At 42.6% G+C, this 144179-nt stretch overlaps 1 protein-coding gene and 1 non-coding gene across 4 annotated transcripts; both read right to left on the reverse strand.

The window, feature by feature from the left end:
- Nucleotides 1–1134: 1134 nt before the first annotated feature.
- Nucleotides 1135–1241, reverse strand: LOC126060063 (U6 spliceosomal RNA). Its single transcript, XR_007513528.1, has one exon. It is a non-coding gene; the product is annotated as a U6 spliceosomal RNA (small nuclear RNA).
- An 8685-nt stretch (nt 1242–9926) lies between these two features.
- On the reverse strand, nt 9927–113094 carry ERCC6 (ERCC excision repair 6, chromatin remodeling factor). 3 transcript variants are annotated; one of them, XM_049854754.1, is made up of 21 exons: nt 113003–113094; nt 106807–107288; nt 105095–105215; nt 102740–102848; nt 95846–96554; nt 77290–77418; nt 70995–71153; nt 59513–59648; nt 48052–48222; nt 47193–47369; nt 39604–39720; nt 39143–39238; nt 31714–31929; nt 31192–31302; nt 30435–30554; nt 29901–29995; nt 28468–28613; nt 27665–28381; nt 14943–15147; nt 14337–14415; nt 9928–12624 (listed from the first exon to the last, which is right to left on the reverse strand). In XM_049854754.1, exons 2-21 carry the CDS (start codon nt 107274–107276, stop codon nt 12202–12204), a joined length of 4506 nt encoding a protein of 1501 aa, XP_049710711.1. In that variant the 5' UTR covers nt 107277–107288; nt 113003–113094; the 3' UTR covers nt 9928–12201. The 3 variants fall into 3 exon arrangements, with proteins under 3 accessions (XP_049710713.1, XP_049710711.1, XP_049710712.1); XM_049854756.1 differs by lacking the exons at nt 106807–107288; nt 113003–113094 and having other exon boundaries at nt 9927–12624; nt 105025–105101; XM_049854755.1 differs by lacking the exons at nt 9928–12624; nt 14337–14415; nt 14943–15147 and adding an exon at nt 20766–27258.
- Nucleotides 113095–144179: the final 31085 nt, after the last annotated feature.

Here is a 144179-nt window from a genome sequence, read left to right on the forward strand (position 1 = left end):
TATCTTAGATGGCAGCTCACAGGCTTTTAAGACCCCAGTCACTACTCACCACAGTGTGTAAAACATTTTCTTTATACACTATGTTATGCCAATTGAGCTAGATGTCCCCCAAGACCATGGTCCCCAGTACTCAGCTCAGTAGCTCAGTCTCTCAGGGTGTTTTGATAAGTCTATGAAGCTTCTGTGACTTTGCCCTGGTCAAGTTGTACTGATTTCCCCAGTATTGTGTACTGTCTCACACTTCACCAAAGTTATCACTTATCTACAATCTAGTTCGTGTTTTTCCCTCTGTACAATTCCCCTTCCTTGTAACTACCAAAGATTGTTTCTTTCTGTGTGGAAACATTTTCATAATAGTGGTCTCATACAATCTTTGTCCTTTTGTGATTGACTTATTTCACACAGCATAATGTCCTCCAGATTCATCCATGTTGTGAGATGTTTTGCAGGTTCATCATTGTTCTTTATCTTTGAGTAGTATTTCATTGTATGTATGTACCATAGTTTGTTTATCCAATCATCCATTAATAGGCATTTCAGTTGTTTCCATCATTTTGCTATTGTGAATTGTGCTGCAATGAACATGGGCGTGCATATGTCTATTTGTGTGAAGGCTCCCATTTCTCTTGGATATATTCCTAGGAGTGGAATTGTTGGATCCTATGGTATAAGAAAAAAAAAAAATTCATGGTACTTCTATTTCTAGCTTTTTAAGGAAGCGCCATATCATTTTCCAAAATGGTTGTTCCATTTTGCATTCCCACCAGCAGTGCAAAAGTGTTCCAATCTCCCAGCAATCTGTCCAACATTTGTTATTTACTGTTTCTTTGATTCGTGCCAGTAATGTCAGGGTGAGATGGTATCTCATCGTAGTTTTGATTTGCATTTCTCTAATGGCTAGTGATTGTGAGGATTTCCTCATGTATCTTCTTTGATGAAGTATCTGTTAATATTCTTTGCCCATTTTTTAAGTGGATTATTTGTCTTTTTATTGTAGAGGCTTTGGATTTTCCTATAGATTTTGGAGAGTAGACATTTGTCAGATACATCATAGCCAAATTTTTTTTCCCTGTCTGTAGGTTCTTTTTTACTCTGTTGGTGAAGAGTTTTGATGAGCTTGTGTTTAATTTTTAAAAAAGTATGGAACGCTTCATGAATTTGCACATCATCCTTGCACAAGGGCCATGCTAACCTTCTCCATATCCTTCCAATTTTAGTATATGCGCTGTTGAAGTGAGCACCAAAAGTTTTTATTTCTTACAAGGTCCCATTTATTGATTTTGTCTTTTGCTGTCCGTGCTTTTGTTATTAGATAATCCATTGTTGAAAGCTAGGCCAAATTGCTCCTGCTGGTTCTAAGAATTTTATGGTTTTAACTTGCACATTTAGGTCCTTAATCCATTTTGTATTTTTTGTGTGTATGGTGTGAGGCACAGATCCTGTTTCATTTCTCTGCATGTGGAAATCCAATTTTCCCAGCACCATTTGTTGAAGAAGTTCTTCTTTCCCCCATCAAATGGACCTTTGTCAAAAATCAGTTAACCATAAATCTGTGGAATTTATTATCCAGACTCTCAATTCTATTCCATTGGTCTATGTGTCTATTGTTATACCAGTACCAGGCTGTTTTTCTTTCTTCGTTTGTTTTGTTTTGTTTTTTGTTGTGTTTTAAGTGAAAGTTTACAGTTCAAGTTAGTTTCTCTTACCAAAAATTTATACACGCATTGTTATGAGACCCTAGTTGCTTTGAACACCAGATTTCCCATGTCCATTCAACCAGCTCCTGTCCCTTTCTGTCTTCTCATCTTGCTTCCAGACAGAAGCTGCCCATTTACTCTCATGTGTCTACTTAAGCTAAGAAGCACCCTCTTCATGAGTATCATTTTATGTCTTAGAGTCCAGTCTAATCTTTGTTGGAAGAGTTAGTGTTAGGAATGGTTGTAGTTTTGGGTTAACAGAGAGTTCAGGGTCCATGTCTTCCAGGGTTCCTCCAGTCTTGGTCAGACCATTAAGTCTGGTCTTTTTACTAGAGTTTGAGTTCTGCACCCCAATTTTCTCCTGCTCCATCAGGGACTCTGTTGTGTTCCCTGCCAGAACAGTCATTGGTGATAGCCAGGCACTATCTAGTTCTTCCAGTCTCAAGCTAATGGAGTCTCTGATTTATGTGGCCCTTTCTGTCTCTTGGGCTCATATTTTCCTTCTGTCTTTGATGTTCTTCATTCTTTGCTCTGGATGGGTTGAGACTAATTGATGCATCTTAGATGGATGCTTGCTAGCTTTTCAGACCCCAGATGCCACTCACCAAAGTGGGATGCAGAACATTTTCTTAATAAACTTTGTTATGCCAATTGACCTAGAAGTCCCCTGAAACCATGGTCCCCAAAACCCTGCCCCTGCTACTCTGTCCCTCAAAGTGTTTGGTTGTATTCAGGAGACTTCTTAGCTTTTGGTTTAGTCCAGCGGTGCTGACTTCCCCTGTATTGTGTGTTGTCCTTCCATTCACCTAAGATAATTCCTTTTCTACCTAGTTAGTGAATACACCTCTCCCTCCCTCCTTACCCTCTTTACCATCAAAGAATGGTTTCTAGTGTGTTTAAACATTTTCTTCAGTTCTTATAATAGTGGTCTCATACAATATTTGTCCTTTTGTAACTAATTTCACTCAGCATAGTGCCTTCCAGATTCATCCATGTTATGAGATGTTTCACAGATCCATCGTCATTCTTTATTGTTGCATAGTATTCCATTGTGTGAATATACCATAATTTGTTTATCCATTCATCCACTGATGGACACCTAGGTTGTTTCCATCTTTTTGCTATTGTGGACAGTGCTGCAATGAACATGGGTTTGCCTGTGTCTATTCTTGTGAGGGCTCTTATTTCTCTAGGATATATTTCAAGGAGTGGGATTGCTGGAGCGTATGGAATGTCTATTTCTAGCTTTTTAAAGAAGTGCCAAATCGATTTCCAAAGTGGGTGTACCATTTTACATTCCCACCAACAGTGTATAAGTAGTCCAGTCTCTCCAAAACCTCTCCAGCATTTATTATTTTGTCTTTTTGATTAATGCTAGCCTTCTTGGAGTGAGCTGGTATCTCTTCGCAGTTTTTATTTGCATTTCTCTAATGGTTATTGATCATGAGCATTTCCTCATGTATCTGTTAGCTGCCTGAATGTCTTCTTTGATGAAGTGCCAAATCATATCCTTTGTGCATTTCTTGATTGGGTTATTTGTGTTTTTGTTGTTGAAGTTTTGGTGATTTCCTTTTCAAAGTTCTCTTTGTTGGTGTAGAGAAATCCATCTTGTGTCCTGAACTTTGCTGAAATCTTCTACTAGTCCCAGTAGTTTTCTTGTGAATTCTTTGGGGTTTTCTGTGTATAAGGTCATATCATCTGCAAATAGAGATGCTTTTACTTCTGCCTTACTGATTTGGATGCCTTTTATTTCTTTTTGTAGCCTAATTGCTCTGGCTAGGACCTCCAGCACAATGTTGAATAAGAATAGTGATAAAGGGCATCCTTGGCTGGTTCCCAATCTCAAGGGGAATGCTTTCAGACTCTCTCCATTTAGGATGATGTTGGCTGTTGGCTTTGTATAAATGCCCTTAATTATGTTGAGGAATTTTCCTTCTATTCCTATTTTGCTAAGAATTTTTATCATGAATGGGTGCTGGACTTTTTCAAATGCCTTTTCTGCTTCAACTGATAAGACCAGGTGGTTCTTGTCTTTTGTTTTATTTTTGTGGTGGATTACATTGATTGTTTTTCTAATGTTGAACCATTCCTGCATACCTGGTATGAATCCCAATTGGTTATGGTGAATTATTTTTTTTTGATATGTTGTTGAATTCTATTGGCTAGCATTTTGTTGAGAGTTTTTGTGTCTATGTTCAAGAGGGATATTAGTCTCTGATTTCTTTTTTTTGTGGTGTCTTTACCTGGTTTTGGTATAGGGTTATGCTGGCTTCATAGAATGAGTTTGGGAGTATTCCATCCTTTTGTATGCTGTGAAATACCTTTAGTAGTAGTGGTGTTAACTCGTCTCTGAAAGTTTGGTAGCATTCTCCAGTGAAGCTGTCAGGGCCAGGGATTTTTTTTTGTTGTTGTTGGGTTTTGTGTGGGCTTTATGTGAAAGTTTACAAATCAAGTCAGTCTCTCATACAAAAACTTATACACATCTTGCTATGTACTTCTTGTTGCTCTCCCCCTAATAAGACAGCACACTCCTCCTCTCTACCCTGTATCCCCCATGTCCAGCCTTCTCATCTTGCCTCCAGACAGGAGTTGCCCACAAAGTCTCATGTCTCTACTTGAGCCAAGAAGCTAACTCCTCACCAGTATCATTTTCCGTCTTATAGTCCTGTCCAATCCCTGTCTGAAGAGTTGGCTTTGGGAATAGTTCCAGTCTTGGGCTAACAAAAGGTCTGGGGGTCAGAAGCAACCAAGGTATCCATCAATGGATGAATGGATAAATAAATTATGGTATATTCACACAATGGAATACTATATATCGATAAAGAACACTGATGAAATCTGTGAAACATTTCATAACATGGAGGAATCTGGAAGGCATGATGCTGAGTGAAATTAGTCAGTTGCAAAAGGACAAATATTATATAAGACCACTATTACAAGAACTCGAGAAATAGTTTAAACAGAAAAGAATATATTCTTTGATGGTTACCAGAGGGGGAGGGAGGGAGGGAGGGAGAGGAGTATTCACTAATTACCCAAACCATTCACTAATTAGACAGTAGATAAGAACTACTTTAGGTGAAGGGAAAGACAACATACAATACAGGAGAGGTCAGCACAACAGGACTAAACCAAAAGCAAAGAAGTTTCCTCAATAAACTGAATGCTTCGAAGGCTAGTTTAGCAGGAGCGGGGGTTTGGGGACCATGGTCTCAGGGGACATCTAAGTCAATTGGCATAATAAAATCTATTAAGAAAACATTCTGCATCCCACTTTGGAGAGCAGTGCCTGGTGTCTTAAACACTAGCAAGTGGCCATCTAAGATGCATCAATTGGTCTCAACCCACCTGGACCAAAGGAGAATGAAGAACATCAAGGACGCAAAGGACAGAAAGGGCCACATAAACCAGAGACTACATCAGCCTGAGACCAGAAGAACTAGTTGGTGCCCGGCTACAACCAATGACTGCCCTGACGGGGAACACAACAGAGAATCCCTGAGGCAGCAGGAGAGCAGTGGGATGCAGACCCCAAATTCTCATAAAAAGATCAGACTTAATGGTCTGACTGAGACTAGAAGGACCCCGGAAGTCATGGTCCCCAGACCTTCTGTTAGCCCAAGGCAGGAACCATTCCCAAAGCCAACTCCTCAAACAGGGATTGGACTGGGCAGTGGCATAGAAAATGATGCTGGTGAAGAATGAGCTTCTTGGATCAAGTAGACACATGAGACTATGTTGGCATCTCCTATTTAGAGGGGAGATGAGAGGGCAGATGGGGTCAGAAGCTGGCGGAATGGACAGGAAAAGGCAGAGTGGAGGGACGGAGTGTGCTGTCTCATTAAGGAGACAGCAATTTGGAGTGTACAGTAAGGTGTATATATATTTTTGTACAAAAGACTCACTTGATTTGTAAACTTTCACTTAAACCACAATAAAAATTTAAAAAGTCCAGGGGCCATGACCTCTGGGGTCCCTCTAGTCTCAATCAGATCATTGTCTGGTCTTTTTACTAGAATTTTGAGATCTGCATCCCACTGTTCTCCTGCCCCATCAGGGATTCTCTGTTGTGTTCTGTCAGGGCAGTCATCAGTGGTAGCTGGGCACCATCTAGTTTTTCCGGTCTCCTTCACCAAAAGTGGTGTATTTAAATCTCATACAATTATTGTGGAGCTATGTATCTCTCTTTTCAATGCTGTTAGAGTTTATGTATTTTGGAGCCCTGTTGTTGGGTGTGTAAATATTTATTATGGTTATGTCCTTCTGGTGTATTGACCCTTGAACCATTATGTAGTGTCCTTATCCTTTCTGGTGGATTTTGCTTTAAAGTCTATTTTGTCAGATTAATATTGCCACTCCTGCTTTTTATTGATTGTTGTTTGCTTGATATATTTTTTCTGTCCTTTGAGTTTGTGTCTTTTAAGTCTAAGGTGCATCTCTTGTAGGCAGCATATAGATGGATCATTTTTTTTTTGTATCCATTTGGACAATATCTCTTTATTGGTGTATTTAGTCCATTTACATTCAGCGTAATTATTGATATGAGTTTAGTGCTGTCATTTTGATGTATTTTGTGTGTGATGTTGACAGTTTTTTTATTCCACTTAATTTTCTGTGCTGAGCTGTTTTTCTTTACGTATTTTCTTTTCATTGTTGTTGATTTTGCATTTACTGAGTATGTTTTTCTTGTTTTTATTTTGATGTGTAGAATTGTTGCTTCCTTTGCGGTTACCTTAATATTTACCCTGGTTTTTCTGTTTAAACCAATCTTTTATTTCTTTATATCATCTTGACTCCCTCTCCATGTGAAAGATCTATGACTACATTAATCTTTTTGTTTGTTTGTTTTAATGTTGTCATCTTTTACATGTTGACATCTCTGTTTCCCTATTTTCAGTATTTTAGCTTTATTTTTGTGACTTCCCTATCTGGGTTGATATCTGGTTGTTCTATCCTGTGTTCTGGTCTTGGGTTGTTCCTTGATATTATTTTCTAACCAGAGGACTCTCTTTAGTATTTCTCATCATTTTGGTTTGGTTTTACAAATTCCCTGAACTTCTGTTTATCTGGATATGCCCTAATTTCACCACCATATTTGAGAGACAGTTTTGCTAGATATGTAGTTCTTGGTTGGCAATATTTTTCCTTTGAGGCTTTATAGATGTCATCCCATTGCCTTCTTGCCTGCATGGTTTCTGCTGAGTAGTCTGAGCTTAGTCTTATTGACTCTCCTTCGTAGATGACTTTTCACTTATCCCTAGCGACTCTTAAAATTCTCTTTGGTTTTGGCAAGTTTGATTAAAATATGTCTTGGTGATTTTCTTTTGGGTCTACCCTTTGTGGGGTTCGATGAGCTTCTTGGACAGATATCTTCTCATCTTTCATGGTATCAGGGAAATTTTCTGTCAACAAATCAACAATTCTCTCTGTATTTTATGTTATCCCCCGTTCTGGTACTCCAGTCACTCGTTGGTGAGTCCCAATCACTCCTGATAGAGGCCCACATATCTTACGGTTTCTTCATTTTTTAAAATTCTCTTACCTAATTTTTCCTTAAGTAAGTTGGTGTCAAGTGGTTTATTTTCAATCTATTTCTGTCTTCCATTGCTTCAATTCTGCTTCTATGACTTTCTATTGAGTTGTCTAATGCTGAAATCTTATTGTTAATCTTTTTGGATTTCTATTTACTGTCTCTCTATGGATTCTTGCAGCCTGTTAATTTTGTCATTATGCTCTTGTATAACCTCCTTAAGTTCCTCTATTGCTTTGTCTGTGTTTTCCTTGGCTTGTTCTGCATTTTGCCTGATCTCTTGAAGAGCTCTGTATATTAATCTTTTGAATTCTACCTTCGGTAATTCCAATAAATTCTCTTCCTCTGGTAGGCTTCTTGAATCTTTGTTTTGGTGGCTTGCTGAAGCCATCATGGTCTGCCTCTTAATGTGATTTTATATTGACTGAGCCATCAATAAGTAATTCTATTCATTATATGTTTGCTTACTGTGTTCTAGCTTCTTGTTTTGTTTTGATATGCCCAAATAGGCCAGTTGTGTGAGCTAGTTTGATTATTGGCACATTTGAAGCTCTAACATCCTGTCACCAGGTGGTTCAAGCTGTTACTAGATATGTCAGCCCAGGAGTCCATTTACTTTTCTTTTACTGATTTAGCTTAGGTGTCCAGGTAGTCAGTCATGAAGTATGTGGTGCAGGTTCTCACCTACAGTCCTAGACAGGCAGGGGTGACTGGAGTAGGCACAGTATCTTGCTGCAGTAGTGGGGTCACGTGCTGAGCAAGGCAGGCAGCTGACGGCTGACTGTCTGGGGGGAAAGTGTGTCCCTCTTCCCTATAGCGTGTAGGAGGGTGGGTTTTGCAGCCAGACTGTGGGCACCCAATGCTGTTGGCTGTAAGGACTGGGAGGCACCACTTATTCTTGGACCCCTGTTGCAGGTGGCTAGGTGTCATGGGTAGAGCCACCAGGCCTCAGACCCCTGATATAGGTAGATGAGAACCCTTCTTAATGGGCACAGTGGTGTCAAATGTCATGAACCTACCACTCCACCTTATAGCTGATACAGTTGAAAATAGGCTTCAGGTATATATCCTGTTGTACCATGCTAATGAGGGCCTATGCTGTTGAAATGGGCCCACACAGGTCTATGCAGAGATGGAATGCATTCAAAGTCTGTGGACCCCTTTTGTCTGTGCCTAAGCAAAGGGGCTGTGCCTGCTGAGTTCCCAGCTTAGGGGAGGTGGCAGATTATTTTTTCCTGTTTATTTGTTCCCTCTCCAAAGCCAGGAGAATGGCTCACGGCATGTGACAAGTCCTACTTCCAGGCCAGGAGATGCGACAATCGCTGAAGGTCCCAGGACCCAGTGCAGAGCAGGGAAGGGTCAAGTAAATGGGACAAAGTTTCTTCCCAAAGGGGGTGTTTTTTGTTCCGTGCAGGTTAGACTTAAAACACTTGTCTTTTGCCAAATGAGCACCACCTTTCACTGGTTGTGGAGGCTTGAGTAGACTCTCCGCCACTCGGTCTCTCCCAATGTGGAAAACGTGTCCTGAGAACCGCTGCTTGCTTCACCACATATGCCAGCCAATCCAGCCTGCAGGGTGCCAACCCCCGCTGGGTCAGGTCTGGCAACTCTTCGCTGCTTCTAAAACCATCTCCCCCCCCCCCGCCCCCCGCCCCACTGCAGCTCAGTCCAATTCCTCAACTTTGCCTTTGCTGTTCAGGGTTCCTAGACTGTCATACATACTCAGTTCACTTTTCAGGTCTTTGTTGTAAAAGGGACCACAGGAATCATCTGACTACCCCGCCATCTTCTGTACCAGGCTGCTTTGATTACTGAAGCTGTATAGTATGTTTTAAAGTCAGCAAGTGTGAGACCTCCTTTTTCAACATTTTTTAGCTATTCAGGGCCTCTTGCCATTCCATACAAACTCAAGGATTGATTTTTCTATTTTTTAAGAAAGTTGGTTGTTGGAATTTTGATTGCATTCAATCTATATTGCTTTGGATAGTATTGACATCTTGACGATATTGTCTTCCAACCCATGAACATGGAACATCTACTTAATACCTTTTAGGAGTGTTTTATAGTTTTCATTGCACAAGTTCTTCATATCCCTGGCTAGATTTATTTCTAAGTATTTTATTCTCTTAGATGCTATTGTAAATGGGATTGTTTCCCTAATTTCCCTTTCAAATTTCTCATTGCTGTTGTACAGAAACCCAACTGATTTTTGTTTGTTGACCGTGTGCCCTGCAACTTCGCTGAACTCCTCTATTAGCTCTAGAAGTTTGAGAAATGGATCCTTCTATGGAGTGTAAATCGAAGGACGCAAAATCATTACATCCACTAAAAATTTAAATCTACCTAATTTTAATTCAGCTATTCCATAAAGGCAAAGCTGTAATACAGGATTGAAAAGATCTCACATATAATATTAAGTGAAAAGTTAGTTGCAAAATAATACCAGAACCAGTTGTCCTCAAGTTGACTACAACTCCTAGTGACTCCATGTGTCAGAGCAGAACTTTTGCTCCATAGGCTTTTCAATGGCTATCTTTCAGCAGATGTGCCAGGCCTTTCTTCCAAGGCACCTCTGTGTGGACTCAAACTGCCCGCCTTTCAGTTAGGCAAAATAATAAGGATGGGATAATCCCATTCATGTAACACACATATAAAATCAGCTGCTGTAATAAAGGCTCCAAAAGACAGTGGTTCAAATGAGTCAGAAATTTATTTCATGCTCAAGTAACCGATCAGCAGAAAGCAGCTGAAGACTGGTCTGGCAATTTGTACATCCAGAGCACCTGATTTCTATCACACTTTCATTGGCATCCCAGTCAGCAAGATGGAAAATGTCGAGTGGAGTATACCCTCAGTTCCTTATTTAAAGGCCCAGTCTGGAAGTTTTTCCCACATTCCATTGCCTAAAACTTAGTCAAGTAGTCACAACTAACTCAAGAAAGGGGGGAATGAGTCTAGCTCAGCAGCCATGTGTCCAGGGAAAACTCACCATTTCACTAGTAAACGGAGAAGGGGAAACAGACATTATGGCAGTAGTCTCTGCCTTATGTACTGATGCTTGTAAATGTCCAGAAAATAGCCTGCAAGAATACACACCAAATAGTACTAGTGCTAGAACAGGAGATTAGTGTGGGGAGATGCAGTATTGTTTGAAATTTTTTACAGTAATGATATATTCATGAATTAACAAATTGAAAAAATGTAGTATATTTAAAAAATTTTTTATTTGTAGCCTAATACTTATAGAGATATTAAATACATTAAATCTATCTACACTGTACACAGCTTTTAAAATTCCAAAAACTAATTTTATCTAAGTGTAAGTTATGCTACATTGCTAAAAACATGAAAGTATTTTTCATTAAGTCCCTCAACCAGGGAGGAGTGATGACAATATTTATAGATATGCACATGGAGACACAGGCAGAGCAGTGATCTACCCAAGGTCATGGCATGTCAGTGGCAGAGCTGAGTCAAGAACTGTGATCAGGACCACCTGCTCTTCCTGCATCATAACTTCTGACAGTATTTATCAGGAGAAGGCTTCAACTTCTCTAGTTCAATATCATTTAGATTTTAGATAATATAGAATAATAATTGGATATGATGTAATAGAATAATAATAATAGAACACTTCACAGCGGTGAGCTGGATCAGTATTTCACCCCAAGAACAGGGGGATACAATTTTCTTATAGGCTAATGATTACAACAAAAATTAAAAAAAAAAAAAAAATACAACTTCCTAGAAACAAACCAGTTATTAGTTTTGAGTGCCCCCTGAGCTGAGTACTCACATTTAGGATTTATTGACTTGTTAAAAAAATCCCTACCGTTAGAAGAGTCTGATCAAAAGGGGGAAAATGAAGAACAGAATGTCAAATTTTCATAGACTCCAGACTTCTTGGAGCCATGAACGTTGATGAACCCCTGAAACTACTGCCCTGAGATGCTCTTTCTAAAACTTAAACCAAAAATATCCCCTGAAATCTTAAAACCAAACGATAGTTTAGCTTAACTAGTGAAAAATGTCTGCCCTGAGCATTATGTGCTTTTAAAAACCACTTATATGGAACCAAATTGGTATCAGTGATTTGAAAGGTCAGACAGGCACCTTAGGGGGCAGTGAATTGTTAACGCAAGAGGAACAACTCAGAAAAGGAGGGTGAGGACAGTTATACAATGAAGAATGTCATCAATGTCACTAAATTACGGTATACAGGTAGAAACTGCTGAATTGGCGTTATGTTTTGCTATGTATATTCTCAACAACAAAATAAATAAAATTATTAAAAAAAAAAATCCCTTCCATGACTTCTAGATAATGATGGAAGGATAGAGAAAAATAACTTCCTTAATATTCAATGAATCAAAGTAAAATAGAAAAAAAGCCAGAATCCAAAAAAAGAAACGGAATATTCTGGTGGGAATCCTGACGCCTCACTAGGCCGTATCTTGTCTAAAGGGAGTGATTCGTGGCACAAACTAATAAAATCTCAGAGCAGAGAAAGCAAATCCCAAACCCTCCAATCACAGCACAGACACCCATGCAGCAACTCCCCCTCCGCCCACCCCACACCCGACTGGTCCTTTAGCGCCAATATAAAAAAAATTCTGAGACTTCTACAAACTTCTAAACGAGCAGTAACGTGCTCCCTGATCACTTGTTTTAGGTAAAGAACAAATGTGTTCTAAGGGGTAATTATTAGATCCTTTTCTGACATAATTCATAGTGGGGGGAAAAAAAAGAAAGAAATCCAAGAATTTTCCACTTTACTCAGCGTTATTAAACATTTTAAGTTCTGGGGGAGAGTTTCTTCTTCCTTGAAGTTGTAATTATGAGGTAGTCGTCATTCAAAGGAAACACCAAGTACAGCCAACTTCTGTCGACAAAACATGATGATTAATCACAAGATTAATAAGCCGAAACTTCCATTATAAAAAGTCAACTAGAAGTTTTACGAGGGAATGTTAATTAGCAGTACTCTGGCTTCAGCTTCCAAATCCCTTCACCACCTGAAGTTCTATGAAAAGTGCAGAGATTTCTCAATAGCTCCCGGAACACACAAGACTGTGATGCCGACAACTTGGCCTCAAACCCCTGCAGGATCTCCTGGGTGCTGGCCTGGCCGTCAACACGCGCCTGAAACGCAATGAAGTTTCTTATTTCTACTAGGAGGTCATCATGTTCTGTGGTGGGAGGCGGAGGAGCAGAAGCCTCGAGAAGAGGCACATTTTCACTTTCCAAACACTCTGGCAAAATCAGGTGGTTTCTAGCTCTCATCTTAGCCAAGAGCGACGACGAAGTGGGAGCCCTGGACAGAGAGTCTGCATCCTCTGCTTTTCCACTAAAATGTTCGGGAGCCTTATCTTTCTTCTCTTTCTTCATAGCACCATCCTGGAGAAAGAAGACAGTGGTATTTATATGTTTAATTTCTAATTTATGCCCCAATTACTTCCCAAAAGGCTCTGAGATGCCATAAAATATACACACGTGGCCAGGGTAGTGAAGCTAACAGAGAAAGGAATGAGAATCCAGCTAATAAAAGGGAAGAAGGAGAGCTAAGAATCAAAATCGACTCGTTATAAAAGAACATTTACCTCAAAAACAAAAAAGAAGGAAAAGCTATAACATTTACTTCCTCATCATTTTGAAGAGTAAAGAGTAGAGGGAGGACAGATAAGCAGGAAGGCCTGGCTAAGCAAGGGTCCTGGGAGGTCCGACTTCCCCAGAAGCACGACTCCCTTCTGCTTCTGAGCTCTTCTCCGTCCTCACCCCAACGTTGCCCTGACCTAGGCACTGTGGATACGGAACAGTAGTCTGGGTGTACCTACTTTACTTCACCTTTAAGTCTTCTCACTTTCTTACAATATGCTTCATATGTTTCCTTAAAACAACACAAATCTGACTTTGAAAAGCTCTCAATCCCTTCTCCTAAAAGAATATAGGAAGTCAAAGAGGTTCTCTCTTCCTAGATGTGCTCATATTGATCTAAAGTTAGGTTCTGGTGGCTTTTTTTAAATCACTAACGTAACTCCTAGGCAGAAGAGACCAGGGAGGCTCTTTAATGATAGGCTTTGGCCTAGTTGGCTAAGTTCAGGAGCACTGCTGCTTGCCTGAGCACTGAATCTCGATGACGCACTGCTGCTCGCCGGAGCAGTGAACCTCGATGGAGCACTCCCGCTTGCCAGAGCACAGACCCACGATGGAGCTCTGACCCTCGATGGAGCACTGCTGCTCTCCAGAGCACAGACTCTCAATGGAGCACTGCCGCTCGCCGGAGCACTGACCCTTGATGGAGCGCTGCTACTTGCAGGAGCACAGACCCACGATGGAGCTCTGTCCCTCGACGGAGCACTGACCCTCGATGGAACTCTGAGCCTTGATGGAGCACTCATTCTTGATGGAGCACTGACCCTCGATGGAGCTCTGACCCTCGATGGAGAACTGACCCTTGATGGAGCACTGCTACTCACCAGAGCACTAACCTTTGCCAGAGCTCTGACCCTTGCCAGAGCTCTGACCCTCAATGGAGCTCTGACCCTCGATGGAGCACTAACCCTCGATGGAGCACTGCCGTTCACTGGAGCACTGACCCTTGCTGGAGCACTGCCGCTCACCTGAGCGCTCACCCTCGATGGAGCACTGCTGCTCGCCCAAGCACTGACCCTCCATGGAGAACTGACGGTGTGCAGGATGCTGCAGAACAGAGGGAGGCGCTGCTCCAGCTATGATGAAATTATGGGTGACAACATTCCAGGCAGTTTTCTGGGTCTTCATTTTAGAGAACATGGTCTCTGATGCTGGCCCTTCACCTCTGGTCATGACATGCTGCATCGGCAGTGACACACACATCCCCGATCCCTGTGTTGAACCTCTGAAATATTACTACATGTCCTGGATTAAAGACTTTGTCTTCTAGGAAGTTAGCAGGCCCTCTTAGGTACCCATGGAAGCGTTTCCTAACTGAGAGCTCACGACACCAATACATCAGGGCGTCATCACGCCAGTGGTAACCATGCTCCTGTTACATCACAATCAGGTCAAATTTCAAGGCATTTCAATCAAGCAGGTCTCACTCGGGAAAACGCACATGGGCATCATCTTACCTGGCATTTCTCTTTTGGAGATATTGAAGAAGGATGCTGCACAGGGAAGTTAGAATTCCTCTTCTGACCAAATCTGCTCCTACATACGGAGAATTACAGTAGATACAACACACGTGTGTACTTCTGTGACTTAAAAGATGAACAACTAAACCACACCCGGAAAAATTCTCATCCACAAGGTTATCCTTTCCCAGTCATGGGCTTTCTGCTCCGGCTGCCTAGATCCCTCCTCTGTACTCTCCTTGCTGCATCCTGGGGAGCAACAACTGCTCAATATCCTCCTTCAACATGCGATGGAAACCACCCTCCAATTCTAGGTAGGAAAATTATTCTCAAAGAGCATACTGAAAACTAGAGTAATTACTGATTGTTGTAAACTGGCTAATTGTCTTATTAAAGTTTAATGATTATTCTCTGTTTTTAACGACACCATCTTCTACTTCCCTGGCTCACCCAAATCTGGCTGATTACAGCTCAGCTCACAACCCTCCCGGAGGGTTTTCCTCGGCTCCAGATACTCAAGGGTAGGCAGCCACACCTGCCTTGACTCTATCTCGGGCATGAACACCGGGCCTCCTCACGAGCAACGGGGCAGCAATCTCTTACTTCATTCCTGCCGGAGCACCAGAAATCCCCTGCTGGCCTGTCCAGGTAGGCACTCCAGACAATGCTCCCAGACACCGCTGACGAGACAGCCTCAGTGCTTTCAAGGCGTCCTGGGCCACTCGTGTGGCCTCTGCTTCCACCAGCACGTAGTCAGCACTGGTTCCATCCACGATGGCATCATGCTTCATGACACTGTGCACGCCGACTAACAAGAAAGGAAACAGCACAAGTGACCTTTGCGTTTTTATAAATACCATCATACTGCTCTGTCATACTCTATCGTGATGGAGACAAAAGAACGAATACTTTTAGCTGCTATTTACTGGGTGACTGTGTGACACAGGGACTTTACAAATGTTGTTTCTGTTAGCTCCACCACACCCTACAAAGTGGAGATTATTACTATCCCTGTATTAAAGACCAGTGTACAGTGAATCTGCCAGGGTCCCTTGGTTCAAAGGTGGCAAAGTTAGGATTCAAACCCACTGCTGGCTCAAAGCCTGTGTACTCTCAGTGTTTTTCCACATAAAAGAATTTTCCAAATACTATAATTGAAACCTAAGGCTTTAATCACAACTTTAACATTTAGCCTCTTTCCTGCCACTACCTGGAAATTCTTAAAATCTTCTATTAGCAATCTCTTGAGTTAAGAGAGAACTGCAAACTGGAATTCCCGAATTTCTAAAACATAGTGATCATAAGAACACACCAGGAGGTGGGGGCAAGACGGCGGAACAGACAGATGCTTCCAGTGAGCCCTCTTAGAACAAAGACCCAAAAAAAAAAAAAAAAAAAAACTGAAACAATTATATTTATGACAAGCTAGGAGCCCTAAACATCAAGGGCAAAGTTAGAAAACGGACTGAGCGGGGAGTTAGAGACAGTTCAGAAGCAGAGAGGAGTTACCAGACCTGAATCACCAGGCACCATTCCTGGAGCAGGTGTGGCAGGCCGGTACTAGCGTTCAGCTGCAGTTTCCTCAGGGAGAATCAGCCAGCCACACAGCCTACTCACACCTCCGGAACCAGAGAATAACAGCGCTCTCGGCAAAAGCTAAACACTTCTGTATATTTTACCGCGCCCTGCTGCCACCAAGCCGACTTCAGCAGCTATTGGTTTCCCTGGGTTTGAGATAGGCCCTGTCGAGCACCTAGAGCCATCCTCCCTGCCTTGGAGAAGGAATAAATTCACAATTGGGGGAAAAGATAATTTGCCAGCTCCACTAACATGTGGAGCTCTGGACAGAAGTGGCTCCTGTCCAGGCATAAACAGTCCGTGGACTTTGAATACCTTTCCCCCCTGCATGGAGCTGTGTGGGCCTATTTCAGGAGAATAAGTCCATGTTGGCAGACTACAACTGTTTCAGCTGTGCAGTGGAGAGGTGGGTGTTTGATGTTTGATACCGCTTTGCCTATTAAAGAGGGTCCTCATCTACCCCCATCAGGGGCCTAAGGACTGGTGGCTCCATCCAGGTCACCCAGGTCACCTGCAACAGGGGTCCAAGGATAACTGGAACCTTCCAGTCCCTACAACCAAAAACGCTGGGTGCCCATGGTCCGTCTGCAGAACCTACCCACCTGTACCCGCTATGGAAGAGGGACGAACCTTCCTCAGAGACACTTGGGAGATGATTCTCAGCCCCCTGCCTTGTTCAGTGTGTGACCCCCCGCTGCAACCAGATACCGGTACCTACACCAATTGTCCCCGCCCCTCTAAGACTGTAGGACAGAGCCTGTACCACACACTTGATGATCAGCTACCTGGACAACTCAGCTGAATTCATACAAGAAAAGTGAATGGACTCCGAGACTGATATACCTGATAACAGCTCTAGCCAGCTGGGGACAGGGTGTCAGAGCTTCAAAGGTGAAAGTAATCAAGCTAGCTGACTCAAGCAACCCATTCGGGCGTATCAAAATGAAACAAAGCAAGAAGCTAGGATACAGTAATAAAACATAAAACAAGCTAATACAATAACTTATAGATGGCTTGGAGACAACAGTCAATACCCAATCACATAAAGAAAAAGACCATGATTGCACTTCAACAAACTCTCAAAACAAAAAATCAAGGGATCTTCTACATGAAAGTGCCTTCCTGGAATTACCAGATGCAGAATACAAAAGATTAATATACAGACCCCTTCAAGACATCAGGAAGGAGATCAGGCGATATGCAGACCAAGCCAAGGAGCACACAGATAAAGCAGTCGAAGAAATTAAAAAAGGTATTCAGGAACATAATGAAAAATTAAATAAGCTTAAAGAATCCATAGACAGACAGCAATCAGGAAGTCAGAAGATTAACAATAAAATTACAGAAGTAGACAACTGAATAGGAAGTCAGAGGAGCAGAACTGAGCAAGTGGAAGGCACAACTGGTGAACCTGAAGATAAAGCACTTGGCACCAATATATTTGAGGAAAAATCAGATAAAAGAATTAAAAAAAAATGAAAAAAGCTTAAGAATCATGTGGGACTCTATCAAGACAAATAACCTACGAGTGACTGGAGTACCAGAACAAGGAGGGTAACAGAAAATACAGAGATAATTGTTGAAGATTTGTTGGCAGCAAACTTCCTTGATATCGTGAAAGATGAGAAGATATCTATCCAAGATGCTCATCAAACTCCACATAAGGTAGATGTGAAAAGAAACTCATCAAGACATATTATAATCAAACTTACCAAAACCAAAGATAAAGAGAATTTTAAGAGCAGCTAGGGATAAATGAAAAGTCACCTACAAAGGAGAGTCAATAAGAACAAGCTTGGGCTACTTGGCAGAAACCATGCTACCATGCAAGAAAGCAATGGGATGATTTATATAAAGCACTGAAGGAAACAAACTGCCAGCCAAAAATCATATATCCAGCAAAACTGTCTCTCAAATATGGTGAAATCAGGACATTTCCATATAAACAGAAGTTTAGAGAATTCATAAAAACCAAACCAAAACTGCAAGAAATACTAAAGGGAGTTCTTTGGTTGGAAAATCAATAATATCAGGTATCAACCCAACACTAGAACACTGGACAGAGCAATCAGATGTCAACCCAAACAGGGAAATCACAAAAATATATCAAGATAAAAAAATGCTTACAAGAGGGAAACAGCAATGTTATTATGTAAAAGAAGACAACATTAAAACAATAAAACAATAAAGAGGGACTAAGAAATGCAGTCATAGATCTTTCACATGGAGAGGAAGACAAGGCAATAGAAAGAAATAAGTTAGATTTCAATTTAGAAAAATAGGGGCAAACATTAAGGTAACCACAAAGGAGACAAACTATCCTACACATCAAAATAAAATAGAAGAAGAAAAAAAAATAGATGCTCAGCAGAAACAAAATCAACAAAAACAAATAAGAGGAAAAGACAATATATAAACTACTTACTTAGCACAAAAAATTAAGTGGGAAAAAGAAACTGTCAACAACACACAAAGACATCAAAATGACAGCACTAAATTCATACCTATCCATAATTACACTCAATGTAAATGGACTAAATACACCAATAAAGAGACAAAGAATGGCACAATGGATAAAAAAAAAACACGATCCATCTGTATGCTGTCTACAAGAGACACACCTTAGACTTAGAGACACAAACTAAAACTCAAAGGATGGGAAAAAATATACCAAGCAAACAACAATCCAAAAAGAGCTTGAGTTAATCCCAAAAACACAAAATAATAAATGTTGGAGAGGTTGTGGAGAGACTGGAACACTTATATACTGCTGGTGGGAATGTAAAATGACACAACCACTTGGGAAATCGATTTGGCGCTTCCTTAAAAAGCTAGAAATACAACTACCATATGATCCAGTAATCACACTCCCTGGAACATATTCTAGAGAAATAAGAACCTTTACACAAACAGCTATATGAACATCTACGTTCACTGCAGCACTGTTTAGCAAAAAGATGGAAGTAACCAAGGTGCCCAACAACGGATGAATGGATAAAATATGGTATAGTCACACAGTGGAATACTACGCATTGATAAAGAACCATGATGAATCTGTGAAACATTATATAACATGGAGGAATCTGGAAGGCATTATGCTGAGTGAAATTAGTCAGTTGCAAAAGGACAAATATTGTATAAGACTACTATTATAAGAACTTGAGAAACAGTTAAAACAGAGGAGAATATATTCGGGGAGGGAGGGAGAGGGGTATTAACTAATTAGATAGTAGATAAGAACTATTTTAGGTGAAGGGAAAGACAACACACAATATAGGAGAGGTCAGTACAACTGGACTAAACCAAAAGCAAGGAAGTTTCCTGAATAAACTGAACGTTTCAAAGGCCAGTGTGGCAGGGGTGGGGGTTTAGGGACCATGGTTTTGGGGGACATCTAAGTCAACTGGCATAATAAAATCTATTAAGAAAACATTCTGCATCCCACTTCGGAAAGTGGCGTCTGGCGTCTTAAATGCTAGCAAATGGCAATCTAAGATGCATCAACTGGTCTCAACCCACCTGGAGCAAAGGAGAATGAAGAACACCAAAGATACAAGGTAATTATGAGCCCAGGAGACAGAAAGGGCCACATAAAGCAGAGACTACATCAGCCTGAGACCAGAAGAACTAGATGGTGCCCAGCTACAACCAATGACTGCCCTGACAGGGAACACAACAGAGAGCCCCTAAGGGAGCAGGAGAGCAGTGGGATGCAGACCCCAAATTCACATAAAAAGACCAGACTTAATGGTCTGACTGAGATTAGAAGGACCCCAGTGGTCATGGTTCCCAGACCTTCTGTTAGCCCAAGACAGGAACCATTCCCAAAGCCAACTCTTCAGACAGGGATTGGACTGGACAATGGGAAGATGATGATACTGGTGAAGAATGAGCTTCTTAGATCAAGTAGACACATGGGACCATGCTGGCATTTCCTGTCTGAGGGGGAGATGAGAGGGCAGAGGCGGTCAGAAGCTGGCCGAATAGATGCGAAAAGAGAGAGTGGCAGGAAGGAGTGTGCTGTCTCATTACGTGGAGAGCAATTAGGAGCATATAAATTTTTGTATGAAAGACTGACTTCATTTGTAAACTTAAAGCACACACACACAAAAAAAAACACCGTATCATAATCCACGGGATACATTTAATGCAGTGATCAGAGGAAAATTCATAGCTGTAAACAATTATGTTGATAAAAATGAGAGAAAAAAAATCAATTAAGTTTTCAACTGAAAACTATAAAAAGAAAAAAAAAAACCCAACGAAGAAAGTGATAAAGATAAATGTAAAAATTAATGAGGCAGAGAAAAAAAGCAACCATGGATCTAATAAATCCAAATCCTGGTTTACTGGAGAAAAAAAAAAAAAAAAAAAAAAGCCCTAAAAGGTATTCAGTTTCACTTATAATAAAATAAATGCAAATCAAAACCATATTTCTCACCTAGCAGATTGGCAAAAATTAAAAAGTATAACACACTCTTCTGGCAAGGCTGTGGGTAACAGGTACTCTCGCATACTGCTAGTGATAAATATGATATAAACCTTACAGAAGAGAGTTTACCATTATCTTAAAAAAAAAAGAAAACCAGGTAAGTGTTCACCTTTTATCTTCTAGGCATTTTTCATGAAGATATTCTTTCACAAGCACAAGACTGTTTATTGTAGCGTGGCTTGTAACTGAAAAAGCCATAAATGAGCTTAACGGCCATATGTTAATAAACCATAGTACACCCACATAAGACTGCTCTAGCTATAAAAAAGAATGAGAAAGCTCTCTGTGAACTAATATGGTGATTTCCAGAATATATATGTATGTTTTTAAAAAGGCATAGAAGAGTATATATTATGCTACCTTTTGTGTAAGAAAGGAAAATACACGTTTATCATTTTCACACACACACGCCAAAACCACAGAAAGAATAAACCTGAAACTACTGAGAATGATTATCCCTGGGGGTTGGGAGGTGGGACTGGGAAGGATGGGGTTGGGCTGCGAGAGTTACACATCTCTGAGAATATGTTATGTATAGTTTTTACTTTTCTGACTATGTTAACGCTTCACGTATGTCCCCCAAATAAAACAAAATCAACAAGGATGGGGTGGGCTCCTAAAGTAACATACACAGAAACAAATGAACCTAACCATAGTTTAATGGATAACACACCACAACAAAGGGGGAACAGAATCCACCCAAACAACCCTTGAACAGAGTATTTTGACTAGACACTCCACCACAAATTTGTCAGTTTGCTGTACTGCGATGGCTTGGGTATTGCTGTGATACTGGAAGCTATGCCACTGATACATCAAATACCATCATGTACAGGTTTTAGGGGAGCTTCCAGACAAAGGCAGACTAGGAAAAAGGTCTCAGCGGTCTACTGAAAAAACTGGCCACTGCACACCTTATGAATAGCAGCAGAACACTGTTTGATATAGTGTCAGAAGGTGAGTTCCTCGTATCGGAAGGCACTCAAACGGTGACTGGGGAAGAGCTGCGTCCTTAAAGTCGGGTGAATCTTAATGACGTGGATGGAGTCAAGCTTTCAGGACCTTCATTTGCTGATATGGCACGACTCAAAATGAGAAGAAACAGCTGCGGACATCCATTTAATAATCAGAATGTGGACTGTACGAAGTAGGAATCTAGGAAAATTGGAAGTCAACAAAACTGATATATACCACATAAACATCAATATCCTAGGCATTTAGTGAGCTGAAATGGACTGGTATTGGTCATTTTGAATTGGACAATCAATATGGTCTACCATGCCAGGAATGACAAATTAAAGAGGAATGGTGTCATATGCATTGTGAAAAATAACATTTCAAGATCTTTCCTGAAGTACGATAATGTCAGTAATAGGATAATAGCCACTCCCTTATAAGAAAGACCAGTTAATATGATTATTCAAATTTACACACCAACCACTAATGCCAAAGATGAGAACACTGAATTTTTTAAGAACTTCTGTAGTCTGAAATTGGTCAAACATGCAATCATGATGCACCAATAACTACTGGCAACTGGAACACAACAGTTGGAAACAAGGAAGAAGGATCAGTAGTTGGATAATATGGCCTTGGTGATAGAAACAACACCAGAGATCACATGATGGAATTTTACAAGACCAATGTCTTACTGCAAATACATTTTCTTGACAACATTAAGTGGTGACTATATACATGGACCTCACTGGCTGGAAAACACAAGAATCAAATTGATCACATCCATGGAAAGAGATGATAGAAAAGCTTAAAATCATTAAGTCAGAACAAGGCCAGGCACTGACTGCAGAACAGATCATCAATTGTTCATATGCAAGTTCAAACTGAAGCTTAAGAAAACTAAAACCAGTCCATGAGAGCCAAAATATGATTTTGAGTACATACCACCTGAATTTGGTGACCATCTCAAGAAAAAGATGTGATACACTAAACACTAATGACTGAAGACCAGTCGAGCTATGGAATGACATAAAAGATATCACACATAAAGCAAAAGGTCATTAAAAACACAGCAAAGAAAGAAAAAAACAAAATGGATGTCAGAGGAGACCCTGAAACTTGCTCTTGAACGTCGAGTAGCTAAAGTGAACGGAAAAAACGATGAAGTAAAAGAGCTGCATAGAAGGTTTCAAAGGGCAGCTCGAGAAGATACAGTATTATGATGACATGCGCAAAGACCTGGAGATAGAAAGCCTATGGGAAAAACACGCTCGGCATTTCTCAAGCTGAAGGAAGTGAAGAAAAAATCCAAGCCTTGAGTTGCAATTTTGAAAGAATCTACGAGCAAAACATTGAATGACGCGGGAAGCATCAAAGAAGGTGGAAGGAATACACAGAGTCACTGTACCAAGAAGAATTGGTTGATGTTCAACCATTTCAGGAGGTTGCATATGATCAAGAACCAGTAGTTATCGACATGACGAAATGCTCATGATCATGAGCCATTAGAGAAATGCAAATCAAAGCTACAATGAGATTTTATCTCACTCCAACAAGGCTGGCATTAATCCAAAAAACACAAATCGATAAATGTTAAAGAGGCTGTGGAGAGACTGGAACACTTATACACTGCTGGTGGGAATTTAAAACTGTACAACCACTTTGTAAATTGATTTGGTGCTTCCTTAAAAAAGCTAGAAATAGAACTACCATATGATCCAGCAATCTCACTCCTTGGAATACATCCTAGAGAAATAAGAGCCTTTACATGAACGGATATATGTACACCTGTGTTCACTGCAGCACTCTTTACAATAGCAAAAAGATGGAAGCAACCAAGGTGCCCATCAACGGATGAATGGATAAATTATGGTATAGTCACACAATGGAATATTATGCATTGATAAAGAACCATGATGAATCTGTGAAATATTTCATAACATGGAAGAACCTGGAAGGCATTATGCTGAGTGAAATTAATCAGCTGCAAAAGGAGAAATAGTGTATAAGACCACTATTATAAGAACTTGAGAAATAGTTAAAACAGAAGAGAATATATTCTTTGATGGTTACCAGAGTGGGGAGGAAGGGAGGGAAGGAGGGAGAGGGGTATTCACTAATTAGATAGTAGATAAGAACTATTTTAGGTGAAGGGAAAGACAACACACAATATAGGTCAGCACAACGGGACTAAGCCAAAAGCAAAGAAGTTTCCAGAATAAACTGAATGTTTCTAAGGCCAGCGTAGCAGGGATGGGGGTTTGGGGACCATGGTTTCAGGGGACATCTAAGTCAACTGGCAAAAAAAAATCTATTAACAAAACATTCTGCATCTCACTTTGGAGAGTGGCGTCTGGGGTCTTAAACGCTAGCGAACAGCCATCTAAGATGCATCAATTGGTCTGAACCCACCTGGATCAAAGGAGAATGAAGAACAGCAAGGACACAAGGTAATTATGAGCCCAAGAGACACAAAGGGCCATATAAACCAGAGACTACATCAGCCTGAGACCAGGAGAACTAGGTGGTACCCGGCTATAACTGATGACTGCCCTGACAGGGAACACAACAGAGAACCCGTGAGGGAGCAGGAGAGCAGTGGGATGCAGACCCCAAATTCTCGCAAAAAGACCAGACTTAATGGTCTGACTGAAACTAGAAGGACCCCAGTGGTCATGGCCCCCAGACCTTCTGTTGGCTCGGGACAGGAACCATTCCCAAAGGCAACTCTTCAGACAGGGATTGGACTGGACAATGGGTTGGAGAGAGATGCTGGTGAGGAGTGAGCTTCTTGGATCAGATGGACACTTAAGACTACATTGGCATCTCCTGCCTGGAGGGGAGATGAGAGGGTAGAGGGGGTTAGAAGCTGGCGAAATGGACACGAAAAGAGAGAATAGAGGGAGGGAGCGGACTGTCTTATTGGGGGGAGAGCAACTGGGAGTATGTAGCAAGGTGTATATAAGTTTTTGTGTGAGAGACTGACTTGATTTGTAAACTTTCACTTAAAGCACAATAAAAACTAAAAAAAAAAAAAAAAGAACGAATAGTATCGAAGGAAGAAGTCCAAGATGCACTGAAGGCCTTGGTGAAAAACAAGGAATTCCAATTTCTATGCCAAGAAACTTGGGAGACAGCTACCTGGCCAGCTGACTGCAAGAGATCCATATTTGTGCCTATTCCAAAGAAAGGTGATCCAAAAGAAAGCAGAAACTATCAAACAACATCATTAACACCACATGGAACTAAAATTTTGCTAAAGATAATTAAAAAACAGTTGCAGTAGTACATCGACAGGAAACTACCAGAAAGTCAAGCCAGATTGAGAAAAGGGCATGGAACGAGGGGTATCATTGCTGACGTCAGGCAGATCCTGGCTGAAAGCACAGAATACCAGAAAGATGTTTACCTGTGTTTTATCGACTATGCAAACGCATTTGACTGTGTGAATGACAACGAATTATGGATAACACTGCAAAGAATGGGAATTCCAAATAACTTAATTGTACTCATGCAGAACCAGTACACAGACCAAGAGGCAGTTGTTTAAACAGAACAAGGGGACAGTGCATGGTTTAAAAACAGGAAATGTGTGCCTCAGGTTGTATCCTTTCACTATACTTACTCAATCTGTATGCTGAGCAAATAATCTGAGAAATTGGACTATATGAAGAATTGGCAGAAGACTCATTAACAACCTGCGATGTGCAGATGACACAACCTTGCTTGCTGAAAGTGAAGAGAACTTGAAGCACTTATTGATGGAGATCAAAGACTTCAGCCTTTAGTACGGATTATATCTGAACATAAAACAGAAATCCTCACAACAGGACCAATACCCAATATGATAAATGGAGAAAAGATGGAAGTTGTCAAGGATTTCATTTTACTTGGATCCACAATCAACACCCATGGAAGTAGCAGTCAAGAAATCAAAGGACGTATTGCTTGGGCAAATCTGAAGCAAAAGACCTCTTTAAAGTGTTAAAAAGCAAATATGTCACTTTGAGGACTAAGGTGTGACTGACCCTAGCCGTGGTATTTTCAATCTGCTTATATGCGTGTGAAAGCTGGACAATGAATAAGGAAGACCAAAGAATAACTGATGCGTCTGAATTACGGTGCTGGCGAAGAATACTGACCATACCATGGACTGCCAGAAAAACGAGCAAGTTTGTCTCGGAAGAAGTACAGCCAGAGTGCTCCTTGTAAGCAAGGATGATTAAGACTTAGTCTCATGCACTTTGGACATGTCATCAGGAGGACCCAGTCCCATGAGAAGAATATCATGCTCGGTAAAGTAAAGGGTCAGTGAAAAAGAGGGGGATCCTCAACAAAATGGACTGACATAGCGGCTGCATCAATGGGCTCAAACATAGCAACAATTGTGAGGATGGCACAGGACAGGGTAGTGTTTCATTCTGTTGTGCACAGGGTTGCTATGAATCTGAAGCGACTCCACGACACCTAACAACACTTTTATGGTAAACATGAAAAGAAATGTAAACAAATATTGAACTCTAGTTAGTATTTTTTTTTTTTTTTGCAGTGGTTGTTGTTAGTTGTCACTGAGTTAATTTCAATTCATAGCTACCCCTTGTGTGCAGAGCTGAACTGCTCCATATGGTTATAAGGCTGTGACCTTTCGGAAGGAGATGGATCACCAGGCCTGTCTTCTGGGGCATCTCTGGGTGGTTCCAACCATCAACCTTTCAGTTAGTAGTCAAGTGCTTAACTATTCGTACCATCTAGGGACTCCTTCTGCAGTGGTATGGGTTAATAATTTTAGAACTACTATCTGTGCACCCTATATAAATCAATAAATTGAGAATAATGGCCAACAAGTTTCTCATTTTTGGAGAAGTGCTATAAATACAGAAAGGGTCTTATGGTGTTGAACTAAAATTAAGAGCTAACAGTATGAACTCATGGTTTTCGTTACTCTTCCCCAGAGTTTTACTGAGGTATCATATACCTATTTAAAGTATATAATTTGGTAAGTTTTAACATATGTACATGTCTGGGAAATCTTACTACAATCAAGATAATGAGCACATCTGTGGCCCCAAGTTTCCTTGTGGCCTTTGAAATCCCATTCTCCCACTCCACGCCAATCCCTCTATTTCCAGGTGACTACTGATCTGCTTTCTGTCACTACAGACTAGTTTGTAAGTTTTTGGAATTTTTATATAAGTGAAATCACAGAGTGTATTTTTTTTTGTCTGGCTTCTTTTACTCAGTATAATTATTGAGATTCACCCATGTTGCAGCGTATGTCAATAGTTCAATTCTTTTTTGTGCTGAGTATTATTCCACTGTAGGGCTATACCAGGGTTAGCTTAACCATTCATGGGCTGATGGACAGTGGGTTGCTTCCAATTGTTGACTACTCCTACAAACATTCACACACAAGTCTTTGGACATGTGTTTCCACTTCTCTTGGGTAAATATATACTTAGAAGTGTAAAGCCTAGACCATATAGCAGGTGTATTTTTAATTTTTAAGAAACTGCTAAGCTGTTTTAAAAAACGGTTGCACCCTCTTACATTCCCACCAGGAGTGTATGTGAATTCCTACTGCTTCACATCCTCATCAAAAAGACTGGCAGGATCAGTGATTTTCACTGATCTGTTACTCCCCATGGTCTGTTACTTGAATCTATTATGACTGGCAAGTCAGGTAACAAAGCTCATCAGGAAAGCTGTTAAACTAGGCTTTCACTGAAAGCCTGACTGCGTCGTCTGCCCGTCAAATGCACAGGCCTAAAAGCGCAGGTATCTACGTCAGCTCCTCAGGGCTCTTTTGTTTTTGGCTTGGATTTTAGTTTCTTCCTCTGCTGCTCAGACAGCTGTGCTGTTGTAAGGGACCTCCAAGTGAGTGGACACTGTAGGCTGACGGGGAAAAAAATTAATAACTAAATTTACATACCATAATCACTTATAAATTTTAAGTTTTATAATAAATAGCAAAAAGCCCAGAATTATTTATATTATTTTTGTTAAAATGGCATGTAGAGAAACTGGCTATTGACATTGAGGTAATACAGATCAGTTTAAAGCCTGTAGCTCCCCTATCAGCAGTTATAAGCACTACTGTTTTAAGTTTCAAATTCTCCTCTAAGTCTTCAGAAAAGAGGGCTTTTGGAATTTTCAAAATGCCAATGCATCTAAAATAGGAATTTTAAAAGGAAAACTGTTTTAGGTTTAGAGCCCACTCTACCATCATTAAAGGCAGCAACTTCTAGAAATACTCGCTCTATTTCTAGCTCACCTATGGAAAATGCATCAAAAGGATTACCTGCTTTTTTGAAAAGCTTTTCCAAAACATAATCATCATTGTTCCGGTCCTTCACCTCACTCTCGTTTGCAATGTCTTGCTTCTGGTACTGCCTTTTCTTCACCAAGTGTGGAATTCGAGTTCCTTCAAACTTGGCGTCTCTGCAATGCTTAGAGCGCTTAGGCTTCTCCTCCCGTCTCAGACTTTTCTCCAGGGTCTCCTCTTCTACCACATCGTGATGTTTTGTTTTTGACTTGTGCTTATAAAAATGATTCCCCACTTGTCCGTTCTCCGCAAGAGGCTCTGTCTGAACCTGGCGGCTTTCTCCGGTACGGGGCAGACCTTGCTGTTCACCAGTGCTTTCCTCAGCACGTGTCCCACATGTTTTACTGACTCTTGGAGAATCTGAACATTCCCTGTTTCCACTAACCATCAATGGCTCCTCGAGTCTGGGAACTGTATCTACCTGCAAATATTTCTCTTCTAAAAGTGAATCGCAGCTAGTTAGAGCATTGCCTGTTTGAGGGTCACCTTTCACAGGATCGCCGTACTTAGAAGTTGCCGCATGTGCTTCCGCTTCTACAGACTTAGGTTTTTCTTCAGGTGACGTGGCATCATTTGCAGATATATTAGAATCTGGAAATCTTTGACATTTCGGAACGTCACGGTCTATCCCAAAGGCCGGTGGCATTTTTCTTTTTAAATGGCGTTTGGGTGTCTGAACATCTGAACCAGTTCCTTTAAAGGGGAAGAACACAGTTAATGGTTTTCTCTTGCAAAGCTGTAAGGTTTATGGCTTTAAATTAAGTGATTTTATGTAATACCTGCAAAAATAGCACTTGTCTCAGTGCTCTGGGATGGGTCAGGGCTGGTCAGGGTGAACAGCTCATAAAGGTCGTTGGATTTGAAAAATCGCCTTTGTTTGGGATCTTTTAGCACTCTATTGGTTAAAAATTGCTTGAAGATTTGACTAAAAAGATAAAAAATAAACTGGTATTAAACAATGTTTAGCTCTACCCCAAAATCTGAGTTATAAAACAATATAGAAGAAATATGTTAACTGCAGGTGCATAAATGTCTAAATAATCCCCCAAACTTTTAGCCTTTAAAAATCACAATTCAGGAATTACACAGTACTTCAGGTGGGTTGGTAATGCAAAGTTAGAGAATTTAAATGGGCAATAACACCTTATTTACATCCAATGAGCGTTTTCAATCTCCAAGAGTCACCACATTTCAAGAAGCACCGTTTTACACAGCACTCACATGACTCTCAGCCTCTGAGCTGGAAGGGCTGAGTCCCCCTGACTTGGGGACCTGGGGCCCCCTGCCCAGCCCTACTTGGGAACACCTTATGATGGGCTCAGGAAACTATTCCCTGTGCTTTCGAAGATTTCCCTATGACCCAGCTCCCCCTGCTGAGCCAGCCTCTGTGCGGAGGCACCACACCATCATCGGTCTTGCACAGATACCTCCACAGAGCAGCCCAGCCCCTCCCAGTTGCTTATTCTTCAGGCTAAAGCATGGATCTCTAAGAGGATGCTCTTCTCTCAACATGACTCAACTTGTCTCCAGCCCTCTCTCAACAAGGGTCCTCGAAGAACATGCATCATTCCAGGAGTGGCTTGGCTGCATGTGTGGATTGCACCCCCAGGTCCCCCAGGTGAGGAGCTGAGGTAGAGCCCCAAAATAAAATCTTTGTGGGGGAGGGTGAGAAGCTAGCAGTATCTTGACTTTACTGCTGAACTTACCGTTGTCTAAAATGCCCTAGTCATTACACAGGGAGCCGGGGCAACAAATAGGGGTGCCACCTGGTCAGCCTCTCTCCAAGGGACAGTGGAACCGCCAGGGCACACACATCAAGTATACCACATGTGAAAATACCAACACATCAGCATTTCAAGTTTGTCACTTTAAGACATTTTCTGAAAAAGGACGCATGCTATACTAGGTAGGAACGTTTCTCTCAAATAACAATATCAAGTTTACACGTAAGTGGTCCTCAAAGTTTAAGGTAAAAATGATCAAGTTTGAAGAAATTAAAAAAAAAAAAACACACAAAAGCCACCTAAGCTTATTTAAAGGAAAAAAAAAAAAGAACTCACATCCCTTACGTTATATCAACTATTGCTCTAAGATACTTCGGTTCAACACTTGAACAAAAACACTTCTAAAAAATCCCTGGCTCAAAGCCCTGGTGGCCTAATTTCCATATCCTCCACGTGCTGCAGCCAGGAGAGCAGAGGTGAGTACTGACCGGTGGTAAATCTTCTCTTCAATGGTGCCTGCAGTTAGAAGCCTGTACACAGTCACCTGCTTCTTCTGGCCTATTCTCCATGCTCGCTCCCGGGCCTACAGCAAAGAGACACAGCTCAGCAAACGCCCTTCCACAGAGCAGGACTGAAAGGACTGAGCGGAACAACGATGAGCCAGGGGATTCCTTTCACTCTCAAAGTTAGAATTTTGGCTAATGAGGCTGAGCACATCGAAGGAGTCTATTAAGTAGGCTATCAGCCAGGCAACAAAGGTAGGACCGAGACATCTTCACTTGAAAAAAAACGGGTGTTTGTAACTTCACATATTCCCTTTTTACCCCAAATCTAGCAATGAATGCTATGGATAAACTGCTGAAGTCTCTCTGTGATTCTGGAGGGTGCTTTTCATCACAATGAAGACTAGGAAAAAAACCAAAGACACAAGCCGTGTGCTGAAGCTAACTAGAACATCAAAAGACAATCAAGCGCTATCAGTTAAATCCTATTTCTACCGGTACACTAACAAACAAACATACCTGTGTGTCTGTGCTTGGATTCCAGTCGGGGTCATAGATGATGACTCTGTTTGCTCCCGTCAGGTTGACTCCTATGCCGCCCACGCGTGTGGTCAGAAGAAACACGAATATGGATGTGTCCTAGAGGTAAGACACGACACGCGGTATGCACACTGAGGACACGCGACAGCTCCTGGCCTCTGGGTTCACCTATTCTAAGCACGGTAGTCCTCCCAGTATAAGGGATCAGTTACACTAGAGAGCTCTGGAGAATCAAGATCCCATCTCACAGCCCTCTCTTCCAGTGTCACTAATCTTATCAATACTTAAAAATTTGGTTTTAAAGAAGGAATACACATTCTCTGCTTAAATATGCATATGCTCACGTGCACACCCACATGCCCAATAGTCCAGAAGATTCAGAAATGGACAGAGTTAAAAGCAAAAAATCCCTTTCATGGCCTGTTGAATCGCAGGTATAAACACCACTCAGTTTGGTGTGAACGCTCTCATTCCTTTTCCTCTGCACTAAAAAAAACACGCCGGTGAGTCAACCCCGACTCATGGCAACCCCACGTGTGTCAGAGTAGAACTGTGCTCCACAGGGTTTTCAACGGCTAGTTTTTTGGAAGTTGACTGCCAGGCCTTCCTTTTGAGGCGTCTGTGTGGACTTGGGCTTCCGCTCTTTCGGTTACAGCAGCAGACGTTAACTGTGTGCCCCTCAGGGATGACCCCTCTGGGCGGAGCAGCATTATTTGGCTTCACATTTACTCGTTACCTCATTGTACCGTGTAATCAGCGGTTGTCTTGAAGCTATTGTAGTGGTACCGTCCATCTTGAGGTAGGAATACTTTCGGGCTCTTAGGAATACTTCAAGTATGTCCAGCATCTGTTTGGGGTGGAATGAGAGAGAAGAGTTTACGAATCCCATAAACAGCCCCAGAGACTGCTTCTACATTTGCGTCAACAGAGTCACACCTTCACCAGAACAACTTCAGTTCTAAGGGGTTTCTTGCTTTAAGGCAGATAAAGATAACTGGTATAAGAGTATAGCTGGTATTTCCCTACTGTTAATTCTTCCAAGTTCTGTGAATAATCTGGCATTGATTTTGTTCTGGTCCAAACTGACCTGCCCACTAACCATCACATGGTTAATCTTTAAGAAACCAACTTCTGGGACCATCTCTAGAGAACAATCTGAGCTCCCAAAGAGATTTGCAGGCTGCCACCCATCTTTAGAATTAAGAGATATAAGTTATAAAGAACCGACTCGTTCCTTGTATGACGTCTGTTCACTCACCTGTCTTGACTGAGAAAACAGCAATACTCGCTGGCCCTGCTTGTGCCATATTTTCAACAAGGACTCAACGACTATCATTTTCCCAGAGCGTTTCCAGTACCCAAACTGATCTTCCTCTGATTCACCATCCGGAAGGCCTGTGAGATGCCTGGGACCCCCAGAAAACAGATCTGGGTGGTTGCATATTTTCCTTAGGGCTACAAGTCCAGAGAAAATCTATGGTGTAAAAGAACACATGAACTCAGATTACCCCGTGTCAGGCAGTATTCACTTAGGAAGGAAGGGAAGGAGGCTGGTCAATGTGTAACACAAGATAAGTCTTCACCAGCTTCTCAGCTGATGCCCCAATCACAGCATACTAAGAGTTGGAAGAGATCAACCTCCACTTTCTTTTCCCATCAGGACAAGTTCTCTGGAAAAAGAATTCTTTTGGACCAAGCATGTCTATAGGGGCCATACTCGAATGCTGAAAATTTATTTTTCCTCACTAGAAAAAAGGTTATGCAGTTCATACCATTATAAATTTGATATAAAAAACTGACTCATCTTTCACACATCATACATCAAAAATACACCAAGTTAGATTTGGAGACATCAGTCATGTAACTTCATCAAACACACTTAATATTACATTCTCAAGTACCTCACTACAAGTTCTGTAGCTTAGTATATAAGTCAGAGACTGAAGTGTCATTTAGCTTTATGCTTTTATTACATCAGAAAACGTATTTGCACGAAAAATGCAATAATGGGAATGCTGTGGAGGATGGCGTCAACAGCAGAAGGGCACAGGAGGCCAGGCGTGGTGCCAGCCCCAGCAGGGCATGAGGGAAACTTTAACCAAAGGCTCTTTCACAGCTTTCAGAGGACGGCTCAAACCAAGCCACCAGTAAAGCTCAAGCAGGAACATAAATCACAGATTAAGCCAATCATCAAAGGGTTTGCTAGTTTTAAGTGGTAAACCACAGTTAACAATAAAGGATCTGAATACGTCAGGAGCACGTCAAACTCCCCATCCAGCCATCTCTAAGTTGCTTTTCCTCCTCTTGGCCTGTGCTGTTCAGTATAGTGCCCACCACTACAGGGCAACGGAGCCCATGAACCGTGGCTAGTCCTATCAGTACAGTGCCTACCACCACAGGGCGACGGAGCCTGTGAACTGTGGCTAGTCCTATTTGTATGGTGCCCATCACCACAGGGTGAAGGAGCCCGTGAACTATGGCTAGTCCTATCAGTACAGTGCCCACCACCACAGGGCAACGGAGCCCATGAACTGTGGCTAGTCCTATCAGTACAGTGCCCACCACCACAGGGCAATGGAGCCCCATGAACTGTGGCTAGCCCAAACTGAGAAGTGCTCACTGTAAATGCAAAATACAGTCCCACTTTGAAGGACTTAGTACAAGCATTTTAAAAAATATTTCATTAATAATTTTTTATTTTGATTACATAATAAATTGATATTTTGATTATATTGGGTTAAATAAAATACTTTATCAAAATTAATTTCACCTGTTGTCATTTTACCTTTTTTAACATGATTACCAAAAAACATAAAGTTACCTGTGTGGCTTCCATTCAGCATCTATTGGACAGTGCTGACCTAGATCCATCTAAGCTTCCCAACTCTGAGGCACATGAAGAAATTAAGGGGTGACAGATTTCGGAGAGATGAACAGATGCCATTGTTTACGAACCTCCCAGAGATACCAATGACAGACAAAATAGTGAGAGATGGTTAAAAGAACGGAAATTACTTAATCTGGGGAAAAAAAGCATCCAGATTCTACAGAAGTGTCACCATTCATCCCTTTGTCCACCTGAAAGCACGTAAGGCAGACAGTGTGCAGAGGACATGGTGCACTGCCCCCAGGGGGGACAAATGATCCTGGGCCACAGGACCAACCTTAAAGAACACGTGAGGATGAGCCCGCTGACAGAAGGACCTATCCACAGCAGACTGCACTTCAAAGGCCAATTCTGAAAGGATCTCTCAGAAACAATTCTACCTCGACGACAGCAAGGAGAGCCTGGCTGCATTACCATACGTGCCTGTCAGTTTGTCGTACTGTGGAGGCCTGTGTGTTGCTTTGATGCTGGAAGCTATGCCACCAATATTCAGATACCAGCAGGGTCACCCATGAAGGACAGGTTTCAGCTGAACTTCCAGACTAAGACAGACTAGGAAGAAGGACCCGGCAGTCTACTTCTGAAAACCACTAGCCAGTGAAAACCTTATGAATAGCAGCGGAACACTGTCTGAAAGACAGCTGGAAGATGAGCCCCCCAGGTTGGAAGGCACTCAAAAGATGACTGGTGAGGAGCTGCCTCCTCAAAGTAGAGCTGACCTTAATGATGTGGATGGAGTAACGCTTTCTGGACCTTCATTTGCTGATGTGGCACGACTCAAAATGAGAAGAAATAGCTGCAAACACCCATTAATAATCAGAACCTGGAATGTACAAAGTATGAATCCAGGAAAATTGGAAAACGTCAAAAATGAAATGGAACACATAAACATTGATATCCTAGGCATTAGTAAGCTGAAATGGACTGGTATTGGCCACTCTGAATTGGACAATCATATAGTCTACTATGCTGGGAATGACAACTCAAAGAGGAATGGTGTTGCATTCATTGTCAAAAAGAACACTTCAAGATCTATCCTGAAGTACAATGCTGTCAGTGATAGGATAATATCCATACACCTAAAAGGAAGACCAGTTAATATAACTGTTATTCAAATTTACCCACCAACCACTAGGGCCAAAGATGAAGAAATAGAAGATTTTTATCAGCGGCTGCAGTCTGAAATTGATCGAATATGCAATCAAGATGCATTGATAATTACTGGCGATTGGAATGCAAAAGTTGGAAACAAAGAAGAAGGATCAGTAGTTGGAAAATATGGCCTTGGTGACAGAAACAATGCCGGAGATCAAATGATAGAATTTTGCAAGACAAACGACTTCTTCATTGCAAATACCTCCTTGCACCAACATAAACGGTGACTATACACATGGACCTCGCCAGATGGAACACACAGAAATCAAATTGACTACATCTGTGGAAAGAGATGATGGAAAAGCTCAATATCGTAAGTCAGAACAAGGCCACAGGCCGACTGTGGAACAGACCATCAATTGCTCATATGCAAGTTCAAGGTAAAACTGAAGAAAATCCGAGCAAGCCCAGGAGAGCCAGAATATGACCTTGAGTATATCCCACCTGAATTTAGGGACCACCTCAAGAATAGATTTGACACATTGAACACTACTGACTGAAGACCAGACGAGTTGTGGAATGACATCAAGGACATCATCCATGAAGAAAGCAAGAGGTCACTGAAAAGACAGGAAAGAAAGAAAAGACCAAGATCGATGTTAGAGGAGACTCTGAAACTTGCTCTTGAGCGCCGAGCAGCTAAAGCAAAAGGAAGAATTGATGAAGTGAAAGAGCTGAACGGAAGATTTCAAAGGGCCTCTCGAGAAGACAAAGTAAAGTATTATAATGACATGTGCAAAGAGCTGGAGATGGAAAACCAAAAGGGAAGAACACGCTTGGCGTTTCTCAAGCTGAAAGAACTGAAGAAAAAATTCAAGCCTCGAGTTGCAATAGTGAAGGACTCCATGGGGAAAATATTAAACAACACAGGAAGCATCAGAAGAAGATGGAAGGAATACACAGAGTCATTATACCAAAAAGAATTAGTCTATGTTCAACCATTTCAAGAGGTGACATATGATCAGGAACCAATGGTACTGAAGGAAGAAGTCCAAGCTGCTCTGAAGGCATTGGCGAAAAACAAGGCTCCAGGAATTGATGGAATATCAATTGAGATGTTTCAACAAACAGATGCAGCACTGGAGTGCTCACTCGTCTTTGCCAAGAAATATGGAAGACAGCTTCCTGGTCAACTCACTGAAAGAGATCCATATTTATGCCTATTCCCAAGAAAAGTGATCCAACCGAATGTGGAAATTATAGAACAATATCATCAATACCACACTCAAGCAAAATTTTGCTGAAGGTCATTCAAAAACGGCTGCAGCAGTATATCGACAGGGAACTGCCAGAAATTCAAGCTGGTTTCCAAAGAGGATGTGGAACCAGGGATCTCACTGCTGATGTCAGATGGATCCCGGCTGAAGGCAGAGAATACCAGAAGGATGTTTACCTGTGTTTTATTGACTATGCAAAGGCATTAGACTGTGTGGATCACAACAAACTATGGATAACGCTGCAAAAAATGGGAATTCCAGAACATTTAATTGTGCTCATGAGGAACTTTCACTGAAATCAAGAGGCAGTTGTTCGGACAGAACAAGGGGATACTGATTGGTTTAAAGTCAGGAAAGGTGTGCGTCAGGGTTGTATTCTTTCACCATACCTATTTAATCTGTATGCTGAACAAATAATACGAGAAGCTGGGACTATATGAAGAAGAACAGGGCATCAGGATTGGAGGAAGACTCGTTAACAACCTGCGTTATGCAGATGACACAATCTTGCTTGCTGATAGTGAAGAGGACTTGAAGCACTTACTAATGAAGATGAAAGACCACAGCCTTCAGTATGGATTACATCTCAACATAAAGAAAACAAAAATCCTCACAACTGGACCAATGAGCAACATCATGATAAATGGAGAGAAGACTGAAATTGTCAAGGATTTCATTTTACTTGGATCCACAATCAACAGCCATGGAAGCAGTAGTCAAGAAATCAAACGATGCATTGCATTGGGTAAATCTGCTGCAAAGGACCTCTTCAAAGTGTTGAAGAGCAAAGATGTCACCCTGAAGACTAAGGTGCGCCTGACCCAAGCTATGGTATTTTCAATCACATCATATGCATGTGAAAGCTGGACGATGAATAAGGAAGACCGATGAAGAGTTGACGCCTTTCAATTGTGGTGCTAGCAAACAATATTGAATATACCATGGACTGCCAAAAGAAGGAACAAATCTGTCTTGGAAGAAGTGCGGCCAGAATGCTCCTCAGGCAAGTATGGCGAGACTGTGTCTTACATACTTTGGACAGGTTGTCAGGAGGGATCAGTCCCTGGAGAAGGACATCATGCTTGGCAGAGTACCAGGTCAGTGGAAAAGAGGAAGACCCTCAACGAGCTGGATTGGACACAGTGGCTGCAACAATGAGCTCACGCGTAAGGATGTAAGGATGGCGCAGGGCCGGGCAGTGTTTTGTTCTGTTGTGCACAGGGTTGCTATGAGTCGGAATCGACTCAACGGCACCTAACAACAACAACATACTTACTGAACAGACTACACCCACAGGTATTACTGAGTACTGCCAACAGCTATAATGCTGTCATTTACCTACAGAAAATTTTATAAAAATAATTCTTCCTCATGTACCTGCTAACCCCAAGAGTGCAGGGCTGTTTTCCCTATATCCTGTACAGGATCACCAATCCCCGCAGGACTCACTAACCCGTTAGTGATGTCCTTCCACTAGACCACACAGCGTGGGGTGTGGAAACTGAACCATGTCTCTTACTTCTGGAAGGGCTCCAGATTAAGTTAAGGTTCTCACTGAAGTATTTCAAGAGGGTAACAGAGTCCCTGACCTAGTGGCCAGCACATGCATCTGTGTAAAACTAATGCCCAGGTTCCAGCAGACAGCCTTGGCCCCGCCCACAAGACTTAGGTCCTCTGTGTACAGTCAGCTCTCTGCATCTGCACCTGTGGATTCAACCACTGTGGATCAAAATTATTCAGGAAAAAAAAAAGTTCAAAAAAGCAAAACGAATTTGCCGTGCAGTGAGCACCATGCTGAATCCAAGTGAATGAAGGGATGTGTCAGCATCCCCTGCTGTAGCCTCCCACCATCTCACAGACCCTCAGTCTCTCTCCAGCACTCCTTGTTTCCGCATTGTTTGCCTTGTGTCTTGCCATTGTTCCTGGAACGGGATGGTGCTCTATAACAAACATCTACACAGCATTTATGGTGTGTCAGGTACTGCTGTAGCCTCCCACCATCTCACAGACCCTCAGTCTCTCTCCAGCACTTCTTGTTTCCGCATTGTTTGCCTTGTGTCTTGCCACTGTTCCTGGAACGGTATGGTGCTGTATAATGAACATCTACACGGCATTTATGGTGTGTCAGGTACTGTAATTCAGAGACGACTTAAAGTACACAGGAGGATGTGCATAGGTTACATGCAAACACTACGCCATTGTATATAAGGGACTTGAGTATCCACGGATTTTGGCATTCGCGGGCGCTCCTGGAACCAATCCCCCACGGACACCAAGGGATGACTGTATTCCAACCAACTCATTCTTATTTACAGTGCTTTGGGATACTGTGGTGTAGGAAAAGTGTTCTAGAAAGCCAAATTCTATTACACTCCCTATTATTTTTACAATGGGGCTTTTCCGAGAGGATACTACCTAGTAACTTCTGAATTCTGGGCAATAGAAAGCAAGCTTTCTCAGTATCAGAAAGAGGGACCATACAGGAATTCCTTTTACACGCTGGGTCAGTGCGATTTGGGGATATTGTTGTTGTTGCTGTTAGGTGCCGTTGAGTCGGTTCCAACTCATAGCAACCCCATGTACAACAAAATGAAACACTGCCCGGTCCAGCACCATCCTCACAATTGCTGCTATGTTTAAGCTCACTGCTGTAGCCACTGTGTCAATCCATCTCACTGAGGGTTTTCCTCTCTTTCACTGACCCTCTGGTTTTGTCAAAGTACATGAGACAAAGTCTTGCCATCCTTGCTTCTAAGAGCATTCGGGCTGTACTTCTTCCAAGACGGATTTGTTCATACTTTTGGCAGTCCACGGTATACTCAATATTTTTGACCAACACTGTACTTCAATGCATCAATCCTTCTTTGGTCTTCCTTATTCATTGCCCAGCTTTTGCATGCATATGAGGCGACTGAAAATACCACATCATCCCTCATTCCACACTGGTGATATTAGAACTAGAGATTATATCTGGTTTCTAATATCATAGTGGTTCAAAAACTTTTACTGGGATATGCAGTTCCTTTAAGAAGCTGATGAAAGTTATAAATCTCCCCGGAATATATAATTTTGGTCATAATTTCTGTGAAAACCCAACGACATACCCAATGCCTACTCATTTATCAAATAAGAAACTTCTGGAGTAAGAAAAAATACATGGGCTTCACAGTCAAACTTAAGTCTGAATTCTAGCTCCACAGCTTATTCACTGTGCAACCTGGGACCAGTTACATAACGTCTCTGAACCTTAATGTTTTCAAGCTGTGGCTTGATATCTATTACACGAACTGCCGGTGAATGAACTGAGATAACATTATATGAAAAGCCTAGAACATTCAAGGTACTTAAAGGTTAGCTTCCTCTCCTAACCACTTCTCTTGGAGCACAATTCACATCTTCAGATGGCCGGAATCTGCTCTTTGGCTGACCTGCATCTCTCCGTTAAGAATCCTGTAAACTTCTTTGGAATCAATGAAATTCTGATAGACTTCATGCTGTTCATCTGTGAGACGGCAAAATAAAACCTACGGGGGGAAAAACAAACAAACTATAATTTCCAAAAAAATTTCTGATTAAAATAGCAAAAAAAAAGTCCTCATCAAAAAAGCACGTTGTTTGCAATTTTAACAATGTGCCTATAATTAAAAAAAACAAAACCAAAACTGGTTATACGTTTTATAGCTGAACAGAGACAAGGCCACTCCCCTCACCAGCCCTCTCCATTTCTCAAAGGCCCTCACCACAGCCACTTCCACACACCTGACCAGGGGCCACAGCCTCGCAGAACTGTGACCACACTCCTTAACCTTGTCACACAGGTGAAAATCAGAATGAACGAGCAGGTACGCCTGTGCTTTAAGAATTTTTGTTAACTCCTGGATTTACTGACCTGTTCATTTTTATCTGGTAAAGAAAGGCTCATTTTGACATCTGACTTCATTCTCCGCAGCAGGTATGGATTTATGGTATCTCGTAAGACACATGCACACTTATATGCAGTTTTAACCTTTAATAAGAGAATAAGGGGAAAAAAAAATCCCTGTTTTAGTAATACATTTGTTCTTACCTTCCAGCTGATTTCCACTGCTTAAAAAAAAAAAAAAAAAAGACCAAAGGTTGTAGAAAATTGGTTGACACAGCTGGAAGAGCCAGCATAAGTTCCATACGCTCCAATGGGTGGTAGCTTTCATGTTATTATCATTAGTAAAGAGATTCCTCACGTTAACCAAAACAAAACAGAACAACAAAATGGAAAACTGGTAATTTTTGTGCCTTATTTCTCTTCTTGTTTGCTTTAGTTATTATTACATAGTTAAGCCCTAAAGTAAAGATTCATTTGGTTCTTGACCACTCTCTAGGGGAAAAATGCTTTAAAATGAATCTCTGTTTATAATCTTGTATTCTCCAAAAGCTACAAAGGAACGGCTAATCTACAAGACTGAAGATCAAAAGCTAACTCCAGGGCAAAGGACAGTACTGGGAGCCACCAGATAATAAGCAGAGATTACTGCCCACTGGAGACTGACGAGAGTAAGTTCAATAAAATCCCTATGATCCCAGAAATGGAAGGTCACACTGGCCTAAAACAAAGCATATGGTTCTGTAATGGAGCACGGCCACATGAGATGGGTTTTAACTGTACAAAGGCCCACAACCCAGGAAAACCACTCCCTTTGCAATTCACTTAAAGGCAAACAAAGAATTCAATAAATTATTGATACTTAAAAAAAAAACCTACATAGGCTTAACAATTTAGTAAATTACTATTTAATGAAACAAGAAAAAGTCTACCCAAAGTTTAAGAAAATTAGCTGCAAAATAATAAAAAACAAAAAAAGCTTGGCCACAATACAGAAAAATTCATGTTAAAAAAATTTTTATAAGATCCCAAGAACACCTCACTTGAGTCCGTATGCATGTATGTGTGTGGGTTGTGTGTACGTAAATAAAAAAAAAAGTTTTGCTTGAATTAACACATAATAACAAAGAAGTTCAACTAAATCAACAACCTTTAGCTATTATGTAACCTCTTAAATGTGTCATTCAGACATGGATAAAAATTACCTTTAAGATGATAAGGCAGATGTTATGATTTATAATGCAGAGATTATTAAATTTCAGAATTTAACATTACAGCCCTACCAAAAAAGAAAATATATTGTTTAAATTCTTATAAATATATGCAGTGTGTTAAAAAAGTTCTTGCCTCTCTCTATAGACTCCCAACTCCAGCCAACATTTCTCTCCTCCAGAAGGAGTGAGCTGGTCAGTGACGCTGGGTAAACTAGGTGTGTGCTCACAAGCAGCCGGCCTCTTGGCTCTTGCTCTGTCCTGCGTGTCCACCCTGTGAAGAGCTGTTCCTCTGCCCTCTCCCTCCTCTGCTCCTGGACCATGGTGGTGAACTCAAAACGGTCACAGCCCAGTGGCTGGAGGCTGGTCTGCTTTCCACACCTAACTCTCCCAAGGAAGATCTTAAGATCCAGACTAGGGTGGGCCGGGGGAGCAGGGAAGAACAGGAATAAGAACAGAATAACCAGCTGCTGTCAGACGACTCTGACTCATTTGGCCTCAGGTGTGGCAGCGGAGAACTATGCTTCATACGGTTTTCAGTGGCTGATTTTCCATAAGTTTCAGAAGTATATCACCAGTCCTCTCTTCTGAGGTGCCTGTGGGTGGACATTAACTGCCAACCTTCCAGTCACTGCCGATCATGTTAAGCGTTTCCACCACCCAAGGACTCCAGGAACAGAATACCCACTGCTGCCGAGTCGACTGCGACTCGTAGCGACCCTACAGGACAGAGCAAAACTGCCCCATATAGTTTCCAAGGCTGTGATCTTTATGGAAGCAGACTGCCACATCTTTGTCCCGAAGAGCAGCTAGTGGGTATAAACTGCTGACCTTTCACTTAGCAGCTGAGCTCTTTAACCACTGCACCACCAGGGCTCCTTGAGGAACAAAATAGGAAGCCCTATTTCACCCTTGTTCTCCCGCAACCCTACTGGACAGAGTAGAACTGCCCCAGAGGGTTTCCAAGGAGCAGCTGGTGGATTTGAACTGCCAACCTTTTGGTTAGCAGCTGAGCTCATAACCACTGTGACACCAGGGCAACGAAGTTGATCCTTTGTTTCATTCCCACCTGGCTCCTGCGTCTGTCTGTTAGTCAAAAACACATGATGGCAGATGCAGCTGAATGTCTGTAACAATCACCCCCAAACACTCCTCCTCCCCGCGCTGTGCACCTGGCACCTAGTTGAGTGTGCCCACGCTGGGGTAGGTACAGCCCCAGCTCTGCCTCCTCAAGAGCTGAATAACCTCAGGCGAGACTCGTAAGAAGTAAGTCTCAATAACTTTCAGCATGAAATGAAGAGGTTCAACTAGGTGGCTCCTCTGGTTCTTTTTAGTTCTTAAGTTCCCTGCACACAGTTAACATACAAATTCCAGAAGCAACCCATATTTTTAGCTGGTAATACTCTTCCCCCTCACCTTCATCTGCTGTCCAGAAAATCTTTCTTGACCCCCACAAGCTCTGATTACTGCAGCTCTCCTGATCAAAGTCCTCACTACACTGCTGTCTTAGTCATCTAGTGCTGCTATTAACAGAAATACCACAAGTGGATGGCTGAAACAAAGAAAAGTTTATTCTCTCCAGTAGGCCAGAAGTCTGAACTCAGGGCACTGGCTCCGGGCGAAGGCTTTCTCTCTCTGTCAGCTCTGGAGGAAGGTCCTTGTCATTAGTCTTCCCTTGGTCTGGGAGCATCTCAGTGCAGGAATTTCGGGTCCAAAGGACGTACTCTGCTCCCAGCACTGCTTTCTTGGTGGTATGAGGTCCCATGTCTCTCTGCTCACTTTTCTCTTTTATGTCTCAGAGAGACTGGCTTAAGACGCCATCTAATCTTGTAGACCTCATCAACATAACTGCTGCCAATCCATCTTATTAACATCATAGTGACAGGATTTATAACATGTATGAAAATCTCATCAAATGACAAAATGGTGGACAATCACACAATACTGGGAATCATGGCTTAACCAGGTTGACACATATTTCTGGGGGACACAATTAAATCCATGACAACTGTACTGTAGTTATCTTTTCTTTGTCACACTCCCCACTGCCCACCCCTCACTAGACTCCTTTTAGCCCCAGCCTGACACAATATCTGCCAAATGACTACCTTCTTGTGATTCAACAATGCAAGGGAACCACGCTCTTAAACAAAAAGGAGCAAATACACGCAACAAGCCATAGTTTTTCGAAATGAGTCTATTGCCTACTTTAAAAAAAGGTTCTGTGTGGGACATGTTACCTCTGCTCCCAAGGACCTTACGACCTAGAACGGAAAAAAGGTAATGACACAGACTCATGGCACAACGACTTCAACAAAGAAACAGACCATATCTGCATGGTCTCTAAGTATCTTCCCATAATTTACTTATTAATTCCAAAGGAAAAACAGTAACTTCACAGTTTAGAAATCTGGCAAACACCACCTTACCCAAGTAATCAGAGTTAACCACCACCAGCCATGGCACACACTGGCAGCATGTGCCTCTGAATTTGATGCCCCAAGACACATCACTTCCGTGAAAGTCCTGCCAGAACTGAGTTAACCTGAATCTAATCACGAAAAACATAAGACAAACCCAAATTAAGGTATATTCTACAAAATAACTGGCCTATCATCTTAAAATATGCCAAGATCATGAAAGGCAAAAAAAACAACTAAAGGAACCATTCCAGATTAAAGGAGACTAAAGAGACGTGGAAGCTACTGGAACAACTGGCAAAATCTGAATGTCTACAGATTAGGTAACAGAATCTTAACAGTGTTAAATGTCCTCATTTTGATATTTAGGCTGTGGTTATGTACGAGAATGTCCTTGTTCTTAGGAAATAGAATAGTTCCCCCTCTTATCTGAGGTTTTGTTACCCATGGTCAACTGTGGCTCGAAAACGTTAAACAAGTCTGTAGCATGACGAAATCTCACACCGTCCTACTCCGTCATTCATGTAACTTTTATTGTGGAATATTGTTTTAACTGTGCCATTTTATTATTAGTTAGTGTTGTTAATCTCTCACTGTGCCTAATTTACACATTAAACTTTATCATAGGTATGTATGGATAGGAAAAACAGTAAATATACGGCTCAGTACTAGCCGAGCCTTCAGGCATCCACAAGGGGTCTTGGAACGTATCCTCCGCCAATAAGGGGGGACCATTGTACACACTGAAGCATGTGTAGGAATCAGGGGTATGATGTCTGTAACTTTCCAATGATTCAGAGAAAAAATTAGCATTAATTTGTGTACAAAAATAGAGAGGCAGAGGAGAATGGTAAAGTAAATGTGGCAAAATGTTAGCAAAATGCCAACAACTGGTAAATCCACGGGAGTTTTTTTGTTTTACAATTCTCTCAACTTTCTGTTAAGTTTGAAATTACTTCAAAATAAAAAGTTTAAAAAAAAGGAATGTTATAAACGAAAGACAACAGGGACTCAGAGAAGGAAGAGAGGGCCCTTACTCACAAAGTTAATTAAAAATCAAAAAGTTAATTAAGAATAGTTGTTGCCACTTCTTTAATTTTAGAGGCCTAAAATTATTATTATTTTTGAACATTTTATTGTGGTTTGGGTGAAAGTTTACAGAGCACATTAGTTTCCCATTCAACAATTTGTACACATTTTGTTCCGTGACATCAGTTGCAATCCCCTCACTGTGACCGCACGCTCTACCCACTTCCTCCCTGGGTTCCCCGTTTCCATCCTCTCATCTTTCCTGCCCCTTCCTGCCTTCTGAGCTTTGTTTGTGGGCAAATGCCGCCCTTTTGGTCTTGTGAGGTTGATTGTTCTGAGGAGCACGTTCCCCATGGGTGTCACTGTTCACTTACGGGCCTGTCTCTCGTTTGGCTGAAAGGCCATCTCCGGGAGTGGGTTTAGTTCCAGGTATGATGAGTGTCATAGTTCTGGGGGTTCCAACAGTCTCTATCAGTCCAGTAAGTCTGCTCTTTTTTATTAATTTGAGTTTTGTTCTGTATTTTTCTCCCACTCTGTCCAGGACCTTCTATTGTGATCCCAGTGAGAATGGTAGTGGTATCTGGGTACCATTTAGTTCTGGTCTAGTGGAGGCTGTGGCTCATGTGGTCCATTAGTCCTCTGGACTAATTATTTCTTTTGAGTCTTTGATTTTCTTCATTCTTCTTTGCTCCAGATGGGAAAAGACCACTAGCTGTATCTTAGATGGCCACTAACAAACTTTTAAAGCCCCAGTCGCTACTTGCCAAAGTAGGATATAGAACCCTATCTTTATGGAGTATGTTATGCCACATGACCTAGATGTCCCCTGAGACTATGGTCCTAAGCCCTCAAGCCCAGTATCCCAGTCTCTCAAGGTGTTTGGTTATGGCTAAGGAGTTTTCATAACTGTGCCCCGTGTGCTCTATTATATACAGGGATATATTTGTAAAACATACAAAAACGTATATAGAAATATCCTCTGCCCAACCTATATATGCTTGCAGGTATACTCCCATACGTCCTCCTATACCTATTTAGCTCACATATCTACCTATGTATCCACTCATAAATCGTTTATTACTACTGTTATTGCAGGACTGTATATGTAACAGTATTTACCATTGTTTCCTTTTACTCTTGTGTTCCTCCCAGTGTCTTCCTTTACCTTGGTCATGTTGTGCTGCCATCCTCCTTACTGTGTATTGCCTATCCCTTCACCCAAGTGAATACATGCCTACTATCTAGTTAGTGGAAACCCTGGTGGTGTAGTGGTTAAGAGCTACAGCTGCTAACCAAAGGGCTGGCAGTTTGAATCCACCAAGTGCTCCTTGGAAACTGTATGAGGCAGTTCTGATCTGTCCTATAGGGTCACCGTGAGTTGGAATTGACTCCATGGTAATGGGTTTGGGATCCAGTTAGTGATTTTCCCTTCCTCCCCATCCCATCCCTGGTTATCATCAAAGAATGTTTCTTTCTGTGTGTAAACCTTTTCTCATATAATATCTGTCCTTCTGTGATTGACTTATTTCACTCAGCATGATGTCCTCCTGGTTTGTCCATGTTGTGAGATGTTTTGCAATTCATTGTTATTCTTTAATGTTGTGTAGTATTCCATTGTGTGTATGTGCTATAATTTGTTTACCCATTCATCCACTGATGGGCACTTAGTTCGTTTCTATCTTTTTGCTACTGCGGACATAGTTGCAATAAACATGAGTGCATGAGTGTGTATACATCCATTCATTTCACCACTCTTATTTCTCTAGGATATATTCCTAGGAGTGGGACTGCTGGATCATACGGTATCTCTGTTTCTAAGATTCTTTTTCTAATTATACTTTCCAAAACATTGGAACTTTTCTCTAGGTGGAACGCTTCCCTTCTAGCTTGACCACAACCTGTCAGGTGCAGGCCCCACCTGAGTAGGGGCTTCGCAGAGGCCCCACCCTCATCATGGCTGGAACCCCCTCAAGCTTAGTAGACATCCTTTCTTAGTACTCTACTACCAATCCGAAGTGCAAATGCCCAAAACTGCCCTCCCATCAGCATCACCTCCTGATGGCGGTTCCGGTGCAAACCCATTCTACCAGTCACCTGGGCCTAAAGCCACGGGTCTGCTGCAGCAGCCTCCCATCTCCCGAATTTCCTTTACTGGTCTCCACATCCTGATTGCTCTGCCTAAAAAATGCCACCTGGGCCTCTTCTCTTCCTCTTCTTTCTCAGGACCATCCTCCAAGTCTAGGTCCCAGTCCCCATCACCCTTATCCCCATCAATTCCTGCAGGTCCCCTCCTGTACGTGCCCTGCACCCTGAGTAACCCTCCTAGGATAGCGCTACCCCCCGCCTCCGGCTCAAACATTCAGTGGCTCCTCACTCAGCGCCTCTGCCTCTGCCTCCCTTCCAAGCTCTGTCAGCAGCATCCACAGCCTTCCCATGGCTCTCCCATAAGCACCTCCACCCCAAAGGAGTGGTCTCGTCACTGCCCACGGCCACAGAGCATGGCTGCGGTCACATCTGTCCCTCATCCAGAATGCCCTTTCTCCTCTTGGCCCATTTTCCAAGAATCAAGTTAAAGTATGCACAGCTCCTAAGTGTTCCCAGAAGAATCCAGTCCTCCCTGGTGTCCTACTTTCTAAGCTTCACACCACCTTATAAGATGCACTACCCGGATTTGCACTGCTATATACTGTCCAGGACTGATTCATTACTGATTTATAATTTCCGACAGCTCCAGGAACAATCAACACCAAATCATTTAATTCTATTTTTTATATTTTATTCTAAGTGAATATTTTACATGATTTTAAAAACCTCATCAGGAAACCCTTGTGATTTTAGCAGACACCAGTTTACAAACCTGACTATTCCCCTTAGATCCTGGATGACTCAGCTACAAGGCTATTTAGTAGAAACATTTTAAATATTCAGATGCCAAAAGTATTACCTGCCTAGTAGTTACCTGCACTGGGGAAGCGTTTGAATACCCCCCCATGGTGATGGGGACAGAGAACTGCTCCATGAATACCGGCAACGTTCCTAACTTTCCCGGGAAGACAAAGTCAAAGAGCGACCACAGCTCTCGGAGGTTATTCTGCATCGGTGAGCCCGACAAGATGATGCGATGAGGGGTGCGGAACTATGTGGGGAAAGAAAATACCGTAACAATTAAATTCACCTTTCAGCAGAGAACCATCGTTCCTATCCCAGACACTCCTGCACGCTACTGTTGTTGAACACATTTGTGTCACTTCAGTTTTTATGTCACTTTGGTCCTCTCCAAAAGACAGACATTTCTGTAATTATAATTCTTCAATTACATACAGATGAAAAAACGGGGAAAAGCGTTTTCTTCATGTTCAAGGCGAGTAATAAGGAATAGGGTTGGATCTGATAACATTCTAACAATCGGCTGCGATAAGAGACATTAAGTAATGTGAGCAGTTAGAGTGAAAAAAATAAGTGCAATAATAAGGAATTTTTTACATTATGACAACAATGTGTATTTTATTTATTATTAATATTTTTTAAAAATGTGTATTTTAAATTTCTTACGCAAAGGCACCAAACCAAAAAAAACCAAACCCACTGCCCTCAAGTCGCTTGCGACTCCTAGCGACCCTATAGGACAGAGTAGAACTGCCCCATCGAGTTTCCAAGGAGCGCCTGGCGGATCTGAACTGCCAACCTCTTGGTTAACAGCCGTAGCACTTAACCACTATGCCACTAGGGTTTCAACGCAAAGGCCCAAGATTCAGTCACTATGTTACTAAAAGCAGACGGTTTAACCAGCGGGAAATCCCCGTTAGAAGAGGCCGTACCTGTTTGCAAGCAAGGGTAATGGCAGCATTTGGGTTTCGAATTTTGTGTCCTTCATCCAAGATCACGTAATGCCAGTCGTGCCTGCTAATGTCATCCTGCATCAGTCGAATGTAGGAGTAGGAAGTGATCAAGATTCCATGATAACGAGCAATATCTCGAATTAGTTTCTCCTAAAACCACAATAAAATGATAAAGTCAATTTTAAATAAGTTAAATAAGCGTGACTCTTAAAGTGATGACTTTTCATCATAATTCAATCCAAAGCATTTTGTAAACACATACAAATATGAACATAAGACGTATAATCATAATTATACACTGTCAGCACTGGAAGTTTACAGTTAATTCGCCAACTGGTTAACACTGACTAACACATACCCACTGATGTAGGAGACCTCAGAATAAGACTAGTAAGAGTTACAACATGTAAATACTTACCTATTTTTATTTTTCTAAAACATTCGTTGTGTCCATCCTTATTAAACTTAAAACAAGGTAAATGGAAAGGGATTTAATATTTTAAAGCAAAAGAAGAAAAACGAAAGAAAAGCCCAGAGGACAAGAAGATTAATCTAGGAGTTCTAACGATGTTTAGCGTTAGAATTCCAGGACAGAGTGGAAAGGATATAGAAGCAGTAATTTTTTTTAAACGATAGAAGAAAAATTCCATAAAATGAGGACAGACTTGAGTCTATAGAGCAAAACACCCCACAGAGTGCCAGGAAGAAACATGGAAAAAAGACATACACCTAGGCATATCCTACTTAAATATCTGAGTCCAAAGATACAGAAAAATAAAGAGAAAATGCCATAGCTTCTAGTCAGAACAAAACAGGAAAAGGAAGGTTCCCTACAGAGGAAAAAGAATCTGCCTGGACTGGGCATCTTTTCTGTAACACTAGAAGTGTCAGAAAGCCAAGGGAATGCTATGGATTGAACTGTGTTCCCCTCAAATAAATTTAGTAAGCCCTAACCTCTATGCCTGTGGTTACAATCCCATTTGGGAATGGGTTGTCTTTGTAATGTTAATGAGACAGGAGTGTCTTGAGTCAATCTCTTACAGAATATCAAAAGAGCAAATCAGGACAAGCAAGCAGAGATAGGAGAAGACTGAGGCCAAGCCACAGAGAGATCTCCAAAAACAGAAGCTAAAGAGACAAGGGCTTCCCCCAGAGCTGACAGGGAAAGAAAGCCTTCCCCTAGATCCGGTGCCGGAATTCAGACTTACAGCCTCCTAAATTGTGAGAGAATGAATTTCTGTTTGTTAAAGCCACCCAATTGTGGTATTTCTGTTATAGAAGCACTGGATAACTAAGACAGAATATCTTTACGTAATTCTAAGGGGGGAAAAGGGTGGCCCCTGGAATTCCGTATCTAACCAACTAGCAGTCATACTTGACAGAAACGTAAATATATAAATTCCACTTCCAGACATGACCAAAAACAAAACCCACTGCTGTCGAGTTGATTCCAACTCATAGTGACCCCAGACACAACAGGACTCAAAAGTAAACTGCCTAGAGATTGGTGGTGCAGAGAGTTAACGTTCTTGGCTAACAGAACACCCAGAGATACCTCAGAGCAAAGGTCTGGCGATCTACTTCCAAAAAAACAGCCACTGAAAACCCTATGGAGCACTGTTCTATTCTGACACACATGGGGCTGCCACCAGTTAGAATTACCTTGACGGCAACTGATTATATCCAGACAATGGGGCAGTGGAGTCATTAAAAGACCAAGATAGCTTTACATGGACTGAAAAGGAGGATGCAGGATGCCGTAAGCGGAAACGGCACCCCGCAGAACAGCACACTGTGGTGGTTCACAGCCCTGAGCGCTCCAGAGGTAGTCCCCGACTCAGGACATATTCGAGCTATTTTAAAACGCACTTACAATTGTTTTTTTTTGCGGGGGGGGGGTATATTTTATCTTTAGTAATGGAGTCCTGGTGGCACAGTGGTTAAATGAAAGGTCAGCGGTTCAGACCCGCCAGTCACTCCATAGAAGAAAGATGTGACAGTCTGCTTCCATAAAGATTTACAGCCTTGGAAGCCCTACAGGGGCGTTCTACCCTGTCCTACAGGGTAGGTGGCTGTGAGTCTTAATCAACTCAATGGCAATGGGTGGGAATCATCAGTAATATGTATGTAAGTATATATTAAAACATATTTGCAAGTTTATACGTAATGTTTCCAGCCCCCAAAGACAAAAAGATGGGATTTATAAAGGTACTGGTAATAAAAGGCAATAATAATGAATAAGTTAAAAAAAAAAAAAAAAAAAAGAGGTGTTTGATTTATATCAGAACTGACTTGCAACAGTGTCGACGGAATTCCGTTCTAAGTTGGGGACTTCCTGTATATCCTACGAGATACATTTCTCATAGAACCTCTTTGAGAAAGGACATAGGCACTGTGTTACGAACCGTCACTGTGAAGATGAGGAAACTGGCTCAGAGATCGTAAATAAGGTACCAGGTCGTGCTGCTGTCAGCGGTGGAGTCAGATTTGAATGCAGAAAGGCAGTCAGCTCCAGAGCTAGCACTGCCAAATATTAGGCTACACTGCCGCTTATTAAACCATAAAAGAAAAAAGTTTAAAAGGGGAAATTGTATTTAATATACAATTATTTCTTAAAATAAATCAAAACATAATAGTTAAGCCTAAATGAATACTAAAACATTGTTTTAAATATTAACGCAACTTGTTACGAAAAGGGAGCCCTGGTGACACAGCAGTTAAGAATTTGGTTACTAACCAAAACGTCAGCAGTTTGAGTCCACCAGCTGCTCCTTGGAAACCCTATGGAGCAGTTCTAGTCTGTCCTAAGGGTGGCTGTGAGTCAGGATTGTCTCAACGGTAATGGGCTTGGTTAAGAAAGGATTCTAAAATACAAAAAGGTATATATATATATATATATATATTTTTTTTTTAATAATTTTTATTGAGCTTTAAGTGAATGTTTACAAATCAAGTCAGTCTGTCACATATAAGCTTATACACACCTTACTCCATACTCCCACTTACTCTCCCCCCAATGAGTCAGCCTGCTCCCTCCTTCAGCCTCTCCTTTCGGGACCGTCTTGTCAGTTTCTAACCCTTTCTACCCTCCCATCTCCCCTCCAGACAGGACATGCCAATACAGTCTCAAGGGTCCACCTGATACAAGGAGCTCACTGTTAGTCAGCATAAAAAGGTATATATTTTTAAGTGATACTATAATTTCAGTTTAGTTTAACAAAGGTTAGAGTGAGATTAGGGGAAAATAAAAGTGTACAAAAAACTCATATTATGCAAGGATGGAAATGGGGTTAATATATACTGTTTAATTCTTAAACTCCATAGAAATATATGTTCAAATACATTTCTAAAAAAAATATTAAGCCTATCTATTGACTAACAGTTGCATTTCAGCATGTATTGTTGTTAGATACTGTCAAGTCCATTTTCAACTCAAAGCAACCCCCTGTGACAGAGCAGAACTGCCTCACATGGTTTTCTAGGCTACAATCTTCACAGGAACAGACTGCCAGGTCTTCCTCCTTAGCCACTGCACGACCCTGCACCACCAGGGCTCACTAAAGGTAGTCCCTGGCTTACGGTGTATTCACGTTATGATGAATTGCACTTACGACCATCTGTTTTTCTTCTTTTTGGTACATCTTATCATCAGTAATATGTACTATGTACAGTGTTGCAGCATGTAATTTGCTGCTGTTATCATTCTCAGATGTTCACTCACAAATGTTCAATATTATGATTTATAAAGATCCTGGTAATAATAATGAAAAAAAAAAAAGAGATTCAGCTTACTTCAGAACTGACTTATGACAGAGTCGTTGGAAGGGAACCCTGCTGTAAGTCAGGGACTACCTATGTTAGAAAAGAAATAGAATGTAGAACTATTAAACCAGTAAGAGGAAAAAGTAGCAGAAAACAGCAAAAATCAGGAAAAGAAAATATAATAGAGAGAGTAGGTTTAATATTAGCCATATTGGGGTGTCGCCTGTGAGAGTGGGTTATAACAAGACTTCCCAATAGCAAGCAAGACGTTCAACAGACTTGCACTGATGGCTGAAAATAAGGGAATTATCAATGACATACTAAGGAAATGCAAACAAAAAGGGCAGGATTGACAATGTAAATAGCAGACAAGAAGAACTCAAGAGGCTGCTTCATATTTTAAAGGAGACAACATGCTGACAGAGGAGAGTCATGACCCTCCACCTATCAAAAAGCACCACAACACAACAGAAAAGCAAACTCTAGAAGTGTATGGACAAAGCCACGTGGCCAAACCCTGCTGGGAGGCCCAAAGACAGCCTCTCTCAGAATCTGACGGATCAGAAGAGACAAATGAAGACTAAAGAAAGTTAAAAGTTTAAAAATTAGGGTATGAAGGATTTGGATATCACCATCGGCGAGCTCCTTTTAATAGCTGTCATAAGAGTTCTAGATCACACAAAAAATACTCATTCTGCTTCAATACTCTATTAAGAAAGACTTAAACTAATGCAGTCAACTCAAGCTGCTAAAAAAGAGAGAACAGGATAAAAACAAAAATTAGCTGTTCTTAAAGAAAAAAACTGGTAACACTGATAAAGCAAAAAACTGAAAGACCGAACAAAACAGACAAACCTGTGAAAAAGCAGGACCAAAGACAAGACTCAGATACACAGCATTAGAAGGATCAGAAGGACGAGTTCAGACACAGAGAACACGAATGTCAGCCAAGTACCAAGTGTGACTTAATGGTGCACAAATCCAAACAGTTTGATGAAAGACAATTTTCAAAAAGCAAAATAACAAAATGAACTCAAGGAAAGTTAGACAAACCGAACAGATGAACAAAGAACTTGAAAAGGATGTTACTCTCAGCCCACCGGAAGTGTACCAGACCCAAATGGTCTCATGAGGGAAAAGGGAGAGACGGTTCCTGTTATCCAACTGTTCCCACCCACAGACAGACGGAATGCACCCCAGATCGCTGCTGTAAGACTCAGAGCCTGGTTTTCCCGGTGGACGGATGCAGCATCCCGCATATGCCTATACATCCCCGTTACTTTACAGATAAAACCTGGCAAAACCATAAGTCTAAGAAGGCTTATCGCATGAACACAGGAAGAGCTGACTATTAAAAAACCTAATAACATTATTTGTGTATCACAATCTTAACAATTTTATAAATTTAACATCTTCAAAAATAATTACACTAGTATTACTTAATAAACTAGGATTTGACTTTTTCTTAAATCAATAGAGTATCAAATGGTACAAGACCCAAGAAAATTTTGAAGGAAAAATATAAAGAGGGGGAAATTATCCTCTCCCTATGTCTTAATATACTAGAAACTTAATACAACTGTGTTGGAAAATAACTACAATACTTGGTACTATTAAAGATTCAACAGATGATAACTATGTTGTTATTATTATTTTACCATCTTCCCACTTACAATTTTCAATGACTGCACAATACTGCACTGAAGGCCACACCTGATTTAAACATTTTATTATTTTTTACCTTATGATGATGGCACAGTAAGTACCTCAGGGCACACCGCCTCACCACATACACATATCTTTTCTCAGGACTGGTAGTCACGCCCACTGCTCCCTCACTCCACGGCAACTCCATCGCCACCAGCCCTGTCTCAACCGGTGAGCCTGGTGAAGAGGGCAGGCTGACCAGAAGCTCACTGGGCCACCTCCCGCGTCACCCAGCCAGGCCTGTGGCGACTTTTAGAGCCAGAGCCAATTTCATGTTCCTCCATATCTAAACTGTCCACCCGGACGCTGGGTAGGCACCTACGCCAACTCGATTCCCACTCTCGCCTCCAGGAGGGCAGTGACTGTCAGCCCACGACAGCAGGTGGGGGTGAGGTGACAGCAACGTGAAACGGGAATACACCACACCGGACTCCAGAGCCACGTGTGTAGGCAGAGATAAAAGAGAGGTGAAAACTACACCTGAAATGCAGCAGAAGCTGAATCACCGCTCCCTTCTGTAAAATGTCCACTGTGTTAGAGCCCGACCCTGCAGACCGGCTGAGTGAACTTGCTCGCAGACCCCACAACTCCTAACTGCTGGCTACACGACTTGCCATTAGCCTCTACAGGATACAACGCTGCCCTGAATTTTGGACACCACTCAGGGCGCAGCTGGGAAGCTGAACTACACGTGAACAAATCAGCTATCAAGACTCTCAAATACATAATGCCAGAAAATGTTTAGCTTTTTTTGCTTGTTTAAGGATTCAAGTTTATTTGGGGAAAATTCTGTAATGTTAGGCTATAGAAACACAGAATTTATACCATGTTCAGAAAGAACTCAAAACAAACACTAACAAAAACTAATAAGACGCTTTAAAAAAAAAAAAGAACAAGAAATTTTTTTTTAAAACGTCCTCATTAAAAATACAACCTCTACTTATCAGCCACCGAGTAGAAACACACCTCAGACTGCTTGTTTGCACCCTATGCGATCTCAGAATTCTCTAACTGCCTGAACTGGAGTTTCAGTAATGGTGAATTGTTGAATATTATGGACATCTCTATCCAAACGCTTAAGACAAATCATCTCAGGCGGTTTCAAATTAAAAGCTTGTAAAATATGTAACCTCTCCTAGTTTTTGCAATTAATAGGGTACATCTGCAATTAGCCTGACTTACTGAATGCAGTGCTGCTGTCATTAAAAACTGTCTGTGCAAGTGCCGCTGTTATTATGGAGGCTCAGGAGACCAATCCCTCCTAGAGGGCAAACAGTGGACTGGTAGAAAACAGCAGCCATAAATCACACTGTCAGGCGGGGAGAGCTGCGGAGCACAGGCACATGAAGGCCATTCACGGTAAACACAGCACCGCAGCTTCCTGGGCAGGAGTTACTGCACCTGTAATTAATTAAAATTTCCTTCAAGCTAAATCTTTAATAAACAAGGATTTGTGCTGACAATGAAGAAAAAAAGGACCCGGCAACATAATTTTACAATATACCGCACAGAACAAGCCTAACATCTATCATTTCTTGCATCAGGTGTACACACCGTCTCTAAAGTTAACAGGAATTATACCATTTTGTGTTATAGTCTGTATACTTGGAAGGTGGTTGGGACATTTAGGATGCTTGGGGGACCATGTGGCCCTTTTCTACCTTTATGTATGTTTTTTACTTGACTCTCCCAGTTTTTTAGAAAGCCAAGTCTGTTTGCACTAGTGTTTCAAAAAACAGGCCTTTTTAAAGAGCATACAATGGTATTTTCATCAAATGGTCACATTTTTGTGTGGTCTGTTTTTTAACCACACACTGCATTCCTAAAAAGAATTTTAATATTCTATTTCATTGTTTCCATCTGGGGCCAAATATATCTAGACGTGAGAAAGAAAGTCTAGATGTTGACTGAAGTGGTCATTCATGAATATTTTTGGCAAAGCAGGTGTGAACCTTCTCTCTTGAATAGATTTACATTGAATCGTTCAGAGCCGCCTCTTCCAGCATCTCTCCTCAATCCCTGAGATGAAGAGCCTATAATATTCTTTGTTTTTAACAACAGTAAGAACTACCTGAGTAAATATTACATGCTGGGGACCACACTAAGCTCCTCATACACGCGTACTAACGCAATAATTTCTCACAAGAAGTCCAGTACTGTTACCCCATTTCACAAGTGACGAAACTGGGTTCAGGGAAGCTAAGTGACTTGCCCAACATCACAAAGCTATGAAATGGCAGAACCAAAATCCAAGCCTTGGTCTGGTAATTGTAAAACCTATGCTTTTAAAATTTCATACTTTAGTTGTTTTTCCTACTTATGATTCTAACTGGCATGACCAGAATGAGATTTAAAAAATGAATTACCAAAGACATTTCACAGTATTTCTAGATTCTACATAGCAGAAATAGGTCTGGGAGAGAGAAAGTGATAATTATATAAGCAAGAGATTTCTAATTACACATCTTTTAATAAACTGGAAAAAAGGACCCTTAAGCACTAAATAAACTTTAAAACATAGTGCTAAAGTGCTGCCATCCACTATGAACTACGTAAGTTATCACAAAACTGTTGTCTCTTAGCATCTTTTCATTGCAATACTGCTAGCTTTTCAAGGCCACTCAACAACATCATATCCATTTTTTTGAACACAAACAGCATCAAACACTGGAATATGGTGTTTATAGTCACTCAACAAAAATATCTGAACAAATATTAATTGGCTCTTACAATAATTTCTCTATGTTAGAGAAAAGAGATCATAAAAACCAGAAAAAGGAAATCTTACATCCTAATAAATGAGATTCAGTTAACCGTTAGGAAGACTCAGAAGCCCGCAAGTTTTCTTATCCGATTTGACTGGTTGAAAATATCAGCTGGATAATTTCTCACGACTGCTGGGTGTTCACCTGGTAATTTTAAATTATGATGCCAATTAAAAAAATACTAACAAAGGTAACATGGGATCAAATGGTGAGAGAGACAGAAGGCTCAAAGGCAATCTGGGGGAAAAGGACGATAAATGTGCTCTAGTTAGAAATTCTTTGATCATTTGGTGTCTACTCTTTAAATAAAAATTTTATAAAATGCTAAGTCACACTAGTCACAATTCATTAGGAAAATAATCTACTTGAATGATGAACAAAACAACTCTGATATTACTCTTCCAAGTATTTCTAGAGTGAAATTTTCTTCTCTTCCCTTCTCCCTCTAGCATCGAATGGCCTGTGTCTGAGCATCGGTTTTAAATTCAGACAGGACAGTGAGTGGGTACAGACAGCTGACCCGTGGGGAGAAGACATCTCAGCTGTAAGGATGGAAAGGAAGCCAGGCATTACATTCCAGGTTAGCAGAACAGAACGGCCTGGGGAGAATATTTGAAACACAAATGACAAATGTAAACTCTACAGCAAACGTAACACACAGACGTAAGCCAGAAGTGTGTGCGGGGTGGTGTGCAAAGGTCCGTACACACAAATCAGAAAGGAAGAAGCAGAGGATGCACTTGGGCAATTTAATCCAGAAGCCAAAGCTGGAACCTTGGAAGTGTCACTGGTAAGTCCTATGCAGAGCAAACACGGCAATTCATCATCTGTGACGCTGACACACCGAGGCCGTGTTAACAGTTCCTTTGTGCAAGAATATGGCTTTTCCTGAAAAGTTAAGAAACTTCGAGTTAAAGTCCTTAGGTAAACTGTAAAAAAACCTGAAGGAACAATCATCCGTGTGCCTGTATCTATAAATGCAAAACAATCTCAGAAGATGGAACAATGGTAACCAAAAGTGAAATACCTGCTGTTTAAGGTTTTGCCCTCCAAACAAGCTAAGGAAGCCAAGTCTCACCAGCGGCTTCACTGCCAACTCTACTTCCACTCATGAGTCGACTGATCTCAGAGCCCACTTACCTGAAGGTAGTTCTTCATGTTTCAGTAACACAGGGAAGGAAGGTAAGCCATGATCTAGGTAAAGGTGTGAAATACACACTTCACTAACACAAAAGAGAATTAAAAAATAAAGAGGAACATATGAAAATTTTGCCTTTTTCAGACAAACTACTGAATCCTGCTAAAGGCTTTTGTAATACAAAATACAGAAATGCCAATAGACAATGGAAACCAAAAAAGGAATTAAATTGTTGTTAATAAGGGTTACAATAATTTAGAGTTTAACTAGAAAAAAAAAAATCAAAATTCTTTTATTATTTTCCTGATGCCCTGGTTTCCTATCACAGCATGTACCCTACTTCACTAATGACCTTAACTCGGTCTGTTTTCCACCTTTCATTTAAAATTCAGGACAAAGTCAGTCTGCTTAACAACAGCCCCTATAAGCAAAATTCCATCTCACCTAACTGGAGCTTCCACATTAGAGACATTTCTCATGCACTTCTATCAAAAAAAGTTCCGCTTAGCCAGGGATCATGGACAAAATAAAAATTTGCAGGAAAAGGAGTATCAGCAAATCTATGGATGGAGTTCAGAGTCTCACGTGTCCACCTCAATGAGGCAAACATTCAACAGTTCTTTGCACCCAGCACTCTTTTCACGAGGGTCCACGAGAGCTCACTCAGGAGTTCAAAAGACTCAGAAAAGAAAGAACTCAAAACAAACACATACTCTTTGTCAATAATGTAACCTGCACATCCACAGTGAAAATGTGTGTCTTAGTTACCTAGTGCTGCTGTAACAGAAATACCAAGTGGACGGTTTTAACAAACAGAAATTTATTCCCTTACAGTCTAGGAGGCTAGAAGTCCAAATTTAGGGAACCAGCTCCAGGGGAAGGCTTTCTGCCTCTGTCAGGTCTGGAGCAAGGTCCTTCTCATCAATCTTCCCCTGGTCTAGGTGTGTCTCAGAACAGGGACCCCAGGTCCAAGGGACATGCCCTGCTCCCGTCTCTGCTTTCTTGGCGGTAGGAGGTCCCACTCCTCTCTCTGCCTACTTCCCCCTTTTATATCTCAAAACAAATTGACTCAAGATACAACCTAATCCCGTGGATGGCATCCTGACTCATCAGTGTAACTGCCTCTAATCCTGCCTCGTTAACATCATAGAGGTTAGGACTTGCAACACATAGGACAATCACATCAGATCACAAAATGGTGGACAACCACACAATACTGGGAATCATGGTCTAGCCAAGTTGATACACATTTTTGGGGGACACAATTCAATCCACAACGATGTGTAATTAGTATTTGCTCAGCAAATGTTTACAGGGCACTAGGGATACTTAAACGAGTAAGATACAGCCCCTACTCAGAGCTCACAGTCTAGATGGTGAGACAGAAAAAACAATGAAAAAAACCACAATGCAACATAGTAAGTTCTGCCCATAGACGCACAGATAAACCTCCTTTTTGATAACAAAACTGTAAATAAGTGAGGAAATACAACTTTCAAATACACTATACAAATATAGTGATTGTAGTTACAGGATAATCAAGGATTCAGAGAAAAAGCAACTTAATTAAAAAGCAACAATACAAATTATTTAACATTCTCAAAATGGCATGTTGCTTCTTTTGTTCAATAAAAGATGTTCTAAAGGAATATTAACAAATGCATTTACAAATTAAACTTATTATTTTACTTTTTATATTCAGATTCTTAAAGCTGTTTAAAGCTGCTAATGCCCCCAGTCCAGCCAGGAGCTGCTACGTAAGCCGCCTGGTTTCTACTCCGATTTACTTTGTTAGGTGGTGGCGCCCTGTCGGTGTCCAGTTTTGTGACTGTGGACAACAAACATGTCACAACACCACAAAGTGCTGTTAGAACAATAAATATACTCATCATTGCTTTGAAAATACAGATTTCTAAATTTAGCCAGTAACAATAGCGTGATTTTAAAAAATGCATAAAAGAAACACAGGAACGTACCTCTGAAAAAGTCATGGATCAAAGAAAAAACAAATTATAAAATGGAGGGCTTTAAACAAAACAAAAAGGTACTGTATCATTATAAACGTTACCTTTTTGTGGGTATAGGAACCGGTATCATGCAGTATTGCCACTCTGAACGGAGGCCACCACGTGTGAAATTCTTTCACCCACTGATGCATCACTGTCGTTGGACAGACAATTACAGTTGGACCTAACCCCTCGAACCTGCACCCAAAATATTCAAGAAGAAAATACAATCATGAAAGACAGTAGTATACTGAGTGATCATGCCCTTCTCCCACCCAACCCTTCCCCCCTAAAAAATCTTAACAGTTCAAAAAAGAAAATGCTAGCTATGGAAATTTACTGGTATTTCCTGGAAAGAGAAAACTTTTGAGGTTAAAACCCAGTAAGTGAACTCTCTACAATCAATAATGGATGCAGGTGTTCAGAGAAAGCTGCAAGGCATTACAAGATAACATCTATGGTAAGGAAAACCAAAACTACATAACAAAAACTGCTTTCTCTTCCCTTCTAGTCCACATCCGGGAAGTTATCAGACAGTGTTATCTCAACCTAAGGGAACAGCAGAGCATCATAAATGTGTCTGAAGCTTTACAGTCTACCCCGAGACTCACCCACAGAACTCAATCTTCACAGCGCTGGGAAGTGGCAGGCTAGGACTACCTCCGGGGACGGGGTGGGGCTCTGAAGGGCAGCATGCCCAAGGCACCGTGGCTACAGGTGGTGAGCAACCACCAGAGCTACACCGTGCTTCTGCCGCTGCTCCTGCTCCACATGTTAAGGCCCACGGGACGGACACCACAATACTGCTGCCTGCTGCAAAGTCCATACTGAGAGTGCTGACTAGCAATGCTCCCATGGAGAGTGGCTTATCCGTACAGTGCAAGAGCCTCAAAAATAGTCACAGGGTGACCCAGAAAGCCCAATGCAAAGACTTAGGTACGGCATACACATTGCAGCATTATCTGTACTGTAGAAAAAGTGGACACTGATGTTGTTGTCGTTGTTAGGTGCTGTCGAGTCGGTTCCGACTCACAGCGGCCCCATGCACAACAGAAAGAAACACTACCTGGTCCTGCGCCATCCTTACAATCGCTGTTAGGCTTGAGCTCATTGTTGCAGCCACTGTGTCAGTCCACCTTGTTGAGGGTCTTCCTCTTCTCCGCTGACTCTGTACTCTGCCAAGCATGATGTCCTTCTCCACAGACTCATCCCTCCTGACAACATGTCCAAAGTATGTAAGATGCAGTCTCACCATACTTGCCTCTAAGGAGCATTCTGGCTGTACTTCTTCCAAGACAGATTTGTTCCTTCTTTTGGCAGTCCATGGTATGTTCAATATTCTTCGCCAACACCACAACTGAAAGGCGTCAACTCTTCTTCGGTCTTCCTTGTTCATCGTCCAGCTTTCACATGCATATGATGTGACTGAAAATACCACGGCTTGGCTCAGGCGCACCTTAGACTTCAGGGTGACATCTTTGCTCTTCAACACTTTGAAGAGGTCCTTTGCAGCAGATTTGCCCAATGCAATGCATCATTTGATTTCTTGACTGCTGCTTCCACGGCTGTTGACTGTGGGTCCAAGTAAAATGAAATCCTTGACAACTTCAATCTTTTCTCTGTTTATCATGATGTTGCTCACTGGTCCAGTTGTGAGGATTTTTGTTTTCTTTACGTTGAGATGTAATCCATACTGCAGGCTATGGTCTTTGATCTTCATTAGTATGTGCTTCAGGTCCTCTTCACTTTCGGCACGCAAGGTTGTGTCATCTGCATAACGCAGGTTGTTAACGAGTCTTCCTCCAATCCTGATGCCCCGTTCTTCTTCATATAGTCCAGCTTCTCAGATTGTTTGTTCAGCATACAGATTAAATAGGTATGGTGAAAGAATACAACCCTGACACACACCTTTCCTGACTTTAAACCAATCAGTATCCCCTTGTTCTGTCTGAACAACTGCCTCTTGATCTCTGTAAAGGTTCCTCATGAGAACAATTAAGTGTTCTGGAATTTCCATTCTTCCCAGTGTTATCCATAGTTTGTTATGATCCACACAGTCGAATACCTTTGCATAGTCAATAAAACACAGGTAAACATCCTTCTGGTATTCTCTGCTTTCAGCCAGGATCCATCTGACATCAGCAATGAGATCCCTGGTTCCACATCCTCTTCTGAAACCGGCCTGAATTTCTGGCAGTTCCCTGTTGATATACTGCTGTAGCCATTTTTGAATGATCTTCAGCAAAATTTTGCTTGCGTGTGAATATTAATGATATTGTTCTATAATTTCCATATTCGGTTGGATCACCTTTCTTGGGAATACGCATAAATATGGATCTCTTCCAGTCAGCTGGCCAGGAAGCTGTCTTCCATATTTCTTGGCATAGATGAGTGAGCACCTCCAGCGCTGCATATGTTTGTTGAAACATCTCAATTGATATTCCATCAATTCCTGAAGCCTTGTCTTTCGCCAATGCCTTGAGAGCAGCTTGGACTTCTTCCTTCAGTATCATCAGTTCCTGATCATATGCCACCTCTTGAAATGGTTGAACATCGACTAATTCTTTTTGGTATAATGACTCTGTGTATTCATCTTCTTTTGATGCTTCCTGCGTCATTTAATATTTTCCCCATAGAATCCTTTGCTATTGCAACTCGAGGCTTGAATTTTTTCTTCAGTTCTATCAGCTTAAGAAACGCCAAGTGTGTTCTTCCCTTTTGGTTTTCCATCTCCAGCTCTTTCCACATGTCATTATTATACTTTACATTGTCTTCTCGAGAAGCCCTTTGAAATCTCCTGTTCAGTTCTTTTACTTCATCAATTCTTCCTTTTGCTTTAGCTGCTCGACGCTCAAGTGCAAGTTTCAGAGTCTCCTCTAACATCCATCTTGGTCTTTTCTTTCTTTCCTGTCTTTTCAGTGACCTCTTGCTTTCTTCATGGATGACGTCCTTGATGTCATTCCACAACTTGTCTGGTCTGTGGTCACTAGTGTTCAATGCATCAAATCTGTTCTTCAGGTGGTCTCCAAATTCAGGTGGGATACACTCAAGGTCATATTTTGGCTCTCATGGACTTGCTCTGATTTTCTTCAGTTTCAACTTGAACTTGCATATAAGGAATTGATGGTCTGTTCCACAGTCGGCCCCTGGCCTTGTTCTGGCCGATATTGAGCTTTTCCATCTTCTCTTTCCACAGATGTAGTCAATTTGATTTCTGTGTGTTCCATCTGGCAAGGTCCATGTGTATAGTCGCTGTTTATGTTGGCGAAAGAAGGTATTTGCAATGAAGAAGTCGTTGGTCTTGCAAAATTCTATCATTTGATCTCCAGCATTGTTTCTATCACCAAGGCCCTATTTTCCAACTACTGATCCTTCTTTGTTTCCAACTTTCACATTCCAATCGCCAGTAATTATCAATGCATCTTGACTGCATGTTCAATCAATTTCAGACTGCAGCAGCTGATAAAAATCTTCTATTTCTTCATCTTTGGCCCTAGTGGTTGGTAAGTAAATTTGAATAACAGTCGTATTAACTGGTCTTCCTTGTAGGCGTATGGATATTATCCTATCACTGACAGCACTGTACTTCAGCACAGATCTTGAAACGTTCTTTTTGACGATGAATGCAACACCATTCCTCTTCGAGTTGTCATTCCCAGCACAGTAGACCATACGAGTGTCCGATTCCAAATGGCCAATACCAGTCCATTTCAGCTCACCAATGCCTAGGATATCGATGTTTGTGTGTTCCGTTTCATCTTTGACGATTTCCAATTTTCCTAGATTCATACTTCGTACATTCCACGTTCTGATTATTAATGGATGCTTGCAGCTGTTTTTTCCCATTTTGAGTCATGCCACACCAGCAAATGAAGGTCCCGAAAGCTTTACTCCATCCGCATCATTAAGGTCAACTCTACTTTGGCACAGTGGCTAAGTGCTATGGCTGCTAACCAAAGAGTCGGCAGTTCGAATCCACCAGGGTCTCCTTGGAAACTCTATGGGGCAGTTCTACTCTGACCTATAGGGTCGCTGTGAGTTGGAATCGACTCAACGGCACTGGGTTTTTTTCTACTTTGAGGAGGCAGCTCTTCCCCAGTCATCTTTTGAGTGCCTTCCAACCTGGGGGGCTCATCTTCCAGCGCTATATCAGACAATGTTCTGCTGCTATTCATAAGGTTTTCACTGGCTAATGCTTTTCAGAAGTAGACCGTCGGGTCCTTCTTCCCAGTCTGTCAGTCTGGAAGCTCCGCTGAAACCCATCCTCCATGGGTGACCCTGCTGGTATCTGAATACCGGTGGCATAGCTTCCGGCATCACAGCAACACACAAGCCCCCACAATACAACAAACTGACAGACACATGGGAGAAAGGGCTGATAATGCTTTCAGATAGCACAGGTGAGTAGTCAGGAGCACTGCCCTGGTCAGATCCCAGCTTCTGTATACGCTCGCCATGTGATGTCAGGCACATCGTTTAACCTCTCTGGACCTCCCTTCTCATCTTAAAAAGAGGATAATAACAGCACCTATTTTTTTTTATTATTATCAGATTATTATGAAGATTACATCCTTTAACATCTATGAAGTGCTTACAACAGTGCCTGGCATATAGTAAATACCAGGTAAGGGTTTGTTAAATAAGATGGAATATCACATAACCATTAAAAACGGTTTCTGAAGAATAATTGATGATACAGAGAAATGCTCATAAGTTGAAAAAAACAAGAACAAAGATTTACGGAATCACCCCAATTCACAGACATGCAGGTAGAGCGGGAGACTTTCACGGCCACTCTCTCAACATTCACGTCACCTCTTTCTTTCCTACCAGAGTCACACATCTGTGCAGCACCCCACTTCCTGCCTGTAGACACATGCTTTATGGGACTCTAACCACTGTCTGGCGACGGGGAGGAGGGGAGAAGCAGGTATAAGGGTCCATCTGAAGCCTTCTAGGGACAGGCACTTTCCCGGCAATAATCACCAATCAGCAAAGCTAAGGGGGAGGACTTATACTCTAAGTTAGGGGAGTCTCACCTCTTGCTTTATCCTGCTGCCTGTGAACGAGGAGGCCTACAGCTCAATGGTCACTGGGCAATGGAGCTATGGTGCCAAGGAGATCTCAAGGAGAACTGGCCTCAGGAGGAGATCAAGTACCTGGGCCCCTGATGACATCACTGAGCTGCTGATCCTGTCGCCTCTACAGCCCACCCTTTCTGAAGGTTTCCAGGTATATCATAAATTTCGTCTAACCCAGTGTGAGGCCAAGTTTTATTTACCTGCAGCCAAGGTATCCTAACACATTATACACCACAGAGAGCTGTCTAAGTCTCCACTCACCCTGCCTCCTTCCCTCCTGTTCTAATGGAGCAAGCTCCTTTTCTTGTCTGAGGCCAATACCATTACCTAGGCTCCTGAAACCACATCTCCACTACATCAGTGTTCCCGTGCCCTGTAGCCACTTTGTCTTCAAGCTTGCTGAGGGTTGGATGCTAGTCGTGCACAGAAGAAAATGAAGCAGAAGTCAAAACCATCGGTGGGAGCTGTGAGCTGACTCACTCAGCTCACGCTACAGAAGGCAACTGGGAGCCAAGGCTGACTGAGGCAGCCATATCTCCCACAGCCTGTCTCTCCCCCATTCAGGAGCAGCCACCCGCACTGTTTAAATTGTCACACTCCCCCTCCCCTGCCTTTTCTGGCCAACAAGTATGCTGAATATGTGAAATGTGTGTATATTACTACAATGTCCACACCTTCCCTGTACTGTCTCATTAACTCCCAAAGTTTCAACTCCTGTCTATACACTGTTATCAGGTGCCATCGAGCCAACTCCAACTCACAGCAACCTTATGTATGACGCGACCAGTCCTGTGCATCTGCTGATGGCTCCATCTACGTCTCCAGCCCAGATTGCCTTCCTGAACTTCCAGCCCACCACCCGTCTCTCTATCCAACAGCCAGCTAAAAGGCAACACGCATCACTCCCCAGACCCTTGCCCTGTGTTCCTAGTCCACCTGAACTTCCCACTAACCACCCGTCTCTCTATCCAACAGCCAGCTAAAGGGCAACACACATCACCCCCCAGACCCTCACCCTGTGTTCCTAGTCCACCTGAACTTGCAGCCAACCACCCATCTCTCTAACCAACAGCCAGCTAAAAGGCAACACACATCACCCCCCAGACCCTCGCCCTGTGTTCCTAGTCCAATGAACAGAATCGTCACTCATTCTCCAGGCACTCCAATCGGAAATTGGGGCCTCATCCTTATCACTCCCTCTTGTTCTCTACCGCATCCAACCCACACCTAGATCATGCCACTTCTAGCTCCTAAATCCCACTCACAGTCATCCATGTCTCTCCTCCTAACTGTCACTACTCCAGTTCAGGCTACTACCATCTCTCACCTGGATTACTGCAACTTCCAGCATGATCACTACCAAAAAAAAAAAGAAAAAATCTGAATGTCTCATCCCTTTGCCTAAAAGCCTTCAATGGTCACCCACTGCTCTCAGGACAGAGTCTAACCCTCTGAACCTGAACTATGAGACCATGAGCATCTGACTTCCGCTCACCCCTCTAGCCTTATCTCTCTCACTTTTGGTTATGGATTAAATTGTGTCCCCACCAAAATATGTGCTGTAAATTCTAACTTCTACGCCTATGGTTATAATTCCATTTGGGAATGGGTTGTCTTTGTTATGTTAATGAGACAGGGTTAGTATAGAGAGTGTCTTACATCAACCTCTTTTGAGATATAAAAGATTAAACAAGCAATTGAAAGAAGGAGAGATAGAGAGATGCCAAGCCACATAAAGATAACCCAGGAAGGAGAAGCTGAAGAGATAAGGGCCCTCCTCCAGAGCCGACAGTGAGAGAAAGGCTTCCCCCAGAGCCGGAGCTCTGAATTTGGACTTCTAGCCTCCTAAACTGTCAGAAAATAAATTTGTTTGTTAAAGCCATCTACTTGTGGTACTTCTGTTACAGCAGCACTGGATAACTAAGACACTTCCCTAACCCCACCACTCGTACCCACGATTCAGCATCCCGCCAACTCCAACTTTCTTCAGTTCCTAGAAGATGTGTACTTCTTTAGCTTCTCCTCTCTGTGTTGCTCCTGCTTAGCCTCTTATCCTAAGTAAGCTCTGTTCACCCTTCAGATCTCCGTGGGGATGTCACCTCCTCCACAAAGCCTTCACTGTCCTTTTCTCTTCAGGTGGGCTAAGGACCCTTCCTGGTGCATCCATGATATCTAGTACCCTACAGCAGCCCCATCACATGACTTAGCACCCCCACTCTAATTGTTTATATTCCTTCTGAGCTCCATGAAGGCAGAGACAGTCTCTTTTGTGATGGCAATGCCTAATCCACCATGCCTGAAATATTAAAAATCACCTTGCACATACCCGAAAGAAAATCTGTAATCCTAACAGAAAAACAGGGAAATTTTAGTCAAGCCGTATCTTAGATAAAGTTTACCCTTGTACTATGTCCAAAAGGATGCTACCCCACGCCCTTGGTGACTCCAGTGTGAGACAATGCCTCCATCCACTTTTATTTCCTCTCTACCTCTCCCCTACAATCACGGCCATTCACCCTGCTTAGCGGGGACTTAGTAGGAAGGGTCCAAAAGACAAAAAGCCAGAGGCTACAGCAGGTTATTACATCTTCTTGTAGAAATTCCAAGCCATCATTCTCACCAAGGGGCGGGGAATACACTAAAGTGGTTCTGTGCAGGTACCACCTCCAAGTTCCCTGGAAGAGCAGTGACTCAGCCCTGCCCCTTACGTGACAATGCTAAAAAGAATTAAATGGACTAGCTCCTCTACGCTCTCCAAGGGGAATAAAAGCGTGTGATCTCAGTATGTACTTAGCAGGGATTAGGAAACAACCAACGAAAGGCTGTCTAAAAATATGAAAACAAACTCACACTCAAATAAGCATAAATACTTTTTTCCCGGTTATACAACCTTTTTTCTTTTTAACACACCTTCTGTAAACTGCCACAGTGAGGATTCACAATTTGTCATTCATGGTCAGTATTTTATTCTGGCTAAACATCTATGGGCATCATTACGCCCTTTAACTTACGCTGTTCTCCCACTGATATAAGAACACGGGGATTTTTATATGGAGCTGAATTCTAGGCGCGGCCCTAGATGGCTCCTGAGCCACAGCAGGGGTAATAAAGTCCATTAACTGCCTCATAAACTGAAGTACTCTTTTCCAACCTTCAATACCAGTGAGATGAGCATAAGCAATGGCTAAATGTACTAGAGTAATTAGCATCAATTACTAAACTGGCTACAATTCCTTTCATCTTTGACTATCACTGATTATCTAATGAATTTAGGACAAGCCAGTATCTCCACGGTCAAAGATTTCAGCTGGCAGGATGGAAATCCACTACTCAGAGTCTAGAATGTAGCAGGAATTACAAATAAAACATTCACCTTTGAAAGTTTATGAACTTTTTCAGGCCACTTACTCATATTTAGGAATTTACTAAATGACATCCAAGATGTTAAAACCCAAACTGAAGTCTGAAAGGCAAATAATTTATTTCCTCTCCATCATAAGATTCAGGGAAACTGTCAATATAATAAGGAAGCCCTGATGGCACAGTGGTTTGAACCCACTAGCTGTTTTGAGAGAAAAATGACCCGATGATCTGCTCCCATAAAGCTTACAGCCTAGGAAGCCCTACGGACATTTCTACTTTGTCATATAAGGTCACTATGAGTTGAAATCCATTGACAGCTCAACAACAGCATCAGAATACGAACCAGGAGCATTAACCTACATAACATACTTCTGGGGGTCCCTGGGTGGTACAAATGGCTAACCACTTTGCTGCTAACTGAAAAGGCCGGTGGTTCGAGTCCACCCACCCATCCACCCTGAAAGACAGTCCCGGTGACCTACTTCCAAAAACTCAGCCACTGAAAACCCTGTGGATCCAGTTCTACTCTGACACACACGGGGTTGTTATCAGTCAAAACTGACTCAACAGCAGCTGGTTTGGTATTTAGTGTGCTTCTGTCTCCTTTAAAACAAAGACACATACAAAACACAGAAAGCACTTCTTTTTCCACCAGACGCACTACCCTAGTGTTCATGATCTTTAAAATTGCTCAAATTGGGCCCCAAATATCTACAGCTGGCAAGACTTCAGGGAAAATGCACAAAGTCAATAAAAGCAATGTTAGCTTACACAGAACTTCATTTGATATCAAGGGCTGACAATTTTTCTTTAGGACACACACAGAGAACTCCAAAATCACTTAGTGTCACAGGACATGTCATAAAATAGTTATGAACATGTTATAAAATTCACTCTGGCACATTTAAGGAGAGGCACTACGGTCCTTAGCACACCCCTATTCATAAATAGCCCAGTTGTTTGGCTGATATATAACCACATTCTGGGAAGCCATTTCTACAAATACTATTTTAATAAAGAGATCTGGGCTATAATCCAACTTGCCATACTATTTCATTATGGAGAAGAGGAGATGGGCATTGATAGTTAATTGATTACAGCTGCTGCTCATTATTAGCCCTGACTTCACTCCTAGTAGGACTGTCACTACTCAAGAGAGTACGTTTTAATTTTTAGATCAAAAAACTACCCTGCTGGGATGACTTTAGGTTTCCTAGGCCCAGAGTATTAGAGCCCACACAAGCTTCATGATAACATGAAGGGAAGGGGAGGGAAGAAAAGAGACAGGAAATAAGAAAATCCCAGAACCATTTAAGGAAAGAAAGACAGTCCTAGAAACCATCTGGGGTGGCTTGGGGCATTTTGGTTGCCAAAAAAAAAAAAAACTTGGTAAAGAGTCACAGACACCGAAGACTTATTAAGAATATAGCAAGTATTTTTAAAATACTAAACTAATGACAGCCACGGCTAAGAAAACACTAAATGCCCATTTTCAACTTTGACTTTTCCTTTGGGTTGGAAAGTTTTCATGTATTTCCAGGCAAAACATGAGAGAATTCTAATATGTGAAGAAAATGCCCCGCTTCTGTACAACTCCCTTATAAACAACAACAAACCATTCAGCATTTAAACTTCTCCAAATACTTTCTCCCCTTACATCTATGTAAATACAACTGGGTTTCTTTAAAACATTGTACAACATCAAAGTCCTCTCACAAAAGTGTTGATCTGCGAAATTAATGAAAGGGTAAGGAACAAAAACAAAGTACTAAACTCTGCAAACTAAAACACTGTTCCTGACTCAATACTTGACAGTTTACATCTGGCTATCTGCTGATGAACCCAAAGAGCAGGACCTCGCTGCTGCCTCGACTTCAGGCACGTCACCACTATTTTAAAGTTGTCTCCAAGCCAGGTCTAGTGAGTGGCCAAGGCTTCAACAACCCAACAATCTGATAAGTATCTCGCTGTTACTTACTGGATAAGCCTACTAAAACCCAAGGGCTCTTGGATCATCTGGGCTCAAGAATAAATACTCTACATAATTTATCCAGTAACATGTCTACCTAAACTGATTTACACAAAGGAATTTACACCTTAAAATACGGAGATTCTCACAGCACTTCAAGATAAAAGTATTTCAGTCCCACCATACTTAACACAGATTAAATGCTTATTATTTCAGAATACTAAAACCCCAATAGTTTATTTAAACTTCTTAAGAAAATAAGGAGCCCTGGTGGTGCAGTGGTTGAGAACTATGGCTGCTAACCAAAAGGTCAGCAGTTCGAATCCACCAGCTGCTCCTTGGAAGCCCTACAGGGCAGTTCCACTCTGTCCTACACAGAGTTGCTATGAGTTGGAATTGACTCAATGGCAATGGGTTTTTAAAGAAAATAAAGATTAAAATCTAAACATAGTTTTCTTTGTTTTTGGATAGCCATTTAGGCTTTGGACTTAGAATTTATGTAATATTCTCAAAGATTGGGGAGGGGAGTAAAAATCATACTGAGCAGACTACTTTAGAAAGTAACCTCATTTTAAACAGAAAAAAGAGCTATCTATAAATGCTGTAACCCATCCTGATTATAAAGGACATTCAGGAGAATGGTTTCTCCAAAGCCAGCTTCTCTGACTTCCCCCATGAACAGACTTTGTACTTACTGTAATGCTCACCTGGTCTCCTGCCAGAACAAATATTTTAATGTAAAATTTAATAAATGGAACTAAAGTTATTACATCTAATTTAAAATTCCATATTGTGTAAACTATTGATATTAACATAATTGAGTTTGTAAACAGTCCATTTGTAGAAGCTAACCTTAGACATCGTATTGACCCAAAATATCTAGTGGGGCTCATCTGCAAAATGAAGCATCAATGCCTGGAATTCATTACAAGTGTTACATGTTTAATTTCTCCTGCCCTACAGCTCTATTGTCTCGTAAAAATTTTCCTTTGATGTCCCCCACTAAAAGAATTAAAGGAATATTGTAATTGAAATGTCATCAATAATTCACCAGACCCTCCTCCACAGCAATACATCTGATGAAATATTAATTGAGCTCCACAGACTGACAGTCTGCAGAGGAGCACTTGCCTGTAATTTGAACCACGAGTCCTGATCTTGCTGTAGCTCAGACCTGCCAAGAAGGCAATTATCTGGATGGTCTTGCCCAATCCCATTTCGTCTCCCAGAATTCCTCCTGCCTGCTGGCAGTGCAATTCCCACAGCCACCTAACACCTGTCTGCTGGTACCTACAACAACAAACACCAACAAGGAAAAAGAAAATAGCAAATGTTGGATAATACAGATCGTAACAGAAAGTATTCATGAATTAATCATTTGGCTAGGTTCTAGTACTAGTCACAGCAACATGCCGGATGTGTGTTTTACATGAGTATTATATTTATAAGGTCATACATTTTTGATCACCTAGGCATAAAATCACAAATTTTTCTTTATAGAACATTAACACATTTCTAATTAAACTGATAGATGGGGTAATTAGGGGTTATTTCATTTCTTTTTCAACATTAGAAATAGCTTGGTAAACAAGCATAAACTTATTATCTTTTATTCACCATCTTTCTGGAAAAAAAAAAAAAAGTATTTTTAGTTTACAAAGTTCCATTAATTTTTCCACAAAAAAAGGGGCACTAATGTTTATTTTTGCAATCTGACTAGCATCAAAAGAGCAAGAGAGAGGACATTACAATTTACAGCTTATACTGTTGAGAAGTCACTTGGTAATCGTATTATTCTTTCATATGAAAAATTAAATTAAATTTTAAGGTCATAAACAAGTCTGAATAATAGGCTACTCTCAAAATTAGCACATAACAGACGATCGTTATATTACAAGCAGATACAAAAAAGAACAGTTTGAAGACTCAACAATACAAAATGAAATAAAGGCTATAGAAGGTCTTTGACAGGCTAACTTGGAAAAGGCCTTTTTAATATTTTAAAATAAAACTTGATTCAGGGATTTTATCATAGATACAAAAAGATCAAAGCTATTAGCATTTTAAATAAGGACCGTAGGTCAAGGGGAAATAATACATTCCCCTGTCCAAAATAAACAAACAGATAAATAAATAGCATAGGAGCTGGTATTTTCCCTTCTCCATCAACAGCATCTTTAATCTATACCCCCTAAAAGAAATAAAAGGAATACTGCAAAAAAAATTTTTAGGAGCAAAAGGAAGATTTAACATTATGGAATGATATGAAGACTGTGAGCCATGTAAAAAAACAAAATATACTTAAGTTAAAAGGCAATGAAAACTAAGACAACAAGGCTAATTAGCGCCCACATTTAAAGAAAAAAACAACCCTTTGCTGTCGTTGCCGTTTTACTGCCCAAACACACGTCATCTGCCGCCTGATCTGTCCAGCTGAAGTCTCACTTCGGATTTCAGTTCACGGCGAACTAGTTTGACTTGACCTTTTCTCAGTAAAGATGCCATATTTAACGCCCCCCATCACCCCACAGTATTTTGGAAATCAGTTCTGAAAGTCTGACTCTAACTATTGTTATTATTATCTATCATATAAAGAAAACAGTGAATAAGAATTCACTGCTTATTAAATTTGCTATAATTGTTCTATAATTTCCACATTCGGTTGGATCACCTTTCTTGGGAATAGGCATAAATATGGATCTCCTCCAATCAGCTGACCAGGAAGCTGTCTTCCATATTTCTTGGCATAGACAAGTGAGCACTTCCAGTGCCACATCCGTTTGTTGAAACATCTCAATTGATATTCCATCAATTCCTGGAGCCTTGTTTTTCGCCAATGCCTTCAGGGAAGCTTGGACTTCTTCCTTTAGCACCATCGGTTCCTGATCACATCCCACCTCTTGAAATGGTTGAACATCGACTAATTCTTTTTGGTATAATGATTCTGTGTATTCCTTTCATCTTCTTCTGATGCTTCCTGCGTCATTTAATATTTTCCCCATGGAATCCTTCACTATTGCTACTCAAGGCCTGAATTTTTTCTTCAGTTCTTTCAGCTTGAGAAACGCCGAGCATGTTCTTCTCTTTTGGTTTTCCATTTCCAGCTCTTTGCACATGTCATTATAATACTTTACTTTGTCTACTTGAGCAGCCCTTTGAAATTTTCTGTTCAGCTCTTTTACTTCATCATTTCTTCCTTTTGCTTTAGCTGCTTGACATTCGTGAGCAAGTTTCAGAGTCTCCTCGGACATCCATCTTGGTCTTTTCTTTCCTTCCTGTCTTTTCAATGACCTCTTGCTTTCTTCATGTACGATGTCCTTGAACCGCAGTGTTGCGGAACAATATTGAATATACCATGGACTACAAAAAGAATGAACAAATCTGTCTTGGAAGAAGTACAACCAGAATGCTCCTTAGAAGCAAGGATGGCGAGACTGCGTCTTACATATTTTGGACATGTTGTCAGGAGGGATTAGTCCCTGGAGAAGGATATCATGCTTGGCAAGGTACAGGGTCAGCGGAAAAGAGGAAGACCCTCAACGAGATGGACTGACATAGTGGCTGCAACAATGAGCTCAAGCACAACAAGGTTTCTAAGGATGGCGCAGGACCAGGCAGTGTTTCATTTCATTCTGTTGGGAAAGGATCACTATAAGCCAGGACCGACCCGACGGCACCTAACAACAACAACGACAAATTTGCTAAGTATAGTACATACACAGTGTAAAGTGAAAACAAAATGAAGTCTAGTATGACTATAAGATCATTTAACTCAGGAAGGGTAGGTTCTATCAATACATGGTGTGCAGCCAGAGAATAATGGCTACCACTTAGGAGCCTACAGCCAGGAGGCACTAGGCCAAGTGCTTTGGCTCACAGCCTCACAACAACTCCAAACAGAGATTATCCGCCCATATTATAGTTGAGAAAACAAAGGCTCGAAGAGGTTAAGTAACTTGTCAAAGGTCAGAAAAAATGGGCAAGCCAGAATTCAAATCCAGAACCACCTGGTTCCAAAGTTTACTTTGGAGATAATCTAGGCCACTGGTTCTCAATCAGGGGAAATTCTGCTCCCCAGAGAACACCTGGCAATGCCTGGAGACGTTTTTGGTTGTTACAAGTGGGAAAGTATAATTGTCACCTAACAAGTAGAGGCCAGAGATGCTGTTCAACATCCTACAAGGCACAAGGATGTTCCCACAGCAAGGACTTAGCTGCCTAAAATGTCAAACATGCTGAGGCTGGGAAGCCCTGACCTGGAACAAATGCAAGCTCACTGACCAGGTACACTGGAATAATCTCTGCTTTGGAAAAATACACATTCTAAAAACAAGCGCTCCAAATGGTTTTGATGTAGTCTCCAGAGTCACTAAATTCTAGCCAACTGACCTCTGTTCTTGAGGTTCAGAACAATGATGGGACCAGCTCCTTGGGGTACAGCTGGGACCAAGGTCTCTCAGTGGTCATCCCAGTGTTGGGCCACTACACCACACCGCCTCCAGCCAATGAGGCCCAATACTTCCCTGTGTTTGGATCCAATCAACTTAACTAAAACAGCAAGGACTGGGAGAAGAGGTATTGAGACATCATAAGGGGAATAAGATGCAGGACTAGTATGGTATCTAGAAGGAGTCTGGGAGGGAGTCAGGACATCTGGACTCTATGTGACCCAGGACAAAAAGTACCAGTTTGCTGGGTGTGTTTCCTCATCTACAAATGTCATCTCCGAGGACTTTCGAACAGCACACGGTTGTGTGTTTACAGGAGGATGATTAGGACTGAAGAAATGACTTAAAACATCTACTGGGCAGCCCCGTAAGTCACCTCACTAAGTGGAAATCCCCAACAACCAGGGACACTGCACAAACATGGGCAAGCATGGCCCCTTCTTCCCACCCACAATGAGTGAAGACTCTCAGGCTGCAGTTTAAAGGAATTTTACTTGCACATTAAAGTTGCCACACACACAGGTAGTTACGAATCTCTGGATGAGCAGGTAGGGAGTCTGAGGTCTGGCTCCAGCAGTGCCACTTACTGACTGATTTTACCGTTTTAATTTCCTAATAATAAACACAATAAAACAAATATATAGTTTAAACTAAAGTAGGTTTTAAAATCTAGTTTTCAGAACCTTTGAGAAGCAGATAAAAAAGGCTTTTACAAGTTATTCTACAACAGGAAAAAAAATTACTGTGCCCTGCTATCCCCATCAGATGGCCTTATCACCAAACAGCCACCGTTAACTGGTATCCCGTGGCACTGTCACATTAACCCAAGGTGGCATTCGCTACTGCAACTGAAAGTAAGGTCAAAAGGTAGAAGTTGGTCATCTGATTGCTTAATCATGCAGATGAACGCACTTGCGGGGCAAACTTTCAAAACAGAATTTTAGAAGTTAAACATTATCTTGCAGAAAATAGCACTTAAATGGATAATTGTACCTTCTATCTCCCTTGGGGACAACTATGCTCTGTTAATTTAATTCCACAGAGTGTGGTAAATACAGTAAAAATACATCTACAGTTTAAAATTAAATAAGTTAAAACCTAATCACAAGAGAAACGTAGACTCTAACAATCCTATTAATTTTTTGATATGACAGAAGAAATAAAAGTTTTATAACCCTTATAAATATTTAAAACACTGTTTTTATAGAAAAGAAAACAACAAAATAGTTTCCAGGAATGTGCAATTAAGACTAATTAAAAAAAAAAAAAACATGTATTTGTATTAACTACTAGAGGGTTAAGACACTGAATCCCGTCTGCTTTCAGTAAGCAAAGACTGGTTCTATTAACAGTGAATTTTCCATGCTAGAAAATCTGACATTTAAACAAAAACACACATTCAACTTGACTCTTCAGGATACCTGCCAAATCACTTACCTACAAATGCAGAAGTACCCTGTCTCTGTTAAATCAATTTAATCTATAATTCGGGTATCCCTTTTCTAGTACAACACTCACACTACTTGGACTGTTCCTTAACAAGCAACCACTTTAGAGAAGATGAAGAGTTGCCAGTAAATGTTGTCTTTATTTACCTTTCACAGTTAATTTTCATCTGGGAGAAGCAATAAACAAAGTAGCCACCTCTCACGGCTACAAAACAATTAGTCTGCAAAATTAGCAGTGCGATTCAAATTTGAACTTTTAGACAGTTTTCTGCCTTATCGGAGCCCCGGTGGCACAATCGTTAAGTGATACAGCTGCTAACCAAAAGGTCGGCAGTTCAAATCCACCAGCCACTCCTTGGAAATTCTACAAGGCAGTTCTACTCTATCCTCTAGAATCACTAAGAGTCGGAATTGACTTGACAGCAACGGGTTTGGTTTTTGTTTTGATCACCTGCCTTGTCACAGCAACCTAACCAAGTCACTTCCCATCTTTAGGATTCAACTTTCCTATATGCTTAGTGGGATAAAACAGCTACCCTCCTGCACCTCCTTGCTCTGCACACAGAACAATTAAACTATAAGATAAGCTCTTTGAGACGAAGTATAAAAGCATGTTATTTTTAAATAGACATCTTGCATCAGCTTAGGGCATGGCTGACAGCTGAAGCTCAAGACAAAGCAGCTTGGATCCTGCTCGCAACTACCAAGTGATGACACCAAGGAGACAGAAAAGAAGCTGCTTAATGGTTTAACTTCCTATACGCATCTAAGAAGGTTTCCTAAAGTATGTTGTTAAGTAAGTCCCAGGAGTGAGGAGACTGAAAACGTTCCTCAGTGTTTATACTCATCATCAGAGACTCATCAGGCCTCGTATAGGAGGGGCACACCATCTATCAGGCAGCATCCGGTTTCCACTGTGCCTGCCACTCTATGTTAGAAACTTAGTTTCAAACAGCAACTTAATCCTGAAGGTGTCTGACTATACATGCTCCTCTTCTGATGGGAGAACATTTACATAAAATATTTAGATACCCATTTGGTCAGCTCAAAAGTATTATACCCTTAGGTACAGTAGAAGACAATTAGAAAATAATCTCAACAGTTTTTTTTTTTTTTAATTTCCACGTAGAAGTAAAAGCCCCCACCCCATATTGATTTTAACACTCAATTCATCCTATTAAATTAACCTGACTTAAGGAATTAGGGGTTGGTCCCTTAAAATTACTAAGAACAACAACAACAAAATTTAACACAGACGGCTTTTAAATGAGTTGCTCTTAGTCAGCTGAAATAGGCCCATATAGATTCATCAGTTTACAAACACACCCAATATGCACTTCAGTCAATTTATTATCATCTAATTTTAATGAACAGCATGTGGCTAAAACATCATTTGACAGTGTCTATATTTGCAATAAATTGCTGCAAGTACCTTAAGGCCCACAGGTAACTGCTGTGTAATTTTTAAAATATTAATTTGTACATAATGGCTTGATGATGAACACAAAGGACACAGCACACAATACATACTTAAAGAGCTTTCTGAACAGGAAACCTGGCACTTTAAAACCTTCGTCAAATTCAGCATCGCTGTCCTCAGAACTGTCCTCCAGCGTTAGACACTTCTCTTTGTCCTGCAGTCGCAGTTTATTCCATCTCCTACGTGAAAATTAAAATTAGGTTTCAATTATTTTGGTCACAAAAAGACTAAAACACATAGTACTAGATAATGTAAAGAAAAAATAGGCAAAGCAGAATGTCTTAGGTTTTTACTGCCATAATTAACCAAAATGCTGATATTCACAAAAGAAAACCAATTCTCCTTTCCTTCCTTCTCAATTCGGTTCTTACTGGAATCATTACGGCTGCTCTAGAAGTATTTCTGCAAGGCCCGGCATTCACTCTTGAAGCTCCCTGCCTCTCCTCTGGCCACCCTCAGGGAAGCTTCCTCTGCTGGCCCCTAAGGCACACGACTGAGTTCTGGAAGTGGTTTGGCGAATGTCTTGGTGTAACTAAACGTCTCCAAAGCGGGCAATGGAGTGTAACAAAAAATAGATTTTATTTACAATTACCTTTTCCGTGCCAACGATATGATAGTCATAGCACAAAACAGCATAATATTTTGGTCAAAACTGCTATAGATCAGATTCACATATTGATTACTTAATGGGGGAGGGACCCACAATACAAACGTAATAATTATACCACTTAGAAAAAATGTGTTCAGTGAAAAAGGCCTAAGTTATGAATCCAGCAAGGTGATGCTTTTCAAATATAAAATAAGGTGAAACATTTACATCTCAGAAGACTGACGCCACGTATTTTTAACAAAAGAATTATCAGTAGTCTAAAGATTTGAAGGACTTAGCAATAAGTCCATTGTTAAGAAAGTACAGCCATTTAACCAGAGTAATTTTGCATTCATGTAACTACAATTAACACTGGTATCATGATTAAAAAAAAAAAAATCACAAAGGTCAATAGCCTCATTCTACTCACTTTCAAAATCAAACAAGAAGGCGACTTTCTTCTAGCATGCATGCAACTGACACTCTGCATTCTCCAGAGTGGCAGAAATGGAATAAAGCAATACAGTAAATGCCTTCCAAATAAAAGGCTCAGAGGAGGGGAACGAGAGCAGCAGGGTATGCCGGAAGGCATTTATCTGGAACTGGCTACGCCAGAGTAATGACGCATCTAAGGGAAAGCAAAGGACAAAGTGAAAGGGTAATATTGTAGAAATAAGCCACATACTACCCAGCTGGAGCTACGGTATGTTTTCCAGCATCAATTACAAAACCAGCACCGAGGCAAAATACAAGTGTGACAGGCAGTGCCACCCAGGTACCTGCTGGAGGACCTTGAAGCAGAACTCTGATAAATTCCTGCGCTGTTGGAAATTTCAACTCTGCAATGTAACAAAACAAAATAAAACCAACAAACAAGAAGAGCTGAGACTTAACTGTGATCAATGAGGAAGGACTAGTCGATGATCTGAAATTGTACCCCAGGGCAGGAAGAGAGCTTGTAAGGTCACTGAGCCCGCTGGCAACTTCCAGAGTCGGAGCACAAATGAGAGAGGAACCACGTGGCCGAGTCTAAGGGAACCGCTACCATATAAACACAAGGCTTTTCTGACATAAAAATTTTAATGATCCTTTGCACTTAACTTCTAACGACAATCTGTTATCTCTATTATTTTTCTTCCTTGAACATTATCTCCACGCAATTGATGAAATGTAGTACCTCTAGGTGGCTACGACAGTCTCTGCTAATGTTCCGAGTTTCATGCTACCCACAATTTTACTTAGGTACAATGGTTTAAAGATGTGGTTCTCAACCGGAGCAATTCTGACACCCCCATCCTCTCCCCAAAACAGGACATTTGACAATGTCTGGACACATTTTTTGGCTGTCACATTTTTGGAAGGAGGGGACATGCTACTAGTGTCTAGTGAATAGAGGCCAGAGGTACTGCTAAACATCCTACAATGCATACGACAGCCCTCCCCCCTCCACAGAATTATCCAGCCTCAAATGTCAACAGTGCCAAGGCTGAGAAATACAGCTATCCCTTACTATTGGAACTTAGAAACCAAAAAGAATGAACATACATTTCCCCGATGTATACATCTGAATTCTTGCTACTGGTTATCTGAAATTCAGGTGGCCTGCAGTTTCAGGTAATGAGATATTAATCGTTTTTTGGAATCCAAATTCTGACTACCAGAATTCAGGAGCAAACAGATCTGCACGACAAAGAATATTTGTTCTCGCAAATTTGTGGGTAACAGGAAACTCGGAAGAAGAGCAAAAACAATCACAGCCACCTAAAAATACTTCAGTTTGTGATCACTCAAAGACAGTTCTCCAAGGGGGAAAAATACCACAAGATATTGGCTTTAGGAGACTGACACAGAAAGGTCATTAAATATTTTACATATTAAAAATCACATAAAAATATCACATAAAAATATCACATATTAAACTTAGACTCAGCCAATAAATCATTGTGGCTGTTAAATTTCCCAACACATCACTCTGCATCAACAAGGTTTCGGCTTCCTCCTTCCCCTCCCTCCTAAAATACACCAGCACTGAGCTGTCCACAGAAGCCAGCACCCAGGAAACCACATAAACCACTACAAAAACGACTGCCTTCCAGAGCCTTCCGCTCCGTGAAGAAAGACGAGAAGAACCAAACGTTTGTTTAGTTTAGCTAAAGGCTGACTAGCGGTGGGGAGGGAAAATCATTACTGTCTGCAAGCGTCTGAATGACTGCGAAGACAAATCACCCTAGTAGGCCCATACACACATATTAAGGACAGAAGACATCAGGGTTATAAAACCACACGTACACGCGGCTCAGGCTAAGAGAGATTCTTCTGTTATAGAAAGTAATAATTCCTCAAGCGGCTTGTGGCCAAAACGTACCTGACTGTCTACAAACACTGCGCAGAGAAGCGGTTCTGCATAGAGGTGCTGATCAACCAAAAAGCGACCGACACGCTGGGGACACCTGCACGCTGGGAGAGACGATGTCTTCCCGTCCTAGGCTCAGTCGAGGACTATAAAGGTGCTCTCCTGAGTGCTCACAGGCCTGTCCTGTGACAAGGCTGGTGGAAGGGAGATTCTGGGGCAGGTGTAAACTGGGTTTGACGCACGCAGTAAAGACAAGGCTGAAGTACGGCACCTGCACTCAGGCGGTCTGGGAATCAAGTCCCGACTGCCAATTAGGAGCTTTTTAACCCTCAGCAAATGATGTGATCTCTTTAGTGCCTCAGCTTCCTCAACTGTGAGGCAAGAGGAAAGCAGCACCTACCTGACTGGGTTTGGGGAGAATGAAATAAGGGGCCACATGTAAAGCACTCAGCACAAAGGGCTTAATGAATGAACATACCATTATACGTGATCATATACGAATGTGTCACTAACATTGTCAGTAAATCCTCACAACAACCCTGCAGCCAGTACTGTCACCATGTCAGAGGTGCAATGCACCAGAAACATCCGTCGGACCCACCTGAGCATATACATCAGAACAAAACTCTCAGAGTTTACCAAATTGATGCTCAATAAATTATTAACGTGAAGAGTGTGATCACTATATGAATAAACATACCTAGCCTTCAGAAGGTACGTGCTGGGATACGGCAATTTCAAAAATTTAAAAACTGTCATAAAATGAAGTATGGTCAGTAACAAAAATTAGATACAGTATGGTTTAAAATTGGTTAGGTGTGGGGTCAAAGTTAAGATCTGTGTCCAAGTAATTAAAAAAATCTTCAAAAATAAAAATGGCCCTAAAACGTCTAAACTCTGTTATTTCAATAAATAAACCAGAAAACTGATTTCAAGAGGCGGGGGTGGAGGAGGTGGGGAGGCAGTAAGTAGTCCAACAGTTCAGTATTTACGTTTTTAGAAAAGAAAAAAAAACTTTTTAATTGTTCTCCACCCTCTCATTTTACAAAATCCACACATGTAATAGTCACAGCTGCAACCAAATAAACAAAGTGGGCCTGGTGCTCACTGGCAAGCGTTCCAGCTCCTCTGACGACTCCCATATCCAGCCACTGCGCCTCCACTGGCAGCCACTAGAAGAGAAGCCAGCAATAAACATAAACTTGGAACTCACACCGGATGCGGGCAGAGAGAACACTCCCTGGCTTCCCCACAATCCGGCAGGAACACCAGCCTGGCGGGGCTCTGGGGCCTGGGCTGCTTTTGCAACAGTGATCCGTCAGAAGCTACGGAGTCTGGGGGCCAGACAGCCAACAATACGTGCAGCAAAACCAGCTCGACTGCCCCAGGAACCCTTCCTCCAGGTGTAAGCTACTGACTGGGGCGCCTTGTCGGCGGAACACCAAGATACACCTGAGAGCCAGCTACTGCCATTTACAGCTACTGTCTCTTAGGGTAATTTCCAGCATACCAAAGAAATTCAAAACACGCAAGCAGAAAAACATGGCTGGCCACTATTATCCGTATCTGTGGCCTCCCCGTCTCCATACAGCTTCAGTTCTGTACTGTCCCCCACCCACACACCTCGGGGCCCTCAGGCCTCCACTCAAGCAGCGCCTCCCAAGGAAGCCTTCCCTGATTATCCCAGAGAGTTAGGTATCCTGTCCTCCAAGCACCCTCTCACCTCACGGCACCTGGGGCATGCCTGGTGCCCCTACCAGAGCACTTACCAGGTGTTAGCATGCTGTAAAATTCCTATCTGTCTCCCCTGTTAGGTGGGGAGCCACCTGAGGAAAAAGACTGACAATCATTTTGTATCTCTAGAGATTCGCCATGATACCTGCCTCATGGCAACCACACGATAAACAATGCATAAATGAAAGAAGTTCAGATTTGAGGTGGCGATAAGGAAGACATCAGGGACAGAAAAACATGGCCTGAAAATGGTCAAAGTGGGTCACCCAGAACAGAGTTCTGGAAATTTCCTATCTATCTTATTTACAGTTTACTTACTGCTGCATTTTCCTATTCCTCTACCCACATGACTTATGCTAGCTGTATCTACTGGACAGACATGGTTAAGGTTCACCACAAAGAATGACCCACTGGAAATGGCAACTGTAAATAGTCTGCCCAAAGTCAAAGAATAAGAAGTCCTAGTTTGGGACAAGCTTCTCCAGGGGCTAATTAGGAATCAATGGACAAAAAAACTCATAGTAACTCTATATGACAGAAAGTACTCCACAGAATTTCCAAGGAGCGCCTGGTGGATTTGAACTGCTGACCTCTTGGTTAGCAGCCATAGTACTTAACCACTGTGCCAACAGGGTTTCCAACCACTATGCCACAAGGGTTTGGTGTAGTGGTTAAGTGCTATGGCTGCTAACCAAGAGGTCAGCAGTTTGAGTCCACCAGGCGCTCCTTGGAAACTATGGGGCAGTTCTACTCTGTCCTATAGGGTCGCTATGACTCAGAATCAACTCGACGACAGTGGGTTTGGTTTTTTTGTTTGTTTGTTTGGACAAAAAAAATTCAACTTCTAGTGAAAGAATTCCTCTTATGACAAAAGAGAAAAGAAGCTGAAATAGCTGTAAACTACACTTACGTTACTAGAAAGGAAATCATCTTATGCTCCCACCTTCACATTCTTCTACTCTAGACTTGTCATCATCACAGCTGGAACCCAAATAAAACAAAGTGAGTGTGTTATTCACTGGCAGGTTTTTCAGCTCCTACAGTCCCTGTCAGACTGCGGTGGCAGCCACCTAGCAGACAGCCCAGTAGGAAACACAGATTTAAAACACCCACTGAGAAGTAAAAGTTGGAGGTAGGCAGAAAGTGCATTACAGCGGGGGGAGGGGGGGAGCGAACTTTATCAATGTCACTGGATGTTGCTGCACTAATTTCCTCAGTCCCAAAATGAGCCAAATAAAATAACAGTTTCTTATGAGGACTGATTGAGATAATATTTACAATATACTTTGGAAGCTTTTTTATACTAGATAAACATCAGATACTATTTATAATTACTGGCAAGAGATCACATAACAAAATTGAGAAATTTTAGTTAACTACAGGTTAAATGGAAACCCTGGTGGCATAGTGGTTAAGTGCTACGGCTGCTAACCAAAGGGTCAGCAGTACGAATCCGCCAGGCGCTCCTTGGAAACTCTATGGGGCAGTTTTACTCTGTCCTATAGGGTTGCTATGAGTTGGAATCGACTCGACAACACCGGGTTTTTTTGGTTACAGGTTAAATGTGAATAAATAAGAAAGATCAAGACATCTACTGCAACCCTGGGCAGGCATGAGTTAATTCAGCCCCCAAGATGCAGAAGGCAGCCCTGGGACTCCATCCTGCTACTAGTCAGTAGGTATGCCATCCCACGTGTCCAGAACAGCAAGAGGTGGGGAAAGCCAGTCATATGAGGCACAAGAGGGCTCTGGAACACCTACCTTAGAATGGACAGAACTGTGAGCAACCAAAATGTAATCCTGACCTATCTACACTCACAACCCAGGAGTAGGCTGTGAGGTTTTTGTCCCCTAGGCAGATGTCTAGTGCCCCCTAGTGTGTTCAAAGGAGAAATAATTTACTTCTCCCCCAACACCCCCCAAAATGAACCAAATCCATTTACATGAAGTTGATTCCAGCTCAAGGGGACACCATGTGTTATAGAGTAGAACTGCTCCACAGGGTTTTCTTGGCTATAATCTTGTTGACGCAACTCTGGTGGTGTAGTGGTTAAGTGCTATGGCTGCTAATCAAAAGGTTGGCAGTTCAAACTCACCAGGTGCTCCTTGGAAACTCTATGGCACAGTTCTACTCTGTCCTATAGGGTCACTATGAGTCGGGACTGACTCGATGGCAATGGGTTTGGCTTTTTTTTTTTAATCTTGATGAAAGCAGATTGCCAGGCCTTTCTTCCACAGTGCCACTGGGTGGGTTCAAATTGTCAGCCTTCAGGCTAGCAGTCGATTGCAAACTCTGTGCTACCTCTCCCCACACAAAGAGTAATAATGCTGTACTTTCGCTCACATAGATATGTTATCACTAAACCCAAAAACCGTAAGTGGGCCTTAATTCTATATATAAGAAGTGTACACAAGGTATGAAAAACATAGCACCAACAAGACTAAGTTTACAGCAGCTGATGCTTTGCCTGCATACTAACACCAACTGCTGCTCTGCCTTTTACTCTTTATATATACTTATAAGCTCTTCTTCGTGGCTCTCACGTACCCACTTTTTTCAAGCAGCTACTGCCCTGATGAAATCTCTGTAATAACTGTTTTAGCTAGGGGGCATGTGAATAACAAGAGTAGCTGTATTTACTGAGTGCCTGAAGTATACCAAATGTTTTACACGTACCCTTTTGTAACCCCCGTATTATCCTTTGAAGGTGCTACACCGACCCCCACTTTAGAGATGAAGAGAGTACGTACACTGCGTGAGGCCCCATAACCACTAAGTGAGGCCCCATAACCACTAGGTGAGGCCATGGCATTCTGGTTCCTGGGCCTGCGCTTTTTAATCCTTATGCTATACACTGCCTCCGTGAGTAAAGTCTGCCGGCTCTGGCCAAGTTTTGTTTTGAGATTATACATATACACATATGTTACACACATATACATTTAATTCAGAGTCAGAAAACAAACACTAAGAAACAATAACAGTTACGAATGCTCACTGTGTGCCAGGTGCTGTTTTAAGTATTTTACACTCATTGCCATCAAATTGTTTCTGACTCATAGCGACCCTCAAGGACAGAGTAGGACTGCCCCACGAGGTTTCTCAAGGTTTATGGAAGCAGACTGCCACATCTTTCTCCCACAGAGCAGCTGGTGGGTTCGAACCACCAGCCTTTCAATTAGCAGCCCAGCACTTAAGCACTGTACCATCAAGGCTCCTTTTAAGTATTTCACATGTATTAATTCCTTCAATCCTTATAGCCCCAATGGTCCCTCCCTCCTTCCCTCTTTCTCACTCAGTTTTTCAGTTAAGGAAACGCAGGTAGGGAGAGGCAAAGCAGCCTGCCCCAGTTCAGCAAGGAGTCAGTGGTGAAGTCAGAATCTGAACCCAGATAATCCGGCTCCAGAATCTGAGCCCCCAACTGTTATACAACATCGACTCCCAAAAAGTATTTTCAACCAGCGGAATGAAATTAAGCGCCCAGAAGTAAGCCCACACGTCTACGGCCAGCTGATTTTCAACAAGGGCACCAAGTCCATTCAACAAGGAAGCAACAGTCTCTGGGGCAACTAGATCTCCACCGCAAAGGCATGAGCCGGACCCACTCCTCACACCGTATGGAAAACTTAACTCGAAATGGATGAACTGCCTAAATTTAAGAACTAGAACTCCTAGGAAATAATAGCCTAGGGATGAAGCTTGAGGACCTTGCTTTTGACAGTGGAGTCTCAGATATGATACCAAAAGCAAGAGCAAAAAAAGAGTAGATAAATTGGACTTCATCAAAATTAAAAACTTTTGTGCATCCAAAGACATTATCAAGAAAGTGAACAGACAACCTACAGGATGGGAGAAAATAACTGGAAATCATATATCTGACAATGGCCATAAGAAATGACTAAATAAATACACGTGGTACGTACATACGATGGAGTATTATTCAGCCATAAAGAGAAAAATTCTGATACATGCTATACTATGGATGAACCTTGAAAACATTATGCTGAGTGAAGTAAGTCAAACAGAAAAGGACAGGTGTTGTGTGATCCTACTGATACAGAATACCTAGAATAGGCAAATGCGCAGAGACAAAAAGTTTTTAGTGGTTACCAGGGTCTGGTTATCGGGGAGGGACGAGAAATTATTGCTTGAAAGATACTGAATTTCTGTTTGGGGTGATGAAAAACTGTGGGAAAGGCTGGTGGTGGTTGTACAACACAGTGAATGTAATTAATGCCACTGAAATGTACACTTAAAAATGGTTAAAATGGCAAAAGGTTTGTTATACATATTTTACCACAGTAATAATAAATCAGTTGAGAGGAGAAAAAAGTATTTTTTGAGCTCCCTGAAGCCACCCCTTTTCTCACAGTGCCAGTCAAAAGGTCAACAATTATCTCTCTTGATCGCCCCACAGTGAAAACTGTAAAAGAACCAACCAAATTCTAAAACTTCAAATTCTGTCTTAAAAAATGTCAGTGCAAAGATTAAAGAGGGGAAAGATGACCTTCATTTCTGTGAAATAAAGTGATTCCCTCCCACCTCAGCACTGTGCGGGCTAAGTCAAAACCCACTCTTCACTAGCCACCTGCGGACTTTTCCAAGTAAAAGCAAAACCGGTTTAGAAGGTCTTTTGACCACACATGATCCAGGCTGAGCACTCACACAAGATAAACTTAATACCAGGGAAATCGATGTACACAGATGCTTAAACAACCCACAAAAAGACAAAATACACACATTAATGGGAGCTGTCAAATATTAGCAGCCTCCGGTCCTATAATAATAAAATGAACATGCTCTCTCCAAAACGTCAGTCCCATTTCGAGCTGCTTGAAATTAAAAGACGATCAGACTGGCGTCGTTCATGCTGCAGCGGTCACTGACCTCAGAGCACTGGCCGTGAGGGAAAAAGCGAGAGATCATCCCAGTTCAATCACTCTTAACATCGGGTAAAATTTAAATCTCAAGATCGTTCCCCACTCATTGCAATTTCCGTGAAAGAAATTCGACATCAGAAACACAACGAGTAAAATCTGATTTTTTAAAATATACTCAGGCACCAAGCTGGGTATTTAATACGGCTTGCAATTCTTAGTGCAGTAGGTTTTTCTCTTCCAGACAGTTAGGAATCCCTTACAGATTAGTCTAATTTGCTAAATTGAGACACTCAGTGTTTTACTTTTCTTATCTGCCTTTTTTATGGTCTATCTGGGTGAGCTTAATTGGCACATCTGAGCAGATGGAACACCCTCAGTTAGGGCCCAGCCTCACAGAGTAAATTAAGACTGTTGCTGACAATTATGCAACCGAGCTGAGAGGGGAAGGTGTGTGCAGAGCAGGCAACAGAATCCTTCATCTGTGTCTTAGCTTTGTCATTTAAAAGAAGTCAACGCGCTCTCTAAGAAAACATCCTTAAGGGAGTAACTTTTCCTTCTTTCTTTAAAATATAGAGTTCTAGAAGAAGAAAAAAACAAACACAGGCTTATTTCTTAAGGAATAAATTAACTCCCAGAAACTGATTAGAACAATCGTCATATCATTGTATTTTTCAGGATCAAATCTAGATTTAAACTTTTACGAAATTCAGAGGTTCAGAGATGGAGTTGTCTGGGTTTAAAAGAGTAATGCAAATCAAGCTCTGCGATGTAATTTGGCCTTTGCTTCCGTATAGCCTCAAGGTCCTGAATCTCCACGGAGTGGAAACAAGGATACAGTCAAGGACAGAGGGGGACAATACCAGTGCAAACAGGGTCAGGAGCCAGCTCTAGGCAAAGGGAAGAGGAAGAGGCTCCATTAAGACTATAAAATGGAGACAGGGTGGTTAGGACAGCAGTGGTTTTTGGATACATGGCCTTTAGCATTGGTTGGGGCTAGGAAGGCAACCCAAGAGATGCTGGAGTTGGTCCCCATCAAACGATGGTAGAAACCAGTCACTGAGGCAGTGATGCTCTTTCAAGTCCATCGCACCAGACCAAGCTGGTGGGCTTCATTCCCACCTGACCCAAACCATCTTCAGACCTCTTCCCCTTTTTGAGGTCCCTCTACTTACTCGCTACGAGATTTTGGGCAAGTTACTTAATCTCTCTGGGCTCTGATTCCTATTTCCTAGGTGGCTGTGAAGGTTGAACCAAATAATCAATATAAAGTGAAGCACCACCACATGGTAAGCACTCAGTTAGCTGTGTGATGGTGGTTGTTACACAATCTCACAGACGCCAGCCTTGTTCAGCCCGTCGAGGCCTCCACACTTCCACATCCATTAGATTCTAACATTTATCCTACTTCGCTTGACTCCTCGCAGTGTCTGAAAACGCTGATAGCCTCCCCCTCCTCAGACTATGCACGTATACAACATCAGGATCCAGCTTACCCCTGGCCACAGAAGTCCCCGTGCTCAAGTGGGAAGACACTGAAGACTGTTATTTGCCAGAGGATAAGCCTTGTAGACTCCGAGTAGATATACTGTAATATTTACAACAAATGGAGCCCTCATCAGACCTTTCTGCCAAAGTTATTCGTGTAAAATATGGAGAAGAAAAACATTTAGGATCAAAAATGTATTAAAAACCAGTTACAACAACAGGAATCATGATTACAGATTCAGGCGACACAGGGCCATGAGGCAAATTCTGTCCTCATTCTTACCACACTCATCAGGTCTTCTAGACTTCCTAGCAATCTCTCCAAATCCTCAACCAACTCCCAGGTCCCTGGCTTGGGCTTTGGCTTAGTTTCCAGTCCAGGGAGGTGGAGGTGGCCATGTGCTGATTTCTGGCACCACCTGGTGGTCACACCTGGATACTGCCCATTCCACCCAACTCAATAAATGGAAGAAAGCTGACATTTACACAGCTGGGTCCTGGCTTCAAATTCCAGCTCTACCTCTCAACAGTCAAACCCCGGGGAAGTTGATTAACTTCTCCAAGCCTCACATAATTGAGATATCTCATACAAATAATATTTATCTTCTAGGGTTGTTGTGAGAATTTAACTTTGAAGAATCATGACAAAATACATGTGCAGTCTACTATTACTAGAGCAATACAAAGATATGTAGGCACGGGGTTAAAGGGTGGAATGAAGTGTAGAAAAACCAAAACAGTACAGGAGGAGGTAGTTTTCTTCATCTTAATATTGTCATCATATTTTTACAATTAAAAAAACAAGGAAACATCGCAAGTGTTCAAAGGTGAGGGGCTGGGTGGATGGAAAGCCTTCAGACCATTTGAGGGGAAACTCCAAATCGACTTCTGCTGTGATCTCAGCAGTCCGATGCACCAGGTCATCTGAGGAGACTCAGGCACCACCTATGGAAGAGGCTGCTTCTGAAAACTGACTGCAGGAGGGGATGGGGATTTCTCCCAGCACCAATACCAAGCTGACTTTGGGTTAGAGGAAAGAAAAAAGCACGGAAATTCTCAAACCCCAATACCCTTATCAACAATTCTTCCCAAATGCCTCAGAGGCCTCCTAAAAGGGAACAAAACAGTTCTTTCTCAACAACCCCGTTGCCATCCAGTCGTTTCCGACTCATAGCAACCCTAAAGGACAGAGTAGAACTGTCCCATTGGGTTTCCAAAGAGTGGCTGGTGGATTCAAACTGCCATGCTTTTGGCTAGCAGCTGAGCTCTTAACCACTGTACCATCACGGCTCCTTCTAAACAAGGGTCTGTGAAAATGAAGAAAGTCACAGACCTCAACTCAGAAACTCTGAGAGCTAGGTCAAAGCACAAGGGCAGTGCCAGCTCCACCGAGCCTGACCTATGTGCCACCTCACACCCTCCAGGCTGTGCCCAGGAACCTGTGTTCTAAAGGTCCCCCCTAGATGATTCTGATCTAAGTACAGCATTTAGGCAGATGAACTGACCCTGAGATTCCCCTCCAGCCCTTGTCCCGCGTAAACACAACTGTGCAGGTACCTCAAACAGAAGTCTAGAGACACTGACGACAAACTGATTCTGCCAAAAGCCATGTCCTTAGACAGGAAGAATGCATAAATGAACTGACCCTGAGATTCCCCTCCAGCCCTTCTCCCACGTAAACACAACTGTGCAGGTACCTCAAACAGGGTTCTAGAGACACTGATGACAAACTGATTCTGCCAAAAGCCACGTCCTTAGACAGGAAGAATGCATAAAATCAGCTTATGTAAACCAAGCAGTCCTAAACAGCATCATCTGGGAAAGCTTTGTAAAAGCCTGATAGTCCCAGGCTAGACTTACTGAACCTGAGCCTCCAGTGACAGGGCTCCCAGAGGGTCTGGCAAAATCAGTCTGCGGGTTCGGAACCTTTGTTTTAGTCTGCTCATTGCCAAGGAAATATGGGCTGTTAGGTTAGCAATGTAATAATAGCTGGAAAACAGAATAGAATAAGAGCTTCAGAGTATGGATTTAAGTCAAATGGTAAACGCTAGCCCTAGTCCTGCCAGTGAGCAGAGACAAAGGCTTCTTTGTAAGTGGACCCTCCCATTCAGAACATATCCTGACCTATGCCACCAGTCTGACCCATGCAATACTGATCCTGACTGACTGCTGCTGGGCTAAGAGGCAAGAGCTAGTGACACTGTGTGTTGGTTTTGGTATCTCAACACTGGCAAACAGCTAACAGGAACGCTGCTGCCGCCCCTTCCTGTGCCCATGGTAGACATCACACATGTGTTACGGCACTCTTTCCCATGGACCCCAAACTGGGCCCCAGTCTCCATCTGAACAAAGCAGATCAGACCACCACTACCAAGAGATGGGACCCAGCCGGCTGGTAAGGAAAGGTCCACATGCCCCCTCCCCGCCCCGCCACCCCATCTCAACACTGACAGATTACAAATCAGGAAATCAGGGCTCCTTGTAGGCTGCTGCCGCTACACCAACCTCCATGGCATGAGACCCCTAAGGAAAGAATGCACCTCCAAAGCAAAGCATGTTCTTTCCTTTTCAATGATGCCTCTGCAGTTTTTAAGCAAATGTGGAAACGTTTTTATTTACACTCATCAATGTATCTGAACTACTCAATAAACAAGGCCCTAGGCTGGGATGCAGCTTCCCCCATGACAACTTCCCTAATTACTTTGGTCTGAATTTATGTTTGCCTACACACTTGGTTTAGACCCTCTTTGTGCTCAAGCCCCTAATCCTTTGCCAGAAACCTTAGGACTCAGTCCTACAATGCAGATATGCATTCATGCAGTGAAAGCAGATATGAAGCAATGGGAGTTGGCCTCACATCTCAACTGGGACAGGAGTCAAACTACCAACAGTGAGGAGGGAACAGGAACCGAGAACAAGGCACCACTGATCTCCACCACCTCGCAGCAGCAGGTACACACAGGACATGTCTGCTCTGCTGGTCCACTCTGGGCTATCTGGGCTGAGGGGGCTGGACACGGGACACATCAGTGCCCACCAGGGACACGCATCACACAAACGCCACACGTGTGTTATTCCTTAGTAAGTCCTTATTTGGCCCCTCAAGCTCCCAGGCTCTGCTTTCTAAAGCTGCAGTATTATTTTAGGAAAGAGCTAAACCTCACAATTGAGAGCCGTATCTTAATGGAAACTTCAGTCGCGTGCATGCACGTGCGCGTGCACACACACACACACAAAGTCTTCTAAGACCTGCATACCACTGACACGAATAAGGACTGACAAGAGTATTTACTTCTAAGAAATGGCACGTCCATCTTGGTGTGCTCACCGAGGTATGAAAACCAGGGAAACTGCCACTGAGGAGACGGCCTCCAAATGCAATTTTGTACACAAAAGAAAATAGGGTTAAAAACGTGGGGAAGTTTGAAAAACGCTTAGGACTTTAAAGGCTAACCAGAGACAGCAAAATCACGAGCATTATCACCCCGTCCCAGACAAGGTTAAACTGTGGGGAAGGCTCGGCAGGAGACGCCCACCGCGCGTCGGCTAAGGACGCCTAGTTAGGGTTAACTCAGAGCCAGGGAAAGGCTGAGGGCTCTAAAGCTGAGAGAACAAGGGGTGAGATGACTCAAAGTCACCGCCTTTACTTCCAAGAGTTACGTTCAGTATAAGGTGCCTGGCCTGGGTATATAGTCCTAAAGTCTGATCAGTAAGGAAAACTCATTTTCTACGTTGTAAACTACATGGCTTTATTCTGATCATCCACCACCACACCCTTGCTAAGCAGTAGCCATAAAGGTCGTCTTCTTCATTCATGGGAACACCATTTTAATTCCCATCAGTCTACAAAGAAAAACAAGTAAAATATACAGAAGAGTGACTGGCAGTTCTAACGTTCTGAATATGCTTCTCAATCCTGAAGGTTTTATTTTCTTGTAACATGTCCCTAGTCAAAAAGAACCACAGGAGATTTAGTACAAACATTTCAATACGGATATCTGCAATTTAGAAGCCTTAATACCGCAGCCATAAAATTTTAAGTGGTATAGTATTTTGGTGATAATTAGAGTTATTGGTATTTCTAAAATTCATTTGAGATTTTACTGTAACTTTAACAAAAAAATGGCTTAGAGCATGGTTTTGGAAACAATAAATTATTTTACAATCTTAACATTGTTAAGAAAAACTGCCATGAATTTTAAATAAACCCCTATTTAAAATTCAATCAAAATAAATTGCACTTGATCAAAATACCGAGATATTTAAAATATATTTAATATTTACTCGATTCAATGGGAAGAATATACCATTCCATCTATAATCAATAATTTGAGATGAACCCTTTTATTAATTCTCTACAACAGTTAAGAGAAACGCTGACACTCTTCACTGTTCATGAGTGAGCAATATTCCTCAGACAACTTCACCAATATTACACGTGCAAAATAACTTCAAAGTTACAAGGAGAAATGACAAATACAAGTGGCTCCTCGACTTCACATCACTACATGAGGTAGCGCCAGAATGTGAACCCATCAGCTCTGAAGAACTGAACTCAGGCCACAGGTCATTCCTGCAAATACATTAGGTTTTTTAAATTATCTTTTAAAAGCACAGTATTTTTTTTTTTTAAATAATTTGAAGACCTAATATATTCATCTCACATACTTTGGATATGTTATCAGAGGGCACTAGTCCCTGGAGAAGGACCTCATGCTTGGTAAAGTAGAGGGTCAGTGAAAAAGAGGAAGACCCTCAAGGAGATGGACTGACACAGCGGCTGCGACAATGGGCTCAAGCATAACAATGACTGTGAGGGTGGCACAGAACCTGGAAGTGTTTCGTTCTGTTGCATACAAGGTCACGATAAGTTGGAACCGACTCGACAGCACCTAACAACATGTACCAGGCAACGTGTTAAGTATTTTATTGTATTAATTCATTTATTCTTGACAAAAATCCTCTGAAAACCTGTATTATAGCTGCCCCTTTTTATAAATATACAGGGCTGCTCTACTCTGTCGCTATGAGTCGGAACCAACTTGACAGCACCTAACAACAACAGTATGTCTACTACAAGGCTTTTAAAAACATCTACTTCAAAAATGTTATAGAATGTGTGTGGATCACTGAACAGGGGCCATCAGCAGCTCTAAATAACAGGAAAAGTATGAGGCGAGTCTTTATTCACTGAGGACAGTAGAACACTATGACAAATATAATGAACTAGGTCTCCACAAAAGAAGAAATAAGAAAAAACTGCTGAGGAATGAGAAAAAGTCATCCCAGGAGCAAATATAAAAGAATAATCTGCTAATAAAGTTAAACAGATTGTTTCTTCACCCTAAATTTCTTAGAGTCCTTAGCAAGCAAGCAAGACTAGTCATGCGCCAGTGTAGTGTGCAAAGTCACACTGGAGAAACCTCCAAGACGCTGTTCCGCACAGCTCACAAACCATGTGGCAGCGCACGGTCTTGATCTCAGGCACACGTGCATTCACCTTCTCTTACGCGTTACCTGCATCATATATGACGCACGGTCTTGACCTCAGGCACACGTGCATTCACCTTCTCTTACGCGTTACCTGCATCATATATGACGCACGGTCTTGACCTCAGGCACACGTGCATTCACCTTCTCTTACGCGTTACCTGCATCATATATGACGCACGGTCTTGACCTCAGGCACACGTGCATTCTCCTTCTCTTACGTGTTACCTGCATCATATATGACGCACGGTCTTGACCTCAGGCACACGTGCATTCACGTTCTCTTACGCGTTACCTGCATCATATATGACGCACGGTCTTGACCTCAGGCACACGTGCATTCACGTTCTCTTACGCGCTACCTGCATCATATATGACGCATGGTCTTGACCTCAGGCACACGTGCATTCACCTTCTCTTACGCGCTACCTGCATCATATATGACGCACGGTCTTGACCTCAGGCACACGTGCATTCACCTTCTCTTACGCGTGACCTGCATCATATCCCGACCAAGTCACTGAAATAAAGGCAGGGCCAGCCTCCGGATAAAAATTACCACGAGATGGAAGCAAGCTGCACACTAGAAGCACAACGAAAAGGAAGCATGCTGTTCAGTAGAACAGTAAAAAGGAAGCTTGCCGTACACTAGAACAGTGAAAAGTAAACACTCCATACGCTAGAAGAGTAAAAAGGAAGCACACTGTACACTAGAACAGGGAGGAGGAAGCGCGCTGTACACTAGAACAATGAAAAGGAAACGCTCTATACGCTACAACAGTGAGAATAAAGCACGCCGTACACTGAATAAAGCACACCGTACACTGAATAAAGCACGCCGTACACTAGAACAGTGATAAGGAAGAGTGCTGTCCACTAGAACAGTGAAAAGTAAACACTCTGTATGCTAGAAGAGTAAAAAGGAAGCGCGCTGTACACTAGAACAGTGAAAAGGAAATGCTTTATACACTAGAACAGCGAGAATGAAGCGCACCGTACACTAGAACAGGGAGAAGGAAGCCTGCCGTAAACTAGAACAGGGAGAAGAGCGCGATAAACCAGAACAGTGAGAAGCAAACACTGTACACTAGAACAGCGAGAAGGAAGCGCGCTGTTCACTAGAATAGCGAGAAACAAATGCTCTGTATGCTTGAACAGTGAGAAGGAAGCGTGCTGTACGCTCGGACAGCGAGAAGGCAGGGCGCGCCGTACAGTAGAACAGGGAAAAGGAAGTGCGCTATACACTAGAACAGCGAGAAGGAAGCAGGCCGTACACTGTAACAGCGAGAAGGAAGCATGCTGTACACCAGAACAGGGAGGAGGAAGCGCACCGTACACCAGAACAGGGAGGAGGAAGCGCGCCGTACACCAGAACAGGGAGGAGGAAGCACGCCGTACACCAGAACAGGGAGGAGGAAGCTCGCCGTACAGCAGAACAGGGAGGAGGAAGCGCGCCGTACAGTAGAACCGCAGTGAAAAGGAAGCACGCTGTACGCTAGAAGCAGCACAGTGAAAAGGAAGGGCGTATTACATCACCTATCTACAGTTTTGGCACTACAGTAGTTTATAATTCTGCAGATCAGGAGGGTCTTAAGTAAGTAAACTTTTTCTTTCATACACTTAGCTCTTTTTTGAAAGAAAGTCCTCGAAAATGATTTAAACATCTTCCTGTTTTGAAATTAAAAAAAAAAAACATATACACAACATAAGTCAACTGTTTCCTTTTCCTGATCCTTGATCAGCGTGACCGTCCTCAGTGTAAAGGTGCTCAGCTCAGGCTTCAGGCCATTGCTCGTCCCCTGCCCTAGCTCTTCCCCTGAGGTTTTCTTCCCCTAAGCTTTGCCCCCCAACTCTGAATGAAGACCTAGAAGTACAAGCACTTTGTGTGCATCAGCTCTTCGGAGGTCCCAGGGTGTCCACTGGTTCCAGCAGGCTGAGGCTGCAGGAAGTCCAACGTATGGATAAATTTGGGGGTGGGGAGACTAATATATTAGACTGTATCTAGAATTCTAATTTAATAAACCTGCTGCGAGACAAAACAAGCAGTACAAGCTGTGTGCGGTCCCTGCAGACTGACCTTAGGCGCTGCTGGTAATAATCTTCGTTTCCATCGTCTCGCCATCTCGCTGCCTTGCGGCCTGCTCCTCCTGCTTCAGTTTCTTCTCCAGAACTTGGCAAAAAGTCTTCATCAAGCTCCCGCACCGTGGCTTTCTTCTGCCGTTTCCTACCTTTGAGCAGAGGCTTCAGTTCATAATCGGCGCCACCTTCAGGCAGGTTGGCCTCGGCCACCTGGTCTTCCTCCTCTGCCTCAGGTAAGTCCTCAGATTCTTCGCTCTCAGAGGCTCCATCTCCTGTCTGGCCGTCTGCTTCCACTGGTTTCGCTCTCTTCAGCAATCCTACTTTCCCCTGGAATTGAAGAGCCCTCCTCTGGAGTTTCCTGATATGCTTTTTCAAGCGCTTCTCCGTTTTTGAGGGAACTGCACTTCTCTCATTTTGTTTGTTTTCACTTTGTGTTGGATTCGACTCAGAAGTAGCCAAGGCCCGAGCTTTCCTCCTCACTCTTTTATTAGAAGCTTGCTTCTTCCTTTCAAAAGACAGTTTTGCTTGATCTGCCAAATACTTTTCAAAGCCTGATGCTTCATTGAGCATTAGCCTTCTAGGCTTCTTCTCCTGTTTCTGAGGGATCTGGGTACCAAAAGGCGTCATCTGGCCAGTGCGGACGAGCTGCTCCCACGCAGTCTCCTGAGCAGGCATGAGCATGCTGCCCAGACAAGATGGCCCCGGCTCTACAAGAGCAACGACAATGCATGGGCGTGAGCACAGGCTGCCCAGGAGTACACCGAGAAGAGTCACTTATTCAGTGTATACTGAACTTACTGCTGTGGAGTCGATTCTGACTCATAGCAACCCTACAGGACAGAGTAGAACTGCCCGATAGGGTCTCCACAGCTGTAACCTTTACAGGAGCAGGCTGCCAAAACTTCCCCCCACAGAATGGCTGGTAGGTTTGAACTGCAGACCTTTCCGTTAGCCACCAAGCACTTAACCACTGCGCCACCAGGGCTCCTTCCAATATATACTACCCAGTTCAGGCACCTGCAAAGAACTCACGTTAAAAAAAAAAAAACACTGATCTACCAAACCACAGTACATGTGGAGAAAAGTACACTTTATTACAGTATTTGTCATGTACACTAACGTATTCCTGTTCAAAAAGATTTCTCAATACCTTTTTTTGCAAAATATTGCTTTACAAACATACTCCCCTGTGCATCCAAAGACAGACCTACGGATATGTAACACACAGACGTAAGTAGATGAATTCAGCAACGTGCTGCCGTACCCATGAGGAGTAGCCTATGAGGCAACAGTCTCCCAAACGTCCCTGTCATTGCCGATACCAGCATTCAGATGGACTCAAATTCAAGAGATGGCAAAACCGAAAACTGACATCCGAAGTACCACCATGCGCCCAAGTAGGAAAAGCCTAACTTCAGCTCTGCCCTGCTCAATATGCTTGTCACCACTCACAGGTGGCTATTTGAAGGTTCAGTTCCTCAACTGTACTGGCCGCATCTCCGGTCCCTGACAGCCACACGTGCCTAGTGGCCATCATACTGGACAACACTGAGACAGAACATGTCCACCCCTGCAGAAAGGTCTAGTGGGCAGCACTGTATTAGATGTAAGAAGCTGACTGAGGGAATGAATTCAAATTGAAAGTTATGCCATAATAAGTATAAAGCAACCTAGAAACAATCCCACTTTCACTGGCTGAGATTAATCTCTGGCAAAATTAGTTCGCCATACAGCCAAAACACCAAAAGAACTAATGGCTTCATCAGAAGGAATCCATACCCTAAAATGCAGGATTCTTACAGACCAGATTTTCATGAAACTTGCAATGAAGTAAAACTTATACCCTAAAAGTACAGTTCAATGAACTGTCAGAGAGAGCATACCCACGCACCAGCATTCCAGACCAAGGGACAGAAATTACCAGCACCCCCGGATATGCCTGTTGTGGCCCTTCAAGTCACTACTTCACCCCAAGAGTCATGGCTACCCCGGCTCCTAACACTACAGATGACCTCTGCCTGGCTTTTAACTTTATGTAAATAGAAATGTTGGTACTCTTTTGTATCTGGCTTCTTTTGTTCACCTTATACTTGCAATATTACACTTGTTGAACGTAACTGGAGTTTGTTGATTCTCATTGCTGTTGTTGTTGTCGTTGTTAGGTACCGCTGAGTTGGTTCCGACTCATAGCAACCCTGTGCACAACAGAATGCAACACTGCCCAGTCCTGCGCCATCCTTACAATCGTTGTTATGCTTGAGCTCATTCTTGCAGCCACTATGTCAATCCACCTTGTTGACGGTCTTCCTCTTTTCCACTGACTCTGTACTTCGCCAAGCATGATGTCCTTCTCCAGGGACTGATCCCCTCTGACAACATGTCCAAAGTATGTAAGACACAGTCTCACCATCCTTGCTTCTAAGAAGCATTCTGGTTGTACTTCCTCCAAGACAGATTTGTTCGTTCTTTTGGCAGTCTATGGTATATTCAACATTCTTCGCCAACACCACAATTCAAAGGCATCAATTCTTCTTTGGTCTCCCTTATTCGTTGTCCGGCTTTCACACGCATATGATGCAGCTGAAAATACCATGGCTTGGGTCAGGCGCTCCTTAGTCTTCAAGGTGACATCTTTGCTTTTCAACACTTTAAAGAGGTCCTTTGCAGTAGACTTACCCAATGCAATGTGTCATTTGATTTCCTGACTGCTGCCTCCATGGCTGTTGATTGTGGATCCAAGTAAAATGAAATCCTTGACAACTTCAATCTTTTCTCCATTTATCGTGCTATTGCTCACTGGTCCAGTTGTGAGAATTTTTGTTTTCTTTATGTTGAGGTGCAAGCCATACTGAAGGCTGTCTTTGATCTTCTTTATTAAGTGCCTCAAGTCCTTTTCACTTTCAGCAAGCAAGGTTGTGTCATCTGCATAACGCAGGTTGTTAATGAGTCTTCCTCCAATCCTGATGCCCCGTTCTTCTTCACATGGTCCAGCTTCTCAGATTATCTGCTCAGCATACAGACTGAATAGAGGTGAAAGGATACAACCCTAACGCACACCTCTCCTGACGTTAAACCAATCAGTATCCTCTTGTTCTGTCTGAACAACTGCCTCTTGATCTATGTAAAGGTTCCTCATGAGCACAATTAAGTGTTCTGGAATTCCCATTCTTCATGGTGTTATCCATAGTTTGTTATGATCCACACAGTCGAATGCCTTTGCGTAGTCAATAAAACACAGGTAAACATCCTTCTGGTATTCTCTGCTTTCAGCCAGGATCCATCTGACATCAGCAATGATATCCCTGGTTCCACGTTCTCTTCTGAAACTGGCCTGAATTTCCGGCAGTTCCCTGCTGATATACTGCTGGAGCCGTTTTTGAATGATCTTCAGCAAAATTTTGCTTGCATGTGATAATGATATTGTTCTCATTGCTAACATTCTATTATATGAACATATTACAATTTTTCCATTCCACTGTTAATGGACATTTGGGTAGTTTCCAGGTTTTACTAAGGAGAACAGTGTTACTGTGAATATTCTGGTATACGTCCATTGGGAATGATGTACACAATTCTTTTGATATGTTAAACGGTTTTCTAAAGTGGCTGTATTAATTTTCAGTTACACCAACAGTATCTGAGAGTTCCATTGCTTCCATTCTTGCCACTCCATTTTAGCTCTTCTGGTACATTTGTAGTGGTATCAAACTGTGGCTTTAATCTGTATTTCTCTGATGACTAATGAATTTGAATACCTTTTCACAGGTTTATTGATGTTTTGGATAGCTTCTTTCACAAAGAAAATGTTTAAATATTTTGCCCACTTTTCTCTTTAGCTGTCTGCCTTCCTAAAAAAATTGATTTCTAGGAGCTCTTTACCCGTTCTAGATGCAAGTCCTTCAACTGATAGATGTATTGCTAATATCTTCTCCCATGCTGCACCTTGCCCTTTCACTCTCTCAATGCTATCTTTTGATGAATAGATGTTCTTTGTTTCAATGCAGTCCATTCAACAAATCTTGTCTTTACAGTGAGCATTTTTGTATCCTGTCCAAGCAGTCTCTGCCTACCCCAAGATCACAAAAATGCCTTCCTATGCTGTATGCTCAGAGCTTTGTTTTACCACTCATATTTGGATCTACAATTTATTTGGAATTTATTTTTGTACGTAGTGTGAGGGGTCAAAATTCATTTTCATATGGTTTAACCCAGCATCATTTATTAAAAACACCATTCTCCATTCTCCTTCACTGCACCAGACTATCTCCCTTGTCATAAATCAAGTGGCCATTATGGGTGGCTCTCTTTTCTGGACACTCTTTTCTGTCCCACTGGTCTCCCGCCTATCCTTCTGCCAATACTGTACTGTCTTCATTACTACAAAACCTGTTGCCATCAAATTGATTCCAACTCAGAGCAACCCTATAGGACACAGCAGAACTGCCCCATAGGGTTTCCAAGGAGCAGCTGCTGGATTTGAATTGCCGACCTTCTGGTTAGCAGTCATGGCTCTTAACCACTGTGCCACTAGGGCTCCTTCATTGCTAAAGCTTTAGAACAGGTTTTGATATTTGTTCTTCTTCAAGGTTGCCTTGGCTATTTTTGGCCCGTTGCATTTCCATGTAAATTTTAGAATCAGCTTGCTAATCCTCCACCCGAGTCCACCGCCCCCCCCCCAAAAAACCTGAAATTTTTATTGGGGTTGCAATGAAATCATAGATTGATAGAAGAACTGACATCTTTACAATACTGTATCTTCCATTCCATGGCCAGAACGTACTTCCCATTTTTTTAGGTGGCCTTTCTCAATGACATTTTATACCTCTCAAAGTAGAAAGCATTGCAGAAAACTACATTTTTTGTTAAGACTTCTTTCTAGGTATTTAATTTTTATTGTATTTGGCATCTTCATTAAATTTCATTTTTTTTTTTTTGCTGGTACACAGAAATACAACTCATTTTTATATGATGACCTTGTATTCAATGATATTGTAGAATTTACATATTAACTCCAATAGAGCGTTAGTTGATTTTTTTAGATTTTCTACACAATCATGTAGTCTGTAAATACTGATGATTTTATTTCTTCTTTTTCAATCCACATGCCTTTTCTTTCTTTTTCTTCCATCACTACGTTGGCTAAGAACACCCAGTACAATGCTGAACAGAAGGGGTGACGGTGACCACCACTGTCTCGTGCCAGACCCGTCTCATCCCATGTCACAGAAGGCAAAGCCAATTTTTACAAAGTTTCTTGTTTTCCAATTTATCTTCACTGGATCTAATTCTAGGAAAGGATTCCTTGTTAGGTAATCCTCACAACAACCTCCTGAAATGGATCACCATGTAGAGAACAGGGGAAAGGAAGCCTCAGGGAAGCGTGAGAGCAGAGAAGTGAAGGTCAGCCACATTTAAGCCTATTTTATGGATACAAAACAGAGAGCTTAAGGAACATCACCAAGGTCCATACCTAGGAAGAGCAGAGCTGGGCACACAAAGCCTGGGCTCTTAGACGCTAGGTTCTACAGCCTCCCCACACAGGGCACAGAGCACCATGGAAGGAGAGAGCGCATAGGGGGAGGGTGACGAGAGACACCACAAATCTTAAGGGTTTGCTCATGTCCAGATAGAGCTATGTTAGTAACCAGGGCTCAGAAAAAGGTCCAGGCCAGAGGTCTACAGATTGGTTAGGTACCAGAACACTGGGACTACAGAAGCCACGGTGAACAGATGAGATTATTCAGGGAGAGGATCGAGAAGACGGCTCCTAAGAAACCCTGACAAACATCAACATTTCAATAAGGCCAGAACAGCTGGCCATAAATAACTGAACAGAAGTAGTCAGAAGACTGAAAGGAAAACCAGGGGAGAGAGGGATCCAAAGGGCTCAGGAAGTGTCAGGTGCTGTAGAAGGCCAAGACGAACAAAAGTGAAAGGGGAGTTTGGATTTGGGAAGGTAACTATTAACCCAAGGCAAAGCTGGACTAAAGCAGCAATATGAGGTGAGAGATAGTAAAAGCTTTTAAAACAGCCAGAGAGGAGACAAAACTGCTCCCAGTGAGAACACAGCACTCAGCAGCAGAAAGCACTGGCCACAGGCCTAGTGAATTCAGACTCTGAACTTTAAAAGCGTGTCTCTCTAATATTTTTTCTATTGCCTCAATGAATTCTTCATAATTCTCTTGTCTTATTTTAATAAACGTCTGGAGCAAGTAGAAAATATCTGCTTGAAACTCTTAATACTAAAAAGACAATCTATATTTCAAACTGTAAATAACTAAGCAGCTACAAATAACCTCTAGTCTGTCTACACACACACACACGAAATGACGACACATGTTTAGTTCCAGAGCCTACATATTTTTCCAAAAGGTTTTTCAAAAGACAGCCATTCAAGGCAGTGACATAGGCAGGCGGCATGGACATCGTATAACTGGAATGAAGACGCCTTTTCTTAGAAAACAAAATGGGTGGTTGGAAAGTCTGCTAAATATGTCCCACAAAGATACGTGAGGGCAATTCTATGAAAGCTGACTGATGATGCTGGGCTTACAGTATGTTATTCAATCAAGATGTTAGTTGTCTTTATCAAATTAACTGCATAAAACATGTTAAGATTTCTAATTTATTAAACATAATACTAAATGTACACCAGTAACCTCTAGTGAATTAAGTTAAAATTTTACTTTCACTCTCTAAAAACCCCATATGACTTAAAAGATTTGGTTCTGCAGGTGTGGAGACTGAAATTTTCCTAAATCCATTTTGACAGTAAAGACGAATAAATGTATATTCCTCAAAACCTAGCAGAGACTGAAGAGATACCCTCCACTGGGTAGAGGCATCCGGTGTGAATTCAGAAACACAGAGAAACGGCTCCCAGAACCCTCACCTGCATCCTCCTCCAAACTGGCAAGATCCATTCCAATATTCACCTCTGCTCCCCCAAGGATGGCCTGAAGGCGTTTTTGTTTTGCCGTGATCTTCTTTAGCTGTTGTTCCTTAAATGGCAAATATTAAATACAGAAAACAGCAATGAAGTTACTGCTAAATACAAAAGACAGCATTACAGACGTAAACACTTTAATCAAGAGTAAAATAGAAACGAAACAGAAATTTCGTATCTTTTCACACTACAAAGAGCCTTGTTAGAGCAGCTGCCACTCTCCCAGCAGCAACCAGGTCTCAGGGCGTTCCCATCAGGTGGGCCCGCGGTCCCCACAGGCTCCCCTGACCGAAGCAGCTCACAGCTTCACGTGCACCCAAGCGCTGAATTACAAACATACTGACTCGCACTGATTTGGGAGGTGACACTGTCCTCCTCTGTTTTTCCCGTTAACACCCTGGGTAAACTAGGAAACACCTATTTCTAATCTTAGCAGTCAATGAGCTATGAGGCCTATGGGCTGTAGGGATAAGAAACAAGCACAAATGTTCACACGGTTTAAAAAGGCAGCCCCTTTGATGACCTACCATATTTATGTTTCACTATAAAGTATTCAAATCCATCACAAAATTTAGAAAGAAAAATATATTTTACCCTACTTCATGGGTATGTGGCCACTCCTACAGCCTCCCCCACTAACTGGGCCTGTGGTACTTGGTCTTCTTCCCAAAGGTCAAGAACGTCTAACCTACAAACAGGAGCGTGGGAGGAGGAGAAATCCCAAACAAGAGCGTTACACTGCAGTAACTGGCAATTCACATTCCCTTGCAATCTCTCTCTCTGCAACATCACATTTAAAATGGCCTCTCCCTTTAGTCTATCTCTAAACATAGTTGCTACAGAAAAATACAAATACGTAACACAAAAATATGTAATTATGTCAGACTAGTACCTAACTGGCCTAAAATCTGACCTTCCCCACCCCCTGAAATCCCAGCCCATCAAAAGCCCAAGGTTAGAGAGAGCCAGTACACATAACTCACGTGCTCCCACACAGGCCAGATGTCCCCGCTGGGAGGGAACAGAATCACCTCTAACCTTTGGGCTGCTATGTGGAGTTGACTGAGCAGAAGATGTTGGGGTAGTGAAGATAATGGGCTGGATAGTGGAAAGCAAAAGGAGGGCAACATAGACCAAGTCTATACATCCTCTCTTCAGTGACATGGTTAGGTTGTTATGTGAAATCGGTGTCATGCAAAAATGGAGGATGATCACATCAGATCACAAAATGCAGGACTGTTATCACTACATAACTGCCAAACCACTGAGAACGAAGGCCCAGCCAAGTTGACACATAACTTTAACCACTGAAGCCAGCATTACTCTTGCCAGACATACATCGTTAACGTGCAAAAGAGTCAGTAGATTTTTTACTACTGTCATAAATGTGAAATGTCAGGTAACGAGAGAGTCGGTAAGTGCGAAGGTGTATACACACCCCCACTACTAGAATGTAAATAGAAGATTCAAGGACTCCGCCTGCTGCAACGGATCAATCGCAAGCCAAAGACACGTGTTAGTCATTGTGGACGGCAGAACTGAAATGATCAAAACTAGTCATTCCTATCTACTGCAAAGTATTTTCATAAACTGCTGCATAAATCCTGAAATATGCTTCAAACCTCACAAAGCTGTACATAAATCCTAAAACATCCTTCAAACTCACAAAAGTGTATATAATTCCTTAAAAAAAAAAAAAAAAAAGGTTTCAAACCTCATAAAAACAATGGCATAAGTAACACCTATTCCCTACCCTTAAATTCTACAACCCTAAGTGCAGCCCCACTGTGGCCGTGTGATGACTGTAAGGTCTCAGGTGATGATCCCTGAGGGGGCCAGGTCCTACGGCCAGCGACCATGAGTATCAGCAGGAAGCAGAGTGGTGTAGATAATCAGTGTGAGCGGGAGCTAAGCAGGGAAACAAGCAAGTTCATACAGAATAAAGAAACTGAGTCCGATGCCAGCACACCCCACAGGAGCCTGCGCAGGGGGAAGGAAGCTGGTGAAGCAGGAAAACTGCGAAAGTGCACTGAGGGAGGAGACAGGCAAAGCCAAAGCAGGAGCACATTTGCAAATAGGGGGGTGTGTGTGTATTTTTTTTAAAGCTGTGTAACAGAACATGTTAAAGGGAAACAGCTGAAAAAATTAAACATACAAAAGCTATTCAATATTTCTGTACTGCAATTTTAAATATTTGCTTCAAATCTTGTAAGTACTTTCAGAATACTTACTAAATCATTTAATGAGCCTAGACGATGGCTTTTTCAAAAACGCAAAACTCAGTATGTTATTTTAAATCACCTTATTGTACTTCTGTCGCTTCACGGAATCTAGTTTCCTGTTGATGTCTCTGCTGGCGGTAGCTTGAGGGCTAAGCTGTTCAATAATTTTATTGATTTGCCTGAGCGATGTTGTACATGACCTGAAAAATAAGAGAAATTGTCTTGTTCCCACTCTGGTAACATTTTTATAATATAAAAAGAGAACTAGTAAAAACATAAAAAAAAAAAACCCTTTCCTTCTTATTAACTAAAAGATAAGAGAAACTCAAGCAGAATGTATATTCTTGTCGTCATGAATATAACCTGAAGGGTCATCAGAAGTTTGAGATTGACGGCTAGTGTTCTTCATTCCGCTGGCTGATTTAAATCAGCTCATTACCACTTGTAGGCTGATTCACTCAGTCAGCATTTCTTTAAGTGCCTGATTTATTCAAGACACTGTACTAGGACGATGTGCACTAAGTTGTCCCTTTTGTATGAAGAAACACACACACAGGTTTTTAAAGTCTATTATGGAAACCTCCTAAAGTTTGAAAAAGTCCTAGAAATGTTTAAACATTTACTTATGTTAGTTAGATATCTGGGTCCGTATTTTTATTTCACACAACTGGAAGATTTATTGACTGTAGCATTATACTTTGTGGTGAAAAGGAAAAAAAATTAAATTTATGAGAAATTACTCCCAAAACAGACCACAGAATTATAGCTTCCAATTTTCAAAATACAAATTCAATCTTCTTGACACTTGTGTAATTTGCTATTTGTATCCTTTGTGAATTTCGGAATAAAATTTGTTTTCCAAGAAAGTCACTGGCTGCCTCGGGCCCCACGTGTCACCATCGTCTAAGGCTACCTGGCCGTGGACTCCGCAGCACCCTCCTACCTGCCACCTCTGTACAAAATGGACACAAGGAGTAGGGGTCCTAAACACACCTGAAGGTCCGACTTCAACTGTGTAAGAACACCTGCTACTACTGCGAGGAGCACCTCAAACAACTGTCTTTGGAACTGGGAGTGAGAAGGGGATGTGGGTGACTGATGCAGAGGCCCACTGAACCCTCCATGCCCCTGCTTCCTCACCCCTACTTTAGCCCAGGGCAGAGCGTCTCCCCACCCCCGCCATGTGTTCTGCTTACAGAACCCAAGTCCATTTCTCCTCTAAATGACAAATAGTCTGACTTCTGCCTTAACCATCTGCACGAAACTTCCCCTTTACTTATGGAGGCCAAAGTAGGAAGGAAGAAAGGACACGGAGGGAGTTCTTTTTTTCCAGCTATTTCTCTTTACTAGTAGGAATTCAAACATGAATAGTGTCAAAGGACGGAATATCCCGTTTAGGGACAGGAGGCTGGAAAGAAGCCACAGGACAGAGAATGATTTGCAGGCAAGGATGTGTTCCCGGAATCCCGACTCAGTGGACACATCAGAACTTCAGATGCACTTCTCCAGAACCATTTTATGCACGTGCCGCTAAGTTCTTCGAACAGCACTTTTCTTCAGGGTATTATGGTAAAACAGGCTCTTGAGCCACACTGAGCCCTAACTACTGTGTACGACATTGCTCTGAGAGAAAGAGGGGGTGTTCAATCACAGGGGTGATGGCTGCCTTTACAGACTTTTATCCCCTCCAAACAAGAAGTTCTATAAATCTCCCAAATTTCTGGAATACCACAGCTTTCTACTATCCAAGTTTCTCACAGACTGTAGAAAGAAATGCTGGTACACACTCACGTGAGGTCGTCCAGGACCGACCGATACTCCTTCTCTGCGTCGGCAAGCTGGGCCGCACGGCTGGCTTCATGGATGGCGTCATCCACCTGCTGAAGCACACCCTGCTCCAGCACTTCCTGGTCATAGACGTCCACACCCAAACCCCGCAGTTCAAGGGCCTGGGCACTCCGCTCCACCGCCTGGATCTGGTGCCTGTCTATCTGCAACAAGGCTGGCCCTCTCCTCGGAGCTCCCAGGGCACCACCCTCGGCCGAGGCGGAGAGCCCATCACCGGAGGAGCCCAACGGGCCCTGGGCCAAGGCTGAGAGCCCATCACCAGAGGAGCACGACGGGAGGCTCTCCTCCAGCCCTGTGTCTGGCACGCCATTTCCTTGCTGGACTGCCATTTCTTCATCCTGGCTGACAGGCTGACTTTGTAAACAGCCTTGCTCCTGAGTCCGACCTAGGTGGGGGAGTCTCTCGTTTGCCATCCTCCAGACTACCTGAAAGGAAAAAAAAATGATAAGCCTTCTGGTTATACAGAATTGATGTTTATACAGTTTCTCAGCTATTTTATAACTAAGGCAAACTGACTTCTCAAAAGATCAAGTAACAACCCTCCAATTATATAAATTCAAGTTTTTACACGTAAATTTTCTTACAAGGGTACAAACTATATATTTTCTTAAGTACTGGTAATAAATAGGAAAAATCAACAAAAAAAGAAGAAATGCAGTGTCATCCACAAAGGACATGCAGGTAGCCCGCTAACAACGCCAGCAACCAGAGTCCTGAGTGACACCCCGAGCCTCCAGAACAGCTGAAGACATCTGGCTGCCGTCAGCCAATTCAGCAACTTCACTGCGTTAGGGCACAAATGATCTGTATTACAGTGGCATGGTCAACTGTAACGTACAGGCTTAGCGATGCAAGTGAAGCACTTCTGTACAAATCTGACATTGGAAACTTCTTTAACATCTACTCAAATAAAGAGAAACTTTAAACAAGAGATAATCACACTACCCAAATCAGAATCTGAGAAAGATTAAAATATTCTCAAAAATAACTCTACTTCAGTACGCAGTATCATTTCTCACCCATCGGTTTGGCAAGAATGTAAAGTCTGATAATATCATGTACTGACCAGGAGGAGAACCCATCCACAGACACTACTGGTGGGAATGTAAGTTAGTAAAACCATTTTAGACGACAATTTAGCAATATTTATCAAAATTTTAAATGCACATGACCTTTGCCCCCCAAATTCCAAGTCCAGGTATTTATTCCAAAAAATATTCACGCATGTGTACAAGAATGCTTACTTTGCATGCTTTTAATAGTTTAATGGGTCCATTACAAAGTTCCAACAGTACTGATATAAAAGCCATGTTAAATGAAAAGTCACATAGTAGGGGCCCATTTTTGTTTAAAAAATTTTATATCTGCAGCTACGTGTATGAAAAAATCTGGAAAGATGCATCCTGAACCTACAACAACGGTGGTATGAGCAGGCACCGAAGGAAAAGGGAGGAATAAAGGGAAATTTCCCCGTTTTACCACACATGCGCTGGAAGTGTCTGAATGGGAACGCACTCACTGCATTACCTGTGTAACGATAAAAAACCCGAAGCCAAACCCACTGCCGTCGAGCCGATGCCGACTCACGGCGACCCTACAGGACAGAGCAGAACTGCCCCCCAGAGTTTCCAAGGAGCAGCTGGTGGATTCGAACTGCTGATTTTTTGGTTAGCAGAGCTAGCCGCAGCTTGCTGTAGCTTTTAACCGCTATCTAATAAACGCGTTACAAATCAACAAAGCAACCAAGAGACAGCTTTGCTTTGTATTTAACCATGAAAACTAAGGTTTCTTTCACCACTGAAATTTCATTTCTATGAAACAACCACCAGTTAAAAAACCAGCTGCTGTTGAGCTGACTCCATTTCACGGAGACCTTATCTGCGTCAGAGCAGACCTGTGCCCCATGCTGTCTTCAATGGCTGATTTTTCAAAAGTAGACTGCCAGGCCTTTCTTCCAAGGTACCTCTCAGTGGACTTGAACCTTCAACCTCTGGTTGGCAGCCGAACACATTAATCACTTGCACCATCCAAATACTCTGAAATGACCACAAGGTCCCTCAATGGAGCCCGTTTATTCCTCTTTAAAGAAAACAATCCTAGCACTATAAATAAAAAGATGCCATGAAGACAGCTCCAGCCCCTGGATGGAGGAGAGCGTGTCAGTAACACAGTGGAGGCCTGGACAAAAGACCACATGAACAGTGGAGGGAACAAGGCATTGTATCTAGGGTTCAAGAAGCATCATGGAGAAGGGAAGGGTGGAAGGCCAGGCTCAGGGTCTGATACATAGCAGGTGCTTAGTATTTACTTAAAGGAAGTAAGGGGCAGAGGAGTATAAACTAAAAAAAAACCTGGTCTGGGCAACTGCGTCACAGGTGAATTCAGTCACAAGAATGGAAATCTCTGAAACAGAGCTGATGGTAGGCTGCGAGAGGAGTTTGTAAGTCGCCAGTCACATGCCCAGTATGCAGTCAGAAATGCCAATCTGGAGCTCTAGAGAAAGGTCCAGACTAGACTTGGATGTCATCAGCAGAGTGAGCAGCCTCAGTGTTTCCAAGGGCTACAATAGGTACCAGAGATCGTTTTAGATGGTAAGAGGAGGCTACCATTGAAAAGGCTAAAAGTGAACAACCAAGTGAGAAAGTTACTCCTTTTTAGGCCCTTTTGACTATTTTCAGGAAAAAGGATCAGCCTGGTGTTCTATCATTAGCTAGTCTACCTTTTCAACAGAGAGGGCAGGATTCTGGCTCAGATCCTTCACGTTGCTGTTGCTAGCTGCTTTTGAGCTGTCCCCAACTCATGGCTACCCCATGTACAAGTGAACAAAACACTGCCTGGTCCTGTGCCATCTCCCTGATAGGTTAGGGGTCACCGCTGCAATCCACTGAGTTTTCACTGGCTGATTTTCAGAAGTACATCACCAGGCCTCTCCTCCTGGTCTTAGTCCATAAGCTCCACTGAAGCCTGTTTAGCATCACAGCAGCACGCAAACCTCCACTGGCAAAAGGGTGGTGGCTCACACGAGGGGACTGGCTGAGAAGTGAATCTGGGTCTCCCGCATGGAAGGTGAGAATTCCACCCTTGAACCACTAACGCCTTCGTACCTAGCTGGAATTTAAAAATTCTGTTTTCGTTTTTCTTATCTGTATGTGAAAAAGGATTCCTTTTAAAGTTAAAAAAAAAAAAAAAAAACTATCAATTCAACCAAACATATTAATAGTATTGTAGTACAAAGGCAAGGTAAAAAACAATGACATTTGGGGAAAACTTCTATTAATAAAAAAGGGGCAAGAAAGAATGGTCAAAACTGGAAAATAACATGGCAAGTTACCATAAGGAAGCCAGAAAGGGGCCAGTGGATTGGGAAACTAGCAGGTCAGTGGTTACCTTAGTAAAACATGCTTCAGTGGAGCAAACGGGACAAAACCCAGACTGCAGTGGATTAAGATGTGAGTAGGAGATGGGGAAATGGAGGCTTGGCTGTGTATAAGAGACACCTGGAATGAAATGGTTATAATGGGTTGGGACAATAGAGGGAAGTTAAGGCCACAAAAACTAGAGAATGTAGTAACTGGAAGAGAAATCGGGAGACAACATACAGAAAGTTGTACAAGAAGAGATAAGAGCCAGGAAAGATCAAGAACAGAAGGCACAACATATCCTTCTCTGACTCCAGCAGGGGGACTCCTGATGTACCTAAACTTGTGGATGGAAAGGAAAAGTGGACTATAGAGAAAATACCCCATATGGTAGGAAGTTCGGGCATTTGCTGAGTCAGGGAACCAAGCTGGGAAGGGGGCTAGAGAAGAGTGACAGTTGGGAATAAATGTCACGCAGAAAAGCGAGCTGATAGAGAACAAACGGGTGAGAGGTGCAATGGGCCCACCTGAAGTCGGATCCCAAAAACCTAGATACACCAACAATCACGAAATCTGTACAATTTCCTTCCTTAGTAATTAGCAGTCTTGGAGGAAATGTCACTTGGGGTTTTTCAGATTAGAAGTGGCAGAAGGACAAAAGGGCCATGGGGCTGAAGATGCTGAGAAAAGCAGGTGAAGTAACTGACATCTGGATCCAAGCTGGACAGGTTAAAGAAGAAGCACCCAGAAGGGAACTGGACTCAGGAGAAAGAAGAAGAGGTCAAGACCACTGGGAGTCAGGCTGTGGCCTGAAAGGCCAGTATCCTGGGAGTGAGAATTGGGAACCAGGTGTCTGTCATCAGAAGGTAAAGTTAGAGTTTCAGAAGTGAAACAAATCATACACTCAACAAGTATTTATTGAAAGTAAATTGCAGCAGGCAATGTACTAGGTTGGAGCCCCACTGGCAAAGAGGTTAAGAGCTACAGCAAGCTATGGCTGCTAACCAAAAGGTCGGCAGTTTGAATCCACCAGGTGTTCCTTGGAACCCTATGGGGCAGTTCTACCCTGTTCTACAGGGTCGCTATGAGCCGGAATCGACTTGATGGCAATGGGTTTGGTTTGGGATTTAATGCACTAGGTTAACTAGTTTCTGGCCCCATAGAGCTTAGAGTCTCTCCAGAAAGACACACATTAAAAAAGTCACATGTATACATATGCAAATGTAACTGCTAAGAGGAAAGTATAAGATTGTTTACCACAAAGTAACAGAGGAACCTCATTTACATTGTGGAGGTAGGTGTGAGGTCACGGAGGCCTCTCTCTGATAATGTGACATTTAAGCCAATTATCTGAAGAATAAACAGGAGTTAATCAGGTCAAAAGTGGTGTGAACATCTCGCAGGCAAAGAATCAACCTGTGCAATTCATAAGACTAGAAAAGAGCTGGTGCATTCGGAAAAATGGAAGAAAGATGGAACACAGTGAGTTTTTTTAACTTACACAAGTAACTTTGAGTTAAAAAAGCTAATAAGGACTCCACTCATTGTGTAAACCCTACAGAATATCTTCTAATGGTCTGCTAAGCTTAACTATCAGAGCAAATAACAGTCTTCCTATCCTCTCCCTTGAAAAGCAAAGACGTCACCTTGAAGACAAAGGTGCATCTGACCCAAGCCACTGTATTTTCAGTCGTGTCATATGCACGTGAAAGCTGGACAATGAATAAGGAAGACCGAAGAAGAACTGACACCTTTGAATTGTGGTGTTGGCAAAGAATATTGAATATACCATGGACTGCCAAAAGAATAAACAAATCTGTCTTAGAAGAAGTACAACCAGAATGCTCCTTAGAAGCAAGGATGGCGAGACTGCATCTTACATACTTTGTACGTGTTGTCAGGAGGGATCAGTCCCTGGAGAAGGACATCATGCTTGGCAGAGTACAGGGTCAGCGGAAAAGGGGAAGACCCTCAACGAGGTGGACTGACACAGGGGCTGCAACAATGAGCTCAAGCGTAACAACGATTGTACGGATGGCGCAACACCAACAATCCTCTCCCTCGAGCACCGGGGCGTCTGTGGCCAGGGGCGAGCTGCATTCTGGTGAGCAGGGCTTGGCTGTGTTAAGTGCACAGCTCTAGGGGAGGGCAAGGCGGTGCAGATGGAGGGGCAGACAAGGCCAGATGGCACCGGGCTGGGAAAACATGAGCGTCAATTTTACTTCAAGTGCAATGGAGTGACTCCGCAGAGTTTTAAGCAGGGCGACGATGGCATGACTAATCTGTGCTGAAAGGGATCAGCTGGGCTACTCCACGGAGAACAGACTGGAGGAAACCATTCCGGAGGTGAGGGTGGACATCGGGGTGAACGGGGCCGGGTGAGAGGGCCACAGCTCCGACGTGACTCCAACGGAATTCCCCGCTCTCCTTCAATCACAACTCCAACCGAGATCAAACACGCCCGGGCTATGCTGCCCCGAGGGCCTGACACCAAGGCGCAAAAGCTGATAACAACGGAAAAAGGGTCAGCTCTGCTAACTCGCCGGCCCGCCGGGCCCCCAGCCGCCCAGGTGAGCGCGCGGCGACGTCACTTCCGGCTGCAGGTGAGACGAGCGGAAGGCGCGCGCCGCGCCCAGGGCCGCTCCCGATCGTCCGCGCCGATGGCTACACCGAGGTGGCAGAGCCCGGGGCCCGGGACGGGGTCCGCGGCCGCCCGGGGAGACCAAGCAGGGGCCCAGACACCGACCGCCCGACATTCAGTCGGCTGCGCGGCTACTCACCTCAGAGCCGCGCAGCTCGGCCGTCGCCGCCGCCAGCAGCCGCGGAGCAAGACGGGATCGCCGAGGCGCATGCGCCGTCCGGTCCGCCGGAAGCACCGCCCCCAGCAGGGACGCCGACTCGGGCTTCCGGGGACGAAGCCGGGTGGCGCATGCGCAGGTGTGCGGGGGTGTTTGCAACCGGCTGTGAAGCCACGTAGTTGGAAGAAAAGAGCAGCTAACCCTTTATCTGCGGATCTGGTGGGAATATAGGGTGTACTGACTAGTTGTGTGGCTTTGGGTTAGGCTGGTAGAAATACCTCGCTAATAAGGCGGTTATAAGAATTAAAAAAGACCCTGCAAATGTAAATGCTTACAATTAGCCATGAAGTATAAAGAGAAAATAAGCTTGAGAAGGGGAGCTAATTCTATTAAGTGCCACATATTTCAAGAGTCACGTGCAGTAGGAGTTATCACCTCTCTTGGACACCTGGCACATCCGTCAATGGGCGAAGAATAGGGAGACGTTTTATCTATACCTGGGCCCGCGCTCCGCCTTCACCCACGAGGTGCCTATGGTGGGCCTACATAAATGAATTGTATCAATCATTTAATTTCTGTCCTCAGCTCTCAGAGGTAGGGAACATTTTGAACCAGGTGAGAACTTTAATTTGGAGCATTTGAAGAAATAGTGTCTCTACGTAGGTTCAGAACAGAGGCGAGAGGTTGAGCTTTATCTGAGGAAACACTAAACCCGTGATGGATGGTGGCTGAACCACCGGGCAGCTCAAGAAGGTGGATTATACATGAGCAGGAGCCACAAAGTCCTATAGGCGTGGAGGTGGCTGGAGGAAGGATATTTGGGGCCTGGATAGGTAAACGCCTTCCTCATTTAGAAGCTTGAAGTCGGACAATAGGAAAAAGGGGTTGGGAAGCAGATTTGGTGCCAAAAAAACCCCTGTTGTTGTACAGTGGATTCCAACACATTGTGACCCTAAGGACAGAGTAGAACTGTCCCATAGGGTTTCCAAGGAGTGGCTGATGGATTGGAACTGCCGACCTGTTGGTGAGCAGCCAAGCTCTTAACCACTGTGCCATCATCTCTCTCCTGTCATTGGTGCCAACCTACAGCTGCCTCAGGTCATCTCACATAAAAATGTAATTTTTTTTTAAAGGAAGGAAGATGCTAGTAATCTCTTGAATAAAATACTGAAAATAGAAAGACAGTTGTTAGGGTATTCTAAGTTTTAAGGCCTGAAAATGGAAGCAGAGTTTTCTCCCCAGATTTATAGTGTCTCCCAACTGTTTTGAGAAAGAGCTCCCCTTTATAACACATAGATGCTACATTGAAACTGGGTAGTTGAGGAGAGTTAATAACAACTTTAAGGAGCTCTGGTGGCACAGTGGTTAAAGCACTCAGCTGATAACTGAAGGTTGGTTCGAATCTATCAGCCACTCCGCAGGAGAAAGATGTGGTATTCTACTTCCATAGAGATTTACAACCTTGGAAACCCTATGAAGCCGTTCTACTCTGTCCTGTAGGATCACTATGAGCCTGAATCGACTCCTCAACAGTGGGTTTTGAAATAACGACTTTTATAATGGGTAAGGTTTAGGAAATCAACTGAGGATGGTGCTAACCCCGGGGCTAGCAAGGAACGTGGAGCTCTTCCCATCCCTGGGCAACGGGAGGAGCATTTGACAGAGGGAATGCGTCAACCCGTGGTCACCCAGCATGGGGAGAGCTGGGGAACCAATTCCCCAGACCTCACTTTCCTCCATTTTGTCATCTACTGGTGCCTCCCCTTGGCAAAAACCAACTGAAAGCCAGAGGGCAAGGGAGCCTGTTGATACTATCCAGGGACATCAGCTTTCTAGGGCACAGAGCTGAATGGAGAAAGATGGAGGGTGTGTTTGGAGCAACAAACAGAAACTATACATCGTAGCACACGCAGTTGTAATTATCCTTTTAGTATCCCTTTAATTTGGAAAAGGCATAATGATAGAGTCATTATTAATTCAGTAATGCTTTTCAGACTGATTCTTGGTAATTAAAGAACCTACGTACTTTTCTCTAAGCCAAGTTTCCCCTGACCTCTCTACCCTGAGAGTGGCAACATCAGATTGTGATAATTTATGTGCCCATCTGAATACGAAGACCCCTCTCTTCACTTGCACACCCCATCTCACTCAGTTATTTCTGGAGTTTTCAGGATGTGTCTAGCATGTGTATCTGCTCAGACCTCCTTCATTTCTGCTGCTCTTGAATCCTCTTGAGGGGGATGTCTGCTGCTGTTGCTTGCTGCCATGTGACTGTGTCATCATATGTGTGCAGAGGAGCTCTGCTAAAGCCACCCCCTGGTTGGCATTCTCTGAGATTCTCTTTGAGTCTATTTCCAGGCCATGATGGGGAGTAGACACCCCTCTGTCACTCTGCCTCACTTTGTCACCTGAGCCCACAGCTATGCTTGTACCCTGGTCTCTCAGATCCCCCTTTCGCCTCTGCATCTTACATGAGCACATGTTGCTCCAATGACAACCACCATACAGTACCGAGAACTTGCTGTTCAGGCTTCCATCCAGTTTCTCTCCCAGACGCACACACATGCATCCTTTATTCCGTCTTCAGCATTTCCTTAAAAACATGCAGATGGAATTGTGGAGGCTGAGTCTAGAATTTCATCTGACGTGTCTGACTTCCAGTTTAAGCCTCAGGAAATCTCCCGGTGGTTTGGAAGCTGTCAGCACTTACTTGTGGGACTCATTATTTATTCAGTCTTCAGACTGCTCACTGGATGAACGTGTGGGTACACAGCTCCTTTGCACAGAACTGTGTGGATGATCCATGAAGCCAGAACCTAGAAGGCCTGAGATGGACTATAAGGAGCTGATGACTCAGCACCAGGTTGCCCAAAGTGCCCAGGTTCAGGTCAGGGTTTAAAAAAAAAAAGGTGGGCAGGGGGGCAGTGTGCCAAGGACCAGAATGGGATAAACCAGTTGTCAAGAAAAAAAAAAATGTTCAAAGGGTCTCCTGTTTCTCCAAATCTCTTCAGTAAGACACCAAACCTTTCTAAGAAGGGAAGTATTCAGAGAATTGTTTGAGTTGACGACAGCTTCTAGATGATAAATCCTGTCTTCTGCTTGATCTTTCAAAAAATGCAAAATTGGAGAAGAAATTTCCCCGTCTATGGTCATCATGAAAGAAAGGGAACATAGGATTGAGCTGTAAACGGCTTCCTTTAATCCGAATGCTCTCAGGGATGTGGTCAGCTTTCATTTCAGCAGATTCATCTTATTGATTTTATTGACTGGCTACTATGAACCAGCGGGAGCCTTGATGGCATAGTGGTTAAGAGCTCAGCTGCTAACCAAAAGGTCAGCAGTTCAAATCCACCAGCTAAAAAAAACCAGCGGGAGCCTTGATGGCATAGTGGTTAAGAGCTCAGCTGCTAACCAAAAGGTCAGCAGTTCAAATCCACCAGCTACTCCCTGGAAACCCTATGGGGCAGTTCTGCTGTGTCCTAGACGGTCACTATGCGTAGGAACTGACTTGACAGCACCTGACAACAACAACTAAGAACCAGGTACTCTGTCGGATGTAGAGGACACAGAGGTAAACAATGCAGACACGGTTCCTGCTCACATGGGACTTATATTGTAGCAGAGGGAAATAGTGATAAATGCATTAAACAAATACAAATACCATAAAGTAGTAAATACTATTAAGGAAAATAAAATAGGATAATGTGATAGTGACTGAGATGCCACTTTAGTGGGTGTGAAATGGTATCTGAGTAAGGCTATCTGAATAGGAGACATTTAAGCAACAATCTAAATGACAGGAAGAAACTAGCCATGTGGAAATCAGGCAGAAGAAGATTCTCGACAAAGGGAACAGTAGTGCAAAGAGTAAAGGAAAACACAAACTTGACAAGTTTACAAACTTAGAAGTTGATCCATTGTGGCTGAAGCAGAGATAGGCAGGGCCAGACATCTAGATTTCTGTAATGTAGGTTGGAATTTGAATTTTATTCTAAGTACAAGACAAATCTATTGGGGGTTTTAAGTAAGGATGTCACATGATTGGATTTACATTTAAAAAATATTACCCCGACGTAACGATAGACATATTGATCAGTGGAACAGTATTGAGAGTCCAGAAATAAATCCATATGTCAATGGCCAATTGATTTTCAACAACAGCACCAAGACTATACAATGGGGGAAAGAATATTCCCTTCAACAAATGGTGCTGGGACAACTGGATATCCACCTCAAAAAGAATGACATTAGAGCCCTACCTCACATCATAAAAAAAATTAAAATGGATCAAAGATCTAAATGTGAGCACTAAAATGCAAAACTGAAAACAAATTTTGTGACCTTGGATTTGGCAACGAATTCTTAGATATGATACCAAAAGCACAAGCAACAACAATAAAATAGATAAATCAGACTTCATCAAAATTAAAAATTTTTGTGTATCAAAGGACTATCACGAAAGTGAAAAGACAACTCTCAGAAGGGGAGAAAATATTTGCAAATCATATTTCTGATGGAAACCCTGGTGGCGTGATGGTTCAGTGCTATGGCTACTAATGAAAAGGTCGGCAGTCCGAATCCGCCAGGTGCTCCTTGGAAACTCTACGGGGCGGTTCTACTCTGTCCTATAGGGTCGCTATGAGCCAGAATCAACTCGATGGCAGTGGGTTTGGTTGGTTTTATTTCCGATAAGGATCAAATATCCAGATTATAGAAAGAGCTCTTAAAAAATAGCATCAAAAAGACAATTTAAAAATGGGCAGGGGATTTGAGCAGACATTTCTCAAAAGAAGATACACAAATGGCCAACAAGCACATGAAAAGATGTTCAACATAATTAGCTGTTGTTACTAGCTACCATTGAGTTGACTTTGACTCATGGCAACTGTCTTAGTCATCTAGTGCTGCTGTAACAGAAATACCACAAGTGGATGGCTTTAACAAACAGTTTATTCTCTCACAGTCTAGTAGGCTGGAAGTCCAAATTCAGGGTGTCAGCTCCAGGAGAAGGCTTTCTGTGTCAGCTCTGGAGGAAGGTCCTTGTCGTCAAGCTTCCCCTCAACTAGGAGCTTCTCTGCACAGGACACACTCTGCTCCCGGAGCTGCTTTCTTGGGAGTATGAGGTCCCTCTACTCTCTGCTCGCTTCCCTTTCCTTTTATCTCTTGTAAGATAAAAGGTGGTGCAGGCCACACCCCAGGGAAACTCCATTTACACTGGATCAAGGATGTGACCTGAGCAAGGGTGTTACATTCCACCCTAATCCTTTTTAACATAATCTAATCTTGCTTCATTAATCTTGCTTCATTAACCACAGGCAGAGATTAGGATTTACAACACAAAGGAAAATTTTATCAATCACAAAATGGAAGACAACCACACAATACTGGGAATCATGACCTAACCAAGGTGACACGTATTTTGGGGGGACACAATTCAGTCCATGACATTCCACCCTTTGGTCCCCAAAAATTCATGTCCTTGCCACATGTAAAACATATTCACCCCATCAAATCATAGCAAAAGTCTTAAGTTCAAGTCCAAAAATCCAAAAATTCCTCTTCATCTGTGAAATCTAGAATATAAGTTATCTGCTTCCAAAGGTACAATGGCAGAACAGGCACAAGCTAGACATTTCCATTACAAATGGGAGAAGTTGGAGGGAAAGAAGGGATAAAAGACACCAAGCAAGTTAGTAGAACACATTACATTAGCCCTCAAGGTTTTGAAAATAATCCTTGGTTCTCTGAGACCATTTACACAATGGCCCTGCCCTCCATACTCCAGGTATTGGCCACACTCTCTGGATTCTGAGTGAAGGCCCCCAAGCCCTGGGCTTCAGCTCTGCCTTCCAGGCCAGCTGGTGCAGCAACTCTGCTGTCTCAGCTTTAGGTGCACCATTTTCCTAGTCCATCTGAGTGGCAACTCCACCGTTAGAAACAGGAGAGGCCATGACTCCACCCTTTGAAACCCCACAAGTCATGACCATACCCTTTGAGACTGAAGGAGCTCAGCTTCCTGTGTTCCTTGTCTCTTCAACTTCTGTTTCCTGGTTTCTTGGCCTCTTGGCTCTTGGGCCTCATCATCTGCAGCTGCCCTGCTGGGGCAAGTGTTCCAAAGCCCTGCAGCTCCACCAATAAGTGCCTGGAGGCACCCCACTCCACCAGAAAACTCTGGCCAGAAGACACTCAGCTCTCTTGTTCTGCAGGGTGGCTCCAGTGGCATGTTGCGCTGGTCTCTTAGTTCTGCTGTGGCTGGTCCTCTGCTGCTGTTTCTCTCCATCTGCGCCTACTCTGGTGTTAGCAGTTCTCCTGACTTCTGTCTGAGTTTTCTATCCATTCACAGTTTCAAAACTGCTTCCATATTTTAGGTATCTGTTAGAGCAGAACCCCACTCTTGGTACCAAATTCTGTCTGCGTCATCTAGTGCTGCTGTAAAAGAAATACCACAAGTGGATGACTTTAACAAACAAGTTTATTCTCTCACAGTCTGGTAGGCTAGAAGTCCAAATTCAGGGCATCAGCTCCAGGGCAACCTTATGTACAGTAGAACAAAGTGTGGCCTGTCCTGCATCATCCTCACAGTTGCCAGTGTGTTCGAGTCCGTTGTGACAGCTGTTGTGCCAATCCATCTCATCGAGGGTCTCCCATGCCTTATTGACCCCCTACTTCATCAAACATGATGTCCTTCTGTAGCTATTGATCCTCCTGATCTGTCCAAAGCAAGCAAGCTGGACAATGTTCTGTTGCGATCCAAAAGGTTTTTCTTGGATAATTTTTGGAAGTAGGTTGCCAGGCCTTGCTTCCTAGTCTGCCTTAACCTGGAAGATCTGCCGAAACCCGTCCGCCATGGGCAACCCTGCTGATATTTGAAATACTGGCAGCATAGCTTCTAGCATCATAGCAGCACATGAGCCACCACAATACAACAAACCGACAGATGGGTGGTGGAGTTAGTCATTAGGGAAACGTAAATCAAAACCACAATGCAATGCTGCTGTACACCACCTGGATGGCTATAGTAAGAAAGACAATAACAAGTATTGGCAAAGGTGTGGAGAAATTAGAACCTTCATACATTGCTGGTGGCAATGTAAAATGCTGTAGTTCTTTGGAAAACCGTTTGACAATTCCTCAAAAGTTAAATATAGAGTTACCATATTTTTGTTGTTAGGTGCAGTTGAGTGGATTCCGACTCATAGCGACCCCAAGGGACAGAGTACAACTGCCCCACAGGGTTTTCTAGGCTTTAATCTTCATGGGAGCAGTTTGCCAGGTCTTTTCTCCTTCAGAGCCACAGGGTGGGTTAGAATCATCAACATTTCCATCGGCAGCTGAGTGCTTAAATGTTGTGCCACCAGCGCTCCTTCGAGTTACCATATGGCCCAGCAATTCCACTCCTAGGTATATAACCAAGAGAACTGAAAATATGTGTACACACAAAAAGTTGTACACAAATGTTCATAGCAGCATTATTCTTAACACCCTTAAAGCAGACACAACCCAAGTGTCCATCAGCTGACAAATGGACAAACAAAATGTGGTATTAAAAAAAAAAACAAAAAACACGTACCCTATGAGTATAATGGGTACTATTCAGCCATAAAAAGAGTGAAATACTGATTCATGCTACAACATGGATGAGCTTTGAAAAGGTTATGCTGCGTGAAAGAAGCCAGGCATAAGAGGCCACATATTGTATATTTCCACTTATGTGAAGTGTCCAGAGCAGGCAAATGCGTGGAGATAGAAAGATTAGTGGTTGCCAGGGACTGGGGAAAGGGGACTGAAAAGTGACTGCTAACAGGTATAGGTTTGTTTTGGGGGTGATCACAATGATTTGGAATAGTGATGACGGTTGCACAATTTTGTCAGTATAGCAAAAAACCACTGAATTTTACACTCTAAAAGTGAATATTACATGTGAATTATAACTCAAAAGCTCTGGTGCATTGGGTATTGAACTCTTATTTCTCTTGGAAATCTTGTGACCACTGCCATGTGAACGAGCCCAAGCTGGGTAATGGGAGAAAAGTCATTCCTGTCCCCCAGCAAACATCAGGCCAACCTCAAGACGTGTGAGTGATGCCTTTCGGCCCCAGCCGAGTCTTTAGCTAACCTCAGGGATCACTGAGGTAACCCGGACCAGAGAAATTCCTAGCCGACAATTCTAGAATTTTAAGAATTAATAAAAATTGGTTGTCTTCAGCACTGTGTTTCGGAGTGCTTTTCTAGGCAGTGTCATGGATTGAATCATGCCCCCCCCAAAATGTGTGTCAGCTTGGCTAGGCCACGATTCCCAGCATTGTGTGGTGGCCACGATTCCCAGCATTGTGTGGTGGCCACGATTCCCAGCATTGTGTGGTGGCCACGATTCCCAGCATTGTGTGGTGGCCACGATTCCCAGCATTGTGTGGTGGCCACGATTCCCAGCATTGTGTGGTTGTCCACCATTTTGTTGTCTGATATGATTCTCCTATGGGTTGTAAGTCCTAACCTCCGTGATGATAAAGAGGCAGGGTTAGTGGCAGTTATGTTAATGCGGCAGCACTCCATCTACAAGATTATGTTGTTACCTAAGTCAATCTCTTTTGAGATATATGTGAGAAGCAAGCACAGAGAAAGGAGGACCTCATACCACCAAGAAACAAAGACCAGGAGAATAACACATCTTTTTGACCCGGGGTCCCTGCACTGAGAAGCTCCTAGACAAGGGAAAGATTGATGACAAAGACTTTCCCCCAGAGCCAACAGAGGTGGCACCCTGATTTCGAACTTGTAGCCTCCTGGACTGTGAGGGAATAAATTTCTTTGTTAAAACCAGCCACTCATGGTATTTCTGTTATAGCAGCACTGTATAACTAAGGCAGGTAGCAAAAGGCAACTGATATGGAAGGGGACCCAGAAGGCTGTCATGATCCTCAGTGCCAAAGATGTAGACGAGAGCATGGTGGCTCCTTCTGAGGACTCTCAGAACTGGAGAGGGCCTGCCGTTTACACAAAGGACACTGGACAGCTAGCAGTGCCCTGCACAGCCACACACAAAGCCAGCAGATCCACAGACTTCGAAGGCTGCACAGATTGCCAGTACTGAAGGAGATGCAGGGATGAGCAACCAAAGAGAGCCATTCCTGCTTTCACTGAGAGCAGGTGGTCAGCAAGTGGGACCCTTCCTCACACCTCCCCTGTGTACTGCCAAGAGTGAACACAGACACCTGGGGCAATGGTGAGAGGAGGAGGGAAGGCAGGGAGGGCAGGCCATAGCACTCTCCTCTACCAGAAACTGATTCGGAAGACCAGGGAGAGGATCATAACCTGCCCCCTGCCTCAAAAAAAAAAAAAAAACAAAACTTGTTGCCATAGAGCCAATTCCAGGTCATAGAAACCCCATGTGTGACAGAGTAGAACTTTTCCACAGGGTTTTCATGGCTATAATCTTTACAGGAGCAAATCACCGGGTCTTTTTTCTGCAGTGCCTCTGGGTGGGTTCAAACTGCCAACCTTTAGTTAGTAAAAAAAAAAAAAAACTAGTGCCATCGAGTCGTTTCCGTTAGTAGTTGAGGGCAAACAGTCTGCACCCCCAGTGAGTCAAATATTTACTGTGAAGTACATAAAGGTTTTAACCTTATATTAGAATTTGGCCTAACTTACCAAACTTGACCTGGTATATTACCTGGCAGGAGATCAGGTTTTCGTTCCTCTGAACTTTCAGGTACAGAAAAAGGCCCTGAGAAAGCAAAGTTGATGGTAGCTAAGGGTTATGGTGGTGGAGGGATCACGTGTTTGCACATTGCTGGCTTAAAACAGCCCAATTCAGCTGGTTATATTCTCTTATTCATTTTTACTGCCTTAGTATTTGGGACCTGCAATGTGTCTGGCCCTTGGAAAGTGAAGGGATCAACACCTGAGTCTTGGCTCATGTTCTTTTTCCCTTTGGGTTTTCAGACTGGTGATATTCTTCAAGTCCTCCCTGATTGAGCTCACTTACCACCCGTTTTATAACCTTTCCCAGCACCACCTTCGGGCTGAGTGAAGTCCTGATTGGGGGACCGGGATCTCTGCCATCCCTACAACTCAGCCCTTTTCCTTCAGAGACACAGAATGTCACCCCACCCTGTCCCCTCTCCCACAGCACCCCAAACTGTCAGATGCTGCAAATAGAAAGCTATGGTCACTGCCTCTCACCGCATCAGCCCCTGGGAGGCTGCAGACCTCAGCCCCTCTGGCTGATTCGAGGTTGTAGAAGGTTGGGAGGCTCCAGGAACCTGCTCAACCTGTGCCTCATCTCCCCTGCAGGAGGCCCCACCCACCACCTTTCTGTGGTCCGTGGTCAAAAATCAATAGCTTTCCCAAGGTGCTTTTTCAGACTTCCTGCTCTGTGTTGGCAAATTGTTAGTTTGTGGTGGCATAAGTAAAACTCAAGGGTTTAGTTAGAGCTAATGAATGCTTTTTTTTTTTTTTTTTTAATGAATGAGTGTGTGGAGACCAGCCTGGCCGATTCGCTCTCTGAGCTTCGGCACAGTAAATAAAGTGTCGCTAGTGGGTGGAAGGGGGCCACAGAGCGCTTCCCCACCCTGCACGGTTTGCAAGTTGGTGGAATCCCCAATGTTCCTAAGAAATTGCTGAGTGCAGGTAAAAGTTCAAGCCAGAGGCAGAGCCCAGTTTCAGCATTCACAGCGTTCAACCCTTGTGTGTGTGGGGTGGGGGTGGGGGTGGGGGTGGGGGTGGCGGGGGGGGCAGCAGAGGGCAGGCAGAGGGGAGGCTGGTGGGTGAATGGCTGCAAAACAGGCACAGACATGATGCCTTCTCTGCACATCTGCAGCACAGACTCCCCTAAGGCCACGGTGCTCACGGTTCAGAGCAACAGACACAGGATATGGGCAGTGGGACAAGCATTTAGTGGGCAGGGATCGGGGATTCTAACGTACTGCAATATGCAGGATGGTATTTCAAAAGGAAGAACTTTCCCCCATCCCACTTGACTTTCAAATGCTTTCCCAGTTGAAAAACATGTTTATAATGATTTGAGCTTAGATCGGAACTCCACATAAACATAAAATCCTGTTGGCACGGTTTTACTATGTAATAAGCTTTCCAGAAGAACAACTACCGTGTAAAGTGAAGTGAACTGGTACCTTGTTTGGAAGCATTTTTTAAGTCATGTCATTGATAGCAACGCTCCTCCTAGTGTCCACGTCTGTGGTACACGTGGTGCCAGTCTGCACTGTAGCTTGTCAAATTCAAGGTGATCCTATATGCCAGTACAAGCATCTTACTATTCATTTGTCTTCAAGTGTAGGGCTGCCCAAGTATTTACATATTGAAATGTATCTCATCTTATAAATTAGTTTTTTCCTTTTATTTGTTGTTGCTGTTGTTAGGTGCCATCGAGTCGGTTGCGACTCATAGTGACCCTATGCACAACAGAACAAAACACTGCCCAGCCTTGCGCCATCCTTACAATCATCGTTATGATTGAGCTCATTGTTGCAGCCACTATGTGAATCCACCTTGTTGAGGGTCTTCCTCTCTTCCGCTGACCCTGTGCTTTGCCAGGTATGATGTCCTTCTCCAGGGACTGATCCCTTCTGACAACATGTCCAAAGTATGTAAGACGCAGTCTCACCATCCTTGCTTCTAAAGAGCATTCTGGTTGTACTTCCTCCAACACAGGTTTGTTCATTCTTTTGGCAGTCCGTGGTGTATTTAATATTCTTCGCCAACACTACAATTCAAAGGCGTCAATTCTTCTTTGGTCTTCCTTATTCATTGTCCAGCTTTCACCTGCATGTGATGTGATTGAAAATACCATGGCTTGGGTCAGGCGCACCTTAGTCTTCAAGGTGACATCTTTGCTCTTCTACAGTTTAAAGAGGTCCTTTGCAGCAGATATACCCAATGCAATGTGTTCTTTGATGTCTTGACTGCTGCTTCCATGGCTGTTGATTGTGGATCCAAGTAAAATTAAATCCTTGACAACTTCAATCTTTTCTCCATTTATCATAATGTTGCTCATTGGTCCAGTTGTAAGGATTTTTGTTTTCTTTATGTTGAGGTGGAATCCATACTGAAGGCTGTGGTCTTTGATCTTCATGAGTAAGTGCTTCAAGTCCTTTTTACTTTCAGCAAGCAAGGTTGTGTCATTTGCATAACGCAGGTTGCTAATTAGTCTTCTTCCAATCCCGGTAAGGTTTTCACTGGCTAATGCTTTTCAGAAGCAGACTGCTGGGTCCTTCTTCCTAGTCTTAGTCTGGAAGCTCAGCTGAAACCTGTCCTCCATGGGTGACCCTGCTGGTATCTGAATACCGGTGGCATAGCTTCCAGCATCACAGCAACACACCAGCCCCCCACAGTACGACGAAATGACAGACACGTGGGGATTCCTTTTATTTAGTTAAGGCATTATCGGATTTCAGAAAACTGTGCGTGTGTGTGTGTGTGTGTGTGTACCGGATGTTATGAAATATTTCCGATAGAAATAGGTGAACTGGATCAGATGAGCCTGAGGACCACTGCTCTAATCTCTTTCATATGGGGACGTTAGTGGTTAAGTGGTAGAATTCTCACCTTCCATACAGGAGACCCGGGTTTGATTCTTGGCCAATGCACACCATGTGCAGCCACCACATCTGTCAGTGATTGTTGGCAAGTTGTTATGATGATGAACAGGTTTCAGAGGAGCTTCCAGGCTAAGACAGAATAAAGACCTGCTCATCGCCTTCTGAAAATCAGCCAGTGCAAGATTTATGGTTCAAAATGGTCCAATCTGCAAACCATCGTGGGGATGGCACAGGACTGGGCACTATTTCGTTCCATTGTACACTGGTAGCCATGACTCTGGGCCGACTCAATGGCAGCTAACAACAACAACACAGTTGTCTTCTATACCAACACACGACCGTGAGAATTACCGACAGAACTTTGGAGAAGGCTGCCGTTGCTCCTCCTGTTCCCTGCCCCACCTTCCCCTCAGCTCTGATTAAGGCTCCAGAAGACTACCAGAGCCATTTCTGGGCCCCTGGTGCAGCTCATCAGCCTGGGAAAGTTTCTCCCGGGTCCAAACACTCCACCTAGCTGTCTGCCCCAGCAAACCCCACAACTACTCCAGCCCAAGAGTTTTTCCTTACTGGTTTTTCTTACTCTTTCACTTCCTATTATGTCCAGGGGTGGGGTGCCATCAGGGTAGGGGTCCTAGACCTGACTGGACACTGGGGGAGTGTGGTAGGCAGGATTCAAAGATGACCCTAAGATTTCCCACCCCCTAGTGGACACACAAGAGCCCTGGCGGCACAGTGGTTAAGCACTTGGTATCTGGATCAAGATTACATTATATTTGTAAATTGCTTTGGGTAGAATTGTCATTTCCACAATGTTGAGTCTACCTATCCCTGAGCATGGTATGTTTTTCCATTTACTTGGATCTGTTTTGGTTTCTTGCTGTAGTGTTTTGTAGTTTTCTTTGTATAGGTCTTTTACATTCCTGGTTAGATTTATTCCCAAGTATTTTATTTTTTTAGAGGCTATTATAAACGGTATTTGTTTTCCTGGTTTCCTTTTCATCATTCTCTTTATTGGTGTATAGGAATCCAACTGATTTTGGTATGTTTATCTTGTATCCTGGAAACTCTGGTGGCATAGTGGTTAAGAGCTACGGCTGCTAACCAAAAGGTCAGCAGTTCGAATCCACCAGGCCCTCCTTGGAAACTCTATGGGGCAGTTCTACTCTGTCCTATAGGGTCGCTGAGTCAGAATCAACTCGACGGCAATGGGTTTGGATATCTTGTATCCTGCTACTCTGCTGAATCTTTCTGTTAGTTCCAGTAGTTTTCTTGTGGAGTCTTTTGGGTTTTCTATGTATGCAGAAACCCTAGTGGTGTAATGGTTAAGTGCTACAGCTGCTGACCAAACAGTGGGCGGTTCGAATCCACCAGGCACTCCCTGGAAACTCTATGGGGGCAGTTCTACTCTGTCCTATAGTATTGCTATGAGTCAGAATTGACTCAACCGCAACGGGTTTGTTTGTTTGTTTTATGTATAGTATCATGTCTCCACAAATAGGAACAGTTTAACTTCTTCATTGCCAATTTAAAAACCAAAAACCCTTTGCCATCGAGTTGATTCTGACTCACAGTGACCCTATTTACCAATCTGGATGCCCTTTATTTCTGTTTCTTGCCTTCTTGCTCTAGCTAGGACTTCCAACACAATGTTAAATAAACAATACAATGTTAAATAGGAGTGGTAAAAATGGGTATCCTTGTCTTGTTCCTGGTCTCAAGGGGAATATTTTCAGCCTCTCTTCATTAAGAATGATGCTGTGGGATGCAGACCCCAAATTCTCGTAAAAAGACCAGACTTAATGGTCTGACTGAGACTAGAAAGATGCCGGAGGTCATGATCCCCAGACCTTCTGTTAGCCCAAGACAGGAAACATTCCCAAAGCCAACTCTTCAGACAGGGATTGGACTGAACTATGGGATAGAAAATGACATTGGTGAAGACTGAGCCTCTTGGATCAAGTAGACACATGAGAATATGTTGGCATCTCCTGTCTGAAGGGGAGATGAGACGGGGTCAGAAGCTGGCCGAATGGACATAAAAATAGAGAGCAGAGGGAAGGAGTGTGCTGTCTCATTGCGGGGGAGCAATTAGGAGTATATACCAAGGTGTATATAAATTTTTGTATGAGAGACCAACTCAATTTGTAATCTTTCACTTAAAGCACAATAAAAATTAAAAAAAAAAGTGATGTTGACCGTTGGTTTTGCATAGATGCCCTTTACTATGTTGAGAAATTTTCCTTCTATACCTATTTTGTTGAGAGTTTTTATCAGGAATGGGAGTTGAACTTTGTCAAATGCCTTTTCTGTGTTGATTGAGATGATGATGTGATTCTTTTATTTATATGGTGGATTACGTTGATTGATTTTCTAATGTTGAAGCATCCTTGCATACTGGTGTGAATCCAACTTGGTAGTGGTGTATTATCTTTTTGATATGCTGCTGAATTCTATTGGCTAGAATTTTGTTGAGAATTTTTGCCTCTATATTCATGAGAGATATTGGTCTATAATTTTCTTTTTTTGTGGTGTATTTGCCTGGTTTTGGTATCGGGTTTACACTGGCTTCATAGAATTAATTTGGAAGTATCACTTCCTTTTCTATGTTCTGGAATAGTTTGAGTAGCACTGGTGTAAACTCTTCTCTGAATGTTTGGTAGAATTCTCCAGTAAAGCCATCTGGGCCAGGGCCTTTTTAGTTGGGAGTTTTTGTTTTGTTTTGTTACCTTTTCAATCCCTTCTCTTGTTGTGGGCCTGTTCAGATTTTCAACATCATTTTGTGTTAGCTTGGGTAGCTATTGTGTTGCTAGAAGTTTGTCCATTTCCTATAGGTTTTCAGATTTGTTGGAGTATAGTTTTTCATAATACTGTTATGATCCTTTTTATTTCAGTTGGGTCTGCTGTAATGTCCATTTCATTTCTTATTTGGGTTATTAGCATCCTCTCCTGTATTTCTTTTGTCAATTTGGCCAGTGATTTGTTGATTTTGTTGATCCTTTCAAAGAACCAACTTTTGGTTTTGTAAATTCTTTCCATTATTTTTCTATTCTCTATTTCATTTATTTCTGCTCTGGTCTTTATTATTTCCTTTCTTCTGGTGGCTATGGGCTTCTTTTGCTGTTCTCTTTCTGTTTGTTCAAGTTGTGTAGCTAATGTTTTGATTTTGTTCCTTTCTTCTTTTTTGATGTGTGCATCTCTTGCTATAAATTGACCTCTGAGGACTGCCTTTGCTGTGTACCAAAGGTTTTGGTATGATGAGATTTCTTTCTTGTTCGATTCTAGGAATTTTTTTATTCCATCTCTGATTTCTTCTATTACCCAGTGGTTTTAAACAGGTTGCTATTCAGCTTCCATGTAATTGGGTTTTTTTTTTTGCTTACTCTTCCTGTTGTTAATTTCTACTTTGATGGCATTGTAGTCAGAGAAGATTTTTTGTTTTATCTCAATGTTTTGGACTTTGTTGAGGGTGTGTGCTTTGCTGCTCTTGGGTGGAGTGTTCTATATATGTCTACGAGGTCAAGTTGGCTGATTGTGCTCTTTAGCTCTTCTGTATCTTTGTTGAATTTTTTTCTAGATGTTCTCTCCTTTACCGAAAGTGGTGTATTGAAGTCTCCTACTATTATCGTGGAACTGTCAATTTCTTTTTTCAGTGCTGTTAGTTTGTTTTATGTATTTTGGAGCACTGTCATTGGGTGTGTAGATGTTTATTATGGTTAAGTCTTCACGATGGATCATCCCTTTAACCATTATATAGTGCTCTTCTTTGTCTTTTATGGTAGATTTTGTTTTAAAGTCTATTTTATTTGAGATTGGTATTGCCACTCCTGCTCATTTTTGGTAGTTATTTGCTTGAAATATTTTTTTCTATCCTTTGATTTTAAATAAATTCACATCTCTGTTTCTTGTAGACAGCATATTGATGGATCCTGTTTTTTTATCCATTCTGTCACTCTGTGTCTCTTTATGGGTGCATTTAGGCCTTTACATTCAGTGTAATTTTTTGTAATTATTGATAGGTGTGAGTTTATTGCTGTCATTTTGCAGTGCTTTGTGTGTGTGTGTGTGTGTGCGTGTGTGTGTGGTGTTAACATTTTCTTTGTCCCTCTTACTCTCCTGTGCCGAGTTCCTTTTGTTTGTGGATTTCTTTTTCATTTCTTTTGTTCTTTTAGATTCTGTTTTTATTGAGACTTTATGTTTTTCTTTATTTTGATGAGTAGGTTTGTTAACTTTCTTTGTGGTTACCTTGAAATTTACCCTTATTTTCCTAAGTTTGAACGAGTCTATTATTACTTGGTATTGCCTTGCCTTCCTCTCTATTAGGAAGTTCTATACCTATACTGTTTATTCCCTCTTTTATTGTTCTGAAGTTGTTGTCATTTACAGAATAACCTGTCCGGTTCCCTGTTGCAATTGTTTTCATTTTGGATAGTCCTTAAGAGTTCATTTCCTAGGTTGGTATCTGGCTGGTACAATCTTGGCTTCTAGATTTAGACTGTGGTCTGATGTTGTTTGCTCTCAGACTGAAGGACTCCCTTTAGTAATTCTTGTAACTATGGTTTGGTTTTTACCTATTCCCTTAATTTCTGTTTATGTGGAAATGTCCTAATTTTACCATCATATCTGAATGAAAGTTTTGCAGGATATATTATTCTTGGTTGGCATTGTTTTTCTTTCAAGGTTTTATATATGTCAGCCCATTGCCTTCTTGCCTGCGTGGTTTCTGACGAATAATCAGAGCTTTGTCTTATTGTTTCTCTTCTGTATATGACTTTTTGTTTTTCTCAAGTTGCTCTCAGGATTTTTTCTTTGTCTTTGGTTTTAGTGAGTGTGATTATGATATGTCTTGGTCATTTTCTTTTGGGGTCTATCCTATATGGGGTTCATTGAGCTTCTTGGATGGCCAGTTTTTCATCATTCATGATATTAAGAAAATTTTCTGTCAGCAATTCTCAGTGATACTCTCTGTGTTTTCTGTTTTCTTTTCCTGTTCTGGAACTCAGATCACTTGCAAATTTTTGCTTTTAATTTTATCCCACATAATCCTCAGGGTTTCCTCAATTTTCTTCATTCTTTTTTCTGATTTTTCCTCACAGTTGTATCTAAATGTTTGTCTTCACTTTCGCTGATCCTGTCTCCCATCATTTCAAACCTTCTCCTCAGCCCTTCTATGACACAGTCCATTCCTGAAATCTTGTTGTTTATCTTTTGGATTTCTAATTGTTGTTTTTGTATGATTTCTAGTTGTGAGTTTATTTTGGCATTTTTTTTTCCTATATTATTTTCCTGAATTCTTCTATCTTTTGTCTGTATTTCCCATGAATTTGTCTGCCTTTTCTATAAATTTGTCAATTTTTCCTCATTTTTGTCTGCTTTTTGCTTCAACTCTTGTATTACTCTGAATATTAGAGATTTGAATTCCCTGTCAGGTAGTTCTAGTGCCTTTTCTTCTACTGGAAAGTCATCTGGTGTTTTATTTTGGATGCCTACTGGAACCATCTGTCCTCTTTTTTTCTTAAATATGTTTTGATATTGTTTGCTGACTTCAGGACATTCAGTAGTTATTTTCTTTGTTTCTTGATTGTAGATTTGTTTATTTCATCCTGCATTTTTGTTTTATTTGGTTATGTCTGAGCAGGTGGGCTGTGAATTCTTTGTTGTTTGCTTGTCTGTAGTTGCAATACTTTTTACCTCCTTGTCTGATGGGCAGGGCCACTCAACTATGGTGCAGCAGAGCAGGACCAGCTGAAGGGAAGGGGCTGAGATGGGTTGTTTGTGACAAATACTAGCTTTGACAGGGTGAGCCAGGAATAAGTGCCAGGCAGGTTCCGTTAGGCTGTGCCTGTGTCACTTGGGGGTGTGATGTTCAGCGCACAGGGCAGGTAGGCAGGAAAGGGGGGAAGTTATGATGTATGGAGCTAATATGGGTATGGGAAAGAGGAGAAACAGGAGGCAAAAACAAACAAACAAAGGAAAAAGTGTTAAGGGAGCTTGCCAGTGGAGTAGAGAGATAAGAAACTGAGAAATGGAGAAAAGCAAAAAAGGGGGAAAAAAGAAAAAGAGAAAAAAATAACTAGATAAATTTTGGAAAAGAAAAGAAAAGCCTCCAAGGTCCCACCAGTTCAGCCATGAAGACTGGGGAAGTCCTCCCAGGCTGCACAGTATAACCTGGCTAGTTGGGGCATAGATGTCACACAGTACCAGGTATTCAAGAGATAGGAAAAGAAGGTAAGTATAGGCAAGTGAGAACTGAGAAATGAAGAAGGACAAAGAGGGAAAAAGAGAGGAAAAGAAAAAGAAAGAAAGGAAAAAAAATTCCTGCAGGGATTCTACCTATGCAGCTGCACAGATTGGGGGAGTGGCTTCTAAGCTGTGCAGTGCAGCCCGGCTAGAAGGGGCTCCCAAATGTGAAAAGACAAAAAAAAAACAAATAAAACAAAGCAAGTAAAAAAAAAAAAAAACAGGGATCCCACTAGCGTGGTGTCTTGGGCCAGGGGAGTGGTTCCCCAGTCAAGAGGGGCTTCACAGCCTTTCAAGAAGAAGCAAAGATGGCACACAGAGCCAGGTGTTCAAGAGAAAGGAGGGGAAAGTGGAGGGAGACACAGAAGAAACCAAAAGAGATGGAAAGAAGCAACATCAGCTCAGGGACCAGGCCAACGTGGGTGGGGCAAATCCAAGTGGCCTGGGCCTGATAGCAGTTGCCTCCTGGCCAAGAGACCATGGCTGGTGGGAAGCAGAGGAGGCCAAAAGGGGGTGGGGAAGAAGAGTGGGTTAGGAAAGCATATATCACTTGTTACCAGGTGTTCTGTCTCCTGCTGGGAAATTCGTGAAGCTGCTTTCCCATACTCCCTGTCCAACGATCTGCAATGTGGGTGGGGCAAACCCAAGTGGCAAGAGAACTTCCTGAAGCTGCACTTCCTGGCTGGCTTAGCCAGTGCAGCCAGCCAGGAAGCTTGGAGGTAGAGCAGTGGGGAAAGGATGAGGGTGAGAAAGCATGTATTGCTGGTTACTGGGAGCTCTGTTTTCTGCTGAGAGCTCCATGAAGCTGCTTTCCCATGCTCCCTGTCCACTGATCCCCAACTGGAGTCCAAGATAGCGAATCCATGCTATGTTAGCTGATAGGGGACCTCCACACATGGCTCTCCTTGCTCTCTGTCCTCTGTCAGTTTCTTATTCCATTTGGTGTTTTGGCTGAGTCCTTTATCTCTTCATTAGACACTTCAGGTTCCAGGAATGATGTTTGTCTCTGTTTTACTTAGTTTTTCCAGGTCTTTGCTGTGGAGGAATGGCATGGTGCTTCTGTCTATGGCTCCACGTTGGCTAGAAGAGCTTCTGCCTTTCTCGTAACTGCATTCCAACTAAACTTCCTCCCTCTGCCCATCCTGCTGCCCTCATTATCACAAGGTGTTCTTCCCAAAAGCACTCCCCAATAAACTTCCTCTGCGTCAGAGTCCACTCCCAAAGGAATGTGACCTAACTTGGAGCTAGGAGTGGTCCAAGGAAGCAGACTCTGAAATGAAATTGTAGTGTTGCATCACCCACTGACTGGCAATGAGGGCCCCAGAGCTGGGACAGGTCGGGTAGAGAGCCCTTAGTATGCTGGAGCAGGGTGATTGTTCAAACTTAACACCAAACATGAACTGGAATGAGACACTAGTGAAAGGATATTGCACTGGCAGGTACAACATCTCAGACACCTGTGAGATTCAGGAGAAGGGATCATTATAAAGACAGTGGAATTGGTTGGCTGAGTGCCAGTGAGGCATTGAAGCAAGACTGTGAAAGGCTGAGGATGATTAATCATCAACTAAATACATAGAGAGTCAGAGGGCCTCACTGGGAACATACAACTTAGAGATTCTTATCTCTTGCAGAAAAAGCTGAGATGAGGAATTAATTATAAAAGTAGTGAAACTCCAAGGAAGGTTGAATTCTCAGCCCCAGGAAGTTTCCTATGCTGCATTCAGAGCTAGAGATGGAAAGGTGGGGGTCCTGAGACTCAAGATCGGTATTTATGGGCTGATGCATTTGAACTTTGAAACCCGGTGTCCTTCTGAACTCTTGGGTCATTAGAAGTGGCCCACTACTCCTTACTAAAGGCTAGGACTCCCCCTTACTTAAAGACAAGGGGAAGGTAACTTCCTTGCAGGATAACACACATCTCCTCAAGATCTAGCCCCACTTTCTATGCTAACCACCAGACCAAAAACTGGAGGCAAGTCACAGCATAACCTGTCCAGGAGAGTGCTGGGTCTAGTAAGGGAGAAAAGGGATTATATGCCAAGGGAAATGTAAGATCTAGCCGACATATACCAACAAGAGCTGGGAGAGTGTGGCCAACGGGACCTGACCTACAGAGAGCTATGGAAATAAGGCAATTATAGAACATGGAACTTCTAAGAACAAGAGAGGTGGTCAGTCAATGAGGTTACTGATTGATCAAGTCATACAATTTTTAAAAATCCAGGAAGAATAAGTAGAACCCTGAGGGCATCTGCTCCAATAAAAAGCCACAATCTTTTGTCCAGTTTCTGTGTCTGAGTCAGTTTTTGGACCTGCAACCCACTGACTGAAGGAGACACCTGGGTTTCCTTAGGTGCTCTATCTTTTACAGGCCAATCCCTTGTTTTTCCATTCCCCTGCTGTAGTTCATAATTATTTATATTGAATTCTCTGTATTCATACTCAAATTACTGTGTGACTTCTTTCTCCTGATTGGCCCCTGACTGATACAGAATTGGTATCAGAAATGGTTTTGTCTCCCATCCTCTAATTGGCATATGTCTTATAAGGCATCTTAAGTACTTGCTACTTCCTGCCCACCAGATCCAATCAGCATAATATTGTCAACGTAGTGGACCACTGTGATATTTTGTCTAGTGTCAAGATGATCAAGATCTCTGTGGACTATAATATGACAGAAAGCATGAGAATTGATATAGCCCTGAGGTAAGAATCAGCAAACTGATTCTGGTGGTCCTCATAAATTGGTATGGAGATAAAATTATTAGCCAGGTCAACAGCTGCATATCAAGTGCCAGGAGCCGTATTTATTTGTTCTAGTAAAGCTATACATCTGGGACAGAAATTGAAATTGGAGTCACCACATGATTAAATTTAAAATAGTCCACAGTCATTCTCAAAAGTTCTTCTTACTTCTGCACAGGCCAGACTGCTGAGTTAAATGGAGATGTGATAGCAATCACCACTCTACTTCTTTCAGTCTTTTATGGTAGCACTAACTTCTATGGTTCTCCCAGGGATTTAGTATTGCTTCAGGTTTGCGGTCTTGGAGGCTAAGTTAGTCCTTAGCCATTTTTTTTCATAATGGTGCCCACCTCATAGCTCAAAGAGTCTGTGTGGGGATTCTACCAGTTGCTAAGTATGCCTATTCAAGTTATGCATTCAAGAACTGGGAAATAACTACTGAGTGAGTCCATGTACCAACAGGGACTACTGTGAGTCAGACCTGGGCTGAGATTCCATATATTACCTGACCAACATAAATGCCCACTTTGCCTGAGGGGCAACTGTGACATTTTGAGTCCCCAGGAATAAGTGTCAATTCAAAGTCAGTGTCTGGTAATCCCAGTAGGGTCTGAGAATTTCCTTTTCCCCAAAGCTATGAGGGAAAGCTTGGATTAAGATTCACAGTGTATATTTGTGGCAATGGTGCAAGCATCTTCCTCAAGGAGACCTGACCTCTCCTTCAGTCAAGGGACTCCGAGTGTGTGAATTGACTTAGGTTTAGAAGCAGGGAGAAAGGTTGTGACTCTCCACTGTAGTGACACAAGTCAGATTTTTGGCCATCAAACCTAGAGTATTTTCTGTTATATGGATCAAGGGATATTCTAGTGGGCTGCATATTTATTTCATTCCTAGGAATACAATGACCAGTGAATCATTGCCAAATATCTCTGGGGGTCTGCTAGCCTGGGATCTCATTTCCATTGAAATTGGGACACTCTTCTTAATGGCCGCTTTCCCTGAAGTCATAACTGACCTATAATAGAAAGCCACCACAGAGCTTTTCAAGTGCTCTGTTCACTGATGTATTTCTCAATGCTCTGGTGAAGGGGATGTCTTCTGGGTTTCTCCTGGAACACAGGTGCACATGGTAAATCCAATTCAACATTCCAATCTCCCTAGCCCTTGGATTACTTTCTTCGCATCAAGTCAGGCAGCTCTAGCATCTCAACTTCATTAACTATAGGCCACTGTTGAGTCCAAGTTTGAGTCACCTCCGACTGCGTGAGCTAAATCCAGAATCTCTAGTAAGTGTACTCACGTCACTGAATTAAGTCCGATCTAGTGTTGTATTTGGCTCTCCTTGGTCTAATGCACTTAGAGCCCACTCCCACACATGTTATTCAGGTTTCTGCCTATATATATTAACAAAACCTTGTAAATCTTTTGGTGTATAAGCTATTTCCTTCTGTGTCACCGTGTGTACCATTACTCTGGAGCATGCTGATGTTTCATACTAGTTATAGGTCTAGCGGCAACAGGGGATGGTTGGGTGAATCTTGAGGAGAATGGGCATCCCCTTTCAAGGCACCTGCCTCAGGTGAGGTTATCACAGGGTTTTCAAGCAAAGGAAGGCTAATCTCTTCAGACACCAGGGGGCAGGCTATTTCCATTGCATAAGGGAGGCTCAGATTGATTTGAAGACTCAAGAATGTCAGTTCCTCTGGGTCCAACCAGATGCTCCCATTCCAAGTTTCTGAATCCCATTCTTTGCCAATCAATGCCCTAGAGCAAGGTAAGGCTCACAGCAGCTGCAGTGAGCCTAGGGCCCTCTTCAGGCCCTGAAATACTCCAGCCTGGGGTGAGGGAATAGAGCCCACATCCTTGAACTCCAGAGACCAGCTCTGGCCAGAGTCCATGGGGTTGACTGCATCTGATTCTGCGGCTCTCCTCCTGTCTGAGGATGAGGAAAGCCTCAGGAACTACGAAAGTGTGGAGAGCATTGGAACGTAAGCCTGTGGGACTCCAAATCCTTTGCTTTTCTCTCTGTGTCCCTGGCAGGAGGACCTTAGGGATCAAGAAGTGCACTGGGGACTATTTTTAAGGCTGGACTTTGAGAAACATACAGTAGGTAAACATGGCAGTGGTTTTTTGTTTTGTTTTGTTTTTGATTAGTAGCTTCTCCCTTTGCTCTATAGTATTTTTTCTCTATTCTGTTTTTTTTACTTTTAACAATTTTTATGTAACTACAAAAAGAAAGTTGGAAAAATACAAAGAATTTCTGTATATCCTCCATCCAGATTTCCCATATAAGAACATTTTATCATACTTGCTTTTCCTTTAGCATTCTCTCTCCCTCTCCATGTGTAAATATATATATCTTGGACTGAATTATGTCCCCCCCAAAAACGTGTGTATCAATTTTGCTGGGCCATGATTCCCAGTATTCTGTGGTTGTCCTCCATTTTGTGATTGTAATTTTATGTTAAAGAGGATTAGGGTGGGATTGTAACACCCTTACTAAAGTCACATCACTGATCCAATGTAAAGGGAGTTTCCCTGGGGTGTGGCCTGCCCCATCTTTTATCTCACAAGAGATAAAAGAAAAGGGAAGCAAACAGAGAGTGGGGGACTTCATACCACCAAGAAAGAAGCAGTGCCAGAAGCAGAGCGCATCCTTTGGACCCGGGGTCCCTGTGCAGAGAAGCTCCTAGTCCGGAGGAACATTGATGAGAAGGCCGACAGAGAGAGGAAACCTTCCCCTGGGGCTGATGCCTGAATTTGGAGCTTTCTCTTTGTTAAAGCCAACCACTTGTGGTATTTCTGTTATAGCAGCAGTAGATGACTAAGACAATATGTATATCTATAAATTATTTGAGAGTAAATTGCAGACCTAATGCCCCTTTGCCACTTAAAACTTCAATGCATATCTTCTAAAAACAGCACATTTTCTTATCAGAGTAAGAAGTTATTATTGACCTGATACTATCTGTTTATCTAAGATGACTTAATACTACCGTATTCAAATTTTACCAAGGCAAAATAAAAAATATTCTGGTCCAGGATCCATTCCAGGATCACACATTGCATTTAGTTTTTTTTTTTTATAGTACATAATATTTTTTAACTATGGCATGATACTCTATCAGTGTGAGCCTGGACTGCACTGTGTTCTATGGCCTGTTCATGTGCTCCATTTGTACACAGTCTGGGGGCACAAAGGGAACTTTAGGTACTTTCAATTTTGTTTGGCACTTATTAAATAGACAGAGAGCTGGCGTGTGGGGTGGGCTGGGAATGGGCCTGGCTCCCAGCTCCCAGGGACCAGAAGTATGCTGAGAGGCAGCTTCCAGGACCTCCAGACCAGGTGACACATGTCTGACCCCTCCGTCCCTTGGGAAGCTCCTCTCCTCTTTCACTGTTCATCCTCAGTACACTGCCCTGGGTCTGGCCAACATCTGCTTTCCTTACATTCACTCCACCTCCTGGCTATTTCCCCACTATCAGCTTGACCCATCCTACATACTAGAAATAATCATTGTGAATTGGTAGTATTTTTCAAAAATGTACCTTGTTTCACATTTCCCACTTAAAAGGATAGTATTTTATCTGCATCTGGCTGTTCTAGCCTTTGAGTCCTTACAGAAGTTATATAGTGAGGGAGCAGTTGTCCCAGGTGGGGAATAATCCCAGTTTAACAAAACAATATGCAAGAAAAGAATGCAAAACCCTCTCCAACAATTAATGCCTTGGGTTCACAGCCTTAATTAAAAAAATTAGAAATCCTTGTTGGGGATGAGTGTTAGGAATCACAGCCCATGTGGCATGTGTTGTTTTCTGATGGGTAATGAAATTGAGGCCTTTGGTCCAGCAGAGAAAACACCCGGTTCAGCAAGTTTCCAAAGTGGAAGCAATTTGGAAATGGTTTGGAGGAGATCAATTCCCTGCATAAAGGTCTAAACAAGCCCAAACTAGAGCTTTCTACACAAATGATTAGAAAGAAAGCAAAAATTTCATCAAAGCAAAGGTGTGCGTGCAACATATTAGCCCCTTGGTGTCATTTGAAGGAAATTAATGCAGAGGGCCAAAGAGATGGTGTCTGCAATATGCAATGTTCCAGAGACCTGCCTGTGAGTTTGTTCCCAGTGTAGCAGAAACAAATGCTCCAGCAAGTCTTCTGGGAGAAATAAGACGTGTGCATAAGTAAGATTAATCAGTGGAGCTAGTGTTGACCTAATGAGTCATCTTTGCCGTCATAAAACTTGAAAAATACAAGCTTGTATCCTATCAGACCTGAGCAATCTCAGAAGAAGCAACACAGGTCTGCCCAAGTGCCCAGCAGGGCAGGGGACAGCTACTGGGCACAGGAGGCTTGGCAAAGAGGCAGCTGCATGATGGGTTTTGCTAACCTAGCCTGGGTCTGTTTCTGTGAGGAAACTGGGTATGGGTGCTGGGTGGGAAAAAATGGAGGTCTAGAGGCTCATGCACCTTTATCCCTTAGGAACCCTCTTCCTCCTAGTCCAATGAAGCTCCCGTAAGGGATCGTGTCTGCATCCAAACTGACTGCCAGCCAGGGTTCCCCTGGGATGCAGCACAAACTTCCAGGAAGTTGGAGGAAGGAGCATCATGAAGCACAACCAGGACCAACCCCACTGTGTCTGCCTTTGGACTCGGATGCAACTCCTCTGTGTTCATGTGTGCTCTCGGTCCTTCCATGCAGCATTTACACTTTATCCTTTTGACGATTCTTCATTGTTTGTATTTTTCACACTTCTCTGATGAATACGCTTGAGATCCCAAGTCACACAGCAAGTACAAGGTGGAGCTTAGCCTGAGCTCACCTGAAAGATGCTCTTATTTCTGCTCCAAGCAGGACTCCCATAAGGCAAGACCTTCAGAAGTTTCCAGGCCTGACACACCCATTGCTGCTGCCTCTCCACCCCATTTGTCACCAGATCACTTGGGCCAGCCATCACCTGGAAGGAGCCCTGCCTCTCTGCCATGCATCTGCACCTCCTCACACACCTTCTATACTTTCCTGAGCCGGAAAGCCTCTTCATATCCCCTCTGCTCACCCCAATTGCCCCTGGACTCAATCAAGGATTGTCTCAGCTATGGTGCTGTCCTCAAATCACAGTCCCTTTAAGAGGGTGGTCCCTCTTACTCAGTGCCTCTGGTGTCCCCACACTTGCCACCTTGGCCATCAAAATGCTAAGCCTCTTCCTCAGGGAATGGTATGTTACACGGCAAGCATGTACTCCCCAGGTATCTCTGGGTCTTAGAAGCTTGAGATGCTGAAACTTCCCCTTCCCTTTGTTGTTTACTTCCATCCAGATGGAGACAGCAGAACCTGAGGTCCCTAAAGACGATGCTGTGGTTAGAGCCTCCTGAAAGAACAGCCAGGCCGCTCTGCAGCCTCAGCAGCAGCGGTGGAGCCCACACCACCTCCTGCCAGTGCTGGCGCCTGCACCTCCAGCCCGCTGCATACACTGCTGGCCCTGTGCCTTTCTTCAGGGCTCGGCTGTAGTTAAAAGGTCGTGGGCATACACCCCCTCCCCTGAGAGACTGGTCCTGGGGCAGTCCTTGGCAAAGGCATCAGATTTGGTCCTCTTTCTGGGACCATCTGTGTGCTCTCTGTTTGTCTTAGTTACTTAGCACTGCCATAAGAGAAGTGGCACAAGTGGGTGGCTTAAAAGAACAGAAATGTGTTTCCTCAAGTTCAGGAGGCTAGAAGTCTGAATTCAGAGCGTGGCTTAAGGGGGAGGTTTTTCTTTGTCAGTAGCCCCATGAGATCCTTGGCGCTCCTTGGCATCTGTCTTCCCCCCCAGGTGTGCTTCTGTGTTTATTCTGCTCTTTTTATAACTTACAAGTGATTAAGTTTAGGTTCCACCCTACTCTGGGTCATATTTACAGATACAGGAGTTAGGATTTCAACACGTAGTTTTGAGGGTCACAATTCAATCCATGACACTGTTCATGCATAGAGCTAGAAGAGAGGTTTTTCATATTCTTCCTCACTAGAGCCATTGAATGTGTGGAGACGCACAAGCTTGGGAGCAACTCGCCTGGGTTTGTGTCCTCACCTGGTGTGTGTCCTTGGCAGGTGAAGTAACATCTCTGAGCCTTGGTTTCCTCATCTTTCACTCACTCAGTGAATGCTTGCTTGTGCCTACTATGTGCCTTCACTATTCTAGGCACTGAAGATACAACCGCAAATAACAAAAACTCAATTCCTACTCTCTAGGAGGTTACATTTTCACAGGGGAAGGAAGACAAACAATAAATTAGTAAACAAATCGATACATAAGTCCAAAAAAAGAGAAAACCAAACATGTTGTCAAGTCGATTCCGACTCAAAGCGACCCATAGGACAAACAAAAACTGTCCCATAGGATTTCCAAGGAGTGCTCAGTGGATTCGAACTGCCGACCTTTTGGTCAGCAGCTGAACTCTTAACCACTATGCCACCAGGGTTTCCAAGATAAGTCCAGGTGGTGACAAATGACATTAGGAGAATCAAGGAAGACAATGTGATGAAGTGGCCATGACTGGACAGACCTTGTCCAGAGGGACCTCTCTGAGAAGGGGATATTGGAGCTGAGGCCTGATAACCAGGAGGAAGGTAGTCATGAGAAGATCTAGAGTCAGGTGACTGCATTGCAGAGGGGAGCAGAGTTCACAGTCGCCTGAAGTCAAACAAAGTAGACAGATTTAAGGAGCAGAGGGAGGCAATCGGAGATAGCGGCTACAGGGGGTGGTATGCAACCAAGAAGCAGGCAGGAGCTGGGTCATGTACAGTCTTGTGGGCTACAGAGAGAAGTTTGAGGTTTATACTAACAGAAATAGAGAACTAGAAGCCACACTATACAAAGAGGAACTCAGCATCGGGATTGAAGGAAGACTCATAACAACCTGTGATATGCAGACAACACACCCTTGCTTGCTGAAAGTGAAGGGGACTTGAAACACTGATGAAGACCAAAGGCTACAGCCTTCAGCATCTATTACACCTCAATGTAAAGAAAAAAATCCTCACATCTGGACCAATTAGCAACATCATGATAAACGAAGAGAAGATTGAAGTTGTCAAGAATTTCATTTTACTTGGTTCCACAATCAACGCCCATGGAAGCAGCAGAAGAGAAATCAAATGACGTATTGTATTGGGCAAATCTGCTGCAAAAGACCCCTTTAAAGTGGTAAAAACCAAAAATGTTATTTTGAGACTAAGGTGTGCCTGACCCAGGCCTTGGTATTTTTTAAATGCCTCATACGCATGCACTGAATAAGGAAGACTGAAGAAGAATTGATGCCTTGAATTAAGGTGTTGATGAAGAATTTTTATTTTTTTATCTTGCTTTAGTTGAAAGTTTACAAATCAAGTCAGTCTCTTATATAAAAAGTTATACACACCTTGCTGTGTACTCCTAGCTGCTCTCCTCTTAATGAGACAGCGCATTCCTCCTCTCCACCCTGTATTCCCCGTGTCCATTCAACCAGCTCCTGTCCCCCTCTTCTCATCTCGTCACCAGACAGGAGTTGCCCACATATTCTCAAGTGTCTACTTTAACCACAAAGCTCACTCCTCACCAGCATCATTGTCTATCTTATACTCCAGGCCAATCCCTGTCTGTAGTGTTGGCTTCGGGAATGGTTCCAATCTTGGGCTTTCAAAGGGTCCGGGGAGCATGACTGTCAGGGTCCCTACAGCCTCTGTCAGACCATTAAGCCTGGTATTTTTATGAGAATTTAAGATCTGAATCCCACTGTTCTCCTGCTCCATCAGGGATTCCCTGTTGTGTTCCCAGTCAGGGCAGTGATCGGTCGGTCGTAGCCAGGCACCATCTAGTTCTTCTGGTCTCAGGCTGAAGGAGTATCTGGTTTATGTGGCCTTTTCTGTCTCTTGGGCTCATCTTTAGCATATGTCTTTGGTGTTCTTCATTCTCCTTTGCTCCAGGTAGGTTGAGATCAATTTATGCATCTTAGATGGCCTGTCGATAGTTTAAGACCCCAGACGCCTCTCACCAAAGTGGAATGCAGAACATTTTCTTAATACATTTTGTTATGCCAATTGACCTAGATGTCCTCTGAAACCATGACCCCCAGACCCCCGTCTCTGCTACTCTGGCCTTTAAAGTGTTCAGTTGTATTCAGGAAACTTCTTTGCTTTTGGTTTAGTCCAGCTGTACTGACTATCCCTGTGTTGTGCATTGCCTTTCACGTCACCTAAAAAAATTTGTTTACTATCTAGTTAGTGAATAGCCCTCTTCCTCCCTCCCCACCCTCATAACCATCAAAGAATACATTCTCCTGTGTTTAAACTTAATCTAGATTCTTATAATAGTGGTCTCCTACAATATTTGTCCCTTTGCAATTGACTAATTTCACTCAGCATATACCTTCCAGATTCTTCCATGTTATGAAATGTTTCACAGATTCATCGTTGTTCTTAACTGTTGTGTAGTGTTCCACTGTGTGGAATATACCATTATTTATCCATTCATCTGTTCATGGGCACCTTGGTTGCTTCCATCTTTTTGCTATTGTAAACAGTGCTGCCCCCGACATGTCTGTCAGTTTGTCATACTGTGGGGGCTTGTATGTTGCCGTGATGCTGGAAGCTACGCCAACGGTATTCAGATACCAGCAGGGTCACCCATGGAGGACAGGTTTCAGTTGAGCTTCCAGACTAAGACAGATTAGGAAGAAGGACCCAGCAGTCTACTTCTGAAAAGCATTATCCAGTGAAAACCTTACGAATAGCAGCATCTATGCCAAGAAATACGGAAGACAGCTTCCTGGCCAACTAACTGGAAGAGATCCATAGTTATGCCTATTCCCAAGAAAGGTGACCCAATTGAAGCAAAATTTTTCTGAAAGTAGTTCAAAATGGCTGCAGCAGTATATTGACAGGGAACTGCCAGAAATTCAGGCCAGTTTCAGAAGAGGACGTGGAGCCAGGGATATCATTGCTGATGTCAGAGGATCCTGGCTGAAAGCAGAGAATACCAGAAAGATGTTTACCTGTGTTTTATTGACTATGCTAAGGCATTCGACTGTGTGGATCATAACAAATTATGGATAACATTGCAAAGAATGGGAATTCCAGAACAATTAATTGTGCTCATGAGGAACCTGTACATAGATCAAGAGGCAGTTGTTCGGACAGAACAAGGGGATACTGATTGGTTTAAAGTCAGGAAAGGTGTGCGTCAGGTTTGTATTCTTTCACCATACCTATTTAATCCGTATGCTGAGCAAATAATCTGAGAAGCTGGACTATATGAAGAAGAACAAGGCATCAGGATTGGAGGAAGACTCATTAACAATCTGTCTTATGCAGATGTCACAGCCTTGCTTGCTGAAAGTGAAAAAGACTCAAAGCACTTACTAATGCAGATCAAAGACCACAGCCCTCGGTATAAATTGTACCTCAACATAAAGAAAACAAAAATCCTCACAACTGGACCAATGAGCAACATCATGATAAATGGAGAAAAGATTGAAGTTGTCAAGGATTTTATTTTACTTGGATCCACAATCAACAGCCATGGAAGCAGCAGTCAAGAAATCAAAAGACTCATTGCGTTGGGTAAATCTGCTGCTAAGGACCCCTTTAAACTGTTGAAGAGCAAAGA

Source organism: Elephas maximus, chromosome 16, assembly GCF_024166365.1.
Source record: "Elephas maximus indicus isolate mEleMax1 chromosome 16, mEleMax1 primary haplotype, whole genome shotgun sequence".
NCBI classification, from domain to species: Eukaryota; Metazoa; Chordata; class Mammalia; order Proboscidea; family Elephantidae; genus Elephas; species Elephas maximus.

What these genes read in the sequence shown, in the direction of transcription:
- ERCC6 (XM_049854754.1), bottom strand. Translation starts at nt 107,276, where the DNA reads ATGGCAAACGAGAGACTCCCCCACCTAGGTCGGACTCAGGAGCAAGGC. An exon ending in TTCTTAACGGAGAGATGCAG is followed by an intron (nt 31,930 to 39,142) that starts GTCAGCCAAAGA and finishes TTTACACCATAG; the next exon opens with ATTTTCTCTGGACTTGTAGC. An exon ending in GACAAGTGCTATTTTTGCAG is followed by an intron (nt 28,382 to 28,467) that starts GTATTACATAAA and finishes TCCCCTTTAAAG; the next exon opens with GAACTGGTTCAGATGTTCAG.